Source organism: Delphinapterus leucas, unplaced genomic scaffold (genome assembly GCF_059928025.1).
Source record: "Delphinapterus leucas isolate spDelLeu-1000000601 "Yukka" unplaced genomic scaffold, BTC_Dleu_Yukka2 spDelLeu_asBTCV2_sq25, whole genome shotgun sequence".
NCBI lineage: Eukaryota > Metazoa > Chordata > Mammalia > Artiodactyla > Monodontidae > Delphinapterus > Delphinapterus leucas.
Genome location: NW_028322234.1, coordinates 15216615 through 15338510, shown reverse-complemented (window position 1 = coordinate 15338510; position 121896 = coordinate 15216615). Strand labels below are relative to the sequence as shown.

Here is a 121896-nt window from a genome sequence, read left to right as displayed (position 1 = left end):
TATTTTAGATTCCACATGTAAGCGATATCATACAGTATCTGTCTTTTTCTTTCTGATTTACTTCACCTAGAATGATCATCTCTAGGTCCATCCATGTTGCTGCGAATGGCATTATTTCATTCTTTTTTTATGGCTGAGTAATATTCTAGTGTGTATGTGTGTGTCTGTGTGTCTGAATCACATCTTTTTTATCCATTCATGTTGATGGACGTTTAGGTTTGTGTGTGTGTGTATCACATCTTTTTTATCCATTCATCTGTTGATGGACATTTAGGTTGTTTCCATGTCTTGGCTATGGTAAGTAGTACAGCTATGAACATAGGGGTGAATGATCATTTCGAATTATAGTTTTGTCTGGGTATATGCCCAGGAGTGGGATTGCTGGATCATATGGCAACTCTATTTTTAGTTTTTTGAAGAACCTCCATACTGTTTTTCCATAGTGGCTGTACCAGTTTACATTCCCACCAGCAGTGTAGGAGTGTTCCCTTTTCTCCACACCCTCTTCCTGCTGGTGGGTATTTGATTCCAATCCTTTATAAAATAAAAATATTATTTCCAGGTTTTAAATTTATTTTTTGTTTATAATAAAAATGTATTATACAGTGTCCTTTTTTTAACAAATAATTCCACTATGGACAAACCTCTGCATGTCTCCTTGGCCACATCTGCCCAAAACAAGTCTCTGTAAGATGTGTAGGAGTGGAATTATTGAGTCAAAAGATTATGTACATTTTCAGCTTACTAGATACTGTCAATTTGCTCTCCAAGGTAACAATTTATTCTAACTTTGAGTGGGCTTTCTAATGTTAAACCATCCTTGCATTCCATAAATCCTTCCCCATTGAATCATAACATCCTATTCTTTTGAAGAGACGCTAGATTTGCATTGCTAGTATTTTCTTAGCCTTTTTGAATCTAGGCACATAAGTGGGATAGATTTTTTTTTTCTTGGCTTGTCCTGTACAGTTTGAGTACTATCTCTTTTTTTCCCTCTGTAAGCTGACATAGCTTATAAAAGATTCAAATCATCTTTTTCTTGAAGATTTGGCAAAACTCACCTGAAAAACCATCTGGGAAGGTGCCTGGTACGGCGGCTAGATCTTTGACCATCATTTCCATGTTTTTGAAGGTTATCCACTTTTTAATGACCTGGTTTTCTTAGATTTTTTCCTATTTTATCATTTATACAGTTAGTGGTATAAAGTTGTATATATGTAGTATATGCTCATCCTTTAAAATATCTCCCTTGTAAGAACTGTTGGTTCCTCTGTCATCCTTAACATTTATTTGTGATGTCTTCTTGCCAAAGGTTTTCCTCTTTTATGGGTGTTTCCAAAGATCCAGCTTTTTATATTATTTTGTTATTGTTACTGTACTTTCCCGTTTCACTAATTTCAGATTTTCTTAATAATGTTTTCCCTTGACTTTCCTTGGGTTTATTTGTCCTTTTGTGGGTGCTTGAGTTGAAAGCTTAACTAGTTTATTTTCAGTTATTTTCCTTATAAATTCATATAAGGCTATGTATTTTCCCTGAGTACTTTCTTTGACTACATTATTTCATTTATACGCAGTGATCTCCCTCCCTCCATAAATGCACTTACAACTTTGAATTTACCTCCGAGTACATTTTTGGTTACATCCCAAAGGTTTTAATTTGCAGTTGTCTAATCATTCAGTTCTAAATGCTTTGTAATTTATGTATGGCTTATCTTTGACTCATTTGTTAACACTTCCACCTATGTAAATTCGAGGAGCTACATGTCATCACTGATTTATAATTTTATTGCATTGTGGCTAGTGAGTGAAGCCTGAACTTTTTTTTTTTTTTATGGTCTAATTCATGGTCCTTTTTTTTGGCGATGGGCTCTTAATGTTTGGACAGAACATACATTCTTTATTTGCTGGGCACATAGTCCTGTATGTATCCATTTGCTCGAGTTTGCTATTGCATTATTCATCTCAAGATCCTTATTATTTTGTCAGTTTGGTCTTTCCATTTCTGAGTTAGCTTCAGCATCCAGCATCACTGTAGTTCTGTTCATTTCTCCTCATGGGTATTTTAGTTTTAAACATTTCAAAGTGATGTTATTAGTTAGGGACAAAGTGTGTATTTAGGGTATTTGCACTTTCCAGAGCACTAGAATGCTTTGGCCCCTCATAGGTCCTTGCTGATGGGAGGTGGGGCTCTGTTCTAGGACCCTGTCCCTCTCAGCTTGGTGCTGATGTGACTGTGGTCTGGAGGCCTAGATGTCTTGAACTTTCTATCACCGTGGGAACTGGCCAGATCTGGGCCCACGTCCAGGTTCCACTACTTACCATCTGTGTGATCTTGGGTAAGAAACCTGGCCCATTTGAGCCTCCGTTTTCCCACCTGTCCATTGGTGCATTGTCAGAAGGATTGAGATTGTACGAGCCAAGCATACAGTAAATGCCCAATAAATGGGGGATGGATGTTATGGAATGCTATGGAGGGTCAAGGTCTTGGTGTTCCTGTTAGTGGGTTGAGGCAATTCCTCAGGGCCTTCCTCTCCCAGGAATTCATCAGATAAATCCCCGTCTGCCACCACCTACCCCCAACTATAGCCATGAGCATCTCAAGGGAGGAACCTCAGAGCTAAGGGTCACACACTCAAGGAGGGCAAGGGAGATCCTATTCAGACACCTTAGCCTCAGTGGGCTTGAGTGAAACAGAGAAGGGAAATGAGAGATGCCTTCTTAGAGGAGCTTTTAGTACTGGGCTTTGAGGACTGAGTAGAAGTCCTATGGGCAGAGAAGCCTGTTGATAAAGTCTTGGATAATTTAGGTAGGACCAGGCTTGGGTTAGACTCTAACTTTTCTATCCCTTTGGTCCCCCAGTCTATTACTAAGAAGAGGACCCCTCCACTACTTCTTGAATTCAGAACTCAGAGGCTACTAAATGTAGTCCTTTACATGCTATTTCTTCACCTTCCTCTCTTTACTGCCTGCTCTTCCCACCATCCCACAGGGGGAGAGTGAGGGACTTTTCTCCCATGTCAGCTCTGCTATCACTCCCACTATCCCTCCCTCTCTACTGTCTTTCCTGCTTGTCTCCCCTGATACGCATCTCACAATTTTAAAAAAGCCTCAATCTGTAGTTAATGTTTTTCCCCATTTTCCTGGACTTGAATGTTCTCTTTTCTTGACTGTACTTGCCTGAGACTTATCTATTATGCTGTTTTTAAAGAAAGGTTTTTATTCTGTTAATGCAAAAGAACCTCAGTCATGCCCAATTAGAGCTACTTGAACTGAAAGTTTGGTTCATGTATTTTAAAAGTGGGCTTGTTCTCAGAATTTGTTTTCTTATCAACATGTTCAAGGCTATGGTTTTCCTCTGGGTATCCCTTTGGCTGCATCCCACAGGTTTCATTACATAAGGTACTATCTGAATCGTTCAGTTTCTTGTAATTTCTATGTTGATTCCTTCTTAACTCATGCCTCATTCAGAAACATGTTTTTAAAATTTCTCATTGTAGGCCTTTTCAGGGGAGTCTGACTATTACAGAGTCTAATCCTGGGGCCAAGATCAGGTTATCTTATCTAATATTTGTTTCTTGAAATCCATGAACATCTCCACTGCTGATTTTTATTAACGATGATTTTTATAAATGTTCCATATGTGTTTGAGAATTTTAGGGGTGGGGATATGGGGTTTGGTAAATCTATTTGAGCTTATTAATGGTGGTGATCACTTTTTTGATTTACTTACTGACTACTGGATCTGAGTGCTTCTAAAAGGGATGACCCCACTCTTTCCTAGGCTGGGCCCCTTCCCTAAGACCCTCTTCTCATCCCTGGAGCATCTCTGTGAGAACAGGGGGAATCTTTCATCCATCTCAGGGTCTTAAGCCAGATGGGGAAGGGCCCCAAGCATGGCTGTGGACCCAGAATGGCTCACCCTCCATCCTCCAGGGTCTGACTCTGGCTCAGAGTAGGGTCCACTCACTGGGTGGCCTAGAGCGTGGGGAAGAATAGCCCTCCACGGACTCAGCTTTATCACTGACCCTTCTGTGGGCTGTGGATGAGACTGGCTGGGGTATGAATCTCAGGTCCACTTCAAACCACTGTGTGACTTTGCATTGGTGCCTGCCCTCTCTGTTTCCTCATCTGTAAGTTGGGTCGACTCCCACCTCAGAGGGCTGGCCCATGGTAGATGCTCACAGTTATCAACAAGAGTAACTATCAATCATCAATAAGGCAGCCCCTGCAGGGCCAGGGCTTGGGGTTTGCGTTCAAGCTCTCCAGGCCCCCGGCTGCCCCAGGGAGATGGGGTAGACGAGGTGGGGGCTTGACAAAGACTCCACCACTGGCCGGGGTCAGACGATCTTCCTTTAATACAAAGTCGATTTATCTACATACACAGAGGTGGGAAAACCACCCAGCTGCTTCCGTTTGAATAAACAGTGTTGAAAGCAACGGCAGATCTGCTCTTGTACAAAGAGAAAAACTTACTTGCTCAGGGGTGGGGGCGGGGGGGGGGAATCCCATCCTTCTGCCCCAAAACTTGCCCCATGGTCCCAGGGGGCGGAAAGGGTCCCTGATCTGGGGCAGCACGTGGCCTCTCTCTCCCCAAAGAAGTGAGAACCTCCCGTTTTGTTCAGTCCTTCTCCTCGGGGTAGGAGACCGGGGGATGGGGGCTGAGGCTGCGGGGAGGGGGGGGTCGCTGCCATCTCCTCTGTGGCAGCGCCCAGCCCGTGGGCTCGAGACCTGACGCTGGTGGGCCCGAGTCCCCCTGCTCTCCACCCTCACCCTCCTGGATATGTCTGAGAATTTCATTATAAAAGAAGCAAAAAAAAAAAAAAAAAAAAAAAAAAAAAAAATCAGGAGCAAAAGGTCCTATTCTTGAGTGAGGCACACCTTCAGATGGTAGGAAAAAAAAAAAAAAAAGCAAGCCACAGGGGCAAGCTTAAGCCCGCGCACGCCTGCCAACACAGCTGGTACACGAGAACGGCTGCTACAGTGAAAAAATAGACTGACTGTCTGTGAACAGAATAGGAATAAGCCAAGTTTTTCCTTTTAAATTCGTTGACTGTCAAGTCTTCTTTGTTTTCCCCGTTTGTTTCTTCTTTAAAAAAAAAAAAAAAAAGGAAAAAAAAATACACTATTTAAAAAAACAGGAAATGTCACTGCGTTCGAAAGAGAGCTGCATCGGGTCCCCATCCCTGGCGCCCTCCAGGCTGTGGGGCAGGAAGGCTCCCCGGGGAAGGACGAGGGCCAAGTTCACAGCCCCCGCCCTTCTCCGGTTCTGGGGAAGAACCCCCTTTTGCTCACCGCCTCCCCCCTCCCCCCACCCCGGAATCTCTCGTTTTGGAATCTCGTTCTGGAAGGAAATGAGGAATGTGCCGAGTAGCGAAGGCGGCGGCCGGTCCAGGGGGGGTTGGCTGGGGCCACGCGGGGGTTGGGGGCTTGAGGGGCCGCGTCGCTCCCGGAGACCCTGCGGAAACACGGCCGCCGCCTCCTGTCCCGGCCACCGGGGTCCAGGCCTCGGGGCCCGCCCGGCACGGGAGGCGTCGGGGCCGCTGGAGTCGGGCCGGGCCGACAAGGCTCTAGGTTGCATAGTGGTCAAAGCTCCCGAGGTACTCCAGAGCCGCCTGGTAGCAGAACTGGTACTCGTCCTGCGTAGGGGAGGGGAGGGGTGGGCCTCTGTCAGCGCCTCTCCTGCTCTGAAGCCGCCCAGGGCTCCCCGGGACCCCCAGAGCAGCCTGCGCCTTCGCTGGGCTCTCGCCTTCTCATCTCTTAGGACGCGGCCGCTTAGCCATGCCCTGCGACACCCCCCGGGGGGCTGGCAGGCTGCCACTCCAGCTCTGTCTCCCCAGAGACGGGAGAGTTTGGAGGACACTGGTTTTTCTTTTGCTTTTAATTTTCTTTCTTTTTTTTGGCCGTGCCGCAGGGCATGTGGGATCTTAGTTCCCCGACCAGGGATCCAACCCATATTTCCTGCATTGGGAGCGCAGTCTTAACCACTGGACCGCCACGGAAGTCCCTGGAGGACATTGTTAAAATGTCCCATGTGAACTTGATGGCAGGAAGTCCCTCCCTGCTCTGGGCCTCACTTCAGGCTTCGTGGCCCGTGCCGGGGTCCTGGCTGAGCCTGACCTCGCTGTGACTCTGGGGCCGGGACGGACGCATCCCTGCCCACTCCAAGGGACGCTTCTCAGCTCTGGCCTTCAGCTTACTCTTGGGTCAGCCCAAAGCAGGAGGGGCTGAGGACCTTCCACCCACAAGCACCCAGAGAGTGGAGAGTGGCTGTGCTCATCTCACAGGGGAGAACACAGAGGCCCGGGCCGGCACCGGCATGGGGCCCGGCCGCCGCCTCCCGTCCCGCCCTCACCTCCATCTGCACCATGGCTGGCCTCTGGGTCCGCAGCATCTTCACGGTCTGGAAGATGTCCACCACGCCTTCGTACCGCATCCGCTCCAGCACGATGCTGAGCGTGATGAAGACGCCCGTCCTGCCCACGCCGGCGCTGTTGGGGACAGTGCGGGAGTTCAGGGGCAGTGCTTGGGGGAGCCTGACCTAACTGCCCGATTCCCGTCCCTCCTGCTCCGATGCCTCCCAGGGATGGAAAGAGCCCAAACGGGAGTGCCTGAGGCCGTCCTCACGAGGCCTCGGTTTCCCTAGCCGGGCCATGGGCCGGGGCTCGGGGAGCAGCTCACCTGCAGTGGACAGAGATGGGGCCGTCTTGGCCAAACTGTTCCTTGGTCTTGTGCACTTGGCCGATGAAGTCTATGAAGCCCTCCCCCGACTTGGGCACGCCCTGTTCCGGCCAGTCCGTGAACTGGAACTGCCGGACAGTCCGGGACTGTCCATCCTGGAACAGAGAGGGAGCCCAGTCTTGTTCTCAAGGTCAGTGGTGGTCACGCTTGTTTTCCCACCCTCGCCAAAGTCCCATCCTCCACCACCAGCCAACACCACCCTCCGTCCTTCCCCATCCTCCGCCCCATTTTCCACCCTCCACCCTGACGACTCCTTGTCCTACACTGTCTAAGGGCACCATCTTTCACTGAGATGCTCCAATCTCGTCTTCACCACCCGAGGACGCCATGCTCATCCTCTAACTTCACCATCCAGTGACACCACCTTATAGGGCCATCGTTCACCGCCCCCCCACCCGCGAACTGCCCCTCTCTGCACAGCTCCAATCCCATCCACCACTGCTGTCTGCCGTCCCAGAGTGCACATCTGCCCTTCTTGGTCCCATTCTCCAGCTCCCTGGCATCCTCCACTCTGCACCATCTCAGAGTACAAGAGCACTGCCCCGTACCCTCACCTTCCAGGGGTGCCGTCTTCCATCCCCCACCACTGGCTGCCCATTGTCTTCGACCACCCACCAGCGCCATCATCTACTATCCTTCACCACCCCAGGGCGCCATCTTCCACCAGCCACCACTGGAAGCTCACCTTCCACCCGCGCTACCCAACACCGTTACCTCCTAACTTTCACCATCCACTGCGGGTAACTCAGTACTTGAGCATCCCACGATGCCGCCTCCCACTGACGTACTCCATCCCTACCACTCAACCGTCCTTCTCGCCAATCCCACCTTCCCACGACCCAGCAGGGCCATCCAACATCATGGCTCTCTGCCACCTTCCATTCATCCCGACCCAATGGTACCATCTTCCATAATCCGTCCCTAGTAATTCAGCACTCTTCCCCCTCTAAGGACCATCTTCCACTGACGTTCACACCACCGTCCTTTACTCGTCATCTACCTTTTCCCAGTCAGTCACGGTCTCTGCATCAAGATGGTGCCATCCAGTGATGCCGTCTTACCCCGATGGTCTCCATCCTCCACCACCTAACACTTCCTTCCTCCAGCCCCACCTTCCTCTACCTTATACCATCAGCAGCACTGTCTACTACCATTGATCGCTGAATGTTCGTCATTCTTTACTCTCTCCAAAGTCATTTCCCATTGATCGTCTCCATCCGCCACCGGCCAAACATCTGTCCTCTCCAACCTCACCTCCCTCCACCCGTTGCTGATAACACGTCACCCTTCACTAACCCGTAGTAACCCACGTTCTGTTGGCATTCTCCATCCTGTTATCCACACGTTCCAATCTCCAGTCCCACCTTCCTCCCGTCCAACACCATCCTTGTTTACCACCCTCCTCCACTACCACCCAACAGCAACATCTTCCACTGATCCTCCAATCCCCCCACTCCACCAATCCAACAGCGCTGTATGCGCTACCCACGCATGACGACTAACGATGCTCTTTACCCATCGGGCTTTGCCATCCACTGGCAACATCTTGACTGACATTCCCACGCCCCATCACGCCACCCGTGGATCCTCTGCTCTTTTCCATCTACGGCAGCGTCGGCCACCATCCGGCACCATCAATCCATTACCTCTCCCCCAGCCCGCTTTCAGCCCTCTAGCGCTACTACCCTCCCATGGGTTGTTGCTTCCAGGGAAACGCCCCACTCACTCCCTTGAACATGATCGCCTTGGGCCGTGTTCCCTAGTGAGTGGTGTGACGCACGCCCCAACGGGCAGGCCATGGGGTCAAGGCCCTCTCTTCCCCCCACTCGGTGGTGGGAGTGACTGTCCAAATGGCCAACTCACTCTTCTTCCAACCAGCCCTGGGGGCTTCTCCTTCCCCTGGGCCTTTGCTTCTACCCCCAACTAGGGAAGCCCTCTCCGGACCACTAGCGGAACGGTGAGCAGCCCGTAGGGTCCGGCCCGGGTTCTGGTCCTTCCCAGCACTCCGACCCCAAACTCACCCTGGCGTCTGTGACCTTGAACTCCCGCAGGATGTACTGAGGCATGTTGTATTCCGCCATCGGATCCACCACGAAGTACTGGTAGCGGGCGGAGCGCTCGGCCGGCCAGTACTGGTGACATTTCTCCTGTTGGGGAGGTGGCTGCCGTGGTCAGCCCCGCCCCCCGCCCCTGGCCCCGCCCCCGCCCCTCCCCCCACGGCCCCCGGCTCACCCGGCCCATCTCCCGCAGCTTGGTCAGCATCACCACGATGGTTGAGTTGTTCTCCCAGAGCATGCGCCAGAAGTCCTCCGTGGTTTCCGCCAGCGGCCCCTGCGTGGCGATGTAGGCCTTCTGCTGCCTGCGGGGCGGGGTGTGTGTGAGTCCAGGGCCACGGGGAAACCCCGGCCCAGGCATCATCTCCCTCCCTGTCCGGTTCAACCCTCCAAATAATCCCATTTTCCACATGGAGAGACCATCAGCCCGAGGATAGATTCCCGCTTCTCCAGGAGGCTGCAGGGCTGTCTGCTGACCTGTCCTGCCTTCCCCCTCTGCCTGCACTCAGGTACCATTAAACTAATTTCCGTTGTTTGCACAGGCCAAGCTCTCCCTAGGGTTATGCACAGGCAGTACCCCCTCCTTGGAACAGCCTCCCTTGGCCAGGGTTTCTCTCAGCCTCGGCACTACCGACATTCGGGACTGGATGATTCTTTGTGATGGGGCCGTGTTCTGTGCACCGTGGGGCGCTAAGCAACACCCCTGGCTTCTGCCCCTGAGATGCCAGCAGTAATCCTCCTCCCTCACTCCCGTTATGACCATCCAAACATCCCTAGATGCGGTCAAATTTCCCCTGGGTGGCAGAATTGCCCAGATTGAGAACCTCTGATAGAGGAGGACAGATAGAACCATGTTACGGACAGCAGCCATCACTTAAATAGATGTCTAAAGATTCCCTCCACCTCAGCTGTGACTGAGACTGGCAAGGTCCGTCTAGCTCTGTCCCACGCAAGACTGGAGGCCCCCCCGAGGGCAGGGCTGGGACCTTTCTGGAGCCTCAGCATCGCCCGGCAAAGGCCAGGGCCCCTGCAGCGGCCAGGGGCAGGTACCTGTAGCCATCGATGAAGCTGGCGTTAATGTAGTCGGAGCCCTCCACGCCCCGGATGGGCTGCAGACAGACCCGTGTGCTCTCGTAGGGCATGATGTTGACCAGGCGGTTCTTGAACTTGTTACAAGGCAGATTGGCACTGATGAAGCGGGATGTGTGGGCTTTGGAGTTGGCCAGCCGCTGTGGGGACGAGGGACGAGGGGACGGGGGGCCACCATCAGGACAGCCTCCGGCTGGGAACCTGCTTTCCTCAGGGATGGGGTGGGCTGTGTGTTTCCAGCCAGGGCGCTAACAGGGGCCTGGCAGGCAGGGGAACACCAACCCCCCACCCTCTGGTCCCCTTAACTCTGATCTCCCGCTCAGCCCCCTCCCCCAGCCGGCCCACAGCAACCTCTACCCCCCAGGCCACCTTGAACTCGAGTTCCATGCCGGTGACGTGCTCGCCGGGCTCCACCTGGGTCAGCTTCTGGATGTAGGCATAGAGGCTGCGGGCAGGCACCTCCGTGTTGCCGCAGCCCACGGCCTCCAGCAGGGCCTCATGGATGAAGCTGTACTGGTCCTCGGTCTGCACCATGTAGTTGCGCTGGGACCGCATGAGCGTCACGTGGCCGTACACGTCCACCGTCTTCTCCGGCTTGATCCGCTCAAGCATGGCGTCGATGACAATGAAGCAGCCCGTGCGGCCCACACCAGCGCTGCGGAGACAGGCAGGGTCATCAGGGGCCCCCCGGGCAAGGGGGTGGGGTAGGTGCGGCGGGGCGCAGCGGGGAGCAGGGGACTGGGACAGGGGTACCTGCAGTGGACCACGATGGGACCCGCGTCCGGCGGGTTGCAGGTCTTGACTCTCCGCAGGAAAGCCAGGAAGGGCGTCGGGTACTCGGGTACCCCGTGGTCCGGCCACGCCGTGAACTGGAACTGCCGGACTTCCCGTTTCTCGCTGGAGCCGTTCTGGGGGCCAAAGGGACACCGCCAGTCACCCCAGCCCACCACCCACGTGCTGGGGTCCACGTTCACACCTCCAGACCACCACTACTCCGAGCGCCTGACTCAGGTGCCCGGCTGACCTGGGGCTTGGGGGGTGTCTCTGCCTGGGAGTTTCACTGGCATCTCACGCTCAACGCGGCCAGCACTGTGCCCCCCACTTTCTCCCCAAACCCTTTCCCCCCATCTCAGCTGATGGCGGCGCCATCCTTCCACGCACTCCAGCCGGAATTTAGGAGTCGCCCTTGACTCCCCTCCCCTGCCTTCCCACATCCAAGACATCAGTCAGCACCGTCAGCTCTGCCTTCAAAGTCTACCCCAAGCCCACCCACTTCTCACTTGCCCCCTCCATGGTGACCACCCTGGTCCAGCCCCATCATCATCCATCCAGACCAGAGCAGTCACCCTGGTCCCCGGGCATCCCCACCGCAGTCTATTCCCACCTCAGCAGACAGAGGGCACTGGTGAGCACCCAAGTCAGGTCCCGCCCCTCCTCTGCTTCCTCTGCCCACAGCCCTCCCTGGGGGTAAAAGCCCAAGTCTCCCCTGCAGCCCACAGAGTCCTGCACCACCTGCCCCGTCCCCTCCCTGCCCTCCCCTCCTCCCTCTCTCACCCTCACTCACTCTGCTCCAGCCACACGGGACTCCCGGCTGTTCCTAAAACACCCCAGGCACAGTCCAGCCCCAGGGCCTTTGCACGGCTGTGCCCTCTGCCTGGAATGCTGTTACCCCACATCTCCTCCCTTCCTCACCAACTGCAGGTCCTCCACTACCCATTCTATTCTGCCCTGTTTTATGTGTAAGATTTCCTGTCGTTTTACCTATTTATTGTCTGTGTCTTGTCCACTAGACTGTAAGTCCCACGAGAGCAGGACACTTTGGGTGTCCTGATGCCCAGCTAAGGGCCTGACACACAGTGTGTGCTTCAGGTGTGAATCAACTGAAAATCTGTACCCCCTCGTGTCCGTTGACCGTCTTCTGGCACCTGGGCCAGATGTATGCTTAATGTTGAGAGGCCCTGGCTGGCGGCCAGGGGAACACTGTGGTACCAGGAGCACCTCCGCTCCCCAGCGTGACACTAAAAAGCGTCCCCTGTCTCCCAAGGCACTAGAAATAAAAACAAAAATAAACAAATGGAACCCTAATTAAACTTACAAGCTTTTGCACAGCAAAGGAAACCATAAACAAAAAGACAACGTACAAAAAAACGTCTGCAAACGATGCGACCGACAAGGGCTTAATTTCCAAAATATACAGACAGCTCATACGACTCAACGACAAGAAAAACAAACAACCCAATGGAAAAATGGGCAGAAGACCTAAATAGACATTTCTCCAGAGAAGGCATACAGATGGCCAAGAGGCACGTGAAAAGAGGCTCAACGTCGCTAATTATTAGAGAAATGCAAATCAAAACTACAGTGAGGTACCACCTCACACAGGTCAGAATGACCATCACTAGAAAACTCCACAAATACCAAATGCTGGAGAGGGTGTGGAGAAAAGGGAACCCTCCTAACACTGTTGGTGGGAATGTAAGTTGGTGCAGCTACTGTGGAAAACAGTATGGAGGTTCCTCAGAAAACTAAAAACAGAGCTACCATATGATCCTGCAATCCCACTCCTGGGCACATATCCAGACAAAACCCCAATTCAAAAAGATACATGCACTTCTATGTTCATAGCACCACTATCAACAATAGCCAAGACATGGAAACAACCTAAATGTCCACTGACAGATGAATGGATAAAGAAGATGTAGCACACATATACAATGGGATACAACTCAGCCATAAGAAAGAACAAAATAAGGCCACTTGCAGCAACATGGATGCCATTAGAGATTATCATACTAAGTGAAGTCAGAAAGAGAAAGACAAATACCATATGATCTCACTTATATGCAGAATCTACTGACACAAATGAACCTATCTACGAAACAGAAACACACTCACGGACATACAGAACGGACTTGTGGTTGCCAAGGGGGAGGGGGTTAGGGGAGGGAAGGAGTGGGGGGTTGGGGTCAGCAGATGTAAGTTATTATATACAGAATGAATAAACGACAAGGTCCTACTGTATAGCACAAGGAACCGTATTCAATGTCCTGTGGTAAACCATAATGGAAAAGAATACGAAAAAAGAATGTATATTCATGTATAACTGAATCACTTTGCTAGACAACAGAAATTAATAGAACATTGTAAATGAGCTACACTTCAATAAAAAAAATTTTTAAAAGTGCCCCCAGACATTGCCAAATGTCCGCTGAATGGCAAAATGCCCCAACTGAAAACCACTGATGTACAAGGACACACGGAACCATGTTATGCACAGCAGCCATCAGTTAAATACATATCTAAAGACTCCCTCTGCCCCAGTCTCAACTGCCCACTGTGTCTTCCATCCAAGACTGGAAGCCCCTTGACTGCATGGCCAAGACCCTGCCATAAACCCAGGCTGGGTGAGGCCAGAGAGCAAGGAAGACCTGGTGTGTGGGGCAGGATTGATGGCAAGGGGACAGCAGGTTCACTGCTAAGTGGGACTCTGCTGGTTTGTCCTCCTGCTGTGGCTGGAGACAAGAGCTGTTCCCCTCTGAGTCTCAGTGTCCCCATCCATGAAGTGGGCCACCTGAGAATGTGGTCAGCCTGGGACAACATGGTTTCTTCTCTGTCCCATGGGGAGCTCCCAGGGCAGAAGCTCGTCTTCCTCCTCCACCCCCATCACCCCCTCCCCAGAGCCCCCAGTGCCGGCCTGGGCCCCACCTTGTGCAGGGAGAACGTCCGCACGCAGAACGTGGCCAGCTCGATGGTGTCCAGCAGGGTGACCTGGATGAAGCCGTAGGTCTCCGTGCCCCTGTTGGGCCAGTACTGATCACATTTGATCTGTACCAGGGAAGAGAACAGAGGTGAGTGTGGGCCGGAGCCGACTGAGGGCTTGGGGGCCACAGGGTCCAGGCCTCACCCGTGATTTCTCCTCTAGCCGTGTCATCATAACGATGGTAGCGGAGCGCTGCTCCCACACCATACGCCAGAAGTCACCGAAGGTCTCGGGCAGCGGCCCCTGCGTGGCAATGTACGCATTCTGCCGCCGATAGCCATCCACGTAGTTGGCGTTGATATAGTCGCTGCCCACGATGCCTACAGCCGGGGTGAGAAGCCGGAGATCAGTGGGGGCACTCTGTCCTTCTAGGCTGGTTCCACCTGGTCCACCGCTTCCCACTTACTGGAAGCCCTCCTGGACCGCCCCAATCTGTCCCCAAGGAAATCGTGCGGCATGTACTTCGTGGTTTCTCCACCTCGACACTATAGCCATTTGGGGCCGCATCATTCTGTGCTAGGGGCTGTCCTGTGCATTGCAAGTTATTGAGCAGCATCCCTGGCCTCTATACCCTAGATACCACTAACACCCCCTTCCTCTAAGCCGTGACAACAAAAATGTCCCCAGACATCGCCAAATGTCCCGGGTGGTGGAACTGCCCTGATGAGCGTCACTGCGGTAGAGGAATAGATGGAAATATGTAATGGACAGCGGCCATCAGTTAAATACATATCTAAAACTTCCCAGTGGCTTCTGGCTAGCGTTGGACCAGGCCTCAGTTTCCCCACCCGTCCCCTAGCTAGTCCCCTCTGGCCTGGCCCCGTGGCCAAGAGGAGGCATGGGGTCTGTGCGCTCTCTGTGGAATGAGGCTGGGCATGACGGAGCCTGGGGCCCCGCGTGCTACCTTCGATGGGCTGGAGGATGACACGAGAGTGGTCATAGGCGATGACGTTGGCATAGCGGTTTTTGGGCTTGTTCACTTCCAGGTTGGAGTGCTCCCACGTGAACTGCTGGCCCGGATCAATGGACTGTGGGGAAGGGGATGCGGGGGGGTGTCAGGGTGGGTGTCTGTGGGCCCGGGAGAGTGGGAGGTGGGGGCCAGCTCACCTCGTACTCCTGGGAGAGCTTGAGGCTATCGTTGGCCTTGAGGCGTTCTGTGTGCTCTGCCATGTCCGCGATGGGGATGGGTGGGTGGCTGAGCATGCCTGCGGGAAGAGAAGACCCAACAGCGTGGCCGGTCACTCGGGGGCCAGCCCGGGGGCCGGGGGGGGGGTGCTCTACAGTGTGAGTCTGCAATGGACGAGCTGCAGTTAGAGGGAGTGGCGGGGGAGGGGAAGGTTCAGGGCAGCCCCCGTGGGGGCAGGGACCCCAGGCCTGCGGGGCTGAAGGGGGGAGCACGAGGCAGCGGCTCTGGGCTGAGCCCCAGCTCCCAGTGCCCTCCCTCCCCAGTGCCCCCCTGCAACCAGCTGGGGATGCAGGGGCTGGGGAAGGGTCAACGCGCCCAGGACTTCAAGCTCCTGGTGCCTCGTGAAGCAGGCAAGTGACACAGAGATGAAGAAGCGGATGCAGCTGGCTGGGCTTTCGGAAATACCATCCCTGGGGCAGGGGCGGGAGGCCAGTACCCCTTCCGGCCCCTGGGGGATCAGAGGGACCCAAAAGTCCTCTGCCAGGTGGAGCTGAGGGACCGGGGAGGGGAGACAGGGGGTATGTGTGTGTTGGATGGTGGGGCAGCTGCCACGAACCCCCTGATCTCTGAGGGCTCATTTTCTCATCTGGTACATGGGATGGTGACGTCCCTTATCTTTGGAGCCCCCGGGGGGGTGGGGGTGGCTCTTTCCTCCCCATATCTGAGCCTGCCAGACCCCTGGCCTCTCCTGGGGCCTGGTGGCCATGCATGAGCTCACACATTCGCTCTGCAGGTATAGGGAGGCTGACGGCTATGCGCCAGCACCAAAGCACTGGTGTTAAACCGATAAAGATGTGCTGAGCCAGCTGGTGAAGAGCTGTTGGTCTGAGCCCCTGCGTGTTCCCCGCCACCCCGGGGGCTGCCCCAGAGCCCACATCTAAGGGGTCTGAGACTGGTGTCCATTTGACCGGTGGGTCCCCTATCACATGGACGATACTTACATGTACATACATGTCTCACCTAGACTCTCTCTCTCTCTCTCTCTCTCTCTCTCTCTCTCTCTCACACACACACACACACACACACACACACACACGCACACACGCAGTCACAACCCGAGACCTCAGGGCCCGGCAGACCACACCCCCGCCCCCCCTCGAGAAGCCAGCGCAGGACAGGTGGGCAGAGAGAGAGGAGGCGGGATGGAGAAACCAAGGATGAAAACAAACAGGCGCGAAAGGAAGCTAAGAACAGAGAGACACAGGAACTAACTTTCAAAGTGAAACCCCGGCTCCCTGAGGGGGCTGCTGAGGCCTGAATCTGCAGAAACAGCAAACAATAAATAAATGAAAACACGCGGGGAGGCCACCTCCCCCCGCCCCTCGCTGGGTGCACGCACAGCAGCCGGCGGACAGACGCAAAGGGCAGAGCAACGAGTGAGGGACACACGGCCGCCTGGGCCCCAACCAGAGAACCAATGGCAGCTGCTGTGCTTCCCTCCGGCTGGACATTGGCCAGCCCTGATTTTCAGCTGTGACCTCGGAAAGATCCCAAAGTTTTAGGCTCTTCTATCAACGTGTCCCCCCAGAACAACCTGGCCTTGGGTCCCCTGTTGGGGTCAGCAGAGGGGATTTTGGAGGAGAGGCAGGATGGTGAGGGAGAAACTTGGGGGCAGGGGAAGGACATACGAGCCCATGTCGTGACCTTTAAGGAGGACAGCACCAATCACTTAAACATACACATTTAAAATCCTCATTTGGATGGAAACAGAATTGAGATAAGCTGGTCCAGAGACAGAAAAGAGAAGGGAGTACATTAGGGGTGTCATGAGACCTTTCATGATCTCTTAGGGAGGACTGCAGCCATCAGTTAAAATAAATGATCAAAATCCTCGTTTGGATAAACATGGAACTAACATGAGACAGTCCAGCAGCAGGAAAGAGAGAGAAATAAATACATTAGGAATAGCGTGCAAGGCTATACGCATGAGCCCTTCAAGAGGACTGCAGCCATCAGTTCAATATAAATGTTTTAAAATCTCCATTTGGTTGGAAAGAGTTAATATGAACGAGTTCAGAGACAAGAAGTGAACAGCTGGGTGCAAGCAGAGAGACAGACGTTACCATGCTGTGAGCTCATAAGGAGAACAGCAGACATCAGTTAAGTTAAAAATTCCTTATTTGGTGAGAAGCAGCTGGCATGAGCCCATTAAGAGGGAGGAGGTGGAGCTTCCCTGGTGGCGCAGCGGTTGAGAGTCCGCCTGCCGATGCAGCGGACGCGGGTTCGTGCCCCGGTCCGGGGAGATCCCACATGCTGCCGGGCGGCTGGGCCCGTGAGCCGTGGCTGCTGAGCCTGTGCGTCCGGAGCCTGTGCTCCGCAACAGGAGAGGCCACAACAGTGAGAGGCCCGCGTACCGCAAAAAGAAAAAAAAGAGGGAGGAGGTGAGGGAATGAGAGGACCACTGCCCATGAAGATGATCAAGGGCAAGGTCCTGATTCAGTTCTCCCACCAAGCATGGCAGGCGACTCGGCTGAATCCTATTAACCTACAGGGAACTATAAAGAGGCAGGGAGAACATGAGCATCTGCGGCCACGGAGGGGAGAGAGAAACGGAGTGTGGTGGAGGCGGAATTCTTACACCTTGCTAGGGGCACATCCCTGGGGATTGGGAAAAACCCTAACACCCACCACTGAGTGGCCTTAAAACTAGAGGTGTGAACAGAAGCAGAGCTCTTTCTGCCAAAAGACGTGAGGATTCAGAAAAGCTTTAGCTTTTGTCTTTGTCTGAAGATGTCCTTTAAGCTCCCAGAGAAGACAGCAGCCACCAGTTAAATGCAACTCTTCGAAAGCCTCCCTTGGTTGTAAGCAGAATCAACCCATGACAGTTCCAAGCCCAGTTCAGTGGGGGCAGTCCTCGGGATCCACCGAGGTGGCAGCTTCCTCTCTTCCTATGCTACCTCTCCCCTTCCCCCGTCGCTGTCGTCCCTGGCACCTGGGATCAGCACATACCTGGCGTCTGGAAGTTAATGCGTCTCATTTCCACGGGGTCCTTGGGGTGGTGGGGGGCGAGGTCGGCGTTGTTCAGTAGGCATTTGGTGCGGGGCTCTGAGTCCTTGCGTTTACTTTGTAGGAGCAAGCAGATACGCGAACATGTGACCCAGCTGCACGCAACTGGGGTTCCCACGACCACGCACAGACACGTGTGCAATGGCTGGAGCAGCCAGGCGCCCGCTCACCCAACAGGCACGACGCCACCCCAGTTCCCCTCCTTGGCCTCCAAAGGGCAGGACCAGTTCTTACCTGTCAGGCTTACTGCTCCCGAAAACAGACATAGGTGAGGAGTGGGGGGGGAGAAAGAAGACAGGTGAGGGTGTGCTGGCCATCAAGGGCCTGTTCTGTGACTGTGGGTGGCTTTCTTTCCCTCTCTGAGTCTCGGTCTCCTGCAGAAAATGGGGCTAATCCTTCCTGCGTGGGTCCCCCACCACAAGGAATAACATCTCAGCCCTCTCTTTCTAAGCTGGGACATGTCCCACGTGACCTCGTTAAAACTGGACAGAGGCAGCCCCCACCCCAAATCTTGCCGAGTGGAGCGCCAGACTTAACAGGAGTCAAATCACCGGCTGGGATGGATGGAACCCTAGCCCTGCCATTTCCCAGGCTGTGTGACTTTGATCAGGTGGCTTAATTTCTCTGAGCCCTGGTTTCCCCGTCTGGACTATACAGGCCTTCTGCGATGATCCTCTGAGATGACCGTTGCCCCCTGGATCTTTCCAGACCCCCCTCCTTTTGTAGGAAGGCTTCCCGCCTGTCAAGTGGGAGGCGGGGCAGGGGGCTCACTTCTTATAGAGCAAGATGGCAATAACGATGCAGACGATGAAGACCACAGCCAGCACGGGCCCGATCACCCAGATGAGCCCCTCCTCGCCGTCCACAATGGGCTGCGGGTCTGGGTTATCCAGCTGGAAGGGGTCTGAGAAGGGGCTTGCCGCAAATGTCTGCAGGAATGGGGTGGGGGGGACCTCCATCAGTGCCCGTCCTCCTCACGGTGGCCACATGGGTCTTTCTCAAACACAAATCCATGTCCATCCCCTACTCTAAACCCTCCTACAGCTCCCAAGAACCCTGACCCTGGTGGCCTACGTGGCCTGGCCCTTGCCAATCTTCACTCTCCCCCTTCCTCACTCTGTTTCAGCCACTCTGAAATCCCTTTTGCGCCTCTTGCACCCCAGACCTTGGCACATGCAAACTGTGGGATGCCCTTTCTTTACCGAACTCCTACATATCCGTCAAAGCCCTAGTTCCAAAGTCCTTTCCTCTAACAAACCTTCCCTATGGGAGTGATACCCTCAATCTCAAACCGTTCCCTCTGCCCAACTCTGACCACAGTTAGGAGGATCTGTGTCTGGTTCTGAGGTCAGGGCCCTAGGGACTGGCCTGCCTCACTCAGTGGGTGTGGCTCGATATGGGCAGACACCATTTGGGACTTACGGGTTCGCTCTTCTGCAGCAGAGCAAGCACAAAGAGAACATATCGGTGGCCAGGCTCCAAGCCCCTGTTGTCAAAGCCACCGTACTGCTTCTGGTCGCCGGGATGGAAGGTGGGTGGCAGCACTGAGAAGCGAGCTGCGATGTAGGGCCGGGGCGCCTCCAGCTGGCGCGAGTGCCGCAGGCTGCGCCTCTGCAGCCGTGCGATATCCTGGATCAGCTGTGGGAACAAAGATGTGGGCTGCTCATGAACCTGGCTGGGAGCAACTGGGCTCACGAAAGCTGGGACGTTGTCTGGGCCCCACTGGCTCTTACCTCCTCCAGGTCCATTTCCTCTGGGCTGCCCAGCGGGGTCAGGAACTGGCCACCACGAGATTTACGCAGTGGCACCATCACAATGAAGTAGTTCCTATCAGGAGATGGAGTCATGGGGGGTCGTCTACTAGCATGACCAAGGGATGCTATCTAGGGCTGAGATGGGGGGCTGCCCCTCTCTGAATCTTCCCTTCTGCTCATACATTGGGCATACGGCCCCAGTCACATAGGACTACAGTTCCTGATTCAAGCCTCCAGGCTTTTGATGATACTGTACCTTTTGCCTAGAAAGCCTACCCTGTGAAATTACAGTTGACCCTTCAACAACGTGGGGGTTAAGGGGGCCAACCCCCTGCGCAGTCAAAAATCCATATGTAAGTACAGTTGGTCCTCTGTATCCATGGTTCTCTATCTATCTGTGGATTCAACCAGCCATGGATCGTGTAATACTGTAGTCTGTACTTCTTGAAAAAAATACGCATATAAGTGGACCCATGTAATTCAAACCTGTGCTGTTCAAGGGTCAACTGTATATTTCTCAAACTCCTATACATCCTTCAAAACCCCAGCTTCCATGCCCACAGTTTTGTAATCCTCAATTTTTCCCTGCTTCCCAGAGTCCTCCTCTCCTTACTGCGGACTCTCAGCCCTGGTGCCTCTCACTGCCACACCATGGGACTGACGGTGTCTGTGTCCAGCTCTGTCTCCCCACCAGTCTAGGAACCTAGAACCAGTAGAAGGTCAGGCATATGGGGGCGTCAGGGAATGCTCAAGGAGCAGACACGAGGCCACATTTAGCGACATCTACGAGAAGCACTGGACCTTCAGGGGAACCACACGGGGTGGGGCTGATGCGATCTCTGTTTTACAGACAGTTGAGGAAACTGAGGCACAGAGAGGTTAAGCGGCTGGCCCCAGTCACAGAGCTGGCTGGTGGAGGGGTAGCTGACTGGTGGAGGGGTGCAAAATCCCTGAGGGGGGCGAGTTGAGCTTACTGGACAGGCACAGGGCTCTGGCCGTCGGGCAGATACACCACAATGTAGCCTTCGGAGTCAGGCTTGGGGGTCACGCTGGGCTTAGAGCTGAGCAGGTTGAAGGCGGTCCAGGCAGTGACCGTCTGCTGGAGGCCACCCAGGCTGCTGCCGCGGTTGGTCAGCACGAAGTTGTAAAAGGTGTTGGGCTTGAGGTGCGTGATGAGCTTCTTGGTGGTGCGGCCGTCCACGTCCAGCGTGAGCCCATTGTACTGGATCTGTGGGACGGGCCAGCTCAGCAGGGCTCTGGGTTGAGCCCCTGGTCCTGACTGAGCCTGGATCCCAGACTTAGCCCTGACCCTGCCAACTGTGACCCCAGACTGAGCCTCAATCCCAGCTGAGCCCCAATTCTAACAGAGCCTTGATCCCAGACTAAGTCTCGACCCCCAACTCAGCCCCAACCCCAGATTGAGCCCCGAACCCAGGCTGAGCTTCCGTCGCAGCCAAGTCCTGGCTCTAAGTCTCAATCCTTAAAGAGCCCTAATTCCAGACTGAGGCTCGAACCTCGACTGAGACACTGGGCCTGAATCCTAGCTGAGCCCTGATCCCAGGCTAAGCCCCAGCTCTGACTGAGCACTAAGCCCCAAACCCAGACTGAACTTCAACCCCTGGGACCGATCCCAGGCTAGGCCCCAATTCTGACTGAGCCTTGATCCCAGACTAATAAATCTTGACACCGAACTAAGCCCCAACCCCAGACTGAGCCTCAAGCCTACCCGGCGGTGAGTCCAGCTGACCCCCAACGCTGGCCCCAGCCCCGACTCCAGACCAGGCCCCAACCCCGGCCGAGCCCCGCCCCCCGACTCATCGGGAGGCTGCACCTTGTAGGGCGTGGGCGAGTGGTAGCTGTCGGGGAACTCCCAGCTGAGCAAAACCGCGGTCTTCATGATCATCTTCACCTTGAAGTTCTTGGGCGAGACTGCACCAGGCAGCGGCAGGCGGGAAAAAGCAAAGGAGAGGTCCCGTGAGTGCTGGGGGGCGGGGGGAGCGGGGGGACGGGGTTGTGTGTGGGGCGGCCCAGGCGCTCCCTGTCGTCTGCTGTGCCCGTGGCCTTACTGCCTGGCCCTGGTCCGGCCCTGCCTGTTCCAAGTCCCTGCCGCGGGAGACGGCGCAGCTGGAGAGAGAAGGCGGGGGTGGAGGGGGGTTGGGGGGGGACGGGGTGGGCTGGGGGCGGTGTACGGGGGCGGCGGTGCCACCTAGGCGTGTCCCACCTTTGCCAACGCCGGAGCCTCGGGGTCTGGACTCGCCTTGAGCGTCCACGAGGAAGCAGAAAAGTGACCACTTACCTGGGCGGGGGAGAGGGAGGGGGCTGGGGTGGGGGTGGGCGCGAGGCCCGGTCCGGCTCTGGTGCGGGGATCACCGCGCGCCTACCTTGGTCCCGCAGGAACGTCCGGTAGCGGACGGGGGGGCTGTAAGGGCCGGGGCCGCGGCGCGTGTGGGCCCGCACTTGGAGGTCATAGGCCGTGTCGGGCTTGAGGCCCTGCAGCGTGAGCACGTTCTCGGCGCCCGGCTCGGCCGCCGCGGGCATCTCGGTCTCTCGGGCGGGGCCCAGGGCGCCGGCCTCCCGCACAGCCACTGTATACTTGACAATGGCCCCGTTGCGCTCGGCGGGCACTGGCGGCAGCCAGCGGAGCAGGACTGTGCCGGCGGAGGCGTTGCCGGCCGCCTCGAGGATCTGTGGGTGGCCGTGGGGCGTGTCCTCGGGGATGCTCAGGACCTCGGCTGCCTCCTCGCCCAGGCCGCCTCGGCTCCGGGCCGCCAGCCGGAACACGTACGTGGCGCCCTTGTGCACGCCCGACGCAGTGTAGTGGTCCTCGGTGGGCGGGAACTCCAGTGTGGCCAGGGGCGATGAGTCCTCGCGGCCGAACTGCAGGCGATAGCCCAGCACCTGGTCCTCGGCGGTGCCGGCCGGGGGCTCCCAGCGTGCCAGCAGGCTGCCCTCGGGGGTCTGCTGCACCGACAGGGTGGGGCGGCCCAGCACTGTTGGGGGGGGAGGGGGGCAGATACAAGGCAGGGGTCAGCCTGGGAGCACAGGGTGAGGTTGCCGGGTTTTTTTTTTTTGGCCACACCGTGCAGCTTGTGGGATCTTAGTTCCCTGACCAGGGATTGAACCTGGGCCCTCCACAGTGAAAGCGTGGAGTCCTAACCACTGGACCGCCAGGGAATTCCCAAGGGGTTGCCATTTTTAAAAGTAGTCTTGGGAAGGCTTTGCTCAGAAGCCAAGGCTTGAAGGTGAGGGAGGGAGCCGCGGGGAGGTCTGGGGGGAACAGTGATGCAGGCAGAGGGAACAGCCAGTGCAAAGGCCCTGAGGTGAGACTGTGCTGAGTGCAAGGAACAGCGAGGAAGCAGGGGACTCAGAGGACCCGACAAACGAAAACATCAACAGATGTCACAGCAGGCCCGCATCTATGTTTCTCCTTCTTCTGTTAGTAAGTCACTCAGCTCTTGCCTGATTTATTCACCCCTTGCCTCCTGCCGGCATCTAATTAATATCCATGGAACGTAGGAGTGTCCAAAACCCTGTCCCTGCCCCCATGGTTCTCACAGTCTGAGCAGTGATCAATGTGTCAAAGCCCTGAGAAGCCCTGCAGTGCTGAAGCTCTATACATGAAACCAGGCTTCTCCACTGCAGGACTTATCAGGACCTTTAATGGACGGTGGTGTGAACAGTCACAGTGTATGCAACAGGTTCTGCTTAGCAAGCATGGCTCTGATGCAACGTCCCTGAGAGAGGACGGCAGATCACAGGAAGCTTCCTGGAAGAGGCGACATGGGCGCTAGAGGACACAGAGACTAGGCAGACGAAGGGAACGGTAGGGGCATGGGCTGGCAGCAGTGTGGAGGGGTGCTGTGTCCAGCTGGGAGGCCTTGAACATCAGGCTCTGTGGTCAGCAGTGAGGCATGGAGAGTGAAGCAAGTGGGGTGGAGGCCATGGGGGCCTTTGTTCCTCGAACACACCAAGCTTGTTCCCTCCTCTGAGCCTTTGCCCGGGCTGTGCTCTCTGCCTAGAATACCCTCTCCCCTTACATTTTCATGGCTCGCTCTCTCTCCTCACTCAGCTATGTTTGGCTGGTGAAAAACCAGCCTCTTGGGACTGATGGGAGGGGCCTGAGAGGGAAACTGAGGCAGGGCTGCCAGGAGAGGAGGCTTCAGGGTGCAGCGGGGGAGACGGGCACACCACCCTGAAATGACAACCCGCCTGGGGTGATCAGAGCTGGGATGGGGGAGGCACGGGGTGCTGGGGGCAGGAGGGGTGCGGCCTGACCAAGACTGTGGCATGGGGGTGAGTGGGGAAGGCTTCCTGAGGAGGTGCTGACTAACCAAAGACCCAAAGGATGCAGAGGAGACGGCCAGCCCGGAGAAGGGTATCCAGGCAGGGGGAACAGGAGGCAGAGGGTGAGGAGTTAAGAGTTGGCTGTTAAAGGTTTCCATCTGGCTAGAGCTGAGCGGGGCTGGACCACACTGGGTCTTAATATCCTCTGGAGTAGCTCCACACCTTTGCTCTCCCTGTTCCTCCTGCTTGGTGCATCCTCCCCCCCAACAAGGGCTCAAGAACTCTGCAGGGATGCTCTGAGGGCAAAGGGGCCATAGAGGGTCTCGCACCTGCTCCCTTGGTCACTACCACCTTGGGTTTACTGCGAGCGCCATCGCCTTTCATGGTGTAGGCGGCTACCGTGATGGAATAGGCGGTCTCAGGCTGCAGGTTTGTGACGGTCATCTCCTGCGGGTGGGGTCAGGGGTGGGGAATCAGTGACGCAACCAGGGCTGCCCACCCTCCTCCCCCTGCTAGGGACAAGCAAGGCAGACACGGGGCCCAATCTGCGGGCAGAGACGTGCACCCGAGTTCATGCACAGACCCCGACACGTAGCACGTCCATGCTGAGATGGGCACACGTGGCCTGACATCTGTCATGGACCGCCTGGACCAGTGCTGTTCCTGCCCCTCTGGTCCCCAGCTACCACTTTTGCCCCACCCCCGTTCTCTCCTCCCTGCAGTGGCCCCCAGAGGGTGCCTGTGAGCAGCTGAGTCAGGTCTCCAGGGCTCTGGTCTCCCTGGGGGCAAAAGCCCAAGTCCTTCGCGCCACCAGAAGTCCTCTGCCGCCCACAAGGCCCTGCACGACCTGCCCCTGTCCCCTCCATGCCCTCACCTCCTCCCTCGCTCACTCTGCTCCAGCCACACGGGGCTGCCTTTCTCTCCCTCCTCCAACCAGACATGGTCCTGCCCCAGGGCCTTTGCACTGGCTGTGTCCCCCCCACCCGACACCTGTCTCCACTACATCCATTGTTGTGCTGGAGATTCCTTATACCAGCTCTTGAAAGCCAGCAGTCGAATTTTCAGAAAATTTGCAAGCCACTTATTAAACAGCCGTTATTATAAATAAAATTATATAAACGTACGATCAAATAAATAGTAAAAACAAAGGTAATAAGTACTCAAAACCCACCCCTCCGTCATTATTTTACCGTTGTTTACTATTATCTGTGTCCTCGAGATTATTCTATTCTGTCTCTTATATCTGTGCGATACAACTACTATACAATGACGAGCTACCACAAATCTGGTAGGTAGCTTGAAATCGACACGGTGGGAGTATTTACACCATGGAAGAGGGCAAATGCTACCAGTCAGGATTGTGCCCACCCGACAGCTGGCTGTTCAAGCATTTACACCACTATCTATGCCCCGTCCCCACCAGAGCTGTAACTAGACACGTGTTTGTGCCTTGTTCCAAGTAACATCCCTCTCCCCTGAACCGTGACCCCCAGGAAAACGGGCTCAGGCGTGTCCTGGTCACTGCCGCATCCATGGCACCTAACTCAGGATCAGCAGGTGCTCAGTAAATCACTGCTCATTCAGTGAATGACAGAGCACCCTGACCCTCACACCCTCACACACGTGTCCATGTTTCCCATACATGCATACCCACAAACATGTCCGGCATGCCTGGGTGGCCCCAGGTCAGGAGCATAGGAGGGGGGACAGGATGCACAAACAGAGGGTCTCCTGCCCCTGAGCCTCACATTCAGTCCTTCCCGGGGTCTTAGTGGGTTGGAGGGTCTGAGCCAGAGCCATGTGGGAACCTCCCCCCAGACTGGGGTGGGGCGGGGCGGGGCGGGGGAGAAGCAGAGCTACTGGAGTGGGTGGGGCCGTGTCAATTTAACATCAGGCTTGGGGCTGTCAGAAGAGCCTGTGGTCCGTATCTTAGGGGCAGAAAGACAGCCCAGAGCCACACAGTAATCCTGACTCTGGTTCAGGGCCTCCTGCAGGCCTCCTTTCCCACCTGGGGCCCACTGACCCCTCTCATCACGCCAGGGCCAGAATGAAGGGGACACTTTGGCCTAAGAGAGAAACTTCGAGGTCAGGAAGGGCTGAGTCAGGTAACAAAAGGGTCGGGCTAGGCTGGAAAGTGACTCAGTTTCGATCTGCCAGGCCTGGGTGCCACAGGGGAAGCTGTGGGCTGGAGGAGGGTGGTTAACGCTGTGAACAGCTGGAGCAAAGGTGTGGTGGAGAAGACCCAGGCCGGGAGCTAGGCTGGAGGAGGGAAGTGGGGAGGCAGGAGGCCAGCGGAGTCCAGGGGCCATTCAGCTAAGAATGGATACCTCCGTGGTCCCTAGCAGAAGCCCATGTGCCTGATGCAAAGCCGAGGCTGCCAGCTAGCTCCAAGAGGTAACTAGGTGTGCATCGGGGGCCCAGGGGAGGAGACCCTTTTACAGGGAGCGTGCAGGGGATGGGGTCACAGCACTGCACGGCCCGCCCGCGGGAAGAGCACTGGCAGCGGCTCGGGGTGGCAGGGGGGCACTACTTACATATTCGGCCGTGTCGTCCGTCTCCCACTGAGCGCGGGAGGAGGCGGCAGGGGAGAGAGGAGGAGGTGAGCGGAGTAGCCAGAGACAGAGAAACGCAGAGAAGCAGCGAGAGGGCGGGAGCGCAGGGGGCCCGGGCCCCGCCCCACCGCCAGGCCCCGCCCCGGAGCCCCGCCCACCTGGGCATCGGCCAGCATGATGTCCTTGATGCGCGGCGGCCCTCGGGCCTCAGCGCCCTCCATGCGCACGTAGTGGACCTGGTAGCCGCGGATCTGGCCGTGCTGCCGACCGGGCGCGGGTGAGCGCCACAGCACGCGAATAGCCGTGGCGTTGAGCGCCTCCGCCTCCACCTTCCGCGGCGGCGCGCTGGGCACTGGCGGGTGGGGGGGGAGGGGAGGGGAGGGGCGGGCGGGGCCGTTACTGGGGTGCCCAGCCCTGCCCCGGGCAGCGCCACTGACCGATGCCAAGGTGCCGAGTGACTGCCGGTTAACCCGGCGCTCTGAGCGCTCACCGCTGGCCCGGAGGGAATACCTCCTTCACGCTTCCCACAGCCCGGGGAGGGGGCTCTGATGGTGCACCCCATTTACAGACGAGCAACTGAGGTCCCCCAGAGCCTAGGTCACCTGCCCAGGGCCACAAGACATGAGCGGGCCGTGCATGCCCCACTCTAAGAGGTTTACCCACACTGCTTCCGACCTCAGAGCATCCCTTCTAGATAGGGGTCCTTATGCTCCCTTTACAGATGGGGAAACCAAGGCACAGAGAGTTGATCCCAGGACCACAGGGTTATCAAGAGGCAAAGCCGGGATGGGAACCCAGGCAGTCCAGCTGCACGCTCCTACACACCCTAGGGTGCAGCCAGCCCACTCCGCACTGGAGCACTTTTTCAACCAGCCCCCAAGCTGAGAGCCCTCGCCACCCACCCCACCCCCACCCCAAGGCCTGGCGTGAAGAACCGCTTCATTTCTTCCCCATGGTTAGGACAAAATGTTGGGGCTGCCAACCAAAACTTCCAGGCCAATGGCTCAGAAAACAGCTGGTCCTGGTTTCCTGCAATTTTATTGGGGAAGCTGCCTGCTTCATTTTGCCCCATGCCCTCAGCTTCTACTGTGTGACTAGCGTCTTAGAACTTTCTAGCTCAGCTACGGTGGGAATATTTACACCACAGAAATCGGCCAGTGCTACAGATCGGTCTCTATGCCCCAGAGAGCTGGCGGTTAACCACCGTCAGCACGCAATCTACCTACTCTCTAGGTAGGATAGCTCAGACCCAAGTAGCTCCAAATCTCAGGTTATCCCTAGAGTCTAAAAAACCAGCTTTCTGGGGTCAGGGACCATAATTTTTGTTGCAAGTGCTGCTTGCTGTTTCCTACACTCCGTTTCCATGGCTTCCACCACCGGACCAAAATACAGGGCTCCCCGCTTAACGTTCCAGGCCCAAGGCTCAGAGAGAAAATGTAGCCTGGAAGGTCCAGAACTGAGAATTCCAAGATCAAGGAGCCCGGTTGGCTTGGGGAGGCTGATGGCCACTTGTCTCCTTCTCCTGATTATGGCTTCTATGGTTGGCTAAAAAGTTCATTCGTTTTTTTCCATAATATCTTACTGAAAAACCCGAAAGAACTTTTTGGCCAACCCAATACCTTCTGACCACCAGCCAGCCCAGTTTTCCAGGGACAGAAGGCTCCAAGGCAGGGGCCGGGCTGGGGCCTGGGGGGTCCCAGGGGTCCCAGGCTGGGGCCGGTGCTTACCGTCCTCGTCGGTGCGGATGACCACGGGCGAGCTCTCGGGCCCTGGTCCCACCTCTGTGTGAGCGACGGCGGTGATGCGGTACTCCGTCCACTTGTCCAAGGCCTCCAGCAGGATCTGGGTGGTGGTCGGGGGGATGCCGTTCACCTCCTTGGGTTGCGGGTCCTCTGAGCCCAGCGGTCGGTAGCGGACGCTATAGCTCACCAGGGCCCCGTTGTGCGTGTCCGGTGGCGGCGGGCGCCAACTTACCAAAATGGCCGTGGAGCGCGTGCTGACACATTTAACGTCTTGAGGGGGGGCTGACGGTTCTATTGGAGGGGGGGGAGAACGTGGGGGTGGGGAAGGGAGGCGGGATGGGCGGGGAGGGGGTGGGGAAACAAAAGATGGGAAAGAGAAAATAAAAAAGAAGATGATAACAAACAAAACAGAACCAAACCAAAGAGAAGTCGAACCCAAAAGAAGCGGGTGTCAACCAAAGGTGAGATGGGTGGGTGGGTGTGTGGGCGGGCGGGGATGGGGGCAGAGAGGGCTGGCCAAGAATGCTGCACTCACCACATGGGGCTGCACTTGGCACACAGTAGTTCTTAGGGAGAGGGTAGCCACAGTCCCCAAGGAGCATATGCACGTATGCTGTGCACCGTGCCAAGCGGAACAGCAGTAAAAACCCCATTTACTGGGCACCTACTATGTGCCAGGCACCATGCCAAGTGGAACAGCAGTAAAAAACCCCATTCACTGAGCACCTATTATGTGTCAGGCACGGTGCCAAAACAACAGTAAATGTACTTATTTATTGAACACCTACTGTGTGCCAGGTATAGCACCAGGAACACAATGACAATAAATGTACTTATCTATTGAACACCTACTGTGTGCTAGGCACTGTGCCAGAAGAATAGCAATAAAAGCCTCACTTATTGGGCACCTAGTATGTGCCAGGCACCGTGCCAAGCGCTTCACACAATAACAGTAAGTGTACTTATTTAGTGAACACCTACTGTGCACCAGGCACAGCACAGGAGCAGAATGACAGTAAATGTACTTATTTATAGAACATTTGTGTGCTAGGCACTGTGCCAGAGGAATAGCAAAGCTCCATTTACTGGGCACCTACTATGTGCCAGGCACAGCACCAGGGATGGAATAACTGTAAACACTAATTTACTGAATACCTACTGTGTAACCGGGGAATAGCGGTAAAGCCCCATTTATTGGGCACCTACTATGTGCTAGGCCTGTCTCTAAAAGCTTCACACGTTAACAGTAAGAGCATCTACTTACTGAACACCTGTACTGCCAGGGACCCCAGAGGGCAACCCTGTGGTTACTTCTTGGCCTCACTTGCAAAGAAAACAATGTCTGAGTCTTGGGCACCTACTGTGTGCCAGTTAGCATGCCAAGGGCTATACAGAGTAATAATAAAAGCCCCTGTGTATCGGACACCTACTGTGATGGCACTGGGTCAGGGCTTTACAGATAACACAGCCCACAGTTAGCACCTACTGTGTGCCAAAGTTTTAGTAGCTCATAGTTCTTCTGTTTTGAGCCCCTACTGTTCACCTGATGCCAACCTAAGCCCACTGCAGATCAATAGCACGTCTCATTTACTGAACACCTACTATGGGCTGGTCACTGCAACAGCCCTCTGAAGATGAAAGTAGCTGTTGCCCTTTACGCGGTGCATACTGCATGCCAGGCACTCTGCTAAGGTCTTTATTGAAACAGAAAATGTTCCCACATATTAGGTACCTACAGCATGCTAGGTAGTATACTAAGGACTATGTAGAACATTAGTAGTTCTCATTTCTTAACAGGGCCTACTGTGTGTCAGGCCCTGTTATATCTGGATAACAGTAATAGTCCCTACGTTTTAAGCGTCTACTATGTGTCAAGCACTGTGCTAATGACCTTATATAAAAATAGTAATAGTTCTTACTTATTGAGCACCTACTATTTACACACACAGTTCCAAGAACCTGGCAGACAACAGTTTCATGTTTGGAGCAAAAACGAAACCATGCTAGGCCCTTCCAGACTGACAGTGGCTCCCATCTGAGCACCTACTATGTGCTTAGCACCAGGCCAACCTCTTTAAAGTGCCACTTATTGAGCGCTTACTGGATGCCAGGCACTGTGCCAAGGGTTTTGCAGAGCAATCATCGTAGCCCCCATGTTTAGGGGGACCTACTGTGTACCTGGCACCAGGTTGACCTTGTTACAAGCTACTAATAGCTTCCATTCATGGACTGCCAGCTCTGTGCCCAGCACCCTGCCGATCCATATTTAGACTGAAAGTGGCAGCTGCCATTTATAGAGCACCTACTGTGTGCCAGGCAGCATGCTAAGGACTTTGTTAAATAACAGTGATACTCTCCACATATTAAGCATGAACTGTGTGTGTTAAGGGCCTTATGGAGTATCAGTAATAGTCTCCATGTGCCGAGCACCTACTATGGGCCAGGCCCTGTGTTAAGAGCATTACTGATGATAATCCTCACGTTCTATACGTCATCTGCACGCCCAGCAGCATAGGCCCTCTGTAGACTCAAGATACGGCCCACTGATCGTGCCTCATTTAATTCTCATGACCCCCTTACGTGGCTGGAACTAGCACCCCTCCACCCCGCCCCCATGTTCCAGGTGGGGAAATGGGTTTCAAAGCCCACCTGGTTTGCCTGGCATTCTTTTATCACTGGTTGTATAGCTACTGGGTGCCAGGTCCCACCTGTTCTGGGTGCTCACCTCCCATTTTACAGGTGAGGAAACAGGCCCAGAAAAGGCAAGTGGCCTGCCCAAGGGCACATGGCGCGAGCCAGGCCTTGAAGCCAGGCTCAGCTGCTGTCCGTGGGCTGTCTTGGTTGAGGCTGGGAATTCAGACCTCAGCCTGTGCCTTAATCAGCTCAGGCCAGCTGAGGATGGCTGGAGCCACACCCCCTCAAATGCCCATGACCCTAGAGCCCGCCTCGTCTGGAGGGAGGCTCAGAGAGGTCACTGGCCTTGCTTGAGGTCAAGGCATGTAGAACCTTCACCATCATGCCAGCCGCACTTATTCACTGCATGTATTTACAGACCACTTACTCTGTGCACACCCCATGCTAGGGTCTGGGACCCAGAGGTGAATCAGAGGCCCCCATCCTCAAAGACATCAGGCTACCAGAGACCCCAGAGGCCACTCCAATGGCTTACTGCAACCAGAATGACTCTCTGGCCTCACTTAAATTGAAACACTGGGGTTCTCTCCTCTGGAAATAGACACTTGGGGGTCCCCTCCCCCATTTCTTGACCAGCCACCCCAACCAAATGTGCCCGGGGGGAGTCAAGCAGGAGTGGAAAAACCAACCGAGGAATGTGCCAGAAGGAATGGATTTGCTAAGAAAGGGGAAGGAAAACTCAAACCAAAACCATAATGAAAGAAGAAGCAACGATGATGGTGATGATGATGAGAAAAACCATAATAAAAGAAAGAAAGACGCTTTCCAGAAAACTCCCAGTCTGGTTACCTACCTTCCACTCTTCAACTGCTAACTTAAAAGACTTTCTTACGAGGGAGGGAATGGCGGAGTGCTGAGCTACAAGGCCAGACCGAGCTCTGGGTGGGTCTCTGGCCGCGAGCAGGCGCGCAGCCCTGCTCCGGCCCCAGTGTGGGCACGCTGCAGTTCCGGGCTGGCGCTGATGAGGCAGGAAGGTTGGACGGTGTCTGGGGAGACCCACGGCTGAGTGGTCTGGCCTCCACCTACCCTTGAGTTCAGCCTAAGAAGCCCGCACTCCCCGGGGGTGGGGGTACGCCTGGCCCTGCGTCTCGGCTGCCAGTTCTCTCGGGCCCCACCCGTCTTGGGGTGCGAAGTGGGGAGTCCCTTCTCCCCCACTCCCTGTCCTGGGCCGCCCCAGAGGTTCGGAGGTTCGCGTGGCTGGGCCAAAGCCGCTTTCTCGACGACCTTGGAGGCCGCCTCCTTCACAATCCGGCCCAACCTGCGTGACTTGTCGGGAGGGTGCGGGGCAGCGTGGATGCGCACATGGATGCGCGGTGTGGGGGGGAGGGGCGTGGTTCCGGATTCCACGTTCCTGGGCAGGTGTGCCACTCGGCAGTGGGGTGCAGAGTTTAGGGGACTGAATTTGGACTCTGGGCGGTCTGCACAGCCCAGAGCTGCTGGGGCACAGGCTAGGGGGCACGCAGGGTGGGCCGTTTTTGTGAACCCGCTGGAGACCAGCGCGTACTCACCTTTGCGGCACCTGTGCCGGTCTCTCACGTGGCCGCCCAAGCCACAGGACACCCTCACTGATCGCCTCACGCACAAACATTCCTGTGAGTCGCGCAGCTCTCGGCTCGGCCCCAGTGGGGCGGGGAGGAGGGGAGGGGGCAGGGGTTGACAGTGGGGTGTTGTGTCTCCAAGTCCCCTGATCCCAGCGGCTCAGACACCCCGGCCCAAGTTGCTGTCACTCTGGACTGACCCGTGACCCTCTGTGTGCGCACGCCTGGGGGCGGGGCAGGCGGGGGCTTGAAGGTTTGAACACTGAGGCAGCTTCCGGAACAAGGCCTGGGGTGGCTACCCCGTGACTGACTGAGCAGGGGGAGGGGAGAAGAAGAAAGGGAGGGTCACGGCGGGGGCCACTTGGGCCAGACTGAGCACAGAAGAGGGAGGAGGGGGAGGCAGGGAGGCGGCGGTCGGAGGGGCCTGCCTAGGCCCTGAGCTCAGAGCAGGCAGGGAGGGCGCAGCGGGCGCCACGGTGTGGCCCAGGGCCAGCTGCAGTGTCCTGGCCAAAAGGTGACTTTCTGTGACAGGGAGGCCAGGCGGGCACAGCGAAGAACTCCAGGAATTGGAGGGCCCTATGTTTTGGGGGTCCTGCACTTCCCCCAGAGCCTGGCATCAGCTCTGACTCCCCCGCGCCCCCGAGCCCCTTGCAATGGGGACCCAGACTTGGGGGCAAGAAGGGCCATCTGGGGAGGTAGGATCGTCTCTGCATCCTCTGCTCTCTCGGAAGGATGGGGCGTGAGCTGTGACAGCATCACAGACCCCTCCAAACACCTGTGAGATGGGCGCAACGTGGCCATTCCACTAACCCCAAATCCGGGAAAGGCAGAGGAGAGAGGAGGTGCCATCAGCGAAACCGGCCACGGCTGTACCCCCAGGGAGATGGAGAAACTGGAGCCTGCGGGGTCCACGGGTGAGCCCCTCACTGCACTGGTGGGGGAACCGAGGCGCAGCGTGGACGCAAGCACGCCCGAGGCGGAAGAGCGAAGCGGGACGGGCGGAGGCGCCCCCCACCCTTGCGCAGGCCCCGCCCCGGGTCTGTGCGCAGGCGCCGGCCAGGTGCCCACCCCCGCAGTTCAGGGCGGGGTCCGCGAGACACCTACTGGACTGCAGCGTGCGCTGCCGCACCACCGAGGTGAAGGCGCCCAGGCCTTGCGGGGAGCGCGCCGCCAGGCGGAAGGCGTATTCGGTGTTGGGCTTGAGGTCGTCCACCACGAAGGCCGTGGCCGGGTCGAAGGTCCTCCCGACCTGGGGGCGGGGCGGGGAGAGAGACGGAGATGGAGAGAGACAGCGAGAAACCAGAGGGATACAGACACAGACCTCACAGAGTGATGGAAATGGAGGAGAAAAGAGTGTTGGAAAAATTAGCAACGGACAGGGACAAAGAGAAGGGGGGAAGAGAGACATTCCGGCACAGGCTCGGGGAGACAAGAGAGTCGCCCAGAGTGGGAGCCGGCGGCGAGCGCCAGCCCGCCTCCCCCCGCCCACGCACCTCTCTGCCGTGGTCGCCTTCCCGGAAGAGGAGCTCATACTTGATGATGCTCTCCTGCCGCGGGGGGCTCCACGAGAGCCCAATACTCGTCTCCGACTTGGCCTCGGCCCGGAAGTTCATGGGCTGGCCAGGCACTGCGGGGCAGGGGGCGAAGAGGACTGGCATTGGGGGGCGGCCTGGGAGGGATGGGCCCGCATAGGGTATCCAACCCGCCAGGTTCCCATTCTCCCAAAAAGGGCCCCGTGAAGCTCAGCACCACCCTAAAAGGAAGGGCTTGTTAGGCTCTAGATGCTTCTGGAGTGTTCTCCACTGTTCTTATTTCTCTTATTTTCTCAGGGACCCCCTACCACCCCTTGTTGTCAGCTGCCCACCCCAATCCCCCCATCCTCTCTGTTGCCAGTGGGAAAACATTTTTTAAAAATCCCCTTCTCAACGCACCCCAGCATCCTCCCCATTCCCCCAGTTAAACAGAAAACTGGTGGGGACCATAATTTGGAATGTGGATCTCCACCCTGTATCTGATTTATGGCAGCAGAGTTCCAAACCTCCTGTCCCTTTGCTTGGGCAGCTGCCTGACTCTTCCTGGATTTGAGGTTCCAAAGCCTGAGTCCGTAAGAAAAAGCCCAGAAACCTGCAGAGAGCGGGGGCCCCATGCACCTAAATGCTCCACGCCCCTACCCCACGTCCTTCACCCCGGCAGGTGACAGACCAGCTCACAGACTTTGGGCTAACACACTTTCTATTATTTCAAAATGGGCGGCATGGATCCCTCCAGTGAGAGCAGCGAACAGGGGTTCTCAAACTCAGAGATGGATGGGAGCCAGGGCAGTTAACAGAGAAGAGGGAGGCGAACGGAAACCACACCCCTTTTCTCAGATGCAGCCGGCGGCGGCATCTATCTGGATGCCATTGGATGACCGATTGTAGCCCTATGGGCTTGCCAGATCGGATTTTCCAAGGGTAGCCAGAAATCTGGGTTTTCTAGGACAACCTCCTGCTTTGCAACGCTGGCGTGAAAATACTTTAAAGCACCATGCAGGCCAAATAAACCACGTAGTGGCTTCCAGGTTAAGATCGGCCGGCTGCATCCTGGGAGACACATCACTGCATGGCCGCCTCCTTCCCTCTGGTGGGACAGCCCCGAAACCTGCTGCTCCCCCCACCCCTGCAGAAGCTGTGCTTCCCGCGGGCATCTCACCTCCCTGTTGTGTCTTGACCTGGATGGGGTCCGAGAGGGGCCCATCGCCTACGGAGGTGAAGGCCAGCACGCGCACGGTGTATGTCTCATCCTCCAGCAGGCTGCCCACGGTGGTCAGCAGGCTGTCGTCCACGTTGTGCTTCTGCCAGTTGCCCACGGGGTGCTCGGGCTCCATGGTGTAGTAGACCCGGTAGCCCCGGATCAGGCCGTTGGGTTCCACGGGTTCCTCCCACTGGATGATCATGGTGGTGGCGCTGAGCATGCGGGCCTGCACGTTTCGGGGCGCGCTGGCAGGGGCCTGCTCGCCAGTGCGGGTGACCACCGACTCGCTGGGCGGACCCTGGCCGATGGAGTTGACGGCCGACACCCAGATCTCATACTCCGAATTGGGGCTCAGGCCGCCAATGCTGTAACGCGTCGTGGTGATGTCCTCTTTGATCTGGTATGGCCCGTCCTGGCTCTTGGATTTATATTCGATGACGTAGTAGGACACGGGGTCTGGGTTGCCAGAGTCCCACGTGATGGTGATGCTGGTGGCTGTGTTCTCTGTCACCACAGGGGTCCCAGGGGCTTTGGGGAGAGCTGTGGGTGGGAGGCAAGTTCACACATCAGGCACGCTGGCTGCAGACCCCAAAGGCTGTGTGACTTTTAGTCACACAACTGCCCTCTCTGAGCCTTCATCTCCTTGGTGGCAACCATGGGCCTAACGACCCCTAGCCCACCATCTATAGCAGGTGTTGGCAAACTACGAACCAAGGGCTGGCACCTGTTTCTGTAAATAAAGTTTTGTCAGCACACAGCCACGCTTACGTATCGCTGCTTTTGTGCTATGACGGCAGAATTGAGTGGTTACAGTAGAGACCAGATGGCCCATAAAGCTGAACACTTTTACTTAAAAAAAAAATTGCCTGTTTAAGAAAAATACTCACTTCTAAAGGAAACAGTGGCGGCCCCTGGGCTACAACTCTTCTCTGTGCTTTACTCTGCTTCACTCTGCTCAGGCACAGGGCCCTTCTGTCTGTTCACACTTCACACTTGCTGTTCCCTGCCCCTGGAATGCTCAGATGGCCAGATGGCTTAAGGCCACCCTCACCACCCTGGCTAAAGGTGCCCTTGCCCAGTTCTTATCACTGCCTGACGGTACGTCATGACCAGGTTTGTATGTTGTCCCCACCAGCAGGGACTGAGGTTGGTTTACAGTGTGTCCCCAGCACCCGGATACAATTGTGACTTTCTCTCCCACTTGTCCCAAGATCTCATATCACACAGGCCCCAGGAAGCATGCACCAGAAGACGTTCAATCCCTCAGCAAAATGACCAACACACCAGCTGATGCTGACACTTTCTACGGCCCTAGGGCAGGGCTTGGCAACCTTTACTTGCAGAGGGCCACACAGTAAATCTTTTCAGATTTGCAGACCACGTGGCCTTTGCTGAGAATCACTCAGCTCTGTCACTGTAGCCCCAAAGCTGCCACAAGCCAGGTGTGAAAAAATGGGCAGGTGTCAATAAAGCTTTATTTATAAAAACAAGTGGAGGGCCAGATTCAGCCCATGGGCTGTAGTCTGCTGGCCCCTGTTACAAAGCTAGAAAAATTATTTGAGGGCACCCTCCTCTGAATCTTGCCACAAACTTGAGACATCAGGAGAATCTGTAATCCCTCCCCACCCCGCCAATGCTCTATCTCTCTGAGTTCTGCACAGCCTGTTTCCCTTTTCAACTTTTAGTCTTTCCCTGGCCTAGCTTTCCTGGGAGTTGGAACCTTTATTCTGCGGGTCTGAGTGGTGCTGCATAGTCCCCATCACTGCTCTCATCAGTCTGCATCATAGCTGCCGGGCTACGTGTCATCTCCCACTTTGGACCGTGAGCCCAATACAGCAAGACTGGGTCTCGTTCCGTGGGGCCAGGCCCAGAATAATTTGTCACCAATAAGTGTTTGTTGACTGTCCTCTTCACAGCCAGGAATGACTGAATCCTGAAGAGTAACTCAGAGGTTTTCCACCCGTACCCCCCACCTACACATGAGGTCCCACCTGCCTCCCCCATGCCCCATGGCCCCTGCTTACATTTCACCGTGATCTGGGCCACGGCCTCGATGACGCCCAGGCTGGACATGGCCACACACGTGTAGTTGGCAGAGTCCTTGACATCTGTGAGTTCCAGCACGTTCCGGCCCACGGGCATGTCATCTTCAGGCGTCAGGTCCTCGGCCCCCTGCATCCACTTGACGTATGGCATGGGCGAGCCCACGGCCACGCAGGTGATGTTCACGTTGCCACCTGGCATGATCTCGTGGCTCATGGGCAAGATGGAGAACCGTGGAGCCACGCGGCGGACTGGGGGATGGGGTGGGTGGGGGATGTAGGGGTGGGGGAGGGGAGGGAGATGCAGGGGGATGGGGAGACGGAATGCAGGGGAGAAAAGAAAGAAAAGCAGGAAGAAAGAAAGAAGGAAAGAAAGAAAAAAAGGAAAAAAAAAAGTGGAAAACAATTTAAATATAAACAGGGCTGTTTCCTTCCCCCCAGTTGAAATTTTTTCTTCCAAATGAAAGAAAACAACAACAAAAATTAAAAAAACCAAATTCCAACACAAAGAAACCAAAACTTCAAAGGAAGGTACTTCACAAACAATATATAGAGAGATATATCGATATATAATAAAAGAGACATGAAGCATTATTCCATAGCAACAGGGTTTCAGAGACCAGAGTGGCTGGTCCACAGCACAGTTAGGAACACAAAAATTTATCAGCCGTTTCTCATCTTTGCTGACAGACGTGGCTTCGGGGAGCAGCCCCTCCGCCCGCTCTCCCAACTGGGGAGCTTCGGAAGATTCGGGCCGCAGGGGTCGGGGGGCTCTGGGAAGGTTGGACGGGACGGGGTGTGTGTGTGTGGGAGGTCATGGGAAGAGTTGCGACCAAGAGGCAGAGGGGACCAGGATGTCGGCCCCCCATCCTCACTCCCTCTGGTGACCCGGGGGCCCCACCCACTTCCCCAGAGGGCCCTCAAGGAAAAGATGAGAAACTCTAATGAAATTTTTGTGGTTTTTGGGTATAGAAACCCTTCTAAAAGCTTCTGTCGGATCTGACAAGTTTCCATTGATAGATGCAGCTCTCAGAATCACAAACAGCATGCAAAATAGGTTGGTTGAGACAGAGAGAGAGAGAGAGAGAGAGAGAGAGAGAGAGAGAGGGAGAGAGAGAGAGAGAGGGAGGCTGAGAGACAGAGAGAGATGAGGGAAAGAGGCAGAAGGAGGAAAAGAGAGAAGGTTAATGTGAAGAGGCCTGGATCTCAGGGGCCTTTAGTGCATACTCACGGGAGGGCGGGGGGGACCAGAGAGAAGAGATAGATGGGTCCAGAGAAAGAGAGAAAACAGGAACACAGAGAGGGAGGGACAGAGAAAGAGAAAGGAGGGGGGAGGGGGCCCACTTCAATGCTGCATATTAATTCTAGATGTGACCCAATGTGACATGTCACATTGTCACATCACAGCCCTGGCAGAATAAATAGGATATTAATAATAATAATAAACGAGGGAATGAACTTGAACGTTGAGAAAACAGGGACATGTTCTGTGCATTTCTTAGCAGGGAAGCGAATGCAGCCTTCTGTCCCAATCTTGCAGACCATGAAGGCAGCAGGATGCATTTCGGGGGCTCCATTTTCGGAAGCTGCATGGATTTCGGGGTTCGGGGGGAAGGGGAGGGTGCTAATGGGCACCTGAACTGCCAAGAGGCACGGCTGCCCCGTGGGAGATGTTTCCCTGCAGTGGAAAGGACTTGGGTTAGCTGGTAAACCCTTCTAGCCAGAAGGAGCTTGTCCCTGGCTTCAAGGAGCCACGTGGATGTGCCCCCAGCTTTGGGCAGTTCAAGGAGTCTTGTCTCAAACTGTAGAGATGACGGATTGGAGGCTCAGCAAGGCTAAACAGGGCCACCAAGTGACTTTCGGCAACCCGACCTGCCTCTAATTTTCACATGGAACTGCGGTTGCAGCCGCACCCCTAAGGGGGTCGCTGTAGGGGTGTCTGCCCTATTCTACGGAGGGGGGGGTCTCCCTCTCTCTTTCCCTCTCTCTCTCCCTCTCTCTCTCTCCGTGGGTTCCAAGCTGGAAATCTCAATCCCTGTTCTCTGAATCCCCGCTGGAGAGAAGGGGGAGCTCCGTGTGGGCGGAGGGAGGGCCAAGAAAGCTGGCAGCCCTTCGGAAAAGGAAGCCCCGCGAAAAGTCCAGGAGTCACGCTGGAGACAGGATGGAGGAAGTGGAAGGTGTTCGGCAGCAGGGAGGAGTTGGGGTGGGCAGGGAGGGGAGACAGAGGGGCCATGCAGACAGACTGGGGGTGAGGGGCGGGGCTGGGCTCTGAGATGGGGGAGCGGCTTTCTGGCAGGGCTAGGTGGAGGTATCGGGGGAGAATGGGGTCCGGCCAGCCAGCGGACGCGGTCCAGGCCAGCCGCCGGCATCCACAGCGAGGCACGAGTGGGATGCCCAAACGCTGCGTTGTCATGGAAACGGAACACAATGGGGGATGAGTGTGAGGGAGCTAATTAATCAAGGACAGAAAAACGGCATCGACATCCAAAACAAAACCAGGGGAACCAAATGAAAAAACAAAGTGGGGTGGTGGGGGGAAATAATCCAAAAAAACCAACCAAACAAAAAACCCCTCCAAAACACCTGAAAGCAAGAAAACAAAAACAAACAAAAAAACATGGAATGGGTGTGGGGCTGAAAATCGGGGTCTGAAAGGAGGACGGCTGTGGCTTCCCCAGGGAGGTGCCCCCCAACCCTGGCAGAACACAGCATCTGGCCTCCCCACCCAGCACCCAAGGGTCCTGGCAGAGGCTCGAGGCGGCCACAGTGGTGAGATCCTCATCGAAAAAGAACCTTCGGAGCAAACCAACCCAGCCACAGAAGCCCCACCTCTCAGTGACTCTCCCTGCTCTTCGTTTAGAGCTGAACAAACAGAGGCCAAGTCACTTGAATCACACAGCAAGGTAAACTCCTCAAGACCTCAGAGTCCCATGGAAAACCTGCTCCGGCAGAGGTGGGGGGGCTGATGAGGCTGGATAAGCCCTGGGAAGGGCCCTCATCCTCCGGGAGCCTCAGTTTCCTCCTTTGTGAAATGGAGGCCATCGGTGATGTGTTGAGAAGGCCATTAAGCTGACCGGGGCAGTGCCCAGCACACAGAAGATGCTCAGCCTGGGCATGGACCAGTGAAGTTTCCTTCTGGCCTTCCAGGATGCTGGAAAGATCAATGAGATGCTCATCATTGAGGGAGTCTGGGGATGAATTAGTTTAAAAAAAAAAAAAAAAAGTAATGGGAAGAATTTCTATTGAATCCCTCCCACTTTGAGAGGCCAGTGACCTCATGCCCATTTTGTGGAGGGAGCAGTGGAGGCCCAGTGAGGAGCTAGGGCTAGTTGGAAGACACAAAGAAAGGAAGTGGTAGGGCCAGAGCTCAAAGCCAGGTATGCCTGATCCCTACCTCTGAGATAAAGTGAGCCTTCTCTTACCATGGTAATTAGCAAGAATTATATCCACGTGTCCCTTCTTGGCTCTTTCAAACTTGTGTCCTTACCCTCTGGGGATACCAAAGAGGGCAAAAGTACCCATCACCCATATCCACCTATCAACTGAATAATTATCACTCGAAAAATATCCAGCAGCCATCAACATAAATGTCCAGAAGCTATCAGTAAAAGGTTCGTACTGAAAGGGATTATTGGAACATCAAAGGGAATAAGGGCTAGCTTTAGGATTTAAAGGTTAATATAATCCCAATTTATGTGTGTAAGGCTCAACATCATGTCCCAAAGACCCTGTTCACATTGGATCTTATCTTAAAATATCTTCCCTTAGGAGTGTCATAATTTGGAAGGTACCTCTAACACTTTTCAGAAGTAGACACAAGGCATACATCTTGAACACGTAACAGACTGGCTGTACAGGGTTGTTAATTATAAGTCAGTTAAGTGTGGGAGGGCATTTATCAACAACTGTAATTTTGGTGCTCGCAATCCCCAACATGGCCGGCAGCCATCAATTAAATGGATCTGCCAATATGCTATAAAGGCTGACACGTTAAGACACTTTGCCCACTTGCTTTCTCACCTACCCCATTCGTTTCCAAGGGTGTGCGGCAGGAAGAGGGCTGGTTTGCCACGAGTTAGGGGAGGATTGTGCCCATGAGCACTAGGTGGCTTAAAAACCCCCTGAGGGGGTCTCATAAGGCCTCTGGGCATCCTTCCAGTTGGCGAGGGCGGGCGGCTGACGCTGTGTTCTGCCCAGTTTGGTGCTGACTCCCACCCACATCATCTTTCCACCCCTGGCTGCAAGCTTGAGGTGCAGGTTAGAAAAGTAAGGTGGGCACGGAACCCATGGGACGGAGTGGCCCCGCGGGACCCCCACCCCCAATTACCGACCTGAATGGAGGGTCCAGGCAGGTTATAAGGGGACCACACCAGCCTTGGTCCTCAGCACGCTCCAGCTGGCTCTCGTTTCCAGCTCTTCTCGTCACCGAGTAGCCGGGGGGGTCCCAGTGGGGGGGACCCGCGTGGGTGAGGGGATCAGGAGGGTGGGCGGTGGGAGGGTGGTGGGTTGGGGGGGCGGGTCGCTTCAAACCCCGATTCACATGGAAAAACAACTCAAAAACCTTCAAAGCAACCGGGAGACGACCCCTCCCCCAGGCAGGAAGAGGCAGAAACTCAAAAACCAAGAAAGTGGGGGGCGGGGAGGGGTGCTCCAGGGGAGGAGGGGTTGGGGAAGGGTGAGGGGAAAAACTCAAAAGTGAGGTGATCTGGTTGGAGCACTAGGTAGGGAACTCAACAGTGTCAGACATCTCAACGATTCAGCAAGCCGCAGCTCTGAAGGGTGGGGTGGGGGGCTCTGCTGGGCATTTTGGGGTGGAAGAGGCTGCTGGGTGCTCCTCCGGACTCCAAAATGAGGATGTGGATGGGGAGGGGAGGGGAGAGGTGCCAGTTCTGCAGCCTCCACAGGGTTTACTTAAGCTTAGATTACACCTGTCAGGGGACGGGAAGGGGTCCGAGGCCTAATTCCAAAGCCCCTCCATTGATCCCCAGCCTGTGGCCCAGGGAGGGTGGGTACCGCCCCGCGGTCTGCCCTGTGCATCTTCCTTTCCCTCCCCCTTCTCCGCCACCCTGCCTCCCCACTCCCACCACCAGCTCCCTCCGCCATCGGGATAGCGTGCGAGGTCTGGAGGGACCTGGCTGGACCCCTGGCCCACGGGCTGACCAGCGGCCTTGGCAAGCTCTTGTCATTTTGAGCTGGACTTTTTTTTTTCTTTTTGGTACCCTCTCTCTCCCGATTTTTTTGTTTTCCTGGCTCTAGCAGAAAATGGGATGATATCTTGCCAATCGACTGATTCCCCTTGTCCCCTCGCCGCGGCCGCCAGAGACACGGGGCTTTCCGAACGACAAGGTGTAATCTAATGTTCCCCTCACCCCCCAAAAACAGAGGAAACAGCAATGCAAAGGGTGTGAGGCAGGCAGCAGGCGAGGTGTCTAGAGCTCAGTGTTCCTGGAGAACGGCCCCGCCCCCCCCCCCCACCCCGACCCGCCATGCCCAAACAGAGGAAAGCCTGCCTTCCCACCCCTGGAGCCCCCTCTCCCCTTGGGATGAGGGTGGGATGAGGAGAAGGGCTGGGTCTTGACCTGCCACTGCCTACCACCAGGGTCAAGTCAGGGGCTTTGGGGGTGAAGGGTGGGGTGGCATGCCAGGTGTGATCAGGAGCCGGGGAGGTCGCCAACATACCCCAGTGGTACTCTTTCTGGAGATACAGGAGGTGGCGGTGGGTGGGTTCCAGGCCCAATATCTGTATCTACTCTTGTTTGGGGGTGCCAGTAGGTAAGGGGAACACCTAGAGGTCACATCCACCAATTACACGGCTTGGGTGCCAGAGTTTTAATTTTAAAAACAATTTGCCCCACAGAATTCCATGCTATGAACTGATCTGAAGAGGCCTGGGGATGGGTTTCAGATAAAGGGTTCTGAAGAACACCTGGAAATTGGGGCAATCTGGATCCCCCTCTGGCATTTTATAGAGTCCCGATCTCTTAGCTCAGCACTGAGAACTGGTGTTAAATTATCCCCATCTGGCTTCTTCCAAGATCCTGAGAATATCCTAAGTCCCTTGAAGGTGGAAAGTTCTTTCCCATGTCTCTAGGTCGCTCCAAGTTCTCTCCGCATGTTCCTATGTCATCGGGTGGGTGGCACACCATTTAACCGGGTCCTGCACCATGGTTCAATAATGCTATGATGCTAGACCAAGTGGTAAAGACACCATCGTTAGCCACTAATTCACACCTTAAAGGCTGACAATTTTCAAGATTTTAAAGAATATTAACAGCCAGGGAGAATATAACCTGATCATCTTCCCACCCTGTCAAAGTCTGAGCTGCATCTTCCTTAGGAGAGTTCTGGGAGCAGAGCTCCCAGCTGCATTAAAAAAAACGGGCTTGGTTTTGACCTTGGTCCTTTGAATTTCAGAGATATACTTCAGGAGAACGGTAAAATCTGAATATTCCACCCCCTGGATCACCCAGGGTCAGCAGAAGCTGGAGATTATGAATTGAAGGAAGAGTTAGGTTGAGAGTGGGGATTCGGTGCAAAGAACTCCCAGGACTGGTTGCTCTGGTAACACTGTAATTGCTTGTAGCTTTCAGGCCAGAACATGCCAGGCGGCTCTTCTCTTCTGCTGGGCTGGTACTTATCTGCAAGCGTAGCCTAACATCCAAACTGTTCCTTTTTTTTTTTTTTTTTTTGCCCCCTTCTGATAATCTGGCCACAGAACTTCCTGGGGGAGTGACAGGGAGTAAGATGAGAGATGTGGCTCTGGGGAGGCCACTGATCTCATGGGAATGGGGTTGGAGCCAGGAGAAAATGAGACCATGAGATGGGCTCAGAAATGCATTAGCAAAAAATGAGATCTGAGCAAATGAATTAACATCTGCCCTCCAATTCTTTTCAAAGCAGTTTCCCATAAGCCATCTTATTCAAACAGCGGATGTTTGAAATACATGATGGGGAAACTGAGGTCCCCAAAGGGAAGTGACTTGCCCAAGACCATTTATCTGAACTCGATTTCCCTGTTTCACAGCTTCACTTGCGATTTCTTATGTGCCACGCACTACACAGGGCACAAGATGAGCATTAATTTGCTCGATGGAATCCTCCCAACTACCCTGTGAGCTAGGGAAATCAATGCTTCCTATTATTCAGAGGAAGAAATAGGGACTCCGAGCGACCAAGTGACTAGCCCAAGGTCACACAGCCAGGGAGGGGCAGAGGCAGTACTTGAATCTAGGTCTCCCCAAGCAGCAAGTCTGTGCTCCCACCACCAGTCTATACTGCCCCAAAAGTCCAAGTGGTCTTCAGAGACCCTCAGCCACCTGTCAGTTTCAACTCACTGGGACCCAGCTTTAGTGAAGGGGCCGGGAGACCTCTGTCTTCCATCTTTTGGAGAGGTTCTGCCTGGCAGCTCTCACTCTGGATTCAAAAGAGACAGGAAAAATAAATCCCTTGTTATTGCATCTGAAGTCCTCTTGCCAACTTGCCCCTGAACTTAATAATTGGGAGTTTAGAGAAGGCAGGTGAGGGACAAGAGAGAGAAGAAGGTGACCCCAAACAGGCTGATCTCAGCCCTCCACTATCATCGGTGTTGGGTAGTAAGCTGGGGGCTAGTGGCTATAAATCTAAAGGGATATTTTATTGGGGGTTGTTTTTTATTTGGGGTTGGAATGGGGCTCTCAAGGGCCTGCCTTTCCTCAGGGAGGGAACAGAAGATGGGAGCGAACATCTCCAAAGGTTTCAAGAGTGAGAGAAACACACAGAGAAAGAGAGCCAAAAGAGAGAGAAAGGCAGAGGGAGAGCGGGGGAAGTGGGGGGTGGGGGGTGGGGGGGCTGTGCCCAAAGTTCCCCAGGGTTTTCTCCAGAATTCCACAGTTCTGATGCTCAGGTACTCAGAAAGTGACCGTGCTGTGTTGCTGGACAAAAGACGCCTGTGACTGGGCCCAGAGCCTGTGAGGTGGTGGGGGAAGCAGCCAACATCATCTGGGAGGCAGAGGCATAGCACTAAAGGGCAGAAAAGGGCAGAGTAACTGGCCAAGTAGTTCTTCCAAAGTCTGTCATGCTACATTTTCTGATGGGTGGATCCATATTGGTACCCAGCCAGGATGCAAAAAGTCATCACACCAGCTACCATGTTGAGCACTGCCTACGCAGTGCCAAGCATGCATCATTTCGGGGGGACGGTCCACTGAAAGGTGGCCATTTCTCATATTTGGACGTGTTGCTCCAATGAACAAGAACTCAAAATGCCGGCTACCCATTCAGCTGTGCTTCAAATGCCTGTTTTGGGGTTGTTTGGGAGGGTGGGAGGTGGTATCATGCTGAGGCAGAAGGATGGAAACATGACTGCTTAAGCTCCCTTCCAACATGGCTGCCCTGTGGGGCTGAGGCATCAGCTCTGGATAAAACAGAGCTGGCAAATTGGGCTGCTCTCCTCACACACCCCACCCAGGCTCTGACCTCCCACCATCTGTCTATGCCACCTCCCTTGTGCTCTTGAGCCCAGGCGGTCACTTTCTGCCCCAGCATCCCAGCTGTGGGACCCTTTCCGCCCTCCTGGATGGTAGTTGGGACAGGAACACTGGCTTTTAAATCACAATGCGTTTGGAGAACAACCACACAACAGCTCAGCCCAAGAAACCCAAACCAAAGAGCATGGAAACACAGGACAGAACCAAAGACGAAACGCTTTGGGGGAGGAGGGGGTTGGGTGAAGGGGATGGGAGGGGGGAAAAAGAAACGAACCAATCGGTTTTTCTCCCCCAAACGAAACAAAATCAAAACATTAATAATTAAATAAAAGGAAGGAAGAAAGAAAAAAACGAAGAAAACCAAAGGAGAAAAACGGAACGGAAGACGAGAAACACTCCAACAGAAGGCGTTGGGAATTCACCAAACCGAACCGACAACAGTGGCATGCAGAGAAGATTTTTACATTCTCCCAGCATGCATCAGGCCCAAGTTACCATGACGACGAGGAGTGCAAAAAACTTAGCAACAACATTACCAAAGGATGCATAGAGGCGACCACAATGCAAGCATCGCATGTGTGCGGCCGGCCCTAGGCCGGGCTGGGCGCGGCTGAGATTTTTGTGTCTTTCTGGGTTTTTGCTCTCACTTGGTGGTTTTTTGTTTTGTTTTGTTCACGTTGAGCTCATTATTCGTATTCGTCATTTTTTTTTTTTAGTTCGTTTTTCTATTATTTTCTGTGTGCATGTCTGTGTGTGTCCGTGTGCCTGTCTGTGTGCGTTTCTTGCGTGTGTGTGTCACTTTCGGAATGTAAAAATGTGGGTAAAGAAAGTAAAAAAGAAAAAAACACACCAACCTTCTCGAAGCTCTGAGGGATGTAAAGGGGGTTTGATGCAGAACACAATGACATGGGGAGAAGAGAAAAAATAGGGGAGATACAGAGAGTAAAAAGAGGACTTCCCAAGGCTAAAAGCTGCAATAGTTTGTTGATTTTTTTTGTTTTCTTTAAACCAAAAAAAAAAAATTAAAATTAAAAAATAAAAAGAACAGCAACGACCTTTTAGTCTTTCCTCCGTTCTTTCCTTGACATACAAGATCTACATTTGCCTTCCACGATTTTTTTTTAAATTCAATTTTGGAGCGTCTGAGACCCAGGCAAAGAATGGGAAGCTGGACGCCCCCAAAAGAAAGGACCCCACCTCTGGGATGGGGCGGGGGGTGCTGAGGACACAGAAGGCCCCCCTCCCTTGTCACACCCTGGGCTAGAGGCCCCACCCCCGCCCTGCCCCATGCCTGCTGCCCACACTGTCCTCCTTGAACTCTGCCAGACTTACAAACCCCCATCCCAGGTGTTCGCAGAGAAATACGCAGGTTAGACGAAGACCAGTCAGTTGGAGTCGTGGACGCGCTATAACTCACCAGAGGTGCCGTGGCATCGGATCGGATGTGTGCCCCCTGCCCGCCCCCGCCCCGGCGTCCCCGTCCCCTCCCGCCAGGCAGCCTCCTTCCTCCTCAGAGGCGAGATGCAGAACCCAAGTGCAGCCAAGGTGCTGCTTCAGGGCTAGTTGGGGCCGTGCTTACTGGGGAGCAAGGGGCTGAGGGTCTCCGGGTGAGGGAGGAGCCGCACGGCCTCCCAGGTGGAGAACGGCAGGGGCTTGGTGCGTCGAACGGGGGGAAACAGAGGCCTGAAGAAGGCTGGCATGGGTTCAAGTATACAGAGCCAATTGGGGCAGCCCGGGGGGATGAACGAGACCCTGTTTCCTGGCAGGCAGGAGCTGTTTCTACCACGAATCGGATCAGAAACAGCCAAGGGGATACAGGAGATGGAGGAGGAAACAAATTAAAATTTCTGAAAGGACCGAAGAGAACCGACCCGGGGATGAGACGGGGTCCACAGAGACATCTAGGAGCAGGGGCAGCCCCCCCCCCCAACCTGGCACCTTTGAGGGGACACCAAGGGGCCCAGAAGAAAGTTTGTGTAGCCGCTTCCCAGGCCCTCCTTGGGTGGGTGGGGGCATCAGGGCAAGGACCCCTGTGCTTCCAGGCGTGACTCAGTGGGAAACTGACAAGCCTCAGCCCAAGCCCCAGGATGTCTGCCTAAAGGATCCCTTCTCTGAGGGTGACTAGGACAGCACCAGGCTCTGGGACAGCTGAGGGTGTGGGGCTGGCAGGGGCAGCCTTGAAGACCCCTCCCCAACTCTTAGATTAGGGGGGCGGTGAAGCAGGGAGCTACGAGGCCACGAGTCTGGAGAAGCGAAGCGAGCACACAGCAAAGGGGAGGCACTGCACGACACACCACAGAAGCCGACTCGGATGGGCGGGCGGGCGGGGTGGGGCAGAGGCCTGCAGGCTCCCCCGGCCCTGTAGGCCCACGACTGACCCCTCCGGCCCTGCCCCATTCCCTCCTGCCGCCCCCCACCCCAAGTCCTGCAGCCCACGGGGCGGCCATCACAAGGCACGGGGGTGGGGGTGGGGGTTGAAGCTGCCCCCATTTTACAGGCGAGGAAACTGAGGTCCAGAGAGGGACACAGCCTCGCCCAAGGTCCCGCGGCCACAAGCGGGGCTGGGCCTGCCTGCTGGGGTCTGCAGGGGACAGGGGAGCCCGGAGGCTGTGAGCCCGAGGAGGGAGGGGGACGGGTGGGGCGGGTCCCTGCCTTCGACCTGGACACGGCGTTCCCTACCTCGCACGTAGAGATTGGCGGGTGAGGAGTAGCGCACGCCAGCGCTGTTGGTCGCCACACACTCGTATTTGCCCTGGTCGGTCTCCTCGCTGCTCTCAATCTGCAGGGCTCCTGTGGGTAAAGGGGACAAGGCCTGGCCCATTAGGGGAAACCTCGAGGTTGAGGTGGTGAGAGGGCTGTCCCAGAGTACTGTCTCTTAGTCGATCTGGGCCGGAGAGGCAGCTGAGTCAGCCTAGAAGCCCCCACTGGGTCAGGGCCTCCCTGCCTGCCTTTCCCCACCCCGATCCTGGCCCATCCTGGCCTGAACATACCACCTGCCCCACAAACCCTCCACCCTCAGCCGGGACCTCGTAAACGACTGTCAAGTTGAGTGACAAAACTGGGGAGAATGTGTTTTCAGGAAAGCACCAAGTGATGTTCTCCAGGGAGGGTGGGGTGGAAAGCAGGTTGGCAGTCCCAACCCATAGCAGCCGTTCCAAAGACCCTGACGCTTAAGGGGCCACCACAAATGATGTGCCAATTCAGGGAGCTGGTGATCGCCTGCTGGTTTCAACCAGTGCCTGTGTGTAAATGACCGTGGGTCTGGGTTCCTCAAGTATGTTTGGAATCACAGGCCTCAAGGCCCACGGTGTCCAGAAATGGAGACAGGGTTGTATATCTTCAAGGGTGTTTAAATTTCAGGACTGGGTTACCACTCCACAAAAGCAAAGGTTAAGAAGGCTGACAGTGATATACATCAAGTATGTTTGAAAGCAAAGGCCTGGACCCAAGCTTTCTGTACCTGAAACTGAAGAGTGAGTTTCCCCAGAGATTTAAAGTCATCTAAGTCAGTCAGTCTGAATTCACAGATCTGTTTTAAAACCACGGGCCTGGATTCAGGATTCCGGATGCTCACAAGTAAATGAATTTTCTCAAGTGTGTTTGCAATCACAGACGGGGACCCAAGTCCACGGTGCTCATAGCTTAACGGGGAGAATTTTCAAAAGTGTTTGAAATCAAGTGTGAAGGAAAACCTCTAACCCGTGCAAATAAAGTTGAGGCTGAAATGCCCCCGGCGTGCTTGAAATTATAAACCTGGATCAAAAAATTTGTTGGTCATGAGTGAATAAGAATTTTAAAAAGAGGTCAATTTTCTCAAGCTGATTTAAAATCACAGGCCCAAATCAAAGGTCTTGGTGCCCACAAGTAAATGAAAATAGGGCAGATTTTCCTACAATATGTTTGAAATCACAGGCCCAGATGAAAGACTTCACTTCCCATGAACATGTGAAAATGAATGAACCTTCTTAAGAATATTAAAAAGCACAGAGCCTTGATCACATACTACGGTGCTCATGACTAAATGAAAACGTGGCCAAGATTTCCCCAAAGATATCTGAAACCACAGGCCTGGGACAAATCTTCATTTTCACAAGTAAAATACATCTCTAAGTATGTTTGAAATCGCGGGCCTTGATCAAATACTTGAGTGCCCATGAACAAATTAAAAATGAGGCAGAGGTTTCCACAGTTACGTTTGAAATCAAAGGCCTGGACCAAAGTCCTCCTTTTCATAAGTAAATAAAACTGCGTAAATATCTATAAGTACATTAGACTCACAGTCCTGGACCCTGTGACTGGTTGACTGGTAAATGAAGGTGAGGGAATACCTCCAAATGTGTTTCAATCACACATTGTTTTTGTTTGCTGTTGTTGTTGTTTTGTTTGCTGTTGTTGTTTTTCCCAATCACAGGTTTTGATCAGAGTCCCTGGCACCAGGAGTCCAAAAATCCAGTCCAAGGTCCCAAGCGGACCCCTCCTCCCAGCTTTGTTTGTGGGTGTCCCACGGAAGTGAGGGGAACCCACAGATCGGGAAGTTCTCTCTGGGGGCCGTGGATTAGGCTTCTGCCCCTTCATAACACTTCATACCAACCTCAAGGCTCCAGGGAAGCAGGCAGGCAGGTATTACTATGGAGGCCCAGAGAGGGCAGGGAGCCTGCTCAAGGTCACACAGCATTTCGTGGCAAAGTCAGGACTAGACATGGACCCTTCCCTAGAGGGCTCCCACCCAGGCCTGTTCTAGTCTATTCTCTAAGGGCAGCACCATGGGGCTGCCCGTGAGACTGCCCCTCTGCTCCCTCAAGCTGGACTCTCCACTCCTCCTGCCCCGCCACCCAAATCAAAGCTTCAGAGCTGGAAGGCCCCCTCTGCACGTCCATTGTACAGATGGGAATACCAAGGCTAGGGACGGATGAGGGCTGCATACAGAGCAGTGGTCAGAAGCCTGACTCCCAGCGCTCTGGGTGGGCATGGGAGACGCTGCCCCTTCCTGAGGACACAACCCCCTGACTGCGGCCAGGTGACCCAAAGGACCACCACGGCCACACTCAGCCCCCAGCCACAGATAGTGACATAGACACAGAGACTGCACAGACACTGGGCGGGGTGGCGAGGGGAACACGTGTGGAGGGGGGCCTGGGGCAGCCCCCCGTGGAGCCTGGGGGGCTGGGCGGGCGGTGAGAGAGAGCGTGAGTGGGTGGGTGGGTGAGGAAAGCGCCTCTTACCTCGGATCGGAGTGCTTTCTGTAAGGGAAGCAGAGAGAGTCAGGTGAATGTCAGAAGGCAGTCCTGGCGGGGCCGGGGGGCCCCAGGGAGGCGGGGCTGGGCCACGAGCCAGGCCTGAACACTCTGTCCCCGGGGGCTGGGAGGGGGCGCTGAGGCAGCCCTGGGCCTACAAACCCTGCAGGCCTTGCTGAGGGAGGATCAGGAGGGCTTCCCATAGGGGGCAAGAATCTCCTGGGGAAGGAGGGGCTGAGTCTAGAAGCCCCTCTGGACTGGCCTGAGGGGCGTGGCCATGCCCCAGGGAGGTCCATGGCCTCGCCTGGCCCTGTGGGCTGCCTTTCTTCTGGGTCGAGGGAGGGAGGTCCACGACCTCCCCTCCTATTCCTTCTCAGGAGGGTCACGGAATGATGGGGGTCTCGGGAGTCTTGTTAGAGAAGGGAGAGAGGGGTTAGTGCCCCAGGGCTGGGCATTAATAAAGCAAAGGGAAGGCCAAGTAGGAGGGACAGGGGAGGGCAGTGAAAGGGGATGGAGGGCAGAGGGAGGGCCCTGCAGCCTCCTTAATGTCCAAAAGGAAAAGAGGAAGAGAACGATCTATGTGTCTATATGGGCGCTGGGGGCTGGGACACCTCAGGAGACCAGAAATGGTGGTGCCGGGCTAGAGTTTCCCACCCTCTGTTCATCTTCCCAGGGGAGATCTGGGCCCCCTCCCTCTCTGCTGAGGACCTGGGCACCCTAAGGCCAGGGCAGGGAAGCCGCCGAGGGTGAGAAAACACAGCTCTTTCTGTCTGGCCCAGGCCCGTTTTGCAGATGAACAAACTGAGGCCCACAAGGGGCCAAGGAACTGTCATGCCATGAGTCAGAAGCAGGGCTGAGCCTTGAACCCAGCTCTCCAGCCTCCCAGGCTGGGGCCCCTCTAGAACTTTAGGGGGGCCCTATATTATCTCTTACAAAATCCCCAACCTAATGGGGCCACTCCCCCTCTTCACGTGGAGGGAGGGGAGACAGGAGGAAGGAGGGGAATTTGCCTAAGGCTGCACCATGGAGAGCGAAAATCTGGGTCAGTGGGAATCTAGGTCAGCTCTGGCTCAGGCTGTTTTGCTACACTTGGACCTATCACCATAGTCCAAGTGATAGAAGCCAAAGGCCAAAGGACAGAACTTCCCAAGATGGCCAAATAGCCCACGGCCACTATGTTGAGAGGAAAAGATACACCTCTTGGGTATTAAAGGTGGTTTTGCTTTCTACTCCGAGGAAGATGAGAAGTTACTATCACGGGCCAATATTAGTCATTCTTACCTTACTAAGAATTAGCCCAGCAAGTTGGATTCAGGGGACTTAGGCTGGGCTGGGAAAAGAGGACGAGATACACCCAGTACTTGCCCAGCTGGAACATTCCTCCCTCTCCCTAGATCCAGCCCGCAAACTTCCGTAATTTCACGTTTTCCAGCAGTGTCAAGGCCCAGAATGGGGCAGGGGGTGCCGTATGTGCGAAGCTCCACTAGCCCCTCGTGGTCTTGTCTTTTTTCCTCTTTTCCTTTTGGGCTCCTCTCTCTGCAGCCCCTGGATGCCCGGATGGGGAGGGCTGGGTGGTCAGGGGCAGGGGGGCGGGTGGGGGGAGACGTTAGTAAACATGCCACGTGGAGTGGGTCACAGTTACTGTCACAGTGGCCGTTAGTCTGAGGGGAGGGGACGGGAAGGGGGGACATGGTGGGGGGGGCGTTAGTTGTTGACGTGGTGAAGAAATTAAACTTACCAAAGGTTTCTGAACGTTTACAACGGAGGGACAAGAAAAGAGAACAGGAACATTAACGGGTGGTTATGCAGAAGCCTGTATCCTCGTGGGTGCGGGAGGGGAGGTCAGAATAATGATCAGATTGATTACAATTTTTTTTTTTTCCTTTGGCCGTGCTGTGTGGCTCGTGGGATCTTAGTTCCCCGACTGGGGATCGAACCCGCGCCTCCTGCAGTGGAAGCTCGGAGTCTTAACCACCAGACCACCAGGGAAGTCCCTTGATCATGATTTTTAAAGCAGCGGATGTTCACTGAGCACTTGCTATGTGCCAGGCAGCCTCTCAGGGGCCCCTCACGGAAACGCTAGGGAATAGGCACGGTTTAGGAGGACGCTGAGACCCAGGGGATGGGGCACCGAGGTCCACGCTCTTAGTCATTTCATTATATTGGGGCGACAATGGTGGAAACCAGCAGAGAAGCAACTGGATCCCGAAGGTTGCCATCGCTCCTCCAGCTGAACCCCCCAAGCTGCAAATACCCTCAGACGGGTCGGGACGGGGAAAGGCTACGTCTCTCCCCAGTGCGAGGTCCAGGTCTCTCCCGGGAAGAAATTCTGGGCTTAACATCTGCCCCTTTTCAGGGTTTGGGTCTTTGCTGAGGGAAGGAGAAAGCAGAAGATGGGCAGACAGGACTCCTCAGAGGACGGGACTGGGCAGTGAGTGGGGGGGGGAGGGGCGCTGAGAATGATGGGGTGGCCTTCAGGCAGGGGTGGCTCCAGGGCGGGGCCCTCAGAGGAAGGGGAGAGAGAAAAGAGAGGGTGCACCAACACGTGTCCATGTGACTGAAACATGCGTAAGTGCCCGTGGGCACATTCCGACCACACACGTGTCCGCGCCCACAAGGACCAGCCTGAGACGTGCACACGGAAGGGACTGTCACGCGGATACACGTGTGACAGAGACACACGTGGACAAGCTCTGCTATGTGGGGTGGGGAGGCAACCCTGGGCTGATAGCACAGCCTGTGTGTGCCCACAGATGCGGAGCAGGTCAGGACACACAGGGAGCCCGGACACACACACGCGGACGTTCGTGAGGCAGTTAAGACAGCCGACACGAGGCACACACAGCCCCCCAGAGAGATGGACCCACAGACAAGGGCACAGAGGTGCTGTGCTAAGACACGATTGTGGAAGTGCCTGGCCCCAAGGTGGCCAAGGCCTTGTGCTCTGTCCAAGGCTCCCCTATCCCGGCCGGGGCCTGGACAAACAGGCTGGACTGCCTGTCCGTGCCCCATCACGTCCTTACTGCTCCAGTCTTGGAGACACTCTCTCCCTGCAGCCCTCTACGGCTCCCCAGTACCTTACCCATCTATGCCCACTATCTCCTCTGGAGACACCCACTGCTTCAGCACTGGAAATACTCTCTTGCCTTTGCCTTATGCTCCCCTCTACTCCTACCTGTCTGGACCCCATTATATCCTCACTGGACAAGTCTACTGCTTTAGCACAGAAGATACCCTCCCTCTGCCACCTTCCATGGCTCCCCATCACCTCTGCCTGTCTGTTCCCCCACTGTGTCCCCACTGTTGGGGCACTGTAGACACCCACCCTCCTCTGTGGGTTTCCATCACCCGCAACTACCTGTGCCTCATTAGGACCCCACTGCTTGGGTACTGGAGACCCTCTGCCCCTGCGGCCTCTGCAGCTGCCCATCGTTGTACATATCGGGGTCCATTATATCTCCATGCAGGCACTGAAGAACTCTCCCCCTACCATCCGCCATAGCTCCCCATTACCCCTGCCCGTCTATATCCTATCACATCCCCACTGGTTCAGCTCTGAAGACACTTTCTCCCTCAATACCGATGCCCTCCGTGTCTGCACATCCGCTCTGCCTTTCTGTCCTCCATCAGTCCCCAGGGCTTGGGTCCTGGGATGCCGCCCTCCCCCTCCCACCCTCTGTGGCTGCCACATCCTCCTGGCCACCTGTGCTCACCTGACCGCAGCTGCTTGATCCGTCCATCGCTGGCACTGGGGTCCACGGGCAAGAAGTCCTTGAACCAGGTGATCTCGGGGTCAGGGTTGCCACTCGCAGCACAGAGCATGGTAGCTGTCCGTGTCCGCTCTACCACCTTCAGCTGGGGGCCCATGTCGATGTTGGGGAAACCAGGGGGCAGCTGGTCCTCTGAGGGTGGAGACGGGAAAAACAAAGCAGAGGCCCAGTTGTCACAAGTCCATGCCACCAGGGTGGGGCTCCGGGACGGGCCCTGGGTCCAGCCCCTGCCTGGCTGGGTGACCTCCTGTAGCCTGTTCCTTTCTCTGTCTGTGAGAAAGATCAGTCTCATGTCGGGGAACTGCTGGGAGAACATCGGGCTAGACCAGTACCTCTGTCCTGGGGCGATCCTGCCCCCAGGGGACACTGGGCCATGTCTGGGGACATCTGTGGTTGTCACTCCTGGCATTGAGTCGGTGGGCCCAGGGATACAGCGCCACCCCTCCCAGCGCCTAGGACGGCCCTGCAGAGGATGATCCAGCCCCGATGTCAGCAGCGCAGAGGCTACAAAACCCTTGGGTTACTTTACAGCAGCCAGAAGGAGCTTTTTGGAATGTAAATGGCACCACACCGCCCCCCCCGCTGCCAGTGGCCCACTCCACCCTCTGGAGGAACCCAGCCTTCTTGCCCGACACTGGCCCCCACCGGCCTCGGCTGCCCCGTCGCATGCCAGCCTCACACTTCTCGCTCTCTCCATCCAGCCACACCAGTCACCTTGGTCCCCAAAGTCATCACGCCCCCTCCTTCATCACCCCTTGGTCACCTCAGGCTAGCTCGTGGCCCCAAGTTATAAATCCTCCTGGGGACTTCCCTGGCGGTCCAGTGGTTAGGACTCCATGCTTCCACTGCAGGGAGCATGGGTTTGATCCCTGGTTGGGGAACTAAGATCCTGCATGCCGCAAAGCACGGCCAAAATAATAACAATAATCATAAAAAATTCTCCTGGACTCCAGAACATCCAAGCATCAAACTCCATGGATCGTGATGTATCCACTTCTCCGCCACGTCCCTACCACCCCATGCAGGTCCTGGCACACAGCAGGTGTGCCTACTACTGAGCCCGTGCTCTAGAGCCTGCAAGCCACAACTACTGAAGCCCGTGTGCCACAACTACTGAAGCCCGTGTGCCACAACTACTGAGCCCATGTGCCACAACTACTGAGTCCGCGTGCCACAACTACTGAGCCCGTGTGCCACAACTACTGAAGCCCGTGTGCCTAGAGCCCGTGCTCCACAGCAAGAGAAGCCACCGCAATGAGAAGCCCGTGCACCTCAACGAGGAGTAGCCCCGCTCGCCTCAACTAGAGAAAGCCCGCGCGGAGCAACGAAGACCCAACAGCCAAAGATAAACAAATTTAAAACAAAAATTTTAAAAACAAAAAGAGTGGATATACGTATTTGTATAACAGATACACTTTGCTGTACAGCTGATACTAATACAACACTGTAAGTCAATTATATCCCAATAAAAAATTTTTTTAAAAAAAGAAGAATGTGGTTCTGGCCTGAGGCGATGGGGTGGGTGGCCTTCGTTCATGTAATTTGCACATCGCACCATGGGCTCCATGGCCTGACTCAGCTGGAGTTGATGCCAGGGTGGGGCATGCAGCTCATCAGCCTCCCACCAGGTCCCACCCCCTCTTGCACCTTTGCCCTCCCCCTCCAGCACCTGGACTCCTGGATCCTTTTGCTCTCACCCCTAAAACCCCCAGCTCTGGTCTGGCCTGTCATCTCCAGTGGACAAAGGGTCCCCTGGGGTAGGGCAGGCTTCCTCAGCTAAAATTAAAACAGCCACTAGCCCCTTGTTATGGGCTGAAATGTGTACCTCCCCCCTCCTCCAATACATAGGTTGAGGCCCTAACCCTCGGGACCTCAGAATTAGATTGTATTTGGAGACAGAGTCTTTAGAAAGGTCATTAAGTCAAATGCGGTATTAGGGCGACCCTCATCCAACGCGACTGGTGTCCTCGTAAGAAGAGGAGATTAAGAACACACAGAGTGGAGACCATGTAAAGACCCAGGAGAAGACGGCTGTCTCTGAGGCAAGGAGAGAGGCCTCAGAAGGAACCAACCCTGCCGACACCTTGATCTAGGACCTCCGGCCTCCAGACTGAAAAACACATGTGGTGTAAGCCGCCCAGACTGTGGTACTTTGTCAGAGCAGCCCTAGCAAACTAACACAGTCCCTGCCCCACCCCTGATGGACAAGTGACAAAAAAGTGATCGCACGCAGGGCTGATGAGACCGAGGAGAGACAGGCCTGCGAGTCCACAGCTGGCAGGAATGTTCGCTGGTACAGCGGGACCAGAAGGGGCGAGTTGGTACCATCCACCTGAGACCCCCAGAGCCCTCAGCTCAGCGGCTGGCTCCCCAGGCCCGTGCACTCAAGTAGGAAGGCAGAGGTATTCCTGAGGCACTGACAGTAACGGGAAAATGCTGGCGACAATGTAAACACCTGTCAACAGAGACCTGGGCCATCTACGGATGGGTCCCCAAAACAAGCAGAAGGAATCGCCTTACAGACAGATTCGTAACAAACTCCAAGATGCATTCCTAAGTGGACAGAGTTCAGTGTGAAAGACGTGTAGACCAAGGATCAAAAACTACAGCCCCTGGGACTTCCCGGGTGGCGCAGTGGTTAAGAATCCGCCTTCCAATGCAGGGGATGCGGGTTCGATCCCTGCTCGGGGAACTAAGATCCCACATGCTGCGGGGCAACTAAGCCTGCGTGCTGCAACTGAGCCTGTGCACTCTGGAGCCCGCACGCCGCGACAAGAGAGAAGCCCATGCACCGCAATGAAAGATCCCACGTGCTGCAACTAAGACCCGGCGCAGCCAAATTAATTAATTAAAAGAAAACAGAAACAAAAAACTACAGCCCCTGGGCCAAACCTGGGGCCCCGCTTGTTTTTGTTGATAAAGTTTTATTGGTGCACGGCCACGTCCATTGGTTTCCTCATCATCTACATGGCTTTCCTGAACTGAGAAGTTGCAAGAGATGCTGTCTAGCCTGCAGAGTCAAAAATATTCACTCTGGTGTTTTATAGAAGAAGCCTGCTGCCTCTTGGTAAAGATAAAGCCGCTATTTGCGTAAAAAGGAAATAATAAATGTGTATTTGCTTACAAATGCCCAGGAGGGGCACCGGGCATGGTGGGTGTGTTGGGGGATGGACAGGGGGCTGGGAAGAGGTGGGCCAGAGGCCACCATGTGGGGAGGGAACAGAGACCCAGGTACATGGAAGGGGCAGGAGGCCAAGACGGGGTAAGGGAGAGCCTGGCCGGGGCACCATCACCTGTGTCCCCAGTTAAACAAGAGAGCTGTGGTTCCGGCCCAGGCAGGGGTCGCTTCGTAGAGGAAGACGGCCCCAGTCCCAAGTCCTGAGCACTATGTACCAGACCCTGTAAGGTAGCTTTCTGTGCCCACCTCTGAGATGGGATCTGTTTCTCAGAGGGGGAAACTGAGGCTCAAACACATGCGTACCTGCCCGGGTCATACAGCCAGGACACAGCAAGGCTGGGATTTGAACCCAGGCCGGGCTAAGCCTGGAGGAAGCTGGGTGTAGCCGGCATCTGCAGAACCCCCAAGTCGGGCCTGGACCTGTGGGGTCGGATGGGGTGGCTGGATCCTGTCTGAGCTCGTTCCACACCCAGTTTGTTCTTCCCGGCCCGAGGCCTGGACCACCTCATACATGGTTCTGATTGGCTACTGATGACGTCACCGGAGGTTCGGGCCAAGACAACTGGGCCTCAATTCTTGGTGTTCAAAGCTGGCCCAGGCGTGCTGGGGGCTGGGTCTGCTGGTGTCCCTCTGTGCACCCGTTTCCTGTGCGTGTGTGTGTGTGTGTGTGTGCACGGGTGCACAAGTGTGCATGCGTGCTCACCCACGTATGCACCCGCACCCCACGCGTGTCCACACATGAGCACTTCCTGGGTGCGTGCAGCCCCGCGAGGGGCCCCCGTGAGTGCCTGTGGGCGGCAGCCAGCCAGGGTGGGGGAGGCCGCGGCCGCCTGACGTTACCGAGAGCTCCTAATTAAACAAAAATGTTCATCGAGTACCACATTGTGCCTGATTCCTCGGAGTTTAATTAAAACAGCAGCGCGGGAGGTGTGAGCAGGGTCCACAATCAGATGGCAGCGGAGGAAGGGAAGCTGGGGGTGCTGGGCCCGGCAGCCCAGACCTTCCCGCTCAGCCGCGGGGGGGTGGGGTGGGGGGGAGGGTGTCCCTGGGGATCGGGGCGCGGGGGGGGGCGGCCCGAGGCGGGGGAGGCAGGGGGCACAGGCGTTCTGGGTCAAACGCTCTGGGCTGGGCGCCCAGCCCAAGCGCCACGTCTTTCTAGGCGGCCCGAGAACAGAGAGATGCCAAGGGTCTTGTTGGGGGAGGCGGAGAACGGAGATGTGTCTTTCCCAGACTCCCAGAGACTGTGCGGTTAATAGATTCACAGCGTGTCCTTTTAACTCTCTGAGCGCTTACAAAGGAGGCTGGCACAGTGAGGGGGGGGGGGGGCGGGGCGGGAGGCGGGCTGTTCCTGAGAAAGGTCAGGGCAAAAATATCTGCTGGGAAGAGGCGGGGCGGGCTGGGGCGGGTGGACTCCTCCCCTTCCCTCCTCCTCCCTCAATCCGCCAGCAGGATGGGCTCCAGGACACACACACAATGAAACTATGAGGCCTCTTGTTAAAAAATTACTAGGAATTTCCAGGCGGTAAGGGCAGAGCTTTCTGAGGGCGGTCGCACACCAGGGTCTGGGACCACGTGCCCCTGCGGCCAATGTGACGGCTCCTCCCAGAGCTGCAAGCTGACTGTGGCTCCAATGCCTGGGAGGACATGGGATGACTCCCAACCTGGGAGCCGCATGTGGGGGCCACCTGCCCCCAATGGCTGGCAGTGGCTTGTACTTTTTTTTTTTTTCGTTTTGGCCATGCCGCGCAGCATATGGGATCTTAGTTCCCTGACCAGGGATCCCGCATCCCCTGCAGTGGAAGCGCAAAGTCTTTAACCAATGGACCACCAGGGAAGTTCCAAGTGGCTTCTACTTAGAGATCAGACAGGGTCAGGGTGCCCCTGTAGGCGACAGGCAGAATCCACCTACCCACCCACCCACCTGACAGCTGCAGTATGGCTGGTGGCAGCTGTCTTGTCACAACCAGAATAACAACAATGACAGTAATAATAATATCAGATCAGTAGAATCAACCAAATGCTTGTTCCCCTCGTGGCACCATGCTGGTCCCCCACTTGTATCTGGTTCTGAAACAATCCCTTGTGGTGAACATCATTATTATCCCACTTTGGAGGTGAGGACACTGCAGCTCAGAGAGGTTCATTAACTTGCCCAAGGTCACAAAGCTACGGAGGGGCAGTGCCAGGATGCGATTTCAAGTTGCAGGCCCCTGGGTTAAAACCACCTTGCAAGGGAGAAGGCAGCAGGGAGCAGCTGGGGTCGGGGGCAGGCGGGTTTGTGGTGAGACTGTCTGAATGATACTGGTTTACAATAAGGGAGCCATTTCCTGGTCCCTAGCCCACCTGAATGAGGCCAGCAAGAAGCCCGCAGGAAGGATCTGTGTGAATCTATGAGGAGGTGATATTTAGCTGTTTCTGCCTAGCCAGCCTTCTATTCCTCCTTTGTTTCTTTAAGGGAACCACCCCTTATTGACCCCATCTACTTGACTCCAAGGAAGACTCTGCCGATCAGAGTATTTGTTCCTCCAGACACAGTGACCAGCTCAGGGATGGTCATCTGACCCAAGCTGGGCCAACGAACAGCAACAGTCCTGGGTCATTTAGTCCAGGGGGCCCTGGAGCCTGGGGCTAATGGGGGGAATCTCACTAAGGATACCATTGATAGGGAAGAAAACAAATCCAGAGGCAGAAAGTGAACTCTGAGAACATCATGTGAGCTCCTGGATCCAGCTGAACCTGAAGCTAGTCTACTCCACAGAGATTTTAATTACATGAACCAATGAATTCTCAGTTTGAGTTGGATCTGCCTCTTGTAATCAGAAGAGCACGATTAAGATGACAAATAGAGATGACTCTAGTCCCTTAACACTCTTCTTTTCGGCAAAGACTCAGTAAATTCCTACCAGAAGGCTCTGGGTCCCAGTTGTATTACAGGCTAAAAAAAGGAGATCAAGGTCCCCCCCAAAGAGAAAATCCAAAGCAAGACTTTCATGAATCCCTTTGGTATTTGTCCCCAAAGTCCAGGCCCCAGGTCCTCCCCGACCCACCCCGGGGAGCCCAATACCTCGGAGGACAGTGAGCTTGGCATGGACAGTGATCTCCCCGACTGAGTTCTGGGCCACACACTCGTACACATTCTCATCCCGGGGTGTCCGGAGTGGCTGGATCCTCAGCACGGCCCCTGCACTCCCATCAAACTCGATCGTCTGCCATGGGTAGGGGACAAAGGTCAGGGTGAGGCTGGGGTCCCAGGCGTGAACAGGAGAGGAGCTGGGGGCTGTACACACATGTGTGTATACATCCATGTAAAGATGCTGGAGGCAGAAAACGGTCTGTACAAAGGGTATTGTGCGTAAGTGGGTGTGTGACACATGCACGTAAGTCTGGTGACTGAAGGCACGTGAAGGCATGCTGGATGTGGAAATGTGTGTGTCTGACCACATACTTGTGCACAGAGTTATGAGTTCCCTTCTGTGTGCAGTGGTGAGATAAGATTCAGAGAGGGCAGGGAGTTGCTTGAGGCCACACAGCACAAAGGTGGCAGAACAAGCGAGCCTGGAGGGCGCTCATGGGGCACATGGTGGGGGGTGCACGTGGCAGAGAGTGCGTGGGAGAAGAGAAGGGACCTGTCTGGAGAGGGTGCCTGCCCTGACTGCCCATGCTCCATCTGGGGAACGCTTCTGGGACGGCTTCTGTGGCTGAGCAGCCGTGGCCCCGTCCAGGGGTGGGGCTGGCCCTCAGCTGTCTCCCCTCCCCTCACCCCCCTCCCCCTGACTCACCTCAAAGCGCTGCGAATTGACCTTCTTGCCCTTCTTGTTCCAGGTCACGCGTGGCTTGGGATCTCCGGTGGCCTGACACACAAAGGAGGCCACGCCCCCTGACACGCCAATCTGGTCCTTGGGTTCTTTGATGAACCTGGGGGGCTCTGGGGAGAGAGCAGGAAGCGGAGGGGCTCTGGTGGGCCAGGGCACGTGACGAGGACCCTATGGGGCCAGGTAAACATGCCCTCCATCCTCTGTCCGGACACAGAGATACCATGTGGGCCCAATAGGAGGGCTGGAGAGAAGAAGAAATGATACCACTGCCCACTGTGGGCACCCCGGGCCCTGCCCAGCACCTCCACCCCCCCACCCGGATACAACTGCCACACATACTCACACGAGGACACACCTCACGTAGGCACACCTGCTCAGACCCAGTGCCACAGGAGAAGGTGAGAGGGGATACCCCTGAGACTTTGGGGTCCCTAAATTCAGCCCCTGAAGGCCCTCAGTAGTGACCAGCCAAACTACGGAGGGTCCTTGATCTTAAAAAGACTTGGGAGGAGAGAACTTGGTCTAATCAATCCCTGATAGGACATGCGGGGAGACGGAGGCATCAAACAGGGAAGCAGAGGGGTGACCAAGGGACCTGAGGTCAGAGCCAGACCAGAGATCGAACCCAGGGCTCCAGCCTCTTCATCTGTGGGAGGTGTCCAAACACAAGGAGTCAGAGCTGGAGGCCAGAGCTGAAAATGGGGGATCGGATGCTGCCAACCACTAGAGCAAGTGCTTATTGAGCGCCTACCGTATGCGGATGGTGTACACTCAGCAACATCACATCCTTCTGACAGTGCTGGGGGACAGAGCCACCGTGATCCTCATTTCACACTCGAGAAAACCAAGGCACAGACCAGGCAAGGCACCTGCTTCGACACAGCCAGCCAGTGGCTGAGCGGGGATTTGAACCGGGCTGGTCCTGTGCCCCCATCCTTTGCCCCTCATGATGATCTGATGTGCTAAGTCTCCCCAGGAAAGTCTCAAGTGGGAGCTACTATGTCTTTGATGCCTACACAGCCTCAACTCTGCACCTGGAACAGGCTACAGTACCTGAGAGTTCATTAACATTGTCCTCTTTTTTTATTGACTTTTCACAGTAACCTCTGAATCGCCCAAAGGGATACTGGATTTCCATCCACAGTAATATGCTACAATGTATCCCATAAAATGAATTCAGTTACTTCTGAGAGTTTTACCGACAGACCCAAGGGCTGCAACATACTTACAAGGTCCTGAGGGAAACAACCTACATATCCAACGAAACAACAAAAGGGGATGATTAAATGAACACTGGGCCACCCACTAAGTGGAATACTATGTAGCTGTAAAAAGGGACAAGAATGCTTTTGTAACGAACTTCTAGGACAGGAACAGCAAGATACACTATGAAGTGGACAAAAAGTGAGGGGTAAAAAGTATAGTAAATGCTCCTGTTTGTGTGATGAGAAAAATGAGAATGGGGAAAGTGTATGTGTGTGTGTGCGCGCGCGTGCGCACGCACAGAAACAACAGCTGCCTCTGGGAGGAGAAAGCAGGTGGCTGGACACAGGGGAAAGAAGGCTTCATACCCTGGTAACTTTTTTACATTTAGAACTATTTGAAGATAAATTGAAATTATTATTTTTGTAAGGTTTGAATAGAAAGGTGAGCCAATTAAAGAAATATATTAAGTAAGTAAAAGTTTGGGCTCTGAGGAGAGGCAGAGAGAGGATGAACAACTCAAGCTTGAGCAAGGCCAGGCCTCTGAGCGCTGAGCCACTCAGGTTCACCTAGGAAGTTCTGGCTGCTCAGAAGTGCCGAGAGGTTCAAGGAGGCCTCAAGTTCCAAGTCTGGGTGCCACAGAGCCCAATTTCTCCCATCTGTGACTCAGGCTGGGCTTTGAACAAAAGAGAGTCCCCGTCTCAGCGCCTTGACTGGCCTCACCTCCCTCATTCCAGGCTGTGCTCCCACTGATATGACCATGTAAGTCTACACTGGCCACCTCTCTGGAAGATCGGCAGACCCACTGCATGCAGGCATCAGTGGGCTCCCTCAAATCCTGTGTATCTTACTGGGGAAGTGATTGTTGATTCCACTGTACAGATGGGATTGTACAGATTCAGGGAGTTTAATGAGCTTGCATGACATCACACAGCTCAGAAATGACAGCAACAGGGTTGGATCCTAGGCCTATCAGTCCCCAAGCCCACGTCTTCTGTTCCTCTCACCTCCAGGCCCCGAGCCTGATTTCGACGTTTTTGCTCCACGCTGAGCCCTGGACTGGGCCTGCCTCTCTGGCTCTGCCTTGCCTGGGTTGCCCCTCCTACAGGAATGGTGACTGGGGCCATGTGGGTCCCCAGCCAAGGTCATGGGGGCAAGTCTCTGTGGTCAGGTCAGGAATCTCGCTTCTGGGGAAAAATCCTCCCTGGGGAGCCACTGGAAGGAAGGGCAGAAGCGGGCTGCAGGGAGTGAGAAGCATCCAGCTGCCTTTTTATGACTCGGAGCCGGGAAGACACCCCGAGCACCCTCCAATCCGGGAAACGAGACACGATGGGAGCCCGTGCTGTCTCTCCTCCTCTCTTCATCTGGCGGCTTCAACCTCAGCTCAGCCAGCACCTCCCCCAGGGAGCCTTCTTGGATTACCACTGGCCGGGTCAGGACCCCCTCTGTCCCCATCCTTCCATGGGCGCCCCCTTCCATCACAGCCCCGATCACACTGGGTTGAAATACTTGGTTATGTGCCACCTGGCAGGGTGGGCATGAAACAGACCCCGCTCCTTGGGACCCCGCCACACCACTTCTCTGTGCCCGGTGACCCCTGAAAAACTGGGGCTTTGAACCTTGATGCTTGCCTAATACTGGGCCCGATGAAGCTGCCCACTCGCTCCCTGGCGCCCCCTCGCTGCAGGGCAGACGCCTCTCAGCTTACCTCCAGGCAGCTCGGGGACCCCAGCCAGCCCGGAAGAGCTTTCTCCGCCCGCTGCACCCCCATTAGGATATTTCCTGTGGATGCTTAGATTCTCTCATTTGGACAAACCCTCCTCTTCTTGGCAAAGGGGCCCCAGACATAAGAAAGACACACTGGGGTATGGCCGCAGCCTGTGGCAAGCAAGCGCTCCTTTTGTGCTGGGCTTGTTCTCACCCTCAGCTCTATTCCGAGGCTCAGAAAGGGTGAGCGACTGGCCCCCAGTCACTCAGCTTGTGATGGGCAAGAGCTAAGGTTCCAACCTGGTCCTATTTGGCTCCCAAAGCCTTGCAAATAGTACACCTGATATACAGGGTTGTGGGTCTTCAGTGATGGAGAGCACCCTGGGTGTTCCTGTTTCTTAGATGAAGAGACCGAGGTTCAGAGTGGCGACGCCAACAGCGCAGGGCCTGGGAAGGGCTTGGCCTGATTTCTGTTTTTCCATTTCAGATTTTGCAGAGAAAAATCTGGTGCCACAGCTGGAGGCCCACCCACCAGTCCCCTCCAACCCAGCCTGGACTGGCCGCACAGCACCCTGGGAAGGCCCCACAGGACCAGAAGCTGTTTTTAGGGCAGAAATCACTCCTCTTGGTGCTGGATGGTGGACATATCAGCTGCCTGCCCGGGCTCTCTACCACCTGACAGCCCCCACCCGAATGGTTTCCCGAGGACCTGGGCTACTCCTTGAAGCTGGCAGTGCCAATCACGGTGCCCACAGCCCCTCTGCTGGCCCCCAGATGACAGGGTTCCTGCTAAACAGACCACCTCCTGGGGTCAAGATGCCCCAGCTTCGGAGACGGAGACCTGGGTTTGAGTCTAGGCCACTACCAACACCTAAAGGGATACAGTAGTAACAATTCCAGGGGAAATCCCTGGCGGTCCATTGGTTAGGACTCCGCACTTCCACTGCAGGGGGCATGGGTTCGATCCCCGGTCAGGGAACTAAGATCCCACATGCTACACGCAGTGTGGCCAAAAAAAAAAAAGAATTTCAGGGCTCACTGAGGGAGCATCCACGGAGCTAGCCCTGGCTACATGCCCCGTGTTGATAGCCTGGGTCACACTCCCTCATGGCTCACCTGGACCACTGCAGTCTCCTCTGCCCTGGCATCCCCCCATCCCGTCCTCCCCAGCCTCAAGTCTGTCCTCCCTCAGCAGCCAGAGGGCACCTGTGAGCACCTCGGTCAGGACCTGCCCCTCCTCTGCCCACAGCCTTCCAGGGCTCCCACCTCCCTGGGGTACAAGCCACATCCTCTCTGCTGCCCACAAGGCCCTGCACAGCCTGCCCCGCCCCCTCCCTGCCCTCCCCTCCTCCCTCTCTCCCCCTCGCTCACTCTGCTCCAGACACACGGGCCTCCTCACTGTTCCTCCAACACACCAGGCACAGTTCTGCCCCAGGACCTTTGCACAGGTTATGCCTTCTGCCCAGGACACCTTCCCCCTAGACACGCATGGGGTGCACTCCCCAGCTCCTTTAGGTCTCTGTTCAGATGTCATCTCCTCGGTGTGACCTTCCCCGATGCCCTCCCACCCATTTGAAATGCAGCCCCTAAACCTCCACTCATGCTCTCATCTCCCTCCCTGTTTATCTTGCTCCCGGGGCACATCCACCATCCAGCACACTCGGTGTCTCTCCCTCAAGATTATCAGCTCCAAAAGGGGGTGGGGGGTTTCCCTGGTGGTGCAGTGGTTGGGAGTCTGCCTGCCGATGCAGGGGACGCGGGTTCGTGCCCCGGTCCGGGAGGATCCCACATGCCGCGGAGCGGCTGGGCCCGTGAGCCATGGCCGCTGAGCCTGCGCGTCCGGAGCCTGTGCTCCGCAACGGGGGAGGCCACAGCAGTGAGAGGCCCGCGTATCACAAAAAAAAAAAAAAAAAAAAAAAAAGGGGGTGGGATATCTGTTTTGTCTCGCAGGTCTAAACCAGTGCCTGGCGCACAGTAGGTGCTTATGAAAAACCCACTGAATGAATGAGAGCACAGCCCCACCCATGGTCACACGATAGAGCGAGGATTCGAACTCAGGACAGGATAGCCTCCAAACTCTGGGATCTCTACCCCCTCCTCACAATGGTCACTTTGCAGCCTCAGTTTCCTCACCTGTCAATGGGAATGATCTCAGCATCCTGCCCAAGGCTGGTTAATTATCACTGGAGCAAGATGTCAAAGTCGTAAATATATGATTTATTCCACTAGTGTAAGTTAAATCAGTGGTGGTCACGTGGGGGTGCCATCGAGGGGATGGGGCCAGGGATGCTACTCCGCACCCCACAGTGCCCAGGACGGCCCCCCACTCCCTGAGGATGCTCTGGCCCCGACCTCAGCAGTGCCGAGGGCAGGGGAAACCCTGCGTTAAGTGAATGAATGAAAAGCTAAAACTGCTCAGCCCTCGGCCCACTATTCCCACTGCAAGGAATAGAGCACAGAAGACACAGGCCCCGGGAGGTGACCAGATGGATCGCAGCCCAGGCACGCCTGGCTGTGTGGGGTGATGGGTAGCAACCCAGGCTCTGGCACCAGGCAGACTGGCCGATTCCTGGCTGTAAAACGTAACCTCACTGTGCCTCAGTTTCCCCATCTGTACAACGGGGGTGGGGAGAATAGCCTCCATCTCATCAGGTGGTGGTGGCTGATCTGAATGTGTTAGGCAGTTACTACAAAATAATATAAAAACGAGAAAAAGCACGGATGGATGAGGCAGGTGTGTATGTCTCTGGTGTTCTCATCCAGGGGCAATAATTACCATGCTCGTGGTAACCCGGGATTGTGGACCTACTGTGTGCAAGCAGCGTGCAGGGGCTTATCGTGTGTCCTTGTCCCAGGAATGCTGGGAGATGGATGATGCTGAGTTTCATTCTGTCAAGGTAGAAATGGCCGCTGAGCGAGGTTGAGTCACTAGCCCGAGGTCACACAGCAGGTTAGCAGCGAAGTCAGGATTCAAACCCAGCCTAACAACAGATCCCAGTTTCTTTCCCTGCTGACCTGACCCTTTGTGTCCCCATCAGCCTAATGACACCTCCTCTAGGCTCCTCTGGGATAGACCGTGGCATTAGGACTAGGACTGACTCTCATCCTCTCCATGTTACTGCCAGAAGCACAGCCTTGCCCATCCCCAAACTACACCAACATCTTTCTTCACCTCCAGGCCTTTCTGTGTGCTAACACCTTCGCCAGCAATGCCCTTTCTATTGGTAAACTCCTATACACCCACAAAACCCCAGCTCCAATGCCCTCTCTCCCAAGAAGCCTCCCCTGGCTCCGCCTGGGAAGGTTTGATTGATTGCCTGTGTGTCTACGAACTGGGTGCTGGTATTTCCACCTGTGGCAAGGAAAGGAAAACTCTGTGGCTACCTCAGGAGTGACTTCAAGTAAGCCCCAGTCCCCTCTGAGCTTTGGTTTCTCTCATGGAAAAATGGGGATGGTAATGAAACTAGCATGCTGGGTTCTGTGAGGTGGAGGGAGATGAAGCAGGTAAAGCCTGCATTTAGCACTGGGCTTGGTGCAGATTCAACGCTGGGCAAACAGACACTGTCATCACTGTCACTATGACTGCTTTTTCATACCATTCTTGTTATTCACCTCTGCACCTCTCAGGACCCAGTGCACAGCAAGCATTCTACTCGGCCTCTTTCACAGAGCACAGAGGCTCTGCACGGCAAAACCAGCGCCCTCCCCACCCCCCCCGGGGGGGTGGGGACACGTGTTCACACGTGCACATGCAAACTCAAAACGCCCACACTTACCTTCTGTGGCACAGCCTCCTACCAGCAGGACCACGAGGAGGCCCATGGGACCAACCACAGATGCCACACCATGGCACCAGGCAGGCGCCATGCTCGGCCGTGACCTGCAACCTCCAACCTCTGGCCCTGGAGGGGGGATGGCCCCCCCCCCACGGTCCCTCACAGAGAGGCCTCAAGCCAAGCGTCAGTCGGGGCAGCGTCTGCAGAGACAAAAAGAGGGGCCGTGAGAGGGGAGCAGGGGAATCCTGGGGGCCTTCATGGGGGAGGCAGCAGGAGGATCACAGAGGGGCAGAGGAGAGTCACGGGATGAGAGGGTGAGGGTTACAGGACAATGGGGGAGGGTCAGGGGGCGACGATGGGGCAGAAAGAAAGCGCTGAGCCCCCACGATGAACTGAATGTTGTGTCCCCCCCCCCCAAGTTATTATGTTGAAACCTAACCCTCAGTGTGATGGTCTTAGGGGCCTTTGGGAGGTGATTAGGTCATGTGGTGGAGCCCTTGTGAATGGGATTAGTGCCCTTATAAAGAGACCCAGAGAACTCCCTCCTCGCTCCCCGCCACCATGTGAGGACATAGCAAGATGGTCGTCTGTGAATCAGGAAGCAGGTTCTCACCAGACACCAATTCTGCCACCACCCTGATCTTGGACTTCTGGCCTCCAGAACCGTGAGAGATGTGCGTTGTTTATAAGCCACCCAGTCTATGGCATTCTGTTATAGCAGCCAGAACAGACTGAGACAGCCCTTACCCATGGCTGAGCTCCCGACCCCAGACTGAGCTCCAAACCAGGACTGAGCAACCCCTCTAGAAAGCGCTCTGAACATCTAATTTCCCCCCCCTTCGCAGGCTGGACCGCCCACCCGAAGGAAGAGGCTCCAGCTAACACTGCTGACAGTCCCTACAAATCTGCCCATTCGGCCACCAGACGGACCTTCCCCGCAAACACACCTGCCCGTCCCTGCCCTGCTCTAATACCTCCCATGGCTCCCGTCAGCCCCAGAGGAAGCTGCGCCTACTGGTCTCGTCCCCTCTCTCACGGGAGATGCAGCCATACAGTCCCAGCTCAGTCACACCCTGCTGTGTCCTCTGCTGGAAATGCTGTCCCCACACTACCACGCGACAGGTCTCAGCTCCACCGTCACTTCCTCTGGAAGCCCTCCCTGCCCCTGGCAGGTCAGCCCCCACCCCCAATTCCACATCCCACGGCTTCAGAAACGATGGAGATCATCCTTCATAGCATTTACCCCAGTCTGCAAATCAAGTGAGAATGTTCATCACCCAGCGTCTGTTTCTCCGGCGAGAATCCAAACTCCTCTAGGGCAGAAGGGTCCTTCTCAGGGGCCAAACCCTAGGATGGCCCCCTCTCCACTTTGGCCAGGGCCAGGGTGGAAGCGGGGGCAGGAGGAGGACCAAGGATGAGGCCCCCGCAGCCGGGTCAACCTTAGACACCCACCCCAGGCCATGCCCCAGGCGGGTCCGCACCATGGCCACGGGGACGGGTGCCACGTAATCATGGGGCAGCCCCTGTGTTTCTGGCTCCCAAAATATCCAGCTGTGGTCACCACGCCCAGCCCCAGAGTGGCCCCAGGGGAAGGCTGGGCTGGTGGTGGCCGGGTCATGGCCCAGGGTGGAGAGTGGAGAAGGTGGGATGAGGGGGGTGGGGATAGGGGCACTCAACGGGCACACAGTCAGACCATGGACAGTCAGACCAGACAGAAAAGGAGGATGCTTGCACACAGGCCAGCCACAGACAGACCCAGACACACGGTCAGACCACAGACAGACAGGGAGACCAGACATAGTCACAGATGTATTTGTACAGTCAGGCAACAGAGATGGGTCCACATGTGTAGTCAGGCCAATAAAACTGACACACAGACCACAAACATGGACAGGCACAAAATCAGACCCCAGACACAAAGAATCAGACAAGATACAGACAAAGGGTCACAATGGGGCAGATAATACATATATACACAGTCTGACCACAAGCAGTCAGGTCAGAGACACACAGGTACATGCCAAGACCACAGACACAGCCAGATGAGATATACACACAGGGTCACGGTCAGGCAGGCAATACATATACACGGTTGGGCTACAGGCAAGCATGAACACAGAGGCACACTGGAGCTCCACAGGGCATGGCAGGTACAAACACACGGCTCACAGACTCGGATGCGGGCACACAGTGGGGCTACAGAGATGGGCAGTCAGCAGAGCAAACCTGCACCCAGCCAGAGAGTATGCACACTGACACGTAGCGTCAGATCCCCCTCACTCACATGCACGTGCACAGACAGGCAGGCGCACAGTCAGACCACAGATACACACTGGGACCCAACCACGGGCCCTTTAAGAGCACAAGTGGTTGATGAGGACGGTGAAGGTCCCAGCTGGGGCCAGGGTGACCGCAGCAGCTGGTCCCGCCCACAGATGCACATCAGCTTGGCCACATCTGGGGAGGGGGCTCAGCTCTGGCCCAGACCACTTGGATCGGCTGCCCAGGCCCGCACAGAGCATCTGGGGAAACCGAGGTAGAATTTTAACACGGAGGGGCTCAAACCCACCACCCCGGGGCGGGCGGGTGTGTGTGTGACTCCCCTGCTCTAGTCTCCTCACCTCCGATGCCAGCTGGCATGGGCAGGGGTCACGTGGCCCTGGCCACGATGCCTCCCCCACCCCCTATGCCCCATTGGAGCCAGGGGCAGCCGCCTTCTAAAAAGGAGGCCCCTAATTACCCCCTGGCTCCTGCAGCCCCACCTTCCCAATTACTGGGCAGGATGGGGCTGATCCAGGAACAGGCGGGGCCCAGCCATCAGCTCCCAACTCCCCAAAAGAGGTCATTCCAGCCTGCTGGGCCGGGGGAGTACATGGCACGGGGGCTTTCAAGGCCTGGAGCAGGAATGGGGGTGGGAGGTGTGGGACAAATCCAGGGTGGAAAGGATCAGGCAGAACACAGAAGGTTAAAAGTTCCAGGGTTGGGACTTCCCTATCGGTCTGCGCTTCCAACGCAGTGGGTGTGGGCTCGATCCCTGGTCAGGGAACTAAGTAAGATCCCACATGCCGTGAGGTACAGCCAAAAAAAAAAAAAAAGTTCCTGGGTCTCTTAGGCCCCCATTCTCCCTGGAAGAACTTGCCATGGCAAAGCCCCAGACCCTCCCACCTCTTCCGGCTTCCTGCAAGACCAGGGGTAGGCTCCCCTGCAAGGGGTTGGGGGAGAATATAAGCAAATTCTGTCAGCTCTGTCTCCAAAATCTAGGCTGAGACTGTCTAATTCTTACCCCTTCTTCTGCCTCTACCCGGTCCAGCCCCCTCATTGCTCACCTGGACCAATGGAGTCATCTCCTGCCATGCCACCCGCCACCCCGTCTGTCTTCCCCTCAGTGCCAGAGGGCACCTATTAGCACCCGAGTCAGGTCCCATCCCTCCTCCTTTGGTGGTAAAAGTCCAAGCCCTCCCTGATGCCCACAAGGTCCTGCACGACCTGCTCTGTCCCCTCCCTGCCCTCCCCTCCTCCCTCTCTCCCCCTCGCTCCCTCTGCTCCAGACACGCGGGCCTCCTGGCTGTTCCTCCCACATGCCAGGCACGGTCCTACCCCAGGGCCTTTGCACGGGTTGGTACCCTCTGCCTGGACCTCTCTGCCTCCAGATATAATGTTAATATTATGACTTGACTGAGAATTAAAGGGTGAATGGGAATGGGGGTGGGTGTCCCCACAGAAGGAACAGCACAAGGAAGGACAAGAAGCAATACTGAGCGGTCCTAGCAGGGAGATGGGGAGAGATTAGGGCAGAGCGGTGGCCACACACTGAACCCACAGAACAAGGAACCCTAGGCAGCTCTGGGCAGGAGGGGATGTGGCCAGGCTGGCACCACACCAAGCCTCCTCTCTGACAGGTCTTGCAGTAAAGCAGCCTGAGCCATCAACCTGCCCACTGCTGAGAAAGGGAAACTGAGGTAGGTGCCTCAGAGCTGCATGACGCGGCAACCCCCAAGTTCTTGGAGGATGAACGTGGCCATTAAGAAGGGAACAGCCACCGATGGGAGTCACAGGAAATAACTTGGGTGGGAAATGAGGCTGGGCAGGGAATGGGGAGGAGGGAAGGGAGTGGCCTCTGGACCTGGAACCCAGGGCCCCGGAAGGGTCCCTGCCCACCTCTGTGCCAGGCGCAGAGCTGCCCACCATCTGTTCCCAGCAGCCGGGCAGAGGTGGGTGCCCGTCTTGCACAGATGAGGAAACTGAGGTTCACAAAGGAGCGGGGACTGTCAAGGACCCCCGGCTGGCTGGGGCCTTGGGTCCAGAGACCACGTTTACACAGGACTGTGTCCTTCCCTGGCCACTGTGTGACCTCAGGAAAGTGGACGACCCTCTCTGGGCCCGGTGCGGCCTGCTGGATGGCCTCTGGGGGCTCCCAGACCTCTTTCACAGGGGGTGAGTGGGCACCCATTCCAGTCAGGTGCCGGGGTGCAGGTCACGCGATCCTGGAGCCAGCTCTGTGTGCCCACGCAAAGCAGGGAGCATAAAAGAGTGATTATGACACAGGACTAGGCAGCAAATAGGCTCTGTGTCACTCGTATGGGGCCGGGTGTCCCAGGGCCTGAGGACTCTGGGCTGCCTCTCCCTGCCCTGCCTGAGGGTCTGGTCTGTCCTGGGGGTCTAGGGGCTCACCTGCACAACCCTGACTCTCAGGGACTTCCCGGGGCCAGAGGAAGGAGAGGTGGGTGACACTGGCAGCGGGGCTGAAGGAAAAGCCCCCTAGGGACACACAACGTCTCTGCCCTCACACCAACGCCCCACACCTCTCCAGCCCCAAAGCCCCTCTTCAGGGCCAGGGGACTTTCCTGCTGCCTGGAACCCCTTTCCCAGGGCCTCAGAGCCCCTGGAGGGCAGGACCCGGGTCTCCAGCCTCCCTGGGTTGCTGTGTCCCCAAAGTGTAAGACAGGGTCCAAGCTCTAGCTCGGTAGCCCCTGGTGGGCTCCAAGGGGCTCTGGTCAAGCCCCTCTCCCTCCTGGGGCCTCAGTGTTCCCCCACCGGGCAACGGGCTCAGGATGTAGCCGGGTGGGACTGGCCCTGCCACCTTCCTGGAATGGGCTAGGACCAGGGCTGAGGGATCTGCCTTTAGTTGACTATCGATTTGGATTGAGTGCTGTCCCCAAGGGTCCTCACCGCCAGGAGCGGATGGGCAGGGCAGCTGGGAAGCCAGGCCCAGCCCCAGAGGGAGTAATGGGTAACGCCAGCTACGTGCCCCCCTCCACGTGCCCAGCCCTCTTAAATGTTCCCCGTGCTTCCTTCTGTTTGACAGCAGAGGAAATTGAGGCTCAGAGAGGGCTAGCTGCACACGGAGGGTCACGCAGCATGGAGGGGCTGGGCTGGGTTAAGATTAGAGGCCAGAGACCAGCTCTCAATCAAGCCCAGAGTCCACGCTCCCCGGGTGCCCAGCCTGCCAGGATGGCCCCTGCCAGCATGTCCCCCACGCCGGCTTCGTGGAGGAGCCTGAAACACCAAGATCTGGGTGCACCCCTGCCCTGCTGCTCACACCTGCCAGGGCTCCCCAGCGCCTCTGCTCAGTGTCCTGGGCTTGCCCTGCTGCTTCTTCCCACAGGTCACCACAGTTCTCAGAATGCACCGGTCCACCTCTGGTCCTTTCTTAATACAGGTCCTACTTCCAGGGGGCCCACCTGTCAACTCATCCTTCAAGCCGTAGCCGCAGACCTACCCACCCCAGGCTGAGACTGGACTCTTCCCCCAGCCCTGGGACCCCTCCTCTGCCCAGTCTTGACCCCCCCAACCCTGGGGCTGGAAGTAGCTGTGTTTGACTCTGCCCCTCCTCTGCTCTAAAACCTTCCATGGCTTCCATCAAAATCCATTGAAATCTAGATTCTTAACCTCAGCCTCCAGAACTGCCGACTCCATCATGCTGCACCCCGACTGCCCTGTTTGCCCTATGGGTGTCCCTACTCACTGCCTTCTGGCTCACACAAGGATATTTGTGCACGCTCTTCCTTCCACCCAGCGCACCATTCCTCGTTCTCCATCAGACTTCAGCCTTCACGCTCATCCTCAGGTCTCGGCTGAGCTGGCACCTCCTCCAGGAAGCCCTCTTGGATGCCGCAGGAGGGACCAGGGTCCCCTCTGGGCTCCCTCAGCACCGGTGTCTCCCATCCCAGCTCTTCTCCTGTCACAGACCCATCATCCTCCAGGATGGGAGTCTTCTCCCCACCCTAGGAACGTGCATTTATTAGATGCCTACTACATGCCTGGCCCTATTTGACACTTTACCCATACCACTCCTGTGGTCATGTCCATTTCAGAGAGGGAAACTGAGGCCAGAAGGAGCCGCCACAGGCAGCAGAGGCCAACATAGACATGGCCTCCAGGTGCAGCTTACATCTGCTCTTGGTTGGGGGTGGGGGGATGTCTGCTCAAGCCTTAAGGGATGGAGGTGAGGCTCAAGGAGGGTCAGCCCAGGAGTCACAGGAAGCCCCTCTAAGGTCGCCCAGGACTCTGAGTAGGAACCCTGGGAAGCAGGATTCTCCAGGCAATAATGGGGGAGTTCAGAGGCATGGAGCTTGGAGACAGGTATGGAAAGTGGGACGGTGGGAGCTGATATGCCTGCCCAACCCCTCAGTTTATTAAAGCCCCGACTAGGCACAGCATCGATCTGGAGTCCATAAGCCTGAGGGGCGCAGGGACAAAGTGAGAGAGGAAAACTTTCTGTGAGTTCTGGGGAGTAGCTAAGAGCAGGGATCCCAGCCACTAACCCCCCACCCCCAGCCCAGCAGTTCTGCCACCTCCTCCGCGGAGCGGGTCCCCAGCGGAAGGAAGGATGCCAAAGCACCCACCCGCTATCAGAGCACCGCCCCCCCCTCACGGCTGGCAGCGAAGGCTGCCCCAGCCTGGCTCCGCCCCCAGGAGGTGGGGGAAGAGGTCGGGCTGGGGGCCAGGCGGGGGAGGGGACCCCACAGAGCATAACGGTCTGGAGTTTTCCAAAGTACGAGAGCGACCGGCCTGAACGGGGTGGGGCGGCGCGCCAGGCAGCGGCGGGCTCGAGCTATCCCTGGAGGGCAGCTGGGCCAGGCCGCGCGGGGAGGGGGTATGGGGGGAACCCGGGGTGGAGGGCCAGGAGATGGACAAAGGCCAGCGCAGACTGGGCCTCGAGGTGGAAGGGGGTACCGACGCACTCACCCTACGGCTCAGAAATCGGGGCCCGGGCCCCACGCTGCCTCGGCCGTGCCCGCTGCAGCCCTACCCAGGGTCCGCTCGGAGCGCAGCGAGAACTCGGAGACGCCGAGGCGCAGCGAGCTCGGCCTGGGGGCGGGGCGGGGCGGGGCCAGGGGCGGGGCGGCCAGGGGGTGGGCCCGGGGAGGGGGCCCCCAGAGCGAGCCTCGGGCGGGCCCGGCCGGAAGTAGGGCGGGGGACCAGTCGGGACCCAGATCAGCGGGCACTGAAATCCTACGTGGATGGGGGTCCTGTGTCGGGGAGGCCTCCAAGGAGGTCACTGTGTCCCCCGCAATGTGCACATACATAAGAGGGTGCCCCCAGTGGCACAGCTCAGGACCCTCCCTTTGGAAGCCTGATGCCAGAGGGATCCCCTACCCTACTCCCCCTTCCCTTCCAGGCGCTGATCATGGCCATGGCAACGGATGAAAGGGTTGGATGCTGGACAGGGCGGCAGAGAGCTCCCCAAACACACCCAAATACAGGAGGTCGAAGAAGGGGCAGAAGATCCCCTCCCAGTCTGGGTTGGATGGCAGAGGCCGCGCCCCCTACAAACACAGAAACCCACAGTGTGGGGGAGGGGCAAAGGCACAAAAAGGCTTCTCTCCTGCTGGGAGTCCAGTTGGGGTCTGGGGGGGGATGAACGGGGACACCGTGGCAGAAGCCTCAACCTTAGCCACAACCCTGAGGGGGCGGAGAGCGCAGGGCCAGATTGGAAACAGATGGGGCCACCGTGCCAGGCCCGAGACACCCGATCCCGAGCGGGGGGGGGGGGGGGCGGGGGGGGGGAGGAGAAGGGGCGTCCCCACCCAGGCAGCCAATCCTGGCCGGCGCTGCTGCCCGGAGCGGGTTTGAAAACTCCAAGGGAGAGGCCGGGAACGCCGAGCCCCAGCAGGTCCTGGGAGCTGGCGGGGAAGCGTCAGGGAGGGGTAGGGACCCTGACGGAGACCCAAGAGCAGCCGCCGGTGCGAGGAGGGAGGCGTTCCCCCCATCTGATCCCATCTCTGGCGAATTGGGATCAGTTCCACCATTAGTGCTCTGGACGACTCCCATAGCCCACGTGTACTGAGATCTTAGTATATTCCAAGCCCTGTGACGGCTCACATCACCCCGCCATCAATCAGCCCCATTAACCAAAGGGGTTAGGGAGGAATAGAGAGAGATTACCAAGGTCAGGAAGAACAGCGATTCGAACCAATGTTTGGGTCCAGAGGCTAAGCGTCCTTACCCACAATGCTACAGAGGCCTGGAGCCAGAAAATGACAAATCACTATAAATTTAAAGCCCAGAAGGAAACGGCAGTGCTGGAGACAGACAGGCCCCAGCATCTAGAAGTGGGACAAAGAACATGGGCTTTGATGGGCGGCACCCAGGCAGCTGCTTGAGCCCCGAGGCACCCCAGATAGGGACAGGGACGACTCACTTCCCAAGGTGGTCCATCCACGCCCTGCTATGGCTGCCTTGGCATGTCCACCCCCCATCTCTCCCCAGCACCAAATGCACCCTCCCCTGGGTGATCTGCCCTTTCCAGTCCGGCGCCTCAGTCCCTCGCTTTGCAAAATAGAGCATATAATCCCACCTCCCCTGGCACTGGGGAGGCGTGCACTGGGGTCCTCAAAGCACCGAGCACAGAGTAAGTGCTCTGTGAATGTCCGCGTGCAGACTCTCTACCTGCCCCTTCTACATGGAGCACACAGTAGGTGCTGCTAAACACGAGATGCTCCAACATCTCCCCTCCCACACACAGCCCTAACCCTGGGAGGCCCACAGTTGGTGCTTCATGGAGGTGGGACCCCTGGCGCCACAGCACCATGTGGCAAGCACACAGGAGGTGCTCTGGGTCAACGTGGAGGTGAAACTGACAGAACCTCCCCCAGCATGGCAGGACACACAGTGGGGCCCTCAGAAAACGCCCCCAGAAGCATAGTAGGTGCTTTGCAGGGTGATGCCCAGGCAAAGGGCTCGTGCAGAATTGCTATGAAGATGAACAAACCGGGGGAAGAGGGGACGCATGGGGTGGGATGCAGTGTTAAAAGGGAGGGTCAGGGCTTCCCTGGTGGCGCAGTGGTTGGGAGTCCGCCTGCTGATGCAGGGGACACGGGTTTGTGCCCTGGTCCAGGAAGATCCCACATGCTGTGGAGCGCTGGGCCCGTGAGCCACGGCTGCTGGGCCTGCGTGTCCGGAGCCTGTGCTCCGCAGCGGGGGAGGCCACAGCAGTGAGAGGCCCGCGTACAGAAGAAAAAAAAAAAACAAAAAAAAAACGGAGGGTCAGGGAGTGGGGAGGTGACATGAGTAAGACCTGAAGGAAGTATGGATGTTTCCGAGGAGTGATCCAGGCAGTGGGCACAGCATGTGCAAAGGCCTTGGGGCAGGACTGTGACAGGCATGGTGAAGGACAGCAAAGAGGCCCGTGTGGCTGGAGCAGAGTGGAGGAGGGGAGGGCAGGGAAGGGACAGGGGGAGGTCTTGCAGGGCCTTAGTCTACCCTGAGGGAGGTGGGAGCCCTGGAGGGCAGTGGGCAGAGGAGGACAGACTGGGGGTGGGGGGAGCCGGGGTACCAGGGCAGAGGTGACTGCACAGGTTCAGGCAAGCAATGAGGGGACTGATCAGGTGGAGGCAGAGAAGAGGGGCGTGCGGGAAGCATGTACATTCTGGATAGATTATGAAGGCAGAGGCAAGGAAATTTTCTAAAGGACTGGCTGTAGGGTGCAAGTTAAAGAGGGGACTCAAGATGAGCACCTTGACAACTCTGGCCTGAGCCCCTTGAAGGTTAGGGCTGCCACCTCCAGGAAGCCCTCCCTGACTGCTTTGCCCACCCAGTGCCCCCGAGGGCTGACCCCGGGAGCCCACAAACGTTCAGTTGCTACGTCCTCTGTATACACCCAGGAGGCAGCTGTCCTTGGGATGGAGCATGGGGCTAGATCACGTCAGCTCCTGCAGCTGGGACATTTGGGGGGATAATTTTTTTCAAAATAACTTTTCTTCTAATTATAAAATAGGCGTGTGCAGCAGAAAATTGGGGAAAATCAGCATAAAGAAGAAAATAAAAATGGCCCACAATCCACCCCTCTCCTGGAGAGAATCTGTTAGCATGTGGTCATTTTCATTCATTCTTTCCAGAAACACTTATCGAGCACCTACTGTGTGCCGGCCCACTAAAGACACAGCAGCGGAATGACAAGCACCACACACGTGCCCCACCCCCCCCACCCCCCACCCCCCCACCCCCGCCTTATCCCAGGGCTCAAGATAAGCAGGAAAGACAGACATCCACAGAGAAACAAACATTGTCAATAACATAAGGCTGGAAGTACTGAGAGGCATGAAAAAGAAAATAAAATGGCCTGTAAGGCTCTAGAAGCGTGGAGGGGTCCGGGGGGACCTCTCAGAACACCTGGATGAATTGAGCGCATCAGACAGACAAACTCCTAGGGGAACAGAGTTTCAAGCAGGAGGAACAGCAAGTACAAAGGCCAAGGCTGACTGCCTCCTTCCAGTCTGTCTCCAATGTGTTTAAATGGGTACACAGAGATCACCAGTATGCAACCATTTGCCAGGGTCCAGCCCACAGAGTTTACTGGGACCTCACTTGATCTGTAGCATAAACAGCAGAGAGACATGTCCTCAGATGAAGCTGTGACCCATCGTTTACAAGCAAAGGGTCATTCCATTGGGATGGTCACAAGCCTTTGAAACCTTCCCTGATATGGCAGCCCCAGGTAAAACGGCACCCTGGACACCCTGGGCAGGACGCCCCACTCCCAATCCCTTCCCTGACTTCACATTTGGGGCCAAAATTCCCGAAAATTTCATTTAGGAGCAACCACCAAACTCCACACCCTTGGTTTTGGGAGCAAGAGAGAAACTGGTTGGGCAGCTTCCTCCTTTCTCGGGCTCCAGGGCTCCCAGGCCCCAGGTTGCCCAACGGGGCCCCTCCCCACCCAGCTCAGCATTCATGCCCCGGAGCAGCAAGCATGTGCGGACCAGCCCAGTGCCTGCCTCGCCCAGACTCACATCTCGGCCCTGGCGCCGTGTCTGCCTGCTGGCCACACCGCAGCAGGCACATAGCCCACCACAGGCACGCACCACCTCTTCATCTGCCTTTTTCACCTTCTGGTTCCCCCAGGCCCGGCTACCATCCTCTCCTTCTGGACAAATCCAGGATGCTTTCAGGTGCAGCTGGATCCAGCAAACCTGCTCTTCCATCTATCCTCCCCTGCTCAGCTGATGGCAGCTCCATCCTTACAGAGGCTCAGCCTAGAAGCTGGGGGCTGACCCTGACTTCTCTTCTTCCTTCATGCCGCGCCAGTCTGGAAATACTCTCAAGTTTCCCTCCTAAACTTTTCCTGAGTTTCTTCATCTCTCTCCAGATGCCCTTCCCACCCTGTCCAGCCCCCATTAGTGCCCAGCTGGATCAGTACAGTCACCTCTGCCCTGGTCCCCCAGCTCTGGCCTTTACTCCCCACAATCTGTCCTCCCCAGAGCAGCAAGAGGGTGCCTGTGAGGACCTGAGTCAGCTCCCATCCCTCCTCTGCCCACAGTCCTCCAGGGCCGCCACCTCCTTCCAGGTAAAAGCCCAATTCCTCCCCACTGCCCAAAAGGCCCTGCATGACCTGCCCCGTCCCCTCCCTGCCCTCCCCTCCTCCCTCTCTCCCCCTCGCTCACTCTGCTCCAGACACACAGGCCTCCTGGCTGTTCCTCCAACTCCCCAGGCATGGTCCTGCCCCAGGGCCTTTGCACATGCTGGTTCCCCTGTGCCTGGAACATCTTTCCCTCACATTTTCATGGCTGTTTCCTTCTCGCCATTCAGGTCTCCCTCAAACATTGCCTCCTCAGAGAAGCTGATCACCCCGGCTCAGGTACCACCTCCATCAGCCTTTATCACACATCCTTTCTCTAGCTTTTTTTCCTTTTTAGCACTTATTTTCATCTGAAATTACCTATTTCTTGTTTACTGTCTAGATCTGTGATGTCCAATAAGGAACCACTAGCTGCATGTGACTAAATTAAAATGAAATAAAGTTAAACAAAATTCAAAATCCAGTTCCTCGGTCACACATGCTGTGTTTCCGGTGTGGCTCGTGGCCACAGTATTGGCACAGACATCGCATATTTCTATCAGCGTAGAAAGTTCTGTGGACAGCTCTGATGGAGGAGGTGGGAGCCCGGAGGGCAGGGCCAGGTCGGTTTCGGCCATTGCTGGTCCTAGGGCCTGGTGTACAGTAGGTGCTCAATAAATGCTTTCTAAATGAGTGAAAGAGGGACTTTCCTGGTGGTCCAGTGATTAAGACTCCATGCTCCCAAAGCAGGGGGCCTGGGTTCGATCCCTGGTCAGGGAACTAGATCCCGCATGCCGCAACTAAAGATCCTGCGTGCCGTAACTAAGACCCAGCAGAGCCCAATAAATAAATAAATATTATAAATAAATAAATGAAAGAACAAACTAATGGCTAAGAGGCCTTGTGAAGTCTGGTGGGGCTGATCTGCAGGACAGGGCAGAGGTTGGCAGGCACCATCTGTAGCCACAAGTCCACAAAGCTGGGAATTGAACCTGGGTCGTCCGTCCCAGGCACCCTCTGGGGGCTGCTGCTCTGGCCCCAAGGGCAGAAATATGTAAAAAGCTGCTCCAAGCACAGCCAGGCTCCGCTCTGCTGCCAGGCGCCAACGTGCTGACTCAGCCAGAGGCAGGGGGCGGAGGGGTAGTGCCCTTGCCAGGCACGGTCCCTCCAGGCTGGGCCCCCCCCCCAAGCCCCCCATCTCCCACCTTGGACCAGCTGTGGCCGCTTTAATGGATCTGGCCGCATTCTCTCTGTAAATGCCTCTGCGTTCGCCAGGTCCCCAGTGAGGACATGTGTGGCATTCCCCCCAAATCCTCCCCGCCTTGTTCCCTTAACCCTCATTAAATCTTTCATTCAACTGGCTCACAGCAGTTCCCTTAAACTAATTTACTTTAGAAACTAACTCTATAATGCAAGGCTCTAACTGCGGAGCCTTGAAAGTGACCAGAAAAATTATTACAATGAAACTATGTAGCGAATCCTTCCATTTTCCCTGGATACCGTTGCTAAGGCCAGCAGCCCAATGGGATTTGGTTATAGAGAGATTGGCAGGTGTTGGTTTTAAAAAATCACCCTGCACGGGACTGACACTTTCCCCTTCATTTGTTATGGACCAAAAGCGGAGTTGCTGCTGGTCCGTGTAGCTCTGTGCTGTCGGATGCCTCCTCCACAGGTCACCCCAGAACAACCTCATCCTGGGGGCAGGTCCCCCATTTTAGAATTCATGGCCCAGAGGAGGCAGGAGGCCTAGGCTCTCTTCCCAGCTCTGTCCCCAGGGGGCTATGTGGCCCTGAGCAAGTCCGTGCCCTTCTCAGGGCCTCTGTGTCCCCATCTGTGCAGAGGGTGATTGGGTTTTCAGTGCCTGGGGCTGATTTTTGTGGGTTCAAGGCCTTTGAAGATCAGGGAAACTGAGGCACTGGCCAGAGAGGTCCCCGGGACATGGCTTCATGCAGCTCCTGACTGACTTCCCTTGTGAGGGTGGGATCCAGTCTTGGTCACTGCTGAAACCTCAGCATGTGCCAGGCGCTATCCTGAGTTTCGGGGACGCAGCAGGAACCAGGACAGACAACCTCCCAGGGCTTCTCTTCTAGGGAGGGAGAGTGACAGATGGCGTAGCCATGCAAAGATAGGGGTGGGGAGGGAATTCTGAGCAGAGGACACAGCACATACAAAGGTCCTGTGGTGGGAATGAACACACTAAGTTCTAGGGAAAGAGAGGGAGATGGGATTAGAGGGGTGAGGTGGGGGGATGTCATTTGAGGAATGCACACATTGAGGCATGAGCAATTATCGCGCTTCAGTAACGATTCTTTCACACACACACCTGCATTTATAGAGCACCTGCTGTATACCAGGCTCCAGGCTGAGCACTAGGGACACAGGATGACCCAGGCAGCTTTGGCCTGGCGTCAGGAAGTTCATAGGCTGTAGGGGAGGCAGATGGGGTCTCTGGCAGTTAAAAACCAAATGTGAGATGGGGAATGCATCTGGCATGGGGGTGGGGCAGGCTTCTGGTAGGTGGTGATATCTAAGATGTGAAAGAAAAGGGGAACTGGGAGAGGAAATCTAAGTGGCACTGGACTGAATGGAAGAAGTGGGAATAGGAACCTTGGGCCAAGTCCCATCCCATAGGTGAGAAGCCTGAGGGACCGGGGGCTGTTGAGGGGGATGGGACAGCAGAGCTAGGTTCCCTGCTTGGCCCAGACTTGTTGTGTGAGCTCAGTTGCAGGCACAACCTCTCTGGGCAGCTCCCCAAGCTCTCAAGTCCTGGGTGACCAGGGGGAAGGTGACATCTTTGGACAGGGGTTGGGACCTGTACCCAACCCCTCCTCTCCCAAGACCTCAGAACGCTTGACCTAGTATGGGAGGGACTTCCTTGGTTGTGCAGTGGTTAAGAATCCTCCTGCCAATGCAGGGGACACGGGTTCGATCCCTGGTCCAGGAAGATCCCACATGCCACGGAGCAACGAAGCCTGTGCGCCACAACTACTGAGCCTGCGCTCTAGAGCCCGCGAGCTACAACTACTGAGCCCACGTGCCACAACTACTGAAGCCTGTGCACCTAGAACCCGTGCTGCACAATAAGAGAAACCACGGCACTGAGAAGCCCGCGCACCACAACGAAGAGTAGCTCCCGTTTGCCACAACTAGAGAAAGTCTGCACACAGCAACGAAGACCCAATGCAGCAAAAATAAATAAAATAAAATAAATAAATTCATAAAAAAAAAAGACCTAGTATGGGGGAAAGTGCTCCAAACCAAGCTGGGCACACAGTAGGTGCTCAACGAGCACACTAGCTCCTATTCCTGGCTCTTCCCACTGGCCAGGCCTCCATGAAGCTGCTCACTGAATCATCTCAAAGATTGGTGTTATTATTCTCCCCATTTTTCAGTTGGGAAAACTGAGGCCCAGAGGTTGGGTCCATATTCTCACCACTAGAACAGAACTAGGACTTGAACCCAAGCTGGGTTCTCAACTTCTCTCCCCACGCCACTCATTCAGGCCTTGGCTTCCTCTCCTCCTGCCTGACTGGAGGTCAGCCACTCCTGGAGTTTGTGGCATCTCGAACCTAGCCCGTCTGTGATTTTGCAGCCCACACGTGGGTGCCTCGTGGAAGCACAAGGATGGACCACTCGTTCCCAGATGTATCAGTTATTATGATCAATTATTAATTATTCCCCGGCAGCGGCCCCCAGCAAGCCGTGCTCATTTGGGAGCCATGATGGAGGAGGTACAGGTCTGGGTGAGGACAGTGGTTTGGGCTCAGCAACTGTCCCGGGAGATGTCACCTCCAGGCCTTTGCATTCTCTGTTCCTCTGCTGGGAACACTCTTCCCTCTGAAACCCACATGGCTCCCTCCCTCACCACCTCTGTTCAAGTGTCATTTCTGCAGTGAGGTCTTCTGGAATGCCCTCTTTAAAAGTTTGCCTCCCACTCTGGGCCCTCCCCAGTCCCCTTCTCTAAATTTTTTTTCCCCCTAAAGCAACATACCACTCTCTGACATTTGATTTTTTTTTCCCCCCTGTGCTTTGTTTATTCTCAAGCTCCCCAGCTGGAGTGCTAGCTGCAAGAGGGCAGGAGATTTGTTCTTTCAAATTTCTCCTGTTGAGGCCAGGAAGCAGCTGGCACACAGCAGATGCAAACCTTTGTGGAATGGAGAGTCCCTCTTATCTGCCCCTAGAAGCAACCTCTGTTGCTGGTTTGTGTCAATCTTTGCATATCTTTCCCAAGCAGCTACAGACCAAAGGTAACACCAGAATACAGAATGTTTTTCTTTTTCTTCCGTGAAATTGTATCATCTTGTCTGTATCATTTCCCAACTTGTGCTCTTTCACAAGACACTGTATCTACAGTGTGCATACACATCCCTAGACTCTTTCCACCTGCTGTGTATAATCTTCCATTACAAGGCTGTGCCCAGTTATTACAATCCCCTGTTGATGGACACTTAGGTTGGTTCCATCTTATTTCTCACTCTCGACCAATGCCTGTGAATCTTTGCGTCCACGCCTCCCACATCTCAATGCAGAGAGATGGGCAGCTGAGGTGTCTGCACCTTCCCTCTGGGCCTGCTAACATCACCTCTCAGAACTTATCTGAAAGACACATCCCCATGAAATGACATCTGTAGAAAGTCCTCATGGCAAAAGACTTGAAGCAACCGAAGTGCTCAACTACAGGGGATTGGTTAAACATATAACAGTGCAAGGGACCAACTAATGCCACAAAAGATTAGTATCTTTTAATATTATGAGACCAGTATTGCAGTTGTGAAAAGGAGAGAGCCAGATGTATAATTATGAAATTACTTTTAAGATACATTTTTAAGGGGGGGGGAACCCCAAGGTACAGAACAGATGCTACCATTTGGTTAAACAAAGGAATACAAATCTACCTGCCTACCTAATGTTCACCGAAGATGTCTAGATAACTGCGCTGTCCAAAATGGTGGCCACAAGCCACCACGTGGCTATTTACATTTAAATGCAATAAAACGGAATGAAATTTAAAAGTTGAGTCCTCATTTGCACTAGCCACATTTCCAATGCTCAACAGCACATGTGGCCAGAGGCTACTTTATTAGGAAGCATCAGCAGAGAGTATTTCTAACATTGCACAAAAGTTCTGCTGGACAGCGCTGATATAGAGCAGGGGCCAGCAAGCTACAACCCATGGACCAAATCTGGCCCACTGGCTGTTTGTGTCAATAAAGCTTTATTGGCACACGGCCACAGCCATTCATTCACGTATTGTCTCTGGCTGTTTTCATGCTACAATGGTGGCATTGAATAGCATTGACAGAGACCACCCGCCTCACAGCAGGGCTGAAAAGATTTACTGTCTGGCCCTTTACAGAAAAAGTCCACCAAACCCTGTCCTAGCAGGACGCTGGTGTTGCTTCTGAGGAAGGAGTGGGGAAGGGGACTGAGGATATGAAGGGAATGGTGGTAGAGAGGCTCTCCCCTGTGTATTCTTCTGTACATCCTCAGTTGTGTCTTACATATATGCGTTATCTGGCCAGAAAAAAAAAATTAAAAATAAAAGATGTTGCAAAGTGGCAATGCTAATTCATTCTCCCGCTGATGACGCCCAGGGGTCCCCCTCCCATTTCCACTCTGGATATCATCAAGCTTCAGGCATTTTTGCCAAGCAAACGGGCAAGAAATGGATCTTGTTTTAATTTGCATCTTCTGGGCAAGAGATGGGGAATCTTTAAATATAGGATAAATGCTTGTCTACTCATCCATCAGTCCCCAGACTCTGAAAAGCCAGGGACCCCATCCATCTCAGTCGCTGTAGCATCCCAGCACCCGTGTGGGACCAGGCAAACAGCTGGTGCCCAATAAATGCGTGTCAAGTGGATGAATGAGGGCCTGAGGGAACTGGGCCCAGGGCTGGGGCTGCATTACAAGGTCTGGGATCCTTGGGGGCAGCAGCGGGCATCGAATGCCAAGCCGAGCTTCTCTGAGGCAGGCTTACCAATGGACCTGGGGCCGGCCTGGCTCCCGAGCAGCCCCTTGGGCAGGAGCCTGGGGACATCCTTCCTAGGGACCATTCTCAGCAGAGAGGGTGTGGGCAGGGTGGGGGGAACCTCCGGCTCCAGGCGGGAGAGAGATTATATATTCATCAGAATCTTTAACAAAAGCCGCATGGCTGCCTGTCAGCTAGGCTCTGGCTTTTATGGTAATCGGGGATGAATTACCCACAATGCCCAGCCAAGCGCAAGTGGTTCTTGGCCCAGATCCTAAACTAATTTTTATATGTTCGTGTGTATATAATTTCGTTCACTCCCTCCTGTCCCACTTCCATCATTTGTGGGAGCATCGGGGAAGGGGCAGGGGCAGAGGGAACCCTGGGTATAAAGCAGAGGGTGCTCATCCAGACCCCCACCTCCCGCCCTTGGGCCCGCCTGGCACCAGGCCCTGGGCCCAGAGCGCGTGGAAGTGGGAGGTGAGTGCCAAGCTGGAGCCAAGGGGAGCCTGGAAACCACCAAGAACTAAAGCCGGCAGCCCCAGGGGTGGAAAACACACAGAGGAGAAGGGAGAGGAGCAAGGTGGGGAGGATGTGTGGGCCCATGGGTGCTGTGCCACGTGCTGTATGGCCTGGGGCAAATGCCTTAACCTCTCTGGGCTTCAGCCTCCTGGTCTGTGAACCAGGCCTCCTCTGTATCTTGAACTGGAAGTTCAGTGAATCTCAGAATTTCTGCCCCAAGAGCCCCAGTGGAGCTTGGAGCTGGCAAAGGCCCAGCCCCACCTAAACCCAAACGTGTAGCTGGCTGTGTTCTAAGTACTCTGTACGTATTAACTCATTTCATTCCCTTCCGTTACCATCCCCATTATACAGATGGGGAAACTGAGGCTGAGAAAAGGATGTGCCTTGGTCAGGGGCCGCTGGCTTGCTTGTAGCATGGGACACTGGCCCCAGATCACACCCACAGGCTAACTTAGGAGCCACCAGATCCAGGAGGTCCCCTCCAACACCTGCAGAGAGAACCACTCCCTTTGCCTTCTGGAAACCTTGGCGGGTGTCCTGTAACACGGGGGTCCCCATGCCTGTCCCTCCCATCCTTGCAGATGCTCAGCCCAGAGATCTAGGAGTTATCCTTGATGCCTTTCAAGCCCACCCTGCACCCACTGCTTGGCCAATCCACTGGCTCTTCCAAAAAAAAATCTCTCCAGCATCCACCCACTTCTCCCCCTTCTCTGTCTCCATCTGGTCCAGCCCCATCATCGCTCACCTGGACAAGTGCAGTCGCCCCCACCCTGTTCCCCAGCTCCTGCAGTGGCAAAAGGGCACCTGTGAGCACCTGAGTCAGGCCCTGTCCCTCCTCTGCCCACAGCCCTCCAGGGCTCCCACCTCCCTGAGAGCAAAAAACCAAGTCCTCCCCTCAGCCCACAAGGTCCTGCACGACCTGCCCTCCTCCCCTCCCTGCCCTCACCTCCTCCCTCTCTCCCCGTCGCTCACTCTGCTCCAGACACACAGGCCTCCACACACCAGGCATGGTCCTGTCCCTGGGCCTTTGCACGGCTCTCCCCCCAGCACCCCCACCCCAGGAACACCTTTCCTCCACATCGCCACATAATTCACTCTCTCACCTCCTGCTGGTCTTTACTGAAAAGTCACCTCCTCAGAGAGGCCTACCTTGATTCCATAACTAAAATAGTCCCTCCTTATCACCTACCCCTTTCCCTGGCTTCATTTTTCTTAAAGGCATGCTATAGCTCCTTAAATATTTAACCTATTTATTTGTGTATTGTTCTTCTCCCTGCTATGCTTCACAAGGACAGGACTTTTTCTTGTCTTCTTCACCACTTTATTCCCAGCACCTGGGTCAGGGCCCAGCATACAGGAGGTGCTCAATAAATATCCACTGATGAATCTCTAGACGCTCCCCAGCAGGATCCTGGACCCAGAGGAGGCACTGTGATTATTTTCTCAACACTTAGAAGCTTTTCTTGGGGCCTAAAATAAAATTTTAGATCTGAAACCATGGGAGGTTTCTGCTACTGGTCTGGTGGGAGCCGCCAAAGAATAAAAACATTCCTATCCTACTAAACTGTTAAGCGGAAGCCTGTGCTCACTTGCTGGTGGCTGGAATGGAGATTACAGACACTCTGTAGGGTGACCAGGTGAGATCCAGCGAATTCTAAAACGTGCATTCCACATAGAACCTCTTACTCGTGCTTGAAGCCTGTGTGTGAAAAGCACTGCAGCTCATCTCACAGGAAAGTGAGAGAGAGAGATGGGTGGGCATGATGGTCAGGAAGGGGCTGGACAAGCCAGTGGCATAGTACGCAGCCCAGAAAAAAGGAGATGAAGGCTCTGTACATACTGAGTCTGTTTGTGAAAAAGCACGGCACGGAAGAGTTGGGTGTAGGATGTGTGGGAAAGGAGAGAGGAGACCAACAGACCTAGAGGTACTTATGCTGAAATAATAAGAAGAATACTTGCTAATATTTTAAGATCATGTATTATTTGCTAGACACATATCTCACCTAATTCTCTCCATTGTACAGAAGACAAAATTGAGCCTCAGAGAGGTCAGGCCACTTACCCAAAGTCACACAGCTTGGAGGTGGCAAAGAGGGGATATGAGCACAGGTCACCTGGGCCCAGAGCCTGACCTAGGATGAGGTGAACAAAGCTTGCTAGCAGTCGAGCTCAACACGTGGTAGACAGCAGGTGCCCAATGCCATGGAGATGCCCAAGGGCAAAGGGAGCAGAGGAAGGACTGCTCAGGGGGAAACGGTGAGAGTTACTGAGCAGTCGGTCGGATGTTTGCTGGGGAGAAGGGAGGAGGGCTTGAGCAATCAATGCAAACATTGGAAACCGGGCATCAGGGAGCGAGGTGGCTGGCTCGGAAGAGAACAACTGGCTGCCAATCTCATTTCCTCCTGTGACAGGGATGGGCAGGGCTGGCCGGAACCCACAGCTGGCATGAAGCCAGGGCCAGCAGGGACCTCCTGACCTGTCACCTGTGATGTATTCATCAAGAGCAAGGGGAAAGTCATAACCATGCAGGGTGGGTGGCAGGAGGGAGTGTGCGTGGGCCCTTTTGGTGGGGGGAGGGGAGAGCCTGGCCCAAGGTCAATGTGGTCCCTGGCAAACCTTTCCTCTGCTCTGCCTCAGTTGGACCAACTCACCATTCAACCTGTGTTTACAGAGAACCATATGGTATGAGGTCCAAGACCATGAGTTTGATGTGAGTTTGGTCCCAGGCTCTGCTCCTTGCTTACTCAATGACCTGAAGTAACTCGTTTCCCTTCTATGAACCTCAGTTTCCCCATCTGTAAAATGGAGTCATCACTCCCTGGCTTGGGACAAGTCACAGGCTTTAGATTCAGAGCAACCCGAGTCTGAACTGTGGCTTAACCTCCTAGATGAGTGGCCTCGGGCAAGCAGTTTAAGCAATCTGGGTCTGCTTTTCTTTCTCTTTAACAAGGAGTTAAAGGATCCTTGTCTGAGCCCCTGGATCAAGCCATGCCTGAAGCTGGTCTATTCTAACATCAGTCTTCTCAGTTACAAGAGCCAATCAATCCATCTGCTTTTTTTAAAAAAAAAACTAAAGTCAGTTGATTTGGGTTTCTCCTCCTTTCAAGCTGCATGCCCACTGTGCAACTGAGGATAGAGCTTCATTAGTAGCATGGCAGGAAGCTGAGGATAACCATCAAGGTTATCCCTGCGCAACAGTCAACCTGCTGAGGGACTTCAAACAGACTCAAACCTCTGGGTCTCAGATCTTTCAGAACGCAGATGCTGGCAAGCAACATCCACACGGCATCATCCAGATCTGGGACTGAGGGCAGCGCCTGCTTCCTTTGCACCTACCTCGTGCCCACTGACCGGCTGCCTATTATGGACCCATTGGTCTAACATCTACCATGATCCATTCAGTGAGCACCTACTATGAGCTGGGCCCCATGAAAGACACAAGATTTAACCACTTCACCTTGAAGGCTCACAATGACTTTGCATGGGAATCCCTGCCCATGCTGTTCCCTCTGCCTGGAACACCATTCCCTCCTCTCTCTGCCCAAGTAACTCCTACTCAACCACCACATCTCAGATCAGCTGCCACCCCCTCCAGGAAGCCTTCTTTGACCTCCCCTCCCATTGTTCACTCTCAGAGCCTTGCATCCTCTCTCCCTCTTTCTCATCTCAGTTCCAGAGCTGACGATTTCTGTATTTCATTGAGCTTAAGCTGCGTAATTATATTACGCGTCAGTAAGAAAGAAAAAATGCTGCCAATTAAACTGGACATGACTTCCTTATCACACAGAATTATCATTTGACAGCAACTGAAAGAGCTTTTTTAGACTTCTTTGGACGTACACTTTGATCACCTTTCTCTCCTGAACATAAATGCAAAGTGTAAGTAAAATATATGGTTCAAGTTTTTCTAAACCACCTCTGTGTTCCAAGCCCACCTCTTCTGAATTGCTTTTCACCCCAGTGCTGCTGACTTGGGGCTTTGCACGTGGCACCGGTCCCTGTGCGGCCAGGCCCCAGGCACCTAGCATTTCCCATGGGTGGCTGCCCCAAGATTTCCCTCCAAGCCTCTGACACCCGCACTAAGGGATCCACGGAAGGTACTGATAATGCATGGAAGGCTCCCACCCACCCTCGTGTGGCCCAAGCACTGTGGTTTTGTCAACTAACATTTTGGGGGCTGCAGTGGTCAAGACAGGAATAACCAATCTGCCTAAAACTACCTGGCGCACAGCAGGAGCTCAAAACATATTACTGGGATGACGAGCAAATAGCTGAGTCTGATTTCACAGTAAATGAGAGTTCAGAGAGGTTGGGCAAAAGCCATGAAGTCACACAGCAAAGTAAGAGGTAAGGGCAGATTCAAATCCAGGATCCCTGGCTTTGTCCCGGTCTGCCTGCCAACAGCACTTACAATGTATTTTTCTAAAATAGGGCAGGGCGGGAACCCCAGCCAACATCTTGACTAAGAGAACTCAACCTCACAGGAGCCTTTAAATACACGGCGTAAAAAAAAAAAAGATACAAATGAACTTATTTATAAAACAGAAACAGACTTACAGGTATCGAAAACAAACTTATGGAGTGGCATGGACTTATATACACTACCAAATGTAAAATAGATAGCTAGTGGGAAGCAGCCGCATAGCACAGGGAGATCAGCTCCGTGCTTTGTGACCACCTAGAGGGGTGGGATAGGGAGGGTGGGAGGGAGACGCAAGAGGGAAGAGATATGGGGATATATGTATACATACAGCTGATTCACTTTGTTATATGGCACAAACTAACACACCATTGTAAAGCAATTATACTCCAATAAAGATATTAAAAAAAAAAAAAAGAACAAACTTATGGTTACCAAGGGGGAGACGTGGGGGGAGGGATAAATCAGACCTTGGGATGAACATACACATACTACTATATATAAGATAGATAACCAAAAAGGACCTACTGTATAGCACCGGGAACTCTACTCAATATTCTGTAATACCCTATATGAGAAAAGAATCTGAAAAAGAATAAATACATGTACAACGGAATCACTTTGCTGTACACCTGAAACTAACACAACATTGTAAATCAACTCTACTCCAATAAAATTTTAAATAAACAAATAAATAAAGAGGGTCAATCTATACATAAATTAGGAGGAAGTGACACATGTGAAGTGCTTAGAGAGCAAGCTGCACCCCAGCCAGGCCACCCCAGCCACTGTGCAACATCTAGCTGTGTGACACTGGGCAAATGACTCAACCTCTCTGGGCCTCACTTTCTCCACCCACCAAATGGGTATAAGAGTCCCTGCCTCACAGAGCTACCATGAAGATTAAACCTATGAAAAGTCTGCCTTCAAACTCTATCCCAAATCTTCCCACTTCTCCCCATCTTCTGTCTCCACCTGTTCCACCCCACCATCCTGCCTGGACCAGTACAGTCTCCTCTGCCCTGTGCCCCCCACTCCCACCGTCTAGCCTCCCTGCAGCAGCCAAAGGGCTCCTGTGAGTGTCTGAGTCAGGTACCCACCTCCCTCCTCTGGGTAAAAGCCCAAGTCCTCCCTGCCTGTGCTCTTACACGACCTGCCCCCACCCCTGTCCCCTCCCTGCCCTCCCCTCCTCTCTCTCTCCCCCTCACTCACTCTGCTCCAGACACACTGGCCTCCTCGATGTTCCTCCAACACGCCAGGCACGGTGCTGCCTTTGCACAGGCTGTGCCCTCTGCCCAGAACATTCTCCCCCGACACAGCCACTTGGCTTCCTCCCTCACCTCCATCAGGGTTTTACTCAAATTGTCAACTCCTCAATAAAAAGCCGTCCCTACAACCCCATTTAAAATGATGGCCCTGGGACTCCCCTGGTGGTCCAGTGGTTAAGACTTCGCCTTCCAATGCAGGGGGTGCAGGTTCGATTCCTGGTCAGGGAGCTAAGATCCCACATGCCTCACGGCCAAAAAAAAAACCCAAAACATAAAACAGAAGCAGTATTGTAACAAATTCAATAGAGACTTTAAAACATGGACCACATAAATAAAAATTAAAAATAAAATGACGGCCCTGGGACTTCCCTGGCGATCCAGTGGTTAATAATCCGCACTCCCACTGCAGGGGGCGTGGGTTCGATCTCTGGTCAGGCAACTAAGATCCCGCATGCTTCACGGTGCAGCAAAAAAAATAAAGAAAAAGAAACTTAAAATAAACATCAATTAAAAAAATAAAGATCAATTTTAAAACTTAAAAAGTTAAATAACATAAACGACAGCCTTCATCCCTCCACTCACGTACCCCTTTTTCTCTTTTACTGTGTTCTCTTATCACCACCTGACATGACACATAGTTTGCTTATTACCTCTTCCTGACCAGAACGTGAGCCCCACAAAGGCATACACTTCTTCTTCCCCGCTGGGCCCCAGCAGAGACCCAGCACACAGTAGGTGCCCGGATGACAAGGCACAGAAGTGGGGAGGCGGCAGCCACAGCTGAACCAGCCACCGGTCCTCCAGGGCTGGCTGGCGGAGGAAGCAAATCCACGCCTCCTCCGGGGGGCCCTTCCTGTCCCCATTTCTGAGCTATCCCTAGACTCTGCCCTCTGCCCCCTTTCCTGAGCCTCCAGCCAACACCTGCTGAGAAAACGCAGGAAGCAGGGGCGGCCTCCGTGGTGCCTGTGGCCTGGGATGGGCATGTTCCTCCGGGCAGTTTAATCCCTGCCCCGTTGGAAGGGAGGCCCCAGAGGTTGAGCCAGGACCTCCAAGCCAAACAAACAGACCGACTCGAGAAGCATCCACCTCCCTGATCCCGCTGCCAGGAAGAGGTGCCACTCTGGAAGGTGCCTGATAACTATTTAGGGAATAGACGTATTATTTAGGGGCGCCGTGTCACCCTCACCCTCAGCCCAGCAGTAAGGCTTCACCCTTGCTAACTCATCGGATCCTCCCAAGGACCCTGGGAGGGTGGGGTCATCATTTTCCCTGTTTTACAGATGGGGACACTGAGGCCGGGAGGTGAAATCACAGCAGACGAGGAATAGAGCTGGGACTTGAACCCAAGCCATCTGGTCCTAGAGTCTGCTTCTTAACCACTAGTCTACATGGTCTCAATGAATACAAGTATAAAACACGGCAGGAAAACATCTGCAACACCTACGGACCATTTGCTGTGTCCTTGGCCTCATGGGGGAGGGGGAAACAGCGAGTGTACCTTATCCCTCAGCCACCTTCCAACAATCTGGTAACATGCCCCGTTCTAAAGATGAGGAAAACTGAGTCCCCGAGAGAGGTAGTGATTTCCTGAAGGTTCCCAGAAGCGGCAGTGCCCAGACCTGGCACCAAATTCACTCCATCCTTCCCTGGGATGGGTAATGCAGGCTGTTTCAGAGGTGGCCCGAGTGCTATAACGAGGTCGGCTCACATCTCAAGAACACCCACTGTGTGCTGGCCCGAGTGAAAAACCATCAGGGGTCTTATTTCCAGGTGGGTATACTGAGGCTCAGAGAACTTCAGCCATGTGCCTGGGTCCCGAGATGTCCCCATTTCACAGACCGGTGAACCGAGGCTCAGAGAAGTTGCTCCATGTGCCTGAGGCCACACAGCCAGCAAGAGGCAGCCCTGGGACTTGGACCCAGGGCTTCCTGACCAGACTTGGAACTGTGGGCTGGCGTGAGCCTGCAGTGGAAGCTCTCAGCTCTGCAAACCAGACACCCCTTGGCCGCGATGGAGGGTCAGGATCCACGGGGACACACAGTGCGAAACCCCAAATGACAAGTGTCGGCATGGAAACAGCCTGTGGGTGGCTGGGCTTCTTCAGGCGTAAAAATGGGGGGGGGGAACACCTAACACCAACTGTATTTTTAAAAATCCCACAGCAATAAAGAGGCTGGACCGTCAGCACGGCATCACGTCCGTGGGCAGGCAGAAGCCCCAGAACGCAGGGACACAGCTATTTTAAAGGGGCTATTTCTGGAGGCCGAGGTGAGAACACGGGGGCGGGAGGAAGGATCAGGAGCAGCCGCTGGGCGGCCCGAACTGGCCGACTGCAGGGGGAGGGGGGAGAGGCGAGTGAAAAGGGAGAACTAGGGAGCCACCTGCTTGGTTGGTGCCAATGCAGGCGCTGCCACGAGCCAGCTGGAGGACCTCAGGCGTCTCAGAGCCTCATCTCTTGCCCTGTGAACGGAGATCTGTGGGTGCAAAACGTGCACGGGGCCCTACTGTGCACAGGCGCTGCTGTGGACATAGCAGAGGAGACGGCCGAAAAGGAGGTGGATGACAAGTAAAAGGCATAAGACATGGAGATGGTGACAGCGATTCCAGTAAAAGCAGAGCAGGAGAGGGGAAGATGGTGGCCAGGAAGAGAGGCGGATTTGCAAATAACACTCTTACAAATCGTTTCGCAAGTAATAACTTTGCAAATCTTCATAGGGCGGTCAGGGGAAGCCTCACTTAAAAATGAGCAGAGACCCGAGGAGAGAAGGAAGAAAAGCACTGTGTCCTGAGGCTCACCTACTGCCGCTATTAGGATCAAGTTGGGCGGTGGATGCCAAAAAACTCACAAGAGAGGCACCTTCACATAAAAGAAGCTCCCAGGTCGTCCTTTCAGGGCTATTTTGCCCACCCCATAATCATCAGGGTCCAGGCTCCTTCCATCTCTTTGATCCCCCATTCTTATCCCTGATACCTGCCTCATGGTCCAAAATGCCTGCTTGGGTGCCTACCATCACCTCCGTATTCCAGCTGGGGGTGGGGAGAAGGAAGCATGTGCTACCTCCCTTTGAAGGCATTTCCAGGAAATTCTGTTCATTTAACCCACTGGTCAGAACTGAATCATATAGCACAGACAGCTGCAAGGTACAATGGGAATTTTTTTTTTTTTCCACCAGGTGGCTATGTGCCTAGATAAGTCAAAGGGTTCAATTGCTGTGGAGGAGAAAGACGGGATATTGGTAGACCCCACCAAAAACACGTAGCCCGATGGGGTTAGGTCTTACTTTCAAACCAGTGTATCTGAGAGACTTTGGCCTGCATAGAGAAGACAGATGTTATCAGGGCCAGCCCCCTGCCTCCATGCCAGGATGCTTTTCATTCATTCATCCCAGGCTCCGCCTCCCCAAATACCCCAAGGTCAGAAACTGGCCGCAGCCCAAGTTCAGGCTCTGTGTTTCCAGGGGCCCCTCGGAAGGCAGGACCCCACCTATGGTCTGTGCTCGCTAAGCACCTGGGCCCAAGGCACCAGGCATCTCCCATCCCACCTTGCGCCTGCCTGGTGAGGATGCCCAGCCAATTCATCTCCTTCTCCTCGGTAAACAACTGTCAGGGAAAATAAATAGTTTTTAATAGGCTCATTAATTGAATTCAGGGAGAAATAACCTTCTCCCCAGGCTGTTGAGAAGGAATACTCAAGACACACACAAGAAAGTCCTAGCACCCTGATCCGAAGGTGGAGACCCCCAAACGGTTCTAGCCATGTTCAGCCACATGAACTCAACCAGCAAGGGCGCCATCCCCCTCCCCGGCTTTTTCCAGCCTTCTCAAGGTTGGAAGTCTCCGGTGGGTGCTAACTGGGCTTTAACGCCTCAGTAGCCCTTGGCCTCTGCTCTAAGCCTGTGGCAGTAGCAGGATGATTTAATGTCAATTTTTTTTTCTTTTTTTTTTTTGGCTCTCATCACATTTATTTCAAAGGTTCTGCCTTCTTATGTCAAGGACATACCAGGTTGCCCATTCATGAGAGTAAGACAAATTTTTCTCCTTTAAGTTTTCAAAGAGAATGGGTTTCAAGAAAACTACCAAGTCACTAGGAGGACCAGATAGATGGGGCAAAAGGCACACGTCAAAGTGAGTGACTGAAATTCGGGTGATGTCGGGGAGAGCACTGGATGCGGAGTCCAGAGGCCTCGATGCAGCCCACAGGGTGACTGAGGCACAGAACTAGAAGGTCAGAACTGACCCCCTGTACCTGTCGAGGGCTCTGGCCACACAGGTGTGACTCAGTTTCCCCACCACAGCTCAGGTGGTCCTGGGGCAGGCCTCCTGCCACCCTGCTCTTAGCACTGCAGCAGGAGACTCGACACCCCTGGGAGAAGCCAGACTTGGGCCCTGCTGCTCCCAGGACCCCCAAACCCTTTGTCCCCCAAAGCTCTGTATGCAGGTCCCCCAATTTGCCCCCAGAAGGCATTCATCATCATGCTGTATTGTATGACGTTTAGCCAGTTCCATCTTTGCCATGCCAGCACTTTCCAAGCACACTCGGTGCAGATCTTTCTAATCATTCAAGAGACAGTCTTTGCTCCCATTTTAGACAAGGAGACTGAGGCCCAGGGTCATGCTGTGCGTGAGGCCAAGATTCAAACGTGGGTTATTCAGATGTCCAATTCAATCCCTCAAAGAAAGCCTGGCCCATTCCTGGGGGCTCCTCAGTGACTTTTCTACCTATCTGGCCGGATGCACACGGTGTCAAATGAACATCAGGGCTACTTGAGTCTTAAAAATCCCCTGGCCCAGTTACTATGCCCTTTGGGGGTTCCCTGCTCCTTTGGGCTTCTCACCTCCTCCCCAGGAGACAAGAAACCTCATGGACTGTTTCAGGGTTCCCTGACCCCATGACACCTGTCCTCAGGGCCCCTGGCTCTCAGCAGCCAATCATCATGGCTTCTGCGCCAAACAGCTCAGACATGCAGAGACTCATGAGGGCAGGCAAGTGGCCGAGGTCACACAGCACCTCCACTGGGGACTTGGTCTCCTAGACTCCCTGCCCAGGGCAGTGGGAACTGAGTCAGGGCGTTTCAGCCGCCTGATGTGGGGCTTTCCCAGCCACCATGACCCACCTAATCTGGACAATTAGACACGCTGGGTCTAGTGCAGGAGGGCAGTGGCTCTCCAAAACCACGGTGGCTGGTCTGGGGAGGGGGAGCCAGGTGGAGCTCCCATCCTGAAAAGGGGGGCAGACAGACCGCAAAACAGCAACTGAGGAAGTAAAATAAAAAGAGTGCCGGGGAACACTGGCTGGATAGGGTTGGCCTGGCCAGAAACGGAGCTCCTGGCGGAGGAAACAGCAAGGACAAAGGCCTGGAGGTGGGAGAAGAAGGAAGGTCAAGGTGGTTGGTACAGAATGAGTGAGGAGGGAGTGGATGGAGAAGCCAGCAGGGGACTGGCTGGCAAGCAGGGTTTGGGTGTGCCAACCAGAGAGGCAAAGCAACTTCCCTGAAGTCACACAGCTCGTAAGAGGCAAAAACATATCTCACATCCAGACCAGCCGACAACATGTCCCTCCTTCTGCGACCAGCCTTCTGGCTCCATAATTGCTATGTGCTCCAGCTGGGCAAAATGAAACCGCAGAGCCTCCTTGTGCAAAAATTATTAAGAATTTCAGGGCTTCCCTGGTGGCGCAGTGGTTGAGAATCTGCCTGCTAATGCGGGGGACGTGGGTTCGAGCCCTGGTCTGGGAGGATCCCACATGCCGCAGAGCAACTGGGCCCGTGAGCCACAACTACTGAGCCTGCGCGTCTGGAGCCTGTGCTACACAACAAGAGAGGCCGCGATGGCGAGAGGCCCGCACACCGCGATGAAGAGTGGCCCCCATTTGCCACAACTAGAGAAAGCCCTCGCACAGAAACGAAGACCCAACACAGAAAAAATAAATTAATAAAAACCCCTACCCCCAACATCTTCTTTAAAAAAAAAAAAAAGAATTTCAAGAAAGCAAGAGCAGATCATTCAACCAAGTAAAGACCCCCTGAACCTCCACAAGCACAGAAATGCCACCTCAGTTCGCCTGTGGGCACATAGGCAGCCCCAGGAAAAGGCTCCAGCGTGCCAGTTTCTCATCCTCACTCCGTGCCTCAGTTTCCCCATCTGCCAGGTGGGGCGACAGCTGCCACCTCTCAGGGCTGCTCTAAGGATGAAAGGAGAAAATTTGAGTGAAGCCGGAGCCCAGGGCCAGACATGCAGTGTAGGCTCCATGACGGGGACTTCATGCCTGTTTGGGTTATTTCTCCTCCGTTGCAGTTGTTTGGGAAATTGTGGGTGTGGAGCTCCATCCACATCTCCCCCAGCAGTTCATGAAGATGGGGGATGGGAGAGCACAGTCATTTAGTCCCTGCTTGTGTACCCTGGGTGCCAGGTCCCATATCAACGTGACAGCATTTAACTCCCAATGACACAGCAGGCAAGATGTATTCCCATTTCATGGATGAGAAAAGCGAGGCTGGGGGCAGGGAATAAGGGGTCACCTCACACAACCGGGTAGGGCCTGGACCAGGATTCGAACTTAGTGCTCTGGCCTCCAAAGGCCAGGTGGGAAAAAAGGGGAAAGACCTGCCCGCAGCAGCCCCTCCATCTCCCAGATCCAGCACTGTCACCAGAAATCCCAGCCGTTCGTGCTTCTAGAATCCATACGTCAGGCGCAACTACCTGCTTGTGATAATCAACTGGGCCGTGGGGCCGGGACAGGTGGGCAGCGGGAACCCGTTAGCAATCTCGGCGTTTGAGTCCAGCAAGACGGTGCAAGGCACGGGAGGCGGACGTTCATGGACAAGCCAATGGCCCGGCCGCCTGATTTCTCTCACCACTGGGGTCTGGAGCACAAATCAGGTTTTCTAAGGCTCAGCATTACTGACATTTAGAACCTGATCATTCTCTGTGGGGGGCCGTCCTGGGCGCTGCGGGATGCTAAGCGGCATCCCTGACCCCACCTGCTCGATGCCAGGAGAGCCCCCAGTCGTGATGACCACAGATGTCCCCAGACATCGCCCTGTGTCCCCTGGAGGAGCGAAATCGCCCCTCGTTGAGAACCACTGTAATGAACTCTACTGATAACGCAGGTGACCCGGTGCCCCAGCCCTGAGAGCCAACAGGTATTTCCGGAAAAGACAAGAGGCGAGGAACGGGTCCCGCAGACAGAAGATAAGTCACAGCCCTGCCCCGTGGGACGAGCCGGCTTCCTTCTGTGTAGCATTTAAGTTTATCATTATGACCAATATTAATATAATCAGAGCCAACGTTTATCGAGCGCAGCTGCTGGCCCAGGCCCTGTTCTCCGCCCTCCCTGTGAATAATCGCGCCGCTGCCTCCAAATAACTCCTCAATGTGGCTGTGATTCTTCGATCCATTTTACAGCCCGGGAAACTGAGGCTTGGGGACAGCAAGTGAGCTGTCGAGTCCACACAACTGGCAAACGGAGGTGTTGTAAGGAGAAGAACGATCAAAGAATGGAAAAATAGGGTAATTTCATGTAAAAACATATCTAGATTTCTGGTTTATCTTGGAAAACCAAGCAGATCTGGCTGTGGAGCCATTCAGGGCTGCCCGTCTGGTGCCCACCACCCCTTGGCATGACCTGCCCAGCCCTGATGCGCACTGGGGTTTGAGAATGACATTTCTGCCATGTCTTTTTTTCTTTTTTTAATTTTTAGTGGAGTATAGTTGCTTTACAATGTTGTGTTCGTTTCTACTGTACAGCAAAGTGAATCAGCTATACACATACATATGTCCCCTCTTTTCTGGATTTCCTTCCCATTCAGGTCACCGCAGAGCACTGAGTAGAGTTCCCTGTGCTATACAGTAGGTTCTCATTAGTTATCTATTTTATACACAGTATCAATAGTGTATATATGTCAATCCCAATCTCCCAATTCATCCCAGGCCTCCCTTTCCCCCTTGGTATCCAAACGTTTGTTCTGCCATGTTACCCTCTCTGGACTGGTGTGAAGACATCCAGCCCACCCTTCTAGTGTGAGGCCCAGCCGGGTGGGTGGGTGGGCAGGCAGGCAGGCAGGCAGGCATGGCTGTGTGGCTTTAGGCAAGTTGCTCTCCCTCTCTGGGCCTCGGCATGACAGTTGTTCCAAGAGGTGTTTCCCCAACTCCCAGGTCTCCACTAGCAATGATCTTTGCACCCAAGCTCTGGGGGCTTTCAGCAAACTCTAGCTGCACGTGTGGAAACTGCAATGTGAATTCCTCAGTGTCGGGACCCCATGTGGTCACCCACCTCTTGCTTCTGCTTCCCTCACCTCCTGCCACACAGCTGAAGATGCTCCACCTCCCAGCTTTGCACCCGCTGTTCCCAATACCTGTTCAACTCAGAAAGGTCCCCCTGATGCCCACCCCCAGACAAAATAGTGGCCTGGTGACCTGTCGGGGGCCATGGGATTTCCAGTCTCTGCAGAGCCCTACTGCAGCCGATATATTTTCTTGCTTAGCTTATTTATGTATTCAGCCTCTCCCAACAGACTGCAGGGTCCAGGGGATGGAGGACCGAGCCTGCCTTGTTTACTGCTGTATCCCCAGAATTCGACTTTCATTTGCTTTTATTTACAAAAAGAAAGAAAGGAAAAGAATGTACAAAGCGCTTTCTGTCTACCTGGCATGTATTTGTTCATGAGTAAAGCAACACCAAAGCACCCATTTTACAGATGAGGAAACTGAGGCGCACGGCCGCTACATAACTAGTCCAAGGCTCCACAGCTGGTCTACATAAATAGTCTGAGGCCCCACAGCTGGTGAGCAGCAGAGCTGGGATTTGAACCCAGAGTCTGGCTCTTGAGTTCTCTGGCCGCCGGTATTCAACAAATACTGATTGACTGAATGAATGAATTGGCAAATGAATGAATGAAGGCTCACACACCAAGCTTATAAACTGACTGCTTTCCTGAGCGCCTCTCAGCAGGGCCCGAGGCAAAGCTGAGCCCACACGGCCCTGAATTGTCCCGGACCTCCCCCCAGGCACTCACTCAGATCCACCATAGCTCTGGAAGTCGGGGGGCCACTGTCTGAGGTCTCAGGAGTGCGGGAGCCACCTGCCCTCTCCGCCTGCCTTGTCTGGCTTCCCATGGCTCAGATCCTGCCAGGCCCTGGCCCGGTCCTGCTGCAGAAGTGGGGCGGCCTTGATTAGGCAGCCAGTGACGGGGAACGCCCCAGTTTGCAGTGGCTGAGTCATCCTAATGTTTCTCCCATGCTAGACCCCGTGAGGGTCTGAGGGTTGGGGGGTGCTGCTGGGGAGCCCCCACCGGGCAGGTCTGGCTATGGCTCAACACATCACTTTACACGCATTAACTCATTTAATCCTCCCAACAAAGCTATGAGGTGGATAGCATTACTCTCCATTTTACAGATGTGACCATGGAAGCACAGAGAAGTTGAGCAACTTGCCCCAGGTCACACAGCCAGCGAGAGGCAGAGCCGGGATTTGAAACCAAGCAACCTCGGACCAGCGTCCATACTCTTACCCTCTGAGGAAGGCAGCTGGGAGCCCCGGAGTCTCCACAGTGACTCGCACCCAGCAGGTGAACCGTCATCAAAGCTACTTCTTTGACAATGGGGCAGAGCCCCAGCTCCTTCCCAGGGGTTAAGACTTCAGGTTCTGGCAGCCACTAGTCCTGGGTAAGATTTCCTGTTCTCTCACTTGTGGACTGTGTGACCTCAGGCCAGTGAAGACCTCTCTCTGTGCCTCAGTTTCCCTGTCTGCAAAATGGGGTTCCGAGCATGCTCCTAAGGTGCTTACTCAGCGTAGGACCTGGCACAGGCACCAACTCCAAATAAGTCAGAGCAGCTATTATTATCCCCCGACATCCCCTCATTTGCTGATCACAGGGTTAATTATAAGTGGCATTAAATTATACACACACAGACGCATCGACCTCCCTTCCCCAGAACCCCTGAATTTCCACCAACACTCAATTACCCACACGACAGCACGACAATAGAGCATCTTCCCGGCCCCACTCCACCTGGCCTGCCTCCATCCGAGGGTCCCAGGCCTCTGGCACTGAGGATGTGACACCATTTGGGGGCCGGGCGTCATAAGACAGATGCAGCCAGCAACCGATGACACGTCCAAGAGCTGAGGGAGGCGCTTTACCTACAGCATCTCCTGTCCAGGCTTGCCATGAAGCAGGCTGTGATTGCTCTGATCTTAGAGATGAAGGAGCACAGAGAGGTCAACCAACCAGCCCAAGTATGCACAGTAGGGTGGGTGCTGGAAATCAGCGCCCCCCTCCAAGCCAGAGGCATAACTTCATTTTGCAAGTGAGAAGGCTCCCACACAGAGAGGTTAAAGGGCAGAGGCGATGCCACACAGAGAGGGAGAGAGGAAGGAGAGAACCAGGAAACAAAAAAATCGGGATTTTCAGTTTCCCTAGGAGGAGACGCCTGGCCTTCCTACAGGGGACTAATGTAATAGCAAAGAGTTCAAAAAACAAACCGAAAAAAACTCAAAAGCCACAGGGACCATCCAGGGAGTTCTGGAGAAAATCTGCTTCAAAAAAAGGGTATCTATGGGAGCGGGGTCACTGTGACCCAGAAACCCAAGCTCCAAGCCCCAGATCAGGGTGGAATCCATGGGAATGAGTATGGGGATCTCCGGGGAAAGAAACCTCGGTGTGTTTTCAGGTCTGGAATCCTTTTGGCCTCCGCAGGACTGGGAGGGCGCCTCGATTCCGAGAACAGGAGAGGGATTCCACGGCCAGCCCGGGATTCCACGGCCAGCCCGGAATAGCACCAACCCCCAGGTCCAGCCTGGCCAGACCCGGGGGAGGGGCAGCGGTATCGGCAGCTCCTCAGAGGAGGGGAGAGAGAAGAGAGACAAAAATAAAGCAACACGAAAGTCGGGGCCTGTCCGTGAGTCACTCCCACCCGCCTGTTAATTTTCGCCTTTGCAGAAGTGTAAGCCAATTGATTTTTTTCATGCTCCCCACACACAACACCCCGCCCCCCGCCCCCCGACAACGCTTCTGAAATATCAGAGACAAGACAGAAATGGTACGTCGGGGTTCTTTTTTTTTCCCTTTGTGTGTGTGTGTGTGTGTGTGTGTGTGTGTGTGTGTGTGCCTTTGCTTTCCTTAAAGAAAAAAGAGAGAAGGGGGAAAAAACCCACAAACCACACTCGAAATCCGCGAGCTTCTAGAAGGCCAGAGGGGGTGACAAGTTGGACCGCTGGGTCAGCAGACCCAGGTATCACCGCTTCCTGTGCATCCCAAGCTAAGATCTGCCCGTGTCCGGGCTGTCCGTCCTCCTGGTGACAGGCTGACATGAGCTTGAATTTCACCCCCTTCCAACACCCCATCTTCTCCGGCTATAAGCCAGGAGCTTTCTTGTTCCAGGCTGAAGTCAGACAAAATGTTTGAAACCATCTGAAAAGCCCTCATTCTCCCCAGCGCAGTGGTGTGACTTTTGTCCACGGACCCACACGGGGTTTTGTCAGCTTGGCACCTGGATCTTGCCCACTGTCCCCACTGGCGGCTGAGCCCCCCTGCGTGGCGGGCAGCTGGGGTCTCTCCACACTCCCCCGCCAGGCATATTTTGTAGCGGGGAAGGACAGGGCAAGGGCAGAGAGGGGCACCTCCTCCTTGCAAATTCTGGGAAACAGGCCACCCACCCACGGAGGGTGTGCCAGGAGGCCGTCCTAGGTGCAGAGGAAAGCGGGGTGGCATCTCAGCACCCCTGCCTAGGCCTCCTGCCTCTTTCCAGAAGCACAAGCCCTCCCTCTACCCCCAGAAAGGGAGCCACGGCCCGCAACGTGCTGGCCAAGCCCACTGCACTTCCCAAGGACCTTTCTCAGGCTCCAGATGACTCTACTAATGGAACCTAATGCAGCTCCATCTGGGGGTGGGGGTGGGTGGGGCGGGGATAGCTTTCAGCTGCAAACATTAAGCTTTGTCAATTATCCCCCAAACCCGCCAGGTTTATAAATATCCGTCTTTATTTTTAGGGTTTTCCTCCCCATCCTGAAGTCTCTCAATGCCCCCCCCACTCCCCCCATACGCAATGGCTACACTAAAGTCACGCGAAGCAGGTGAACCCGGGGCTCCCGGGTGCCGCGCCTCAGAGCCACGTAGTCCCTGCCCATTCCTGCCTGCCCCTTCCCAGCCACCTCGCTGACCATTGTTTGGTGGAGCAATCAGCGAAGCCACAGGTCTCCTAGCGCCTGGCTCCTGGGAGCGGCAGCTGGAGGTGCGCTGTGCTCCAACACCTGCGACAGGCTGTTCAGTGCCAACCCAGAAGGCAGGAGGGGAAATCGAGTCACCCCTGGAAAGCCGTTTGCTGAGGGGAAGTGGATCTGTCTCCCCAACCCGTCCCAGGTCTAGGGAATACCAGGCAAAGCCCCACACTCTGAGCAGCCCAAAGAAGAAAATGAGCGCCCAGTGATGGCTCCAGAATTGTCCCCCCAGATGCCACAACTAAATCCCTGACATCCAGGGAGCTTCTCCCCTTCCACCTGGTCCTGACACCTCGGCCCAGAACCACAGCCCTAGTGTTGGGAAAAAATGCCCCATGTCTCTGAATGGGGCCCACAGATATGTGAAGATGCCCAGGATCCCCTGGGGAAAAAGAAAGGTGCTTGGAATTCTGCAAGGGGCTAGAAACAGAAGCACGGTCAGTGGGCGATGATTCCTGTGCAGGCAGCAGGCAGGCGCCTGGCTGGCAGTGCTCCTCTTTCTGTGCCCACCACAAGGCCAGGGTCCCTGGGGGAGGAGGGTTCCCCCAAGGAGCCCAGCCCACACCCCAGCAGCACCCTCCAATGCCACACCCCGGCCATGCCAGAATGACCCATCCCCCTGTCCCCGCAGAGGGTGAGGAGTGGGCCAGGCGTGGCCTCTCCTCGCAGGATGGCCACCGACATGACAGCACCAGCCCCCGTCCCCCCCTGGGGGGCCAATGTCATCGGCTGGGTGGCAGGAATAGAAAAGCGCAGGAGCTCACCAGGCAGGCCGGGTCTCCCGCGACGTTTTGTTTGCCTGTGCCCAATTATACCAAACTCTCAGGGCAATCGAGTATGGCGGATGGCTGCCCCCAGGGGGCTGGGGGGGGCCGGGGCCCCAGGCAGAAGTGCACCGTCATGGTGAAGGTGCCCCCCAGGCCCGGGCACCGGGCAAGACGAAGCTTTCTGGAGGGGGAAGAATGGAGACACAACAGCAGGCATCAAGAGATGCCTCTTGGAGGGCATTGTGGGGGGCAGGTAAGGGGAGCCAGCCAGAGACCCAGGCCCAAGTTGGTGGGCTCTAGGATTGGGGGGTGGGAAGCAGCCGCCCCCCAGCCCCAGCTGCCTGCCTTCCGCAGCCAAAGTATCAGCTGGCAGAGGAAGAAGAGAGCTGAGGGACAGAAGGTAGGCGAGATTGGCAGGGGGAGGGGGCACAAAGGAAGGGGACCCTGGGAGGGGGAGGGGAGCTATGCAAATGGTAGAATCGACAGAGTCCCTCAGCGATTAATAAAAGCTCCAGCAGCGGCGGTTGGTATCACAGGAGTAGAGGCGCGGGCTGGCTCTCTCTTCTCACTGGCGCAAGGTGGCTCAGAGGGGGAAGCGGGGCACCCCAAACAAAAGGAACCCTTGCCCCCTGCACCCCAGGAACAGCAACAATGGGGAACATCAAGGGAAGACTAGAACCCCGGCAGCCAAAGTCCTGGGTGGGGGGCGCAAGGAGACCAATGGGAACCCAGAGCAGGTGGGTCCCTGTCCTCGGGACCCTCGGGGACCCTCCGGCTTTTGTCCCCGCTTCTCAGAGTCCTAATACCCAGCCTGGACACCTCAGACGCCCACCCACCTCTTCGCGAGCTGGGGGCCAGGCTGGTTTTTCAGGGGTTTGGCCAGAGGCAGAAGGACTCAGAATGAAGACTCCCCCAGATGGAGATGGGGGAAAGGGGAATCCCAGCTGAGCCCGAGAGGGGGAGGGGAGGCACCCCCCAGATGAAGGCGCTGGGGAGGTTTGTTAATTTGGGGGATGAGGACCCTAGGGGGTGGCTAAATTTGAGGAAGGGTTGCAGAGGAAAGGGCACTCAAAAGCTGCTTATTTACGGGGCTACTAGAGGAGGATTTGAAATCGGGGAAGAATCACTAAAGAGGAGGCTCCAGATTTGGGGGGGTGTGGCTGAAAAAAAGATTCCACTTTGGGGTGGATTCTCTGATTTGAGAATTTTGGAGAGAAGGCAGCCGAAGGAGAGTTCTCTGATTTAGGGGGAGTTTCGTGGGGGTAAGTGCCCAGGATTTGTTTGTGTGCTGACGGGGGGAGGGTGGAATTCTAAATTTGGGAGTGATTTCCGTAAGGAGCAGTAAACTTGGCCGCAACCCGGCCAAAACCCTTGCGCTCAGAGTATGGGCGCTCGAACTCGGAGGGCTTCCCTTCGGGCACGGCGCCCCTCCACCCGCACCCCCTTCAACCTGGTTCAGACGGCTCCGCCCCCGGGATGACGTCACCGCCCCTCCCCCCAGCCCCCGAGGGGGCTCCCGGGGCGTGCAGAACCCGCGAGGCTGGCAGCTCCAGGGGCGGCTTCCCCTCTCCCGGGATCCCCACGGGGCCCCCAGCTCCGAAGGGAGGTCGGGGGCCGGGCGCGCGCGCCCGCCCGTCCGCCAGAGTCCCTGGGGCTGGGGGCTGCCTTGCCCCACCTGGGGAAACTGGGAGGGGGAGCTGGGGCCACAGTAGGGTGGGGCAAGGCTAAGGTAGCGGAAGGCTCCCCACCAAAGGATAGATGAGGCCGGGAGGGCGCTAGGGGGAGACAGCATTGAGTAGGGGGTTCTCTAGGGGAGGGGAATTGGAGAGCGAAGGTGGCGGGCACAGCAGCGGCCCTGAGAGCACCGGCCAGTCGGTGCCCCCCTCGCTCCCACCGGGAGCCGACTGTCCCGGGCTGGTCTCCACTCCGGGGCGCTCCCTGCCTCCGGGACCCGGCCGGGGAGCCTGGCCGGGCGCCGCTGGGGCCAGCACCCCCTCCCCACACACGCGCGTCCTCCCTCCGCGCCTTTGCCCCGCCCGCAGCCCGGGGTGGTGCAGCCGGCGGCGCTGGGCAGCTTCCAACGCCGCGCTCCGGGCGAGTCCAGCCCAGCCCCCTCCCCCGCCGCGGCGAAGCCCCCCACCCCGCCCGCCGAGCCCTTCCTGCTGCCCCTGTCTGCCCCGGCCCAGCCCCTCAGGGGCATTGTTCGGACGCAGCTTGCCGGGCTCAGCGGCTGGGCGTGCAGCCGGCTGCAGCGGAGCATCCTCCAAGCACAATGGCCGTGTAGGCTTCCCCGGCACAAAGCCGGCGCTTTGCCCACTCCGCTGCCTCCGAGAACCCCATTGGAGCGCCTGCATTTTTTAAAATCGAATTCATGATTTTTTTCCCCCCTTACCTGGAGGCTGGCTGGGCTGGGCTCCCCCGGCTCTGCCCCGCTTCACATCCTGGCTGTTGCATGGGATTCGAGCGGAGCCCGAGCGCCAGCGGCTCGCGGCGTGCGCGCGCCGGCCGGGCTGCCGGGCGGGCGGCGCGAGGACACTCACTGCGGCTCGCGCTCCCCTCGCGCCGGCTCGCGCGCCCCCCCAGCCGGTGACGTCATCCCTTCCGCTAGCGCCGCCGCCGCCGGCTGGGGGCGGGGCCGGCACGGGCGTGTCACTGCGCAGCCGCGTAGTCGCCACGCCCCTCGGCCAATGAGGCGGCTCGGCGGGGTCACGTGGCCCGGGGCGTTTAAAGGGCTGTGGGAGCACGTGGGGCGTGGGGCTTCGCGCGACACGTGGGTGGCGGCGTCAGCCCGGGATACCCGTCTGTCCGCGGGTCCGCCCGCTAGCCCCAGGGCGCTTGGCCCAAAGGCCGTGGTGTTTGCCATGTGCTGCTGTAAACTCTGCCATGGCTCCCCAGTGCCCTCCGTGTAAAATGCAGCCCCCTCTGGGAGGCCCATTTCTCTGCGTTCGCACCCATCACTCTGCCTCCAGGTGTCCATACCTAAGCCAAGCCAGCTTCTTACAGTTCTTTCAATCTGTTCACTGCTGACTCAGGGCCCTTGTCCCTGCTGTTTCTTCACCTGGAAAAGTCTTCCCCCAAGATCTTTCCCTTCTCTTTTTTCCCGTCTCTGCTTAACCTGCAGCTCCTGGGAGGAGCCTTCCTTGACCATGACCATCAGCCACCCCACGCTCCATTCTCTGTGCCATTGTCCTGATTTAATTCTGGTCATGCTAGGGTGTGGATCTCCATGGGGCCTGGAGATCCCTGTGTCTTGGCCGCATGAATAAGGGAATGAGTGAGGGAACATTTCCTGCAGATTAACCACTTTACAAACATCTCTTCTAATTACCATCAGCTGCTGCCCTTGAGGCAGGACAAACCAAAGTAGGAACCCCAGCTCAAACACTAACTTGCTGTGTGGGGCCCTGCCTCAGCTTTCCCACCTGCAAAATGGGTTTGCTTCTCTGGGTCTCAGTTTCCCATCTGTGAAATGGGGCAAGGTGTCTGCTGCTCACAAGAGAGTGTAAGGATGAAGTGTGATACTGTGCCTGCTTGGCCTGTAGTTGGTGCTTGAAAATGGGATAATGAGAAGAGGAAAAAAAAGAAAAGAAAAACAGAAAGATTACCACGGAGGGTGGGAGGGCTCAAAGACACCAAACAAGATTGCACATAAAATTATTGTATTCTGAACCTGCTGGAAGGGTTTTATTTCTCCAAGATATGTGTTTGGAGAGGGCCTCATCCCCACAAAACGACTCAAGTTTAGAATTTGGGGTTTTTTCCTCCAAAACCATTGATTCATTCATTCCTGGCCAAAGATGCAGATATAAACAAAAGGCATTAACTCAGGGAACAAAATGAGAAGGCGGAAGTCATAAATAGGAGAAAAGAGAGGAAGAGAATGAATAATTCAACAAGGAACCTAAATTAAGCTTGGAGTTTCCCAGCGGCCAGTGCAGGTTTGCAGAACCTATTTTGTCCTCCTTCCTAGCAGTGTGACCCTGACCTAGCCATTGACAATCTAACCTTGGTTTTCTCATCCAAGCAATTGGGAAACAGCCTCATCTTGAAGAATCAAATGGGATGGTCTGTGCACAAACGCTTAGCTGATTTGAGGTACACAGTAGGTGCTCAAGCCTTGCATACTCGATGGAGGTAGAGTGAAATGAGACTGCTGGCTCTGGAGGGGCTGGACATGGCATGAGCCACACTCAGCCCTGCCACCTATTAGGAGAGGGACTTTGAACAAGTCACTCAGAGGCTCACTGTTACCATCTGCAAAAAGGGTACAAACACATCTACCTCTGAGAGTTCTTGTGAGCGGCAACGGGAAACAGTTGTAAAATATGGTGCAGGAAACCAACCCATTCAGGCCATCAGTCTGTGTGCCAGGCTGTTTTTAGGGCTGGGGCACAGAAATAAACAAAAAGGCTAAAAAATTCCTGCCCTCCAGGAGTTGAGTCCAGTGGAGGAAATAGATAATATCTCACTTGGGGTAAAAACCCAAGTCCTCCTTGCAGCCCACAAGGTCCCCCACTGCCTGCCCCCATCACCTCCCTGCCCTCACCTCCTCCATCTGCACCCCTTGCTCACTCCATTCCACCCATGCCAGCCTCCTCACTGTTCCTTGCAAACATCAGGCACAGTCCAGCCTCAGGGCCTTTGCACTGGCTGTTCCCTCTGCCTAGGATGCTGTTCCTCCTGCTTTTCCCAAGACTGGACCTTCCTCATCCTTCAAATCTCTGAAAGACCCTCCCTGACCATCCTGCCAAAGTTTATCTTCATCTCAGTACCAGATTATTTATTACAATTTGGGACTGATTACTCTCTGGGGAAGTTTGCTTGTTTTCTGTCTGTCTCCCCACTTTACCTGTGCCTGTTTGTCCATCTGCCAATGTAGGATAGTAATAGTCTCTATCTCCTAAGGTTGTTAGGAGGGTGAAATGAGTTACACCATCTAGAGTCTAGAAGCATTGATAAATGTGACCACTGTCAATGGAAAAACCAAGATGACTAGCCAGGTGATCATAAATATCAATACAGGGAGAACAGAACATTCTAGTCTGATATTGTTGCAGCCTCTGGCCAGCCCCAGAGGGTTGACAAGTGTCAGAAGGGCATTAAAGATCCTGTAACACCAAACCAAGACCTCCTGCAAGCCGAAGCCTGTAGAGGAAACAGGAGAGAATGTTCTCCCTGGGAGCACGGCTTAAGCCTCAAAGTTCTACAAGGTGGAAAATACTAGAATTGGGAGGTGGGGCATAGTAGGTTCTGGGTCTCTTTTGTGTCTGCCAACCACAGGGACTGGCAAGCTGTGGATGTGACTCATTGCTTGTTGGGTGAAACGTTCAGTTAATGAACATCCCCACCTTTTGCAGGGGAGTGGTAGGCTTTCTTCACCCTTCCACCCTCCTCCTCCTTCCCTGACAGCCCAACCTCCACCCCAGTATCTCCCAGAACCTGGTAATTAGCTTCATTGTGTTTTCATTGAGACAACTCCAGAGAAACCATCAACTGCCCATCACGGTATGTACACAGGACTCCTCATGCCAAGTTCACGGAACCCGGCCTTAAATTCTTTTTTTTTTTTTTTTTTTTTTTTTTTTTGCGGTATGCGGGCCTCTCACTGTTGTGGCCTCTCCCGTTGCAGAGCACAGGCTCCGGATGCGCAGGCCCAGCCGCCATGGCTCACAGGCCCAGCCGCTCCACGGGATGTGGGATCTTCCCGGACCGGGACACGAACCCGTGTCCCTTGCATCGGCAGGCGGACTCCCAACCACTGCGCCACCAGGGAAGTCCCCAGCGTTAAATTCTTACAAGCCATTTCCAAAACATCTCCCCTACAAACTCTTCCCTAAGCCAGAGAGTCCACTGTCTCTGTGCATTCCTTCAAGTTAAACATTTCCCTCTCTGTCTCTTCCCAAGTTCACTTCAAATGCCAAAGAGAAAAGGGGCAGATGGAAACACCCCATTTGCTGACTGGCTGCTCTTTACTGGGTTCAATGTGGGACCCCTTTGTGGGGCCCCTGATTTAGTTTATCAGGTAAGCATTAGGGCTCTGGAGTCAGAAAGACATGGTTTCAAATCCTGGTGGTAGCACTTAACAGAATTCAACATCCCTTCATGATAAAATACTCAGCAAACTAGGCATAGGGGGTATTTCCTTGACCTGATAAAGAACATCTACAGCTAACATCATACCTAATGGTGAAAGACTGGATGATGTCCCCCTGAGGTCAAGAGAAAGACAAGGATGTCAGCTCTCAACAATCCTATTTAACATTGTACTCGAGGTTATAGCCAGGCAATTAGGCAAGAAAATGAAATAAAAGGCATCCAGACTAGAAATGAAGAAGTAAAACTATCTCTATTTGCACGACATCATTTGGTAGATAGAAAATCCTAAGGAATCCACTAAAAAAAACCTATTAAAACTAGTAAACAAGTTCAGCAAGGCTGCGGGACACAAGATCAATACGCAAAAATCCATTGTATTTCCTAAGCATTGGCAATAAACAAGCAAAATGAAATTAAGAAACCAATTCCCTTTGCAACTGATCAAAAAGAATAAAATACTTAGTGATACGTTTACTGAGAAATACAAAATTTTATACTATGAAAACAACAAGACATTGCTGAAAGAAATGAAAGAAGACCTAAATAAATGGAAAGACATCCCATGTTCATGGATTGGAACACTTAATATTAAGATAGCAATATATCCCCAAGCTGATCTACAGGTTCAACCCAACCCTTATAAAAATCCCAGCTGGCTTCTCTGCAGAAATTGACAAGCTGATTCTAAAATTCATATGGGAATTAAAGGGACCCAGAATAGCCAAAACAATCTTGAAAAAGAACAAAGTTGAGGGGCTCACACTTCCCAATTTCAAAATTATTGCAAAGCTACAGTTATCAAGACTGTGGGGTCCTGGCATAAGGATAGATGGTCAATGGAATAGGACTGAAAGTCTAGAATAAACCCTCTCATCTATGGTTCATTGATTTTCACAAGGCTGTCCACTCAGTGGGGAAAAGAATGGTCTTTTCAACGGTGGCACTGGGAAAATTGTATCCACATGCAAAAGAATGAATTCGGACCCCTACCTCACACCATATGTAAAAATTAACTCAAAATGGATCTTAGACCTAAATGTAAGAGCTAAAACTGTAAAACTCTTGGGTAAAAACATAGGCATAAATCTTCATGATTTTAGACTGGACAATGGATTCTTTGGGGATGAAAAAATATTTTAAAATTAGATTGTAAATGATTGGTGATGATGATGGTGGTTTGTGAATATACTGAAAACTATTGAATTATATAACTCAAGTGGATGAATTGTATGGAGTGTGAATTATGTCTCAATAAAGCTGTCGTTTAAGAAACTCTTGGTTAAACTTAAAAGCTTTTGCACAGCAAAGGAAACCATAAACAAAACAAAAACACAACATACAGAATGGGAGAAAATATTTGCAAATGAAGCAACTGACAAGAGATTAATCTCCAAAACATACAAACAGCTCATGCAGCTCAATATCAAAGAAACAAACAACCCAGTCAAAAAAATGGGTGGAAGATCTAAATAGACATTTCTGCAAAGAAGACATACAGCTGGCCAAAAGCCACATGCAAAGATGCTCAACATCACTAATTATTAGAAAAATGTAAATCAAAACTACAATGAGGTATCATCTCACACTGGTCAGAATGGCCATCATCAAAAAATCTACGAACAATAAATGCTGGAGAGGGTGTGGAGAAAAGGGAACCCTCTTACACTGTTGGTGCGAATGTAAATTGGTACAACCATCATGGAGAACAGCATGGAAGTTTCTTAAAAAAAACTGTAATAAAAATAGAGCTACCATATGATCTAGCTATCCCACTCCTGCGCATATATCTGGAGAAAACCGTAATTCAAAAAGATACACGCACCCCAGTGTTCATTGCAGCACTATTCACAATAGCCAAGATATGGAAGCAACCTAAGTGTCTATCGACAGAGGAATGGATGAAGAAGAAGTGGTACATATACAATGGAATATTACTCAGCCACAAAAAAGAATGAAATAATGTCATTTGCAGCAACATGGATGGACCTAGAGATTATCAGATTAAGTGAAGTATGTCAGACAAAGAAGAAAGCCATACAATATCACTTATAAGTGGAAGCTAAAATATGACACAAATGAACTTACTTACAAAACAGAAACAAACTCACAGATAGAGAGCAAACTTATGGTTACCAAAGTGGATAGTGGGGGTGGGGGGAAGAGATAAATTAGGAGTTTGGGATTAACATATACACACTACTATATATAAAATAGGTAAGCAAAAAGGACCTACTGTATAACAGTGGGAACTATACTCAATAACTTTTTTTTTTTTTTTTTGTGGTACGTGGGCCTCTAACTGTTGTGGCCTCTCCCGTTGCGGAGCATAGGCTCCAGACGCGCAGGCTCAGCGGCCATGGCTCACGGGCCCAGCCGCTCCGCGGCACGTGGGATCTTCTCGGACCGGGGCACGAACCTGTGCTCCCTGCATTGGCAGGCAGAGTCTCAACCACTGCGCCACCAGGGAAGCCCTACTCAATAACTTTTAATAGCCTATAATGGAAAATAATCTGGGAAAGAATATATACATACACGTATAACTGAATCACTTTGCTGTACACTTGAAACTAACACATTGTAAATTAACTATACTTCAATTTTTTTTTTTTTTTTTTTTTTTTGCGGTACACGGGCCTCTCACTGCTGTGGCCTCTCCCGTTGCAGAGCACAGGCTCCGGACGCACAGGCCCAGCGGCCATGGCTCACGGGCCCAGCCGCTCCGCGGCATGTGGGATCTTCCTGGACCAGGGCACGAATCTGTGTCCCCTGCCTCGGCAGGCGGACTCTCAACCACTGCGCCACCAGGGAAGCCCTATACTTCAATTTTTAAGAAGACATTAAAACACACAAACAAAAACACTTGGTTATGCCACCTCTGTGTTACATGACTCTGAGCAAACCATGTGTGTCTCTGTTATTCTCAGTTTCTTTGTCCTGAAATCAGGTATAATTAGACCTACCCCACTCAGGCTTTCTGTGAGTGTCAAATGAGCCATGTCACAGGAAATTATTTTGGCAAGTGTAAAGACATACTTGAATCCAAGAGAAGGGAACAAGCTTGAATTACCAGGTACAACCCCACTGGGGACTAGTATACAGCTATGAAAAAGGATTGGTAGCATGGACCCATGAGGAAGGATCTCCAGGATAATTTGTTCATGATAAATGCAAGTGGAGAGCTTTGTTCCACCTTCCACCTTCCAGCTAAGTTTTCAGCTTATCCTTCCTTATTTTAATATGAGCAAATGCATACATTTGCATATCTATAAAGCCAGTTCACCACCATCATGCAAAATACACACAAGATGGGATGGATGGGTCATTCAAACATTTCTCTTAAAATGACATCTTTCTCTTTGTGGTGACAGAATAGTTCTGAACCTTCATTGTGGTTGTGGTTACACAAATCTGAACATGCAATAAAATGGTAAGGACTGGGCTTCCCTGATGGCGCAGTGGTTAAGAATCTGCCTGCCAGTGCAGGGGGACACGGGTTCAAGCCCTGGTCCGGGAAGATCCCATATGTCACGGAGCAACTAAGCCCGTGCGCCACAACTACTGAGCTTGCTCTCTAGAGCCCGCGAGCCGCAACTACTGAAGCCCACGGGCCTAGAGCCTGTGCTCCGCAGCAAGAGAAGCCACGTGCACGGCAATGAAGAGGAGGCCCCGCTCACCACAACTAGAGAAAGCCCACGCAGCAACGAAGACCCAATGCAGCCAAAAATCAATAAATAAAATAAATTAATTTAAAAAAATGGTAAGGACTACACACACATCACACACACACACACACAAGTGCCTATAAACCTGAAAAGTCTGGAAGATGTCAGTAGAATGTCAGTTTCCTGATTTTGACAATGTTCTATGATAACGGAAGATGTGACCGCTGGGGGAAGCTGGGTGAAGGGTACATGGACCAATCTGTACTATCTTTGCAACTCCCTGTGAATCTGTAATCATTTCAAGATAAATGCTTCTCAAGGAGCATATTGGGTGGCTGAGGTGCGGTGTGCATGTTCTGTCTGCTCCCCATGACTGGGCTGGGCATGGGTGTTGCTTCCCTACTTGGAGTGCCTACAGACAACAGTATGCTAAACATTTTGATTCTCACCCATCCACGCAAGCTGCTTTCCCTAACTCTCCAAACCCAGCCATTCTCCATTAAGCTCTTACAGACGGTTAGTGAGAGAAGAAAGTGAGGCAGCCCTAAATTTTTGGAGCATGAAGAATAGGGAGCCTATGTGGGTTGGAGCCCAGGCCTCTATGTCTGGACCCCTCTGCTCCCCTGGCATTTTGAACCTGTATTAGTTTCCTAAAAGCACCACAGACTGGGTTGTTTAAATGATGGAATTCTACTGCCTCACAATTCTGGAAGTTGGAAGTCCCAAATCAAGGTGTTGGCAGGGCTGTGAGGGGAAGCCTCTGTTTCAGGCCTCTCTCCTTGGCTTACAGACGGCCATCTTCCCCTGTATCTCTTCAGATCACCTTCCCTCCGTGCATGTCTGTCTCTGTGTCCAACTTTCCCCTTTTTTTAAGGACACCAGTCATTTTGGATTAGGACCCACGTTGATGACCACATTTTAACTTGATTACCTCTGTAAACACCCTATTTCTAGATAAGGTCCCTTTTTGAAGTCCTGATGGTTAGGACTCCAACATAACTTGTTTGTAGGGGGGACATGATTCAATCCAGAACAACCTCGCCCAGAAGGTGACTCAGCTGAAATCCATCTAGGACTTCAGCTGCTGCTGGGTAATTAAGGGGCTTAGCATCCCCAAGACATACTACTAGAGACACCAGACCCTGGCCCATACATCAGGAGCACCCTTTGCTGATGGCAAGAAGATCCAGGCTTTCAGGGAGGCTGGAGATGCCATGCCTCAGGTCAGCTCTAAGGCCTGCCTGCAACATGGAGAGATCAAGGGACTTTATTGCACTGCCTTCCTGGGAACTCAATGACAATCTTCAAAACTGGCCTCTGTTACCTCCTACCTGGTGTAGATGTGGTCTCTGGACTCACCCATTTTAAGGGACAGTGGCCTGGATTTTCCACCAGGTGGGGGCTGAGTCTTATATCCAGGGCCCAAGGGACACACCTAGTCTCACCATCCAGACCCCCTGCTTCAACCTCACCAAGCCAGGGTCCTCCTACCACCAACACCTTGGGTCCCCAAGCATAGCACCTGAACATCTGGGTGGACCTAAGGTGATTTTAAGTTCTACATACACAGAGCATGAAATACCACAGAATCACGCTGGCCAAAGCTATTCACTTCTCTATTTTGTTTTCCAGGAGAAAGTCTTGGGTGGTGCTAGCTGAGTCATGAACGCCTGCCTGCTCACATTTTCTCAACACTTTTTCCAGGAAGGAGAGAGTTGGTCTTGCTGGGAGTCTGTGCCCGAGAATGGTGGTCACAGCTCAGATCGGATCATTGCCCTCGAATAATTTCAAGGCTGGACCTTCATCCTTCTTTCTTGTAAACTTTGGCCTTACTTATTCGTTGGATTGGTTACTTTTACTTGCTTTTGTGTATTCATTTCATTTGCATCCAGCTCTAGAGAAGTGTGGCCTAATGTTCCTTTTTGAAAAAGAAGTTTGGTTACCCAGAAGCAAACAAGTGGACGTAAAGAAAATATGAAGTAACCAATGGTCAAGCACCTCCTCCATGTTTGAGGAGGATTAAAGTCCAGGGCAGACTGAATTATCTTGATGAAACTTGGTGATGCCCAAGCAGTATAGGCCTCCATGAGACCCATTTTACAGATGAGGAAACTGAGGCTCCAGGAGGTGACATCACCAGCTCAGGGACAAGATTAGCCTGACCGCAGAAGCTATACTCTTTTCTTCCCCGACGGTCCTCCCTCCAGACGTTTCCCAGGCTCTTTCCACTTGCTGGCTTGCCCTCTCCGCCCCTTTCTGCCACCCCACAGTTTTGCCAACTCCTGCCCGCTACCTGCAGGAGGCCCTTCTGACTCTTCTAGCCCCCAAATCACTCTGAAAGCTGGGCTGGGGGCCCAGGATGGGCTGGGGGCTCATCAATCCCTCTTACAGAGCCAAGCACACCCTGGGGCTTGCTGAATACTTGTGCAGTGTGTGGGACCGTCCCTGTGTGTGAAAAGGGTTAACTCACGTCATTTGCATACCATGCCCAGACGCATTTTGGGAACAGACTGCAGCATGATGCAGGGGCTTGGGGTAGGGGCGGGAGGGTAGTCCTTGAGCACCAGGAGAAGTGGATGAAAGGGATAGGGTTTCTTCTGGGCAGAGCTAGAAGGGTCTGAGCGGGGGATGTGGGCAGGAGTGAGGCACAGATCACCCTAACTACTAGGGGGGGCTTAGTTAGAGTGACATTCCTTTTCCCTATAATGAACCAATCAGAGAGGTGCAGGCATCCAGAGGGGTGTCCCCCCCAGGAGCTGTCCTCAGTTTACCTATCTGCAGTTTGGGTATATGGTACGTTCTTCCAAAAATTTAAGCGGCGCAACAATTCAACCAACCCTGAGTTAACCACTGTGTGAATTTAATCACATGCATAATAGGCATTTAATAGATGTCAGAGTGTTCATTTTTCACACCTCTAAAGGAAACCAGGCCTCGGAGAGGGGACGTGGCTTAGCCAGAACACACAGTGGGCAGGACACACAGCAGACATGGATGTCCCAGCAGGGCTGGAGCTTAGCCCTCTCCCTGCCACCCTCTCTGGCTCCCACCCGACCACAAGTGGGATCGTCCTGGCAGCAGAGATGTGGCGCAGGATAAAACAGGAAGTGCTAAATAAATCCACTCGCCTGGCGTCCCAGTTACCCATGGAGCGCCTCTCCTTGTGCCTGGCACTCTGGGGCCCTGGAGGGGGGTGCTTTTCCTGTGCCCATGAGACTCAAGGCAGCTGCAGCATTTCAGACATGGCACACGGGTCCTCCGGGCTATGGTCACTGCCCTTGTCCCCCAGTATTGTCGTGACTTTTCTGAACTGAAAGAAACTAAAATATTGGGATGTTTCTGAGCTGGGAGCAGGCCTCCTGCTGAGGGAAAGGGGAGGGTCGCTGACACAGGATAACAGAATCCATCTGATGAGCATCTACTATGTGCTGGGCTGTGGGCTGAGAGCTTCCCTTGTCGCCAAGCAGCTGGAATCATCCCTGTGGAGTGAGACTGATGATTTCTGCCCATTTCACAGCAGAGCAAATTGAGGTTCAGAGAGAGAAGGGATGTACTGGGTATAGGACATCAGGTTTGATTCAGCTCATTTCTTAATCCATTCATGCATCTGACAGATACCTATTGGGCACCTACTGTGTGCCAGGGAGTGGGAACACAGCAAGGAACAAAATAGGCAACAATCCCTGGCTGACTGTTTAGAGGAAGAGATGGACATAAAACCAGATAAATAAATGCAAGGTGGGAAGTGCTAGGGAGGAAGAGGAAGTAGGAGCGGGGAAGGGTTGGGGGTGCAATTTTAAATCGGGTGGTAAGGGAAGGCTATGCTGTGATGAACAAAGGTCTGAAGGCATTGGACGAAGAACATCCCAGGTAAAGGGAACAGTCAGTGCAAAGGCCCTGGGGTAGGACCGTGCCTGGCATGTTGGAGGAACAGCAAGGGGCCTGTGTGTCTGGAGCAGAGTGAGGGGGTGGGGAGAGGGAGGAGGGGAGGGCAGGGAGGGGATGGTGCAGGTCATGCAGGGCCCTGTGGGCCACCTGGAGGACTTGAGCTTTTACCTCCAGGGAGGTGGGAGCCCTGGGGGGCTGTGAGCAGAGAAGAGGCAGGGCCTGACTCAGGTGCTCACAGGCGCCCTCTGGCTGTTGCAGGGAGAACAGACTGTGGAGGGCGAGGGCGGGAGGTGCCTATGCTGGTTCAGGTGGCTGATGACGGGTGTCAGACCAGGGGGCAGGCAGCTTAGGGGGAGAAGTGGCCAGATGGGGGACAGAATTGGGAGACAGAGTGATCCTTGACCACACTTCCCTTGCAGTTTTTCTGGAGCCTGGGCAACCTGAAGGGACTGAATGGGGACACATTTATATTCTAGACCCCGATAAGGGGTGGTGCCCGCAGCCCGCCGCCTGAGTCCTCTGGTTCCTGCAGCTGTGCCACAGGTGTTGTGTAATGAGGTTGAGATGCGGGAGCCCCCGCCCCCCAGGCAGGGCAGCCTGTGCCCCCAAGCCTCAGTAACCAGGTGCCCGCTCTACCCTGAGCACCTGAGCAGAATTCCCCAGAATGCTGAGCCTGAGCACCTGAGCAGAATTCCCCAGAATGCTGAGCCGGAGACACCAATGACATCAAACCTAGCGGCCCATTGCCACTCCCAGTGTGTGCCACACCCTGCCGAGGCCCCAGTGACAAGCACAGCCAACCAGTGACTGGGGCTGGAGGCATCACCAGAAATGACATTTCCTGAGCACACTCTCTGTTCCAGACTCTGTTCCCAGCGCTTTCTGGTGACCCTTCACAGCCCTGGGAGGTCTGTGATGATACTGTTCCCACTTTACAGGTGAGGCATAGAGAGGGTGAGGACAGCCCAGGCTTCAGTGAGTCAAGCTGAGCCAATGCTGCCCTGTGGTCTTGGGTTAGTGGTCCCCTCTGCCCTTGCACTGCTGGCTCTTGTGGGGCCTGGAAGGTCAGTGGATTTCCCAGAGCAGAAACCCCTCCCTGACACAGGCCAGCTTGAATGCTTCCAGCGATGGGACCCACACTCCCTGTATGAGAGAGCTGCCTTGGTTTTGGACTATGCCAAGAGTTAGTTTTTCCTTTAACCCATCTGGTCTCTGACCTCTCCCTTTAACCTCCCTCCTTTGTCCCTGGTCCTGCTCTCTGGAGGCTGCTCAGGAAATGCGTCTCTCTTCGCCCTCCTCCTTCTCCTCTGCCCTTCCCTCCCCCACTTCCTCTCCTCCGCCTCCAGGCAGCCCTCAGCTTTCAGTCTAAGGAGCAGAATTGGAGAATCAATGAATTCCAGGGTTTGGAGTCAGACACACCTGCCACTTGGCAGTTCTGTGGCCTTCAGCAAGTCATGTTATCCCTTGGAACCTCTGTTTCCTCATTTGTAAAAAAGAAGGCAATATCCTGTCTTCGTCGCCCCTGTAGCCCCCATGCCCAGCTCAGGGTCTGGCACACAGCAGATACTCAATAAACATTTGTCAAACGAATGTTTTTCCTTTCAATGATTGGTCCACTGATTACTACTCGCATGCTCCAAATCTTACCCTTCTTTTTTTTTTTTTTTTTAATAAATTTACTTACTTATTTATTTTTGGCTGCATTGGGTCTTCGTTGCTGTACGCAGGTTCTCTAGTTGTGGTGAGCGGGGCTACTCTTCGTTGTGGTGCGTGGGCTTCTCACTGCGGTGGCTTCTCTTGTTGCGGGGCACAGGCTCTAGGTGCATGGGCTTCAGTAGTTGTGGCTCGCAGGCTCTAGAGCGCAGGCTCAGTAGTTGTGGCACACGGGCTTAGCTGCTCCACGGCATGTGGGATCTTCCCGGACCAGGGCTTGAACCTGTGTCCCTGCATTGGCAGGCGGATTCTTAACCACTGCGCCACCAGGGAAGTCCCCAAACCTGACCCTTCTTAAGAGCATTCCAGAGTAACCCCCTCACCAGCACCCAGCCAAACTCTCTCTGCTCTGCCCTCACTCTTCTTCCTGACTCACGGCCTTTGCACACGCTGTTCCCTCTGCCAGGGATGCTCTTCCCTCCTGCTTTGCTTTTCATCCTTTATACGGCAGCTGAGGAGTCCTCCATCAGGCTCCCTCCCTTCTCAAACAGTTTGCATTTAAATCATTAACTGTGATAGTTAATTATGTAATTAACCGCTTAATATCTGTCTTCCCACACATTCTGTCACGATGGCAGGACTTTTTATCTGCTTTTTCATACTTGTAGCCACAGCAGCTTGGACAACAGCTGACACATACTAGGTGCTTGATAAATGCTTGTGAGTGAAAACAATGAAGGACTTGTATTATACCACCATTCTGCCTGTTTCTTCCCTATGCTCCAGTTAATCAGTTTTTTAAATTGAATACATTCCTCCTAGCGAGGAGGCAAACGGAGAAAGTGGTAGCATCACCTCCCTGTTTTTGCACTCCATACTCCTCTTAATACCATCAAAATGTTTTCACTCCCCCCCCCCTTTTTCAGTTTTTCTCATTCAGGAGCAGAAAATGTTAAAATATGTTGATGTAGTCAGAAGTGTTTTAAGCCTTCAGACAATTCAGACTTGAGAATCAAGTGATGGCGAAGAGCTAAAAAAAATACATTCTCGCGTATTAGGAGGAGAAAGAAAATGCCATTTCAATAAAATCGAGGCTCGTTAATGCTGGAATATAAAGATAGACACTTCCTGTCCTCCACACGCAAACTTTACCCACAGCTGTGAGTGCCAGGCCCTGCAGAATGGCTGGGGCAGGGCGGCCACAAAGAGACTATAATTGCTCCGGAGTTGAAGCCCTACGTGTTCGCAGAGCCATGCCAAGACTGGATGAAGGTCACAGAGGATGTGAGATGCTGTGGGGAAGGAATTGTCCTTGGGGCCCTCCCAGGAGATA

General features: G+C 54.5%; 1 protein-coding gene across 1 annotated transcript; it reads right to left on the bottom strand.

Annotated features, from left to right (window-relative positions):
- Positions 1 to 4337: 4337 nt before the first annotated feature.
- On the bottom strand, positions 4338 to 107858 carry PTPRS (protein tyrosine phosphatase receptor type S). The gene is made up of 34 exons (XM_089905611.1): positions 107657 to 107858; positions 68321 to 68520; positions 61599 to 61744; positions 60884 to 61025; positions 54585 to 54773; positions 48317 to 48427; positions 37155 to 37424; positions 35089 to 35670; positions 33891 to 34024; positions 33502 to 33646; positions 28151 to 28456; positions 26582 to 26775; positions 24201 to 24318; positions 21969 to 22577; positions 21419 to 21516; positions 20562 to 20815; positions 19567 to 19660; positions 19256 to 19471; positions 18605 to 18762; positions 18068 to 18079; positions 17777 to 17889; positions 16040 to 16087; positions 14749 to 14846; positions 14546 to 14669; positions 13786 to 13961; positions 13587 to 13706; positions 10635 to 10789; positions 10251 to 10536; positions 9843 to 10021; positions 8971 to 9097; positions 8760 to 8885; positions 6679 to 6833; positions 6353 to 6488; positions 4338 to 5636 (listed from the first exon to the last, which is right to left on the bottom strand). Exons 2-34 carry the CDS (start codon positions 68409 to 68411, stop codon positions 5568 to 5570), a joined length of 5781 nt encoding a protein of 1926 aa, XP_089761737.1. The 5' UTR covers positions 68412 to 68520; positions 107657 to 107858; the 3' UTR covers positions 4338 to 5567.
- Between the last annotated feature and the right edge of the window lie 14038 nt (positions 107859 to 121896).

Excerpts from the sequence above, each read along its gene's own strand:
- PTPRS (XM_089905611.1), bottom strand. The coding sequence starts at position 68,411 with ATGGCGCCTGCCTGGTGCCATGGTGTGGCATCTGTGGTTGGTCCCATG. Across the intron at positions 22,578-24,200 it reads GGTAGTGACCAAGGGAGCAG|TGCTGGGCCGCCCCACCCTG; the intron begins GTGCGAGACCCT and ends CCCCCCCAACAG. Across the intron at positions 16,088-17,776 it reads CATTAACTTCCAGACGCCAG|ATTCAGGCCTCAGCAGCCCC; the intron begins GTATGTGCTGAT and ends CTGTTTCTGCAG.